This window comes from Cupressus sempervirens, chromosome 1 (assembly GCF_028749045.1).
Source record: "Cupressus sempervirens isolate cs-2001-9-10 chromosome 1, ASM2874904v1, whole genome shotgun sequence".
NCBI classification, from domain to species: Eukaryota; Viridiplantae; Streptophyta; class Pinopsida; order Cupressales; family Cupressaceae; genus Cupressus; species Cupressus sempervirens.
The window spans coordinates 614999500-615143678 of NC_143118.1; the positions used below are offsets into that span (position 1 = coordinate 614999500).

At 37.0% G+C, this 144179-nt stretch overlaps 1 protein-coding gene across 2 annotated transcripts; it reads left to right on the forward strand.

Moving 5' to 3' along the window:
• Positions 1-13865: 13865 nt before the first annotated feature.
• Positions 13866-113497, forward strand: LOC149579412 (tyrosine aminotransferase-like). 2 transcript variants are annotated; one of them, XM_089832575.1, is made up of 9 exons: positions 13897-14171; positions 14297-14565; positions 42870-43209; positions 43329-43547; positions 94447-94506; positions 112239-112394; positions 112570-112663; positions 112776-112931; positions 113006-113497. In XM_089832575.1, exons 1-8 carry the CDS (start codon positions 14115-14117, stop codon positions 112892-112894), a joined length of 1314 nt encoding a protein of 437 aa, XP_089688701.1. In that variant the 5' UTR covers positions 13897-14114; the 3' UTR covers positions 112895-112931; positions 113006-113497. The 2 variants fall into 2 exon arrangements, with proteins under 2 accessions (XP_089688697.1, XP_089688701.1); XM_089832571.1 differs by having other exon boundaries at positions 13866-14171; positions 112776-113497.
• Positions 113498-144179: the final 30682 nt, after the last annotated feature.

The window sequence follows — 144179 nt, forward strand, 5'->3', positions numbered from 1 at the left end:
GATATTCATGTTTTAGCAGTAAAACAGGACAATGTAATTAAAGGAAAGGAATTATTTTGTTTACAAAATAATTACTTGTCCAATTAGGGCCAACATCCTAGATGTTTACTCTAAGTTGGAAAAGTCTATTGTGGTCTTAACCAACTTAGCAGCAAATTTATGTAAAGACATGGTATTTATGCAAAGGACATCTTGCAAATTCAAGTGTGCTATCTTGGAGAAATTGTGTTGAGCAATTGTATGCGAACTTTTGTGAAAGTAGTATATGCAAATTTTGTAAAGCTATTTTGTGATCCAAGATCAAACTAAGAAAGAATCTATATTCTAGAAGTTTGATTACTTGTTTGGGCAATGAGCTCTTCTTGTAATTGGAAGTGCATGTTTGGGCAGTGGGCTCATCTTGCATCTATTGTACTACAACTCCTAACAGAGTTGGCACAACTCCTAACAGAGTTGGCACAACTCCTAACAGGGTTGAAATCTCCTAACAAGGATTCAAAGTCTCCTAATAGGGACTCTCTATACTAAATTTTCTCATTGACTCCTAACAAGGTCCATCCTCTAACAAGGAACTTATATATTAGTATATTATCTAGTGGGTATCATTCTCACTGGGGTTTTCCCTTGGCCAGGGTTTACCTAGTTAACAAAATATGGTGTTATGAGTTATCTTTGTGCATGGTTACTATTGCTGTTCATCATTACTTTATTACTTTGTTATGTATGGTTTAAAGTAACAAATAATATCTAGTTGGGGACTAAAGTTTATAGATTACTAATTCACCCCCCTCTCTTAGTAATTCCTGTTTCTAACATTTCTCATATATCTTTAGATGGTATTAGATATTTTTTTAGTGATCCTCCTAATCCCAATCCTAATCCTATGCCTAATCTTTAGAATGATCAAACCCCTTCTACATTTCAACAACTTCAAGGTATGGTTTATGACCCCGATATTTCTACATTCTTAAATGAATCGTCTCCTCTATCACCAACATCTAAACCTCCTATCCATACAACCTCTCCTATGATTCTTGCTTACACTACTTTTTCTCATAGTTCTCATGACAAATTTTTTTTCTCCATCTACCCTTCTACATACTTATATTATGGGTTACAACATTATCACTCGATAAGATTATAAGGTTTTAGGTCTTGATATCAATGAATATGGTATTAATAATACTATTAACCCCTTTCCACAACAAAATTAACAATGTCTTGGTCATGTATCCCATTCTAATGATCTTTTTTCTTCTTTTCCTCCTCCATGACCTCCTTTACACATTCTTCTTGCAATTCCATATTTCTCTCCTAATGACACTAGGGAAGCCTTAGCATTAAGGGTTTATCATCACCTTTTACAAGCTCCTACATTACAATATCAAGCATCAATTCCAACCAAATTCTATTTCTATATTTAAACATCCTTCTTGCTACACCAATGAACATTATCTTTGTAACTGTATAGAATTTAAGATAAAATTGAAAATGATCAACTTTCTTACGCACAATATATTTTTACTCTTCTTCATAAGAATACTTAGCATTTCCAAATATCCCTACCATGGCCTCTCCTTGTTGTTTCAAATAATATGTTTAGGAGTGGCACAATAGGCCTTTATCCTTGTTCACCTTCATTGGGGTGGGGGGAAGGTTCATCCTTTCTTGGGATCTATTTTGGCTACTTGATACTTCTATATCCTTTATTAAGAAGACCATATTTGGTATTATAGTATCCTATTATGTTGTCCATTTCCTTTTTATCCCTTTTGGTGTGTATTCTTTAAATATGTCTACATTGTTTGGTTGTGCTAAATTTTTTGCAACTTTATCTTTGTATTAAGCATTTTATAAAGATATCTCCTAGAAGGATGTTCTAGTCTCCTTTCCTTGTGTTATCCTTTTATTGTGGACATAACATGCTTTCTTCTCATGATTTTCTCTATAAATTGCATTATTTTATGGTATATTCTTATCTTTGGCTATGAAAGCCTTTGCTACATGAAAGATTGTGTGTCTATTTCTAGCAAATATCTCTGTATAGTTTGGATTCTAGGGTTTCTCATTTAATAATCATCTATGATTTACTACATACATGATATCTAACATATTGTATGTAGATTTGGGTATCCTATGATGTTCTTTATTTTATTTCTCCATGGTGCGACATTGCTCAATAATATTTATTGTTGGATATGGGATGTTTGTATTTTGGACATGGCTATGGATTGTTGCTTACAATTCAACTTTATATCTCATGAAATATTGTTGCATAATCCTACCATATACTTTCTTTCTTGTCTCTCACATGGGGGGGAAGGTTATTTTGTACATTCTTTATCGTTCTTTGTCTAAGGATCTACCTTTCTTAGTATATTGGCATTTGTTTATTTTGTGGCATTCTTTTCATATAGGGAATGATGTCTTCATCATGACTCTCTTTTATACAAGAGGTACGTGTCCCTGATTATCCCCTCTTCTTTATTTGTAAAACTATGTTAATTATAAGCATTTTACCTTACTAGGTGACTTAAAGTTTGTCATCCTTTATCCAAGGATCTCTATTCCACCTATATACATGGTTTGAATAGGTTCATCCTTGTTCTTCCTCCCTTATTTTTTCTTTAAGTTGTGTCTTTGTTCATGACCCTCCTCTTGAAGGTAGATGTCTTGCACACAATATCTCTTCCTTTCAAGGGTCTCATCTTGTAAGTGACATTTTCTTTCATTATTAGCTATTTTCTTAGCTTATAAGGGTTAAGGCTATTTTCTAAGTTTATGGTATACATAGTTGATAGAGGATATCTCCTTATTAATAGAAGTAGTTATCCTTGATCCTCTTCTTTATTATGTATTTGGCTACCTAGTTATCATAAGGACATGACCATGCACACACCCTCTTTGTATTATAGTTTACCTTTATATGCACTTTCATTTTTTTGCTAAATCCTTAATAGGTATCAGTGACATCTCTACATCCCAAGGAAACACACCCTTCTAATTTTATTTTTCTAAATCCTCAATAGGTATCAGTGATACTTCTCCATCCTAAGGAAACACATTGCTAAATCCCAAGTATCAGTAATACTTATCCATCCTAGGGAAGCATGTAGAAACACTTTGTGGTGATATTAGGAAATTAATCCATGGGTGGACATACATAGACATACACATGCACATGCATGCATAAGTTGCAAACATGTGCACATGATTGACTATTAGGAATACAAACTTGCTAGACCATTTGATCCTAGTTTTTTAATTTTATTTTTGGGATTGAATATCAAACATACAACCCTACTAGATCATTCAATTCTATGTGACTAACGATAAGGCACACAAACCTTGCTAGGCAAGATAATCTCTCTCTCTCTCTCTATATATATATATATATATATATATGCTTTCATGTAGGTGGGATAGAATCATTAGGGATGTAGTCCTTTATGGTGCTCTTTCCTTTTCTATATGATTTCTTATATGTTGTAATAAAATCCAAATATGATATTAGGGGGTGAGATATTTCCTTACCTAAGGTCTCTTTCACTAGTTAATTTTGGTTTTAGTACTAACCCCCTCTTTGGTGTCTTTTGACTTTCTTTTCCTTTGTTTTTGTACTCTTATTCATGGGAATGGAGTTAGGATCCTAATTTTGGGGGTACATGTCCTTAGGGTTAGTGATTTTCTACGTCATTGTGACATGGCCTTTTCTCTTTCTCCATTACCGAGAGTATGACTTTCGTCATACTCCAGCTAAAGTGGGGGCTACATGTACTTTCGTAAATGGATACACTTCATTTTGAGACCTTTTAGTAGTCCTTAGTGTATTTTTGGTCTCTCTCTTTTCCTCCTCAATCCATCTTGCACTTCCATGTCATCTCTTGCCTTTTGATTTGGTCCTTTAAGTGTTCCTTTGCCACCTTTTTGGCCATATCTTTCAGTAGGCCTTGTATCTCCACATTCCATCTACACTTTCTCTTGAGCTTTTTTGAGGCTTGTTTCTTCCCTTCTCTAATATTAGGTCAACCCTAGGTCAACCTCTTCCCCATTGATTGTAGGAATTGGAGCCTAAAATGCCCAAAGGTTTCAATTATTAACTCTCTACTTCCTAGTTGACCTGTATTATTTTCATGCTCGAAAACTAGTATATAAGGAGGAGATATATCATTATTATTACTTCAATATTCTTCTATCATTCATCCATGAAATTTCACATACATTCATATTCATAAATTTTTGGATTCTTTGATTTCCCTTTGGTTTCTTTGAGTCAAGGCTATTACATCGAGATACTTGATCACACATCAAATGCAATTGCATCTTTAAAGGTAATTGTATTTTTCATATGATATTATTCAGTCTACTATATGTTAGCATTTCCTCTTTCAATTACATTTCAATTTAAGCTTTATTCCTCAATCTAGGGCTTCATGAAGGAAATTCCTCTTCCATCCAACAAAAAAATCTTTGTTTAATGTATGTAGGAACATGATAACAAAATTGTGATTGCAGATATGAAAATAACTTTATAAAAGTTTTCTAAAGAACCTAAGTCAATTTTTTTAGAGTTCTTCAAAAACATGGGGACCTCGCAAGAATTATTCGAAAATAGTTACAACCAAGTCAACCTATTCTTTGCTCCTTGACCAAAAAATTAGACTCTGGGTTTTTTTTGGGTTTTTCATTCTATTTAGGGATCTACAGTCACATTTTTAGTTACATATCTGATTCAACACTTTTTAGAGCTAAAACACAACTTCCTCTATGCCCTTCAAAGTGAGTCTTCTATCTTTCATTTCCATTCATAATTTTATCTTAGATCTATATCTTAATTGGGTTGATTGCATACACTTGACATCTAGATCTACATTACTCAATCAATTAGTTCAATTTTGTATACACATTATCACACACGGGAAAAGAGTATATTTCCTTATATTTTACTCATTTTCTCAATTCAAATTCAATATTGGCATCCCATCCTTTTGGGCCTTGCTAAACTAATTTGGATTCAAAAGGGAATCATATTTGGAAATTCTTCCTTTCCCTACACATGTATTTGAATGGCTTAGTGCTAGAAAAGTGGAGGCCTACATCTTATTAAAGCACTTCCATTTTTCTACTAAACACTACCAAACATTTATTCTCAAAAATATTGAGGTAGAAGAGGTTACCTCTTTTTTATTCTCTCTTAACTAGTAGTTTACCTATCTTGTCAAAGATTTTGGAAGACCCTTTGTTAAACTCAAACTTATGACCTTTATCCATTAACTAAGCTACACTCAATAGGTTATACTTGAGACCTTCCACTAGATATACATCTTCACAGTTAGTGGATTGATATAGGGATATAATACCCTTACCTATTATCATACATGGTGAGTTGCTACTAAACTTCAATATTCCTCCATCATAGACATCCACCTCATGTAATTTGCTCCTATCACTAGACATGTGTGAGAGAAACCACCATCAATTATCTAGTTCTTGTAGATTTTGGTGCTTGTTATCAAGGCTCTTTCCACCCTCTCTTTTGTTATAGAAACAAAGGATATCTCATCTTCATCTTCATTGTCTACACTAGTTGACTCTTCATAGTCACACCCTCCTCAAAATATATCATCACTTATTCTCCTTTCTTTTGGAACTCTAACATCTTTTTCTATTCTCATTATTAATAGGCCCTATACATCTAGCATTATAGTGGCATGTCTTCTTGCAGTCAAAACTTTTGAATGGAAGCTTACCTTTGTACTTCCCTTTTCCTTTTATCATTCTCTTTGTGAACAAAACCCCCAACTATACTTATTCAACTTCTTTAGTGTAGAGACTCTCTAGTTCTCTTCTCTATCTAGAGGTGCTTTCCTCCTCCTTTCCTCTTTGGGTTGTAGCAGGTGCAACTGAGGCTTTGAATGTCATTTCAACCTTAGGTTGATGGTTGTCATAGTTTCTCAACTCAATTAACACAGTGAGCTTTCCTATCAAGACCTTGAGAGATACCTACATTTTCTCTATAGATCTTAGTCCTTGAATGGTTGAGATCCTTATGACATACTTTGGTATCAAGTTTCTCAATATCTTTCTCACCAAATCTTCTTCATGTAGCGTGTCTCTATTTCTAACAACTCTAATGGTGAGCATCACATCTTTCACCCATTTTTCATAGGTTTTGATGTCTTCTACTTCCTATGTTCTCATCTCATCATATTTTCCTCTTAGGCTGTCATCTTTAGCCTTTTGAACATGCTTGTCATTGCCATAGATGATTTTAATATTTTTCCACATCTCATAAGTTATTTCCAGCTCCTCTACATCTTAGTATTTATCATAAGACCAAATGTTGGCTAGAGCATCCATTGTGGTTGTGTGTGTTTGTTTCTCCTTTATCTAGCCAACATTGAGTGGAACAATGAGTTCCACATATTTGATTTGCACATGACTCTAATATGCATCACCAAGAGTTCTCAGATGAAGCCTCATCTTTCTACACCATGAATTGTAGTTTCCTTTGAAAACTTAGGTTCTTCCCTTTTCAACATCTTGATCTTTTCCTCAAGTTGTTAGAATCCTTACTTAAGAGGACTTAAGCTTTGATACCAATTTTTTGTCCATACACATATGTATACTGAGAGGGGGTGGGGGTGAATCAATATACTTTAGATAATTTCAAATTTTCTTAGTTTTCTATCTTCACACTAGTCTATAGGTCAATGCTAGCTATAACTTCACCTGCGAGGATTAAGAAAGAATAATAGAGACAATCACAACATCACATATCACAGTATTTATCGTGGAAACCAAACTAGGGTAAAAATTGCGATGTGTGAGTCGATCCTCGCAAAGCTTGCTCTCTCTTGAAGTGCATCTGATCAAGAGCTTATCTCTACTAAAATATTACAAGGATATTGTTAGGTGTCACCTAGTTAAGGGATTTGAATAAGACCTATGAAAGTCTTTCCCAATTAAGAGAAGCTCAGTTAAAGGACTTTTGAACACAATCTAATATGCCACCCTGTTAAGGGATTTAATACAAAGAACCTATTAGGGTCCACCCTCGATGAGATTTTTTGTTGTAGTGATTATAAAACAAAAGAGGGAATGATCTAAACATAATAGCTACTTTAGTTAGCTTGAATATAGATCACTTTGATGCTACTTTGGGTCTATTTGCAACTTTTCTTTGCTCTCCCTCATCTCTGCAACTCAATCATGATTGCTTATGTGCTTGGCTCTACTAGCTCTTGCACACTTTCTTACTTGTGTTGAATGGGAACATTGGCTTCTCCTCATCATACTAACTTCTCATTATATGTGACTTCTCAATATCACACTTATTACTATGAGATTACACTTAGCTCATCTCTTTGACTCTTTAGCTATTAACTCTGCAATCTAACCTCTTCCCTTGAAGAAATGTTCTCTTTTATGGTGTCAGTTTCCTCTACTTCAAAACCTTAATCTTGGAATTTAAAATTTGAATTCTCAAGTCTATACTTAGCTTGTTCTCATGTTAATATCACGTGTTGTTCTTATCAGATGTAGCATGTACGCACAAAAGTCACGAATATTTTGTGACTGCAATAGCTTGCACTATTGGAAAGTATTCAAATTTGAATTCCCTCATCTGACCTTGATGTAACAACACCATCACCATTAAGTGCAATGATGAGTTCACTTCTAACTACTTTGTGACATGGAAGTCACATGTATATTGTTATTTGCTTCCTCTTACTGACTTGGCTTAACTACTTTGCATGACTATTGGTCACACCATCTTGCTTGCATAACTATCATCTTCATTCACATTCTTACTCAAGATAACTCCATCTTAGTCAATGTCCTTTATCATCACCTTTTCCAGACTTTCCTTTCTCCTTTCTCTAGTCATCCTTGTGAGCTAGAGTCGCACATATGTGCTAAATATGTGTCATCGGTCATGGCTCCATTTCAATTGACTTTCCTATTTCATCATGACATCAATGAAAACTTAGTCATAACTGAGTACATCATTCACTCCACTAGTTAGTCCTTAGGCTTTAGGTTAGTCATGCCAACAACTGATGATGTCATTGATGCCAATATATCATGCTTGATTGGATAAGGCTCTATTTCATGCTTTAGTGTGTTGGATTTGCATGCTTTAAATGTTGTGCTACAATGATATCTTTGGTTGTGTTTTTTTAGGTCCCATTCATAATATGGTACACTCTTTTAGGTCTAGACCAATGTAGAAATCAATTAATATGCTCCTGAACATTGTTTGCATTATAACATATAAATTCTATTTGTTGGCTTTAGACATGATGATGATAAATAGGTAATGTGTTGTGTTGAGTGAGGAGGTTCTATGTGGTCCATGATTTATTCCAATCCATTATAGGGATGTTTTGTGGTGATCTAAATAAAATTGTGTTTGGATGACTAATAAGATTATGTAGTTATGAAATGGCATGTGTAGAAGATGTTTTTTTCTCGATGTTGGTATGGTTTGTGTATGTGTGTGTGCACGCGAGCGCGCGCGCGCACATGTGTGTGTGTGTGTGTGTGTGTGTGCGTGCGTGCGTGTGTGTGTGTGTGTGTGTGAGAGAGAGAGAGAGAGAGAGAGAGAGAGAGAGAGAGAGAGAGAGAGAGAGAGAGAGAGAGAGAGAGAGAGAGAGAGAGAGAGAGAGAGAGATTGATAAAAATAAATAAAATCTATATATTGTGAAGTATGCAAGAGCCTATGACTATAGGTAGTAGATAGTAAAGTTCTTCTAGTATTGTAGTTGGTGATAATTATTTATGAGGCAAATTCACTTTCATCATTCTTCTTTTGGAACTAAGCCTTTTTACTATTGGGTGTAATAGTTAGGTAGTCAACCTTCCTGCAATGAACAACTTACCAAGGAGCCTTTGTAAAAATAAATTTAATTGTTGTCACCTTAACCAATGTTTCATACTTAAAAACTAACATTCTCTGTGGTATTTCCCACCTCGTGTTTTCCACATAAAAATCTAGTGTTCATTGCGTATGAAGTTCTTGTGTGCTTTCATGTTCATATCTATTTTAATTATTTGATTTAGCTAAGATTGTTTTGAACCAATTATACAATGTTTTTTTTGATAGGCAAGTTATAGTCAAAGGATTGTGAATGGTTTTGTTTTAGCTTCATTGAACCTATTGAGGCTACAAATGGGGGACCTAATCTCCAACATGAAGGCAAAAAGTACGAACACACAAGGACATAAAGTGTACAAACACACTAGTTGAGCAATTGTTTGAATCATAAAACACTTCATGAATGCAACAACATCAGCATAAAAGCTAAAACTCAAGATTCAAGAGGGCATGGAACCCATAATTACACCACATCAAAGTTTGAACTTTAGAGACAACAATAATATTGTGATTTAATTGTCAACTATAATACAAACCTTATAATATAAGTTAATTCTTAAAATAAATAAAATACTTATAATTTTTAAAAGTAAATATATTTACATATTTATTCATATTTATTTATTTATTTATTAAATATTACTTAAATCAAACTTATTACCTTTAAAAAACTATTATCAAAAGAATGTTCACGAAAAAGTTACGTTCCTAAATGCAGCATGCAAGTTGAAACACCAAAAAAGAAAAAAAAAAAGAAAAGAAAAGAAGAGAGCATGTGGGTAGTTGAAAGGAGAGTTCAATTTCTTTAAGGACACGACCTACATAAGGTTTGACTCTTTCGCCATCCACGTTTTCATATGGACGGAGTACTATCCTATTTTTATTTTTTTAAAATCATTATTGTTATTCTTACAAAATATTATATTATAAATTTGACGATGATTTATGTGAGAAATATTTTTTATTAATTAAATATGTAATATAAATATTTTTAAATGTATTAAAAAATTAAATTTTAAATAAAAGTTTATAAATAAGTTTAAATACAAATGCTCAATAATAGAGAGTTTTAGAATGAAAACTGATAACAAACTTTATAATTTTTTTATCAATTGTATAAAATTAATAAATATTATAAAATTTATTTATGAAAACCTTGGATACATCATTTTAAAAAACAATGGTCTAAAAGACCTTTTATTTCAAAACACATGTATACATGATGTCAAACTTTGCAATAGAAAATGGCAACACCAAAAATAATAGGAAATCCACTTTATGAGATAGTGAATTCCCATTTTCAAATACAATAGAGTAATACCCAAAAAAGATGTCGACCTCTACTAAAAAAACCCAATAACATATTCAATACCATTGTCTTAGTATCCACCTTCCATTAACCCATTCATGAGATCAACGTAACTGCACTCGAGAATAGGGTTGAAGAGTTTGAGTATGTGGAAAATAAACTTCGTAAAATTGTCATCGACTAAGTGGAGACTTAAATTTATCAACAACAATGCTTGACCACCAAGAATCATTCTCGAAGACGTCTACTACAAAATCCAATGGGATGTACTATGGAAGAGAAACAATTGGAGGTGTAGGTTTAATATCCTCTAGAAAAAGCTCCTCTAGAAGAGGTTCTTGTGTGACCTCATCAGTTTTAAAATTATCATATTGAGTGAAAAACTTAGGCCTGGGAGCATTGGCCACACGTCCAATAATAGTGCCAGGGAACCATGCTCCCTGGAAACCATCCTCATGAGAACGAACTTCAACTTTTGTCCCATAATTGAAGTTCATGTTTTATGTATACCTTTAGCATTAATACAATAAATAAAAAATATTTGATTATTTCATTATAAACATATAAATCAATCCTCAACACAAAGTTAAATATTTCTAAAATATTCATAATAAAATGCATATGATCACATAGATGTAAACAAAGTAATATTTATTATTCTACGAAATATTTACAATCTAATGTTTCAAATATGGTGACATTGTCATCCACTTTTGTAAAATTACATATATTTTTAATTACAACTAACAGTATAATAAATTGCTTACTATTATAATATTTAAAAAATGGCGGCATTGCCTTCCACTTTTCAAAGATTGATGCCTAAAAATGAATTTTGATTCTTTTAAAATTGCACATAAAAATAAACATAAATTAAATGAATATATGGTTACTCTAATTTTCAAACAACAAAATTGAAATTATAAATTTTATTTTTCTTATTTAGAAACAAATAAATTGATATTCTAATAAAAATATATGGCGGCATTATCATCCACTTTTGAAACATTATAAATATTTTTAGATATAGCTAACATTATAATAGATTGCTTACTATTATAATATTTAAAAAATAGCGAAACTCCCTTCCACTTTTGAAAGATTGATGCTTAAAAATGAAATTTGATTATTTTAAAATTGCACATAAAAAAAAACATAAATTAAATGAATATATGGTTACTCTAATTTTCAAATTACAAAATTGAAAGTATAAATTTATTTTTTCTTATTTACAAACAAATAAATTAATATTTTAATGAAAATATATGGCGGCATTATCATCCACTTTTGAAACATTACAAATATTTTTAGATATAGGTAACATTATAATAGATTGCTTAGTATTATAATATTTTAAAAATGGCGGCATTGCTTCCACTTTTCAAAGATTGATGCGTAAAAGTTACTATTTATTCTTTTAAAATTGCATATAAAAAATAAGCATAATTTAAAATAAATATATGGCTACTCTAATTTTCAATCAACTAAATTAAAATTGTAAATTTAGTTTTTTAATTTAAAAATGAATAAATTGACACTTTAACAAAATATTTGAAAAATGGCTGCCAACCAGTTTTCAAATATTAATATATGAAGATTAAATTTAGTCTAAATGTAAATTACAAAACTATTATAATTGAAATAGTAATCTAATTCAAATACTCTAAATCAATATACTAATCTTAATGAAAACATTACAAATATTTTTTCAAATATAATTAACATTATAATAAATTGCTTAATATTATAATATTTAATATTATCTATACTTAGAACTTTTTACATATCTTTTATTTTCTCATTTTTTAATCATATAAAAATGAAGACCATGTGTAACATCATTTTATTACTCAGAAGAAAACATTATTTATTTATTTATTTCTTTAAATTATGTAAACAAAATTTGTATGGAAAAACTTATTTCATGTTTTTAGGTGGTTGTTTTAAATTTAACTATTAAAAAATGTTGTTTCCTTCTTTCTTTTTTCTTTTTACTAAAATTTTAGTCAACTTTGTTTTCAACAATTGTCATTGAAAAACTCATTTATTTTTACTTTTATTTACAAAAAAAGTTTCCAAAATTATGTAGAGAGGAAAAAAATAAAATAGAATTTTAAAATGAGCAAAAGGAAAGGAAAGTTTTTAGAATTTTAGAATGAGAAAGGAACGGAAAGTTTAAAAAAATTAGAATGAGAAAAAGGAAAGTAAAGTTTTTAGAATTTTGAAATGAGAAAAAAGGAAGGAAATGTTTTTTAATGTGGAAGTTTCTATTATGTAAACAAAGCACTGTATATAATAAATTGTGAAAGATTCATAGCAATGGCTAATAAGGTTATTTGTGTGTTCATGATTTTTATTATTGCAACAACATTTTTGTAATTACTAATTTCTGTACACCCCTGTATCTTGTATACTTTGTTATTGTTGTGATTCTTAATGTTACGAGTAATGAGAATGTTATCAAATTACTTAATTAGTATTTTTAACTGGTGAATAAGAACAATTGCCTAATAAGCTAACTAACTTTTTTTGTTCTGATTTCAAAAAGTTAAATATCTAAATGGAAATAACATTGTTCTCAAAACTCATTGATAACTATTATACCATTTATCACAAATATGAGAAAAGTTGCTAAGTCTCAAATTATCCCATCAGCAATACGGTGTAAAGGAAAAAACATTCAAGATAAATATTTTTTTTAAATATGCATACATGGTCCAAGAAGAGATTATGTATTTGGGGATCTCTAAGCCTTGAGAAAAGCACTTAACGTTAAGAGATCAAATCAAGGGACCATGACCAACTCATGCAGCAACATAGAGGAAAAATAGAAGAATTAATTAAGATACAACAATGAGTGGAAGATTTTCGTTTTAGAGTATATTGCAACAATCCGCAACAACTTCAAACACATATCGATTCAAACATATATGGATATATTGCAAGAATCAGCAACAACTTGAAACACATATCGATTCAAACATATATGGATATATTGCAAGAATCGGCAACAACTTGAAACACATATCGATTCAAACATATATGAATATGCCATAGAAAGAAAGACCAATATTTACGAATGAAATATGGTTGAAGAAATTTAAATCACAACTTTACTTGACTCACGGCTTGTACAGTTGATAATTACTTTATCCTGGCTTAAATGCCTCCTTCGGATCTCCTCACACACTGTAAATGAGCAAGGTAAGAGACTTTTGCAGAATAGAAGAGAGATGGATATAATATATAAGGAAATAGAATTGTCCTTACGGCTTCTTGCAGTTACATGAGTTATATTCGAATTCTTTAATTCGATCATCTTGAAAGAACGAAAAGGAAACGTTTGAAATGACATATTTGCATGGCTAATACTTCAAAACACAAAAACAAATTTAAATGTATGAAACGCCACCCGCATAGCCCACCTCGACGGCAGTTATTGTCACTGCTTACTCTTGCTGTCAGTAACATAATTAAAAATGCATTTATTAAATTATTTTAAATTAAATTAATTTGTAAAAGCTTTCATTTTTTTTTTATTGACAAAGAATCTTGACATATTCCCGTGCTGCCATTGTATAGAACGCCTCTCAGCATAATAAACACACATTTAAAGTAATATATATTTATTTTTAGATTGGCAACGGACAAATAGGATGTCACCGACTGAATGACATAGGTAATGATGTAAGTTCTGAGTTGGGTCAGAATTTTTCTGTCCTTTATGAGTTCATCTATAATTTTTCGAGATCTATTCTTCCCACATGCGCGCAAACTGACAAGGTAATGCATGAATGACAAGCAACATTAATAGCTTAAAAAAACTTCCATTAAAAAAAAATAGAATACCTATAAGCGACCAGAAATTTTTCTGAGCTCTTTTCTCACTTTCTCGTGACTAAAGAGACCCAAGAAAACATCTCGATGGCGGCTCTGAACGATGGCGAAAACTCAGTTTCCAACGACAAAGAAGGAGCAAACGTAATTTTTTCTTTTTTTGGTGCAATATTTGAATTGAATGGGCATACATAGTGTTATGCTGCATTGCAACTGGGAATTAAATTTGAATTTGATTTGTATCTCAAACATTTATATATTTTGTTCAGGGGGGTGATATGGAGCAATGCCTGTGGAATTTCGGACCGAGCTCGGAAGTAATGGGGAAGGACATGGGCGGAATTAGTGAAGTGCTGATTCAGTTGACGTCGCAGTTGAATCCTCAAGGAAAGAGCATTATTCCTCTTGGGCATGATGATCCTTCTCAGTTTGAATGCTATAGAACAGCCAAAGCGGTTGAAGATGCTCTTGTTGAGGCCATTCGTACCCATAAATACAATGGCTATGGTCCTGGTAATGGCCTCCCAGATTCTAGAAGGTAATTACAATCTTCTTTTTTCTTAGGCAAATCTTGAATGATTTTAAAGCGGGTTTATTGTTGCTTTCTGTTATACACGGGTTAACTTACTCTCTAATTTGACCGGCCTTAGCGTGCTTTCTTTATAAGGGTTATTAGAGAGTATCTCTAAGGGTAGCTTAATCATGGGCATGTACCTTATTCTAATTGTATATATCTTAAAATGGTTAGTTGAGATTGGCCTGCAAAGGATTCAGCGTAGTGCCTCTTATGATAATGTTAGCTATGTTTCCATTGAACTTCTGGTTCGATCAGGATTCCTATGGTGTTTTCTTCTTCTTCAATTACTCCCTTTTCGAGCTACGTTTGTTTGTAGGGACATTTAGGTCCTGAACTGTAATGTCCCCTTTTGCATAGCACGCCAGTAAATAAATGGATTATAATGCTAGACTATTCTTCTAATTTTTCTCCATAGATTAGAGCATTAAATAAAGGGGATTTGGGAATGATTATATAAAAGGCCAAAAAGGGAAAGTTTGATTTAAATTAATCTAATTATTGGTTTAGTTCATTATGGGCCATTTTGAGTTATCCACGTTTTTACTTCTAGGAGAAGTATTCATATCGGGGAATGCGAGTTGGCAAATGCCTAATCATGGCCTTATGAGGAGGATCTCAGCTTTCTTGAGAATAAGATAGCTTAAAAATAATTAAATGGAAAAAAGTGAGTATGCCGAGTTTATGATATTTTTTATTATCTTTTCTCTCTGCAATTTGTGCAACTGATATGGGATGAAATCCCTGTAGCACCAGCTGTTTTGGTGATTTTTGTCAACACAGCAAGTCGACAACTCTAGCAGCAAGTCATGAAATATAGCTATTCTGAAGCAGAGAAGGGTTTGAGAGTGATTTGCAAATACACAACATTCATCTGGCCTGAACCATATACCATCCTCTGATATTGTAATTGCAGAATTAACTAAGAAAGCACAGCCTGCATAGATGGATGAACATGTAGCTGCCTGGTACCTACAGGCGACTCTTGAAGCTCAACAGTTCATGGTTTTATGAGTACAGTAGTCTGATATGTTTTTGTACTCCAACTTCAGTGATCAGAACTAGATGGTGATTTCTCTAGTAGTCTAATGTAAGCAAGCTCCATACGATTAAAGGGAAAATCAATAATAATTGCACAAGGTTCAAATTTCCATATAATCTGCATTTGATTCAGCTTGTGATAATTCCTTTAAAACTTTAATACTTTTCCTAAGAGCAGCTTGTTAGGATATTACCTCGGGCCATACTTAACATCATATTAGAGTGCTCTACCACTGACCTACAGTTCCCATTGTTGATTATTCATCCAATAACACCTGTCATATGTCCTTTTAGAGGTATAAGAAACCTTATTAGAATAATGAGAATTGTCAGTACCCTGTTAGCATCCCATAATTGCCCCTTGGACATGAGGTAATAATAATCTTTCTCATCTTGATAATAAAAAAATGTTTGTTTGATCTTTAACTTGTCTTTATAGGTTCATGGTTGACTCTAGGAATCTATGTAAAACATCTTTATTCTTCAGCTAGTAAGCTTTAGGAACGCTAGTCTTGCTATTCTTCTTCCTTAGGGGCTGCAATTCATAGCATTGATATCCAACTGCATAAGTGGTGGGTCCAAGGGTAGGGAGAGGCTGCTAGTTGCTGCAAAATTCTCATTTCCACGGGAAACGTATAGAAAATGAAAGCTAATGTTGAGAATTATTTTCTGTTATATTGGTCATTTACCATCTGAATCCAAAGGATTGCCCTGACCATGAGGAATGGTGCTTTTCCCTTGTGGAGTGTGCAACATTTGTTGGGTTTTCCCTATCTCGTCTCCAAGTTACCATTTTCTGGGATTACCTTTGTAAATAGTTAGTTACACAAGTAATTCTTTTCTGTGACCTATCGCTTACAACTTACAAGAGAGGTTTGTGAAAACAAGGTTGAGCTAGGTATATGGGAAATCTGTCATGCCAAAGTCACAGACGTGCATCAATCTAATATCTTTGTTTATATGATTGGTAGTCATATATGCAATTTTGCCTTGTTAACAGTTTGTCTATACTAAATATTTAACTCTTGTTGAGCATGTCCAAAGGAGATTGTAGAACCAAAGGCAATGAGACTTGTTTGAAGAGAGTCATGTACAGAATGTCCTGCAGTAATACCTCAAGTTAGTGATTTCATCAAAATTAAATTTTAAAATCTGGATTTTAACCCTTTTCGTTAATAGGCGTTTTGTTGATAATTGTGTGTCTACCTACTACCATCTACAGTTCTGTCTGGTCTCCCGTTACAATTGTAGCTACTTGATTTGTATTATTGTTATTGTAGATGGATAATGATAATAATTGAGTATTTCTGTACTTAAAACCATATAAGTGCCTATGTGATGTTAATGCCTGGTGGTTGAATGATAGAAAGATTCAGATAGACAACATGGAATCATAGGAGTAGCTGTTTTCTCATGGAAGTTGTTGTTTTCTGGCTTTTAGCATAAAATGAGTTACAATTTGAATTCCAATTTCTTTCTGATTTTTGTCTAAACAAAGTCTCCAAACTATTCTGTTATGTGTTAAAAAATTTCATTTGAGTAATGGATAGCTTGAAACATAAAGATTAATACTTTTCTGCATGGTAATTAGAATTTATAAAGAAAATAATGCATTTCACCATTCCTTTACATCTGAAACTCTAGATAATGGTGAACTTTGACCAGGTAAAACACATCAAATATTTTGATTAAGGTAAACAGAGATTTTGAAAGAGCCCAGACCACTGAAAAAATTGAAATTAACAATGAAGGAACCACAAAAAGTAATAACCCCCAACCGGTTATAACTTCAACAAATACCATATTCTTTAATAATTCAGTCGTTTGACAATTCGTCAAGCACTTTGCAAGCAAGCTTTGATACTAAAGTAATATCCCTTGCAATTCTGATTTCTAACCTGAGAATTTCGTCAAACACTTTGCACACAAGGGATATATTGCAGATCTAAATTCTGATTTCTTTCTAAATGCTAAACTTTAATAAATATACTTGCAAAGAACTCCAAAATATCTAACAATGAACATGCAAATGTTTTTGGTTTTTTTTGAAACATAGAGCATTGACTATAAATGAGAAAATATGCATCTATACCAATAAAACATTAGGGCAACAAATTCTGATGTAAAACTATGATATAAATCAGGTAACAAATGATTTTTAAATTCTTACACACGCCTTGAGATATTCAAATCTATCCTCCATGCAATACAAAATGAAATGGATAGGAACTTAAAAACTGCTCAAGAAAATCTGAATTTTACTGCAACAAGTTCTTGTAGCAGTGGCAACACTTTAGCAAATTATTGTAGCAGATCATTGTAGCGACGACACTATAGCAGCGTTACTATAGCAACGATACTGTGGCGGCGTTACTGTAGCAATATCTGACTTATTCCTTCAATCTTACTCCACATATCTGACCCTAGGCCACAAATTTGGCACAATGAAAAGACTGATTTGTCTTCTCCAACAGCTGCAACACTTCGGAAGATATTTCACCACCTCAGTTATGCAAATCAATGGGAGTGTTCATTCCCAACAATCAATGTAGCAACTGTAGAAACCCTTGGCTCCACAAGTTATCAGGTAGAGTAAATGACAACACATTCGATGATCAACAATGAGCCGCCCTCCCTATTTATTCTTTTCCTCCAATAGATGGACCTCCTTTTCAAAGATTCTTTTAATTAATTTATTTAACTTTAGTCACTCTTAATTAAATATAAAGTTACCTTTTTATTGTAATTTATTTAATGATTTAAAAAAAATTAATTTAATTACTTTCTCCTTACTCCTCCACTTAGCCTTTGGAGAAGGCTAAGAACTCCACTAAGAGGCTAAAAAGATGGGGACATTACAATCCGCCCCCTTTGAAATTGCTTGTCCCCAGGAAATCTCAACTTTGGATGCTGCAAAATTTCTTCACTCTCCCAAGTGGCATACTCTATTGGCAGGTCCTTCCACTTCACCAAGTGTTCCCTAATATTACGTCTCCTCAAATTCCTCTCCCTGAACTCAATGATAGCCCTTTGGTACTAAAACCAATTTCCCCTCATCGTCCAAGGGTGGCAACATTGTAGAAGGAACAATCTAGTGTCTTAACGCTTTTTTGAGATGTGACACATGAAAAACATTATGGACTTTGCTCTCTGCCGACAAATCCAACTCGTAAGCCACCTCTCCAACTTTCTTGATCACCCTAAAGGGCCCATAATAACGTGACTTAAGTTTCTCAACAACACTCTTTTTGAGAGTGGATTGGTGGCAAGGTTGCAACATCAGATATAACATATCACCTACCTCAAAAGTCCGCTTAGTCCTCTTTTGATTAGCATACTGCTTTTGCTGATTCCATGCCTTAGTGATATTCTCCTTAAGAGCCTTTACAATGTCTTTGCTCTCCTGTAATAAGTCTCCAACATTGGGCATTCTACTATCTGATAGCAACAAATCCACGAAGCTGGGTGCCTCATATCCATATAATTCCATGAATGGTGACATTTGGATAGACATGTGATAAGTGGAATAATAATGATACTCACATAGATATATCCACTTAACCCTGCCTTATGCTGCCCTAATATATAATTCCTGAGGTATCCCTCCACCCATTTGTTCACTATCTTTGTTTGACCATCTGTCAGGGGGTGGTAGCTAGTACTCAGAGTGAGCTCTGTCCCGCACAATATGAACAACTCTTGCCAGAAGTGACTCATAAACCTGTTGTCCTTGTCACTGGCGATGCTCTAAGGTAAGCCATGCAACCTGCATACCTCTCTGAAGAATAAATCTGCCACTTGCGTAGCAGTGTATGTAGCAACGATCAAGTTGAAGTGGGCAAACTTTGTAAGCCGATGAACAACAACATATATATAATCTTTGCCTTGGGCTCTCGGTAGTCCTGTAATGAAGTCCATGGACAAACACTCCCACTTCCTATCACGAGTTGGAAGTGGTTGAAGTAAGCCGGCTAGGTAAGAGTGCTCTTGTTTATTCTGCTGGCAAGTAGGACACTCTCTAACATACTGCAACACCTCAGCTTTGAGTCCTTTCCAAGAAAAAAATGCTTACGAATTTGCCTGTAGGTTTTGTAAAAACTTGGATGTCTTGCCATAGGTGAGTCATGATAAATTCTCAACACCATCCTCCTCACCTTTGACCCTGGCACCAAATAAATGTGCCCTTTGTAAATGATGAGCCATTCACAAGGGTAAAATCACTATTCTGGATCGATCCATCTATGAATCCCAATGCCCATGTATCCTTTGCATACACTGCAAGGATCAAATGTCTCAAATCCTCTAATATCTGTCATCAAGCTCAAGTGGGGTCTTCGGGACAAGGTATCTGCTACTACATTCTTTGTCCCCTTGAAGTTGGTAATATCAAAGTCATATGCCTGTAATTTACTTACCCATTTCTGCTACCTATCATTAAGATCTCGCTACCCTTGGAAATATTTCAGGGTATTGTGGTCGGTTTTTATGGTGAATTTGCTACTCACTAAATACTGTCTGAATTTGGTCAAAGCATGCATTATGGCCAACATTTCTTTATCATAAATGTTGAAGCTCCTCTTAGACCCCCTGAGCTTTCTACTCTCATAAGCAATCAAGTGCTTGTCCTGCATAAGCACCACTCCAACACCTTCGCCAGATGCATCACAATGCAACTCAAAATGTTTGCTAAAATTTGGTAATGCTAGCACTGGACAAAAAGTCATCAACTCCTTGAATTTATCAAAAACACTCTTGTGCCTCAAGAGTCCATAAGAAATTCTCCTTTCTCATCAAGTCTGTCAAGGGTGTTGCATGCCTGGAATATCCACTAACAAACCTCCTGTAAAACCCACACAACCCCAAAAATCCTCTCAACTATGTCAGGTTCATTGGAGTAGGCCAATCAATAATAGCACAAATCTTTTTAGGATCCATGTGTACTCCCCGAGTACTGATAATGAGACCCAAATATAATAACTGTGATAATCCCAAATCACATTTGGACTCCTTTGCATACAAGGACTCCCTGCTCAAAATGCTGAGCACATTGTCTAAGTGCCGCACATGCTCATCCCATGTCCTACTATACACTAGGATGTCATCAAAGAAGACTAACACAAATTTCCTCAATTGAGGTTGAAAGACCCTGTTCATTGTGGACTAAAAAGTAGCTGGAGCATTAGTTAGCCCAAATGACATAACAAACTCAAAATGGCCACAATGACACCTGAATGCCGTCTTCCTCCTATATCTTGCTCTCTGACTTGGATCTGATGGTAGCTTGATCTCAAATCAATTTTGGAGAAAAAACATGCTCCATGTAGCTCATCTAATAACTCATCAATCTGTGGGATGGGGTACTTGTTTTTGATAGTCTTGTTGTTCAGGACCTTGTAATCTACGCACATCCTTCTTCTTCACCAAAACCACTTTAGAAGCGAAAGGCAACTTGCTTGGTCTAATGTGCCCCATAGCAAGTAGTTCCTTGATAGTTTTCTCAATCTCTTCCTTCAATCTCTTTGGATGTCTGTAGGGTGTGATCATGATGGGTTTAGCACCCTCCTCTAACTCAATCATATGCTCAATACCTCTATCTGGAGGTCTACTTGGTGGTATGTCACTGAAAACCTTGTAGTGTTTGATTCTTAGTTCCTGTATGTCTGGGTGATGTTCGGATTTTTGCTGCCCCTATGATGGCATTAAAGTGAAATTGGTTGCTCACTTAGCCTGGTCATGTCTCAACAAGCTCTCCATGCGTCTGCAAGACATCATCCTAAACCCACTGTCACGAATAGCCTTAATTATATGAGTCTTCCCTTCTGACTGAAACTTCATCTCCGTATCTCTCAAATTGAGAGTGAACTCTTCAATATCATGTAGCCAAGTCATGTCAAGAACTAAATTTGTATCACCCATGTTAACAACATAAAAATCTGCTTTGAAATCAAAGTTGTTGATCTTTAGGGGCAGACTTGTAATCTTCCTGTCACATTTGAGAATGTAGCCATTAGCTACCCTCACTCTTAGACTCTCAAATTGCTTTGTCTGTATCCCACGCCTCTCAATCAACCTGGAATCAATAAAATTGTGAGTAGCACCTATATCAAGCAAAGTGATAACTCGCTAACCAACCAATACCCCTCTCATCCTGAATGATCCCTTTTGTTGTACACTAGTGAGACATGCCTTCTTAAGTCTACCTTGAGTCTTCTCATCACCTGTAGCCACATTGTTTAATTTTTCATCATTTGTGCCTTCTTTTTCTTCAATTGATTCCTCATTTTCAGATTGTTGGTCTGAATTTTCAGAATCAAAATCCTCATACTAAGCCCATATAACTTTGTTTGCTTTCCCCTTGGGCCTCAAAGGACAGTCATGGTTCATGTCATAGGGTCCTTCGCAAAAAAGCAAAGTTTTTTTCCCCTTAAATCATTCACTGTCTCTCTATCCAAAGGAGCAAATGATTTATCTTTATTTTCAGCCTTTGTTTCATTCCTCTCAGGATTCTTGAAGAATGGTTTGTTGTCTTTGTTAGATGATGCACCCTTTGACGGAGATTTATTTACCTGGGCTGCTTGTTCCATACTTCTAGCCTTTTTAATCGCTTCTTGCAAATTGAATGGATCAAAGGCTTTTACCCAACCCTTCAGTGGTTTGGATAATCCCTTAGTGAACAAAACAACGAATCTCCTATCTGAGATATGTGGCACCATAATGGATAGCCTTTGAAAGTCACTAATGAAATACTCTAATCCGCCAATCTGTCTCAACTGTGCCAACTCCTTGAAGCAGACTTCTGGATCCTTCTTATCAAACCTCTCTACCAACCTATCCACGAAGTCCTGATATGAAGTCACTTGGTTATGTTGAAGGTTTACCATCCCATGGTACCATTAATCATGTGTAGCTCCCTCTAAATGTAGCATGGCATATTTTATTGCCTCCACTTGTGTCATAGGTCTTAGTGCTAACAAGGTATCAAGCTTGTAAATCCAAGCTTGTGCTGTCATTTTGCTACTACCATCAAATGTAGTCAAGGAAAGCTTCCCTATAGCACGCTTTAATTCATTATCCTTGCCACGAGGTCTCTTATCTTGTCTCGTTGTCCTATAATGCTGTCTCCTCAGGTTAGCAAACCAACTCAAATGTCATCCTCCTTCACACCTGTGGAGCTAATAAATACCATTCGTCATTCACAACCATGAGGATATCTGCGAATGTCTCCTCTCCTGCTTCTTCTGTAGGTGCTATCTCAGGCTTATCTCTTATGAAGGTAGGATGAGTAGGTCTGTTTGCTGTCTTGGAGTGCATCCTATGAGCTCTAGGCTACCCCACTACACTCCTATTATCCCCTTGCTCCTGATGTTGTCTATTCTGTGGGTTCATGAGCTCAACCATGGTGGTGAGTGCCTGCAAAGCCTGAGCCATCCGCTCCTGTCCTGTAACCATTGCTCTGAAAAATTCCCTTGTTTCCTGATCATCATTCCTATTGTCTCTTGGTGGGCTACCCTCTTGCTTGTCACCCATGGTATTTGGCTGCCTATCAAATTCTTGTTCCCTGTCAAACGAAGCTCACTTGTGAGTGCAAAATCTATGAGAGACAACCCTAGGCGGTTGCTTGTGATTGCTAAACCCTCAAGATGGCAGGATTTAGCTCTGATACCAATGTAATAAGCCCCAATTGGTTATAACTTCAACAAATACTAAATTCATTAATAATTCAGTCGTTTGACAATTTGTCATACACTTTGCAAGAAAGCTCTAATACCAATGTAATATCCCTTGCAATTCTGATTTTAATTTTTCTGACTTTTAACTTGAGAATTTCGTCAAACACTTTGCACACAAGGGATATATTGCAGATCTAAATTCTGATTTCTTTCCAAATGCCAAACTTAAAAAAATATGCTCGCAAAGAACTCCAGAATGTCGAACAATGAAGATGCAAATGTTTTTGTATTTTTTTGAAACATAGAGCATTGACTATAAATGAGAAAATATGCATCTATATCAATAAGACATTAGGGCAACAAATTCTGATGTAAATAAAACTATGATATAAATCAAATTACAAATGATTTCTAAATTCTTACACATGCCCTAAGATATTCAAATCTAGCCTCCATGCAATACAAAATGAAATGGATAGGAACCTAGAAACTGCTCAAGAAAATCTGAATTTTACTATAACGAGTTCTTATAGCAGCAGCGACACTGTAGCAAATCACTATAGTGATGACATTGTAGCAGGATTACTATAGTAGCGACACTGTAGCAAGTTACTGTAGCAATATCCAACTTATTCCTTCAATCTTGCTCCACAAATTTGACCCTAGGCCACAAATTTGGCACAATGAAAAGACTGATTTGTCTTCTCCAACAGTTGCAACTCTTAGAAAGATATTTCACCACCTCAGTTATGCAAATCAATGGGAGTGTTCGTTCCTAACGATCAATCTAGCAAATGCTGAAACCCTTGGCTCCACAAGTTATCGGGTAGAGTAAATCGAAACACATTCATGATCAACAATGAGGCTGCCCTCCCTATTTATTCTTTTCCTCCAATAGATGGACCTCTTTCTAGAAGAAATAAAATAATATTTATTTCCTCCTTCTAGAAGATTCTTTTAATTAATTTATTTAACTTTAGTCACTCTTAATTAAATATAAAGTCACCTTTTAACTGTAATTTATTTAATGACTTTATTAAAAATTAATTTAATCAATTTCTCAATACTTCTCCACTTAGCCTTTGGAGAATGTAAAGGCTAAGAACTCCAGTAAGAGGCTAAAAAGATGGGGACATTACAGAAAAATATCCAAAGAGGCAAAAAACAAGTCCCACAAGGAGTGAGACAGAGCAATCAACAAAGTAGAATCAGCAGGACATGACTGGTACAGTAGTAGGCCAAAAGCTAGCAAAGAACAAAAATGTCACCTAAGGTAGTTCAAAATAAAAAAACTTCAAAGAGATTTCTTTTGATTTTTCTTTACAATGATTTTCAGAAAGGTCATCTGAACACAAGAAGGATCTTCTTAGTAGGAGGAAGGAGCCAAAAGGAGGAACACGAAGCATAGCCTAAATAGAGCCATCACATTTCACTTCCAAGGATAGGTCTTTTTTGTCCAAGTAGGACAATCTCTATTACTCTTATCAAAACTAGGGGTGAAAGGAACGAGCAAACTACACACAGTAGTAGCATGTCATGCCATGTGAGAATTGGGACACATAACAATGGACCCCTGACTAAACTTTGAGGTAAGATCGATCAAGGAAGGGAGTTGCTTGTCAACCACAATATGGACACAAAATGTATCATACAAAAAATGCTTTCTAGATTTGCTCATTTCATTTATTGTTATGAGATCATCCAAAGAGAAAACCATGGCTACGTATATGCATTTGTCCGAATACTCCAATGGTAGACCTGGAAGTTTGACCCACACCGAGACTTTTTCAATGCCAACTTTGCCGAGATCCCATTGAGGTTCCCAATTCATAAGAGGCTCGATTTGCCAAGAAACCAAGGGTGAACATTCAAGTTTTGAAGGTGGTCAACTAGAAGAGAGAAACGGATGATGAAGAAGCCATGGGACAAACAATAATCTCAAGAGCACCTTTAGTTATCCATTTCCTTCTAGCCCAAGATCTGAGATTCGCCACTTTAAACCTAGCACCCAAAAAGTGTTCACAACAACATTCTTCCATTTGGAGGCTGAACCATCAATAATCCCATTTGAAATTTTAAGACGTCCTTTGCGTACAATGACAAAAGGAGGAACAGTAATGGGACGAAACCTAGTCCTTGGAGGAAAGGGAGACAAAGTATCAACCAAAGCAGAAGCAAGAAGGGGTACATAGGGACGCCCGACCTTAGACACCTCAGAGGCAATTGAAACCCGCTCATTAGAAGCAACCACTGTAGGAGCCTCAACAGCAGCAGAAAGAGGCACTAAAATTTTGGTAGAACCCGAAACCTCCTCACCTAGTACACTACCAATTTGAGGATATTTTGGGAAGAGAAAACCTCTCTTAGGATCCTTGCCAAAGGAGACAGAGGCAACAAGAGAAACACCCTTTAGAGCCCTTGCACACTCCCGTTGGCAAATAGTTATGGGTAATGTGGAGGAGGTAGTAGAATCCATGCTTCTGCAAGCGTCCCACCACAAGTAGAGGAGCCTAATATCCTCATCATCAGTGAGAGGATCACCTTGTTTGGATTAAAACTGTCAATACCACCGTCCTTCCCATCCCCTTTGTTCGAGTTCCCATTGCTCCCATGCACCCAATAGTAGTTCTTGCTCGCTGCCCTGCTGAAATCACTTGCTGCTCTGCTATTACCAGCTCTACCATGTACTGCTCTTCCGTCCCACTTATCTTCTCTATATTTTTATAGTTTCATAGATATTTGTTTAAAACAAATCAAATGTTAATTTTGTTTGAGCAAATTTAAATGAACTATATACACATTTTTGCATCTAAATTTAAGTATAGATTGACAATAGCTATAACCTTTCTCATGGTCTTCACTTCTTTAAATTGAAATAAATTGGCAATGTAGTGAGTAAAACATTCCCCAAAGTTTAGGTTGACTTGAAAGGGAGATCTTCAAATTTACGATCTAACCTAACTTCTTTTACCAGCCAAAATTTTAAAGGAGCATGCTTAATATATTAGATTGTTAGGAATTCTTCAGCATAACTAGTATAGGGTGTTGAGTTTTCTTGTACAGTAAAGTACTTAAATGGCAAGAAAATTAATTTCCTAAAGTTTTTTCTACAATGACACAAATTTGAAAACATAATTATAGAAGTAGCATAACTTTTTGAGTCGATAGGCTTCTTCTCCGGCAAAGACTTTGGCTGGATTGTTCGGACAATCTGGCAGTCTTATGCTGGAGAAAGTTTTCTCATGTTACCCCGAGTTTCTGGGAGGGGGGGGGGGGGGGGACGAGGAAGCGAGTTTTTGAGAGAGTTTTTTTTTTTCGCTGAAATAGGGGATGGCAGGGGATGGCTATATATATATATATATTCATGAATTTCAGAATTACATAACATTGTCACATTCATCATAGCAACATAGTTTAAAATTATCAATTTCATTCATCAAATCAGCATAGAACATAGCATCAAATTGAATCATCGTTTAAGAATTGGAACATAGAATGACATCAAATGAGAGAATCAATCTGCCATAGATTAGACTTTAGAGCCCTTTCTTGTGGGTTTTGGAGGAAAACCGAATTTGTTGTGTCAAATCTTCCTAGACGGGTAGCAACCACCTTGTTTGGGCAGTAATCAGCTACAATAATTTATTTTTGGGCAATTATTGCTGCTATTAGAGCATTATCAAAGGTGAAAACAATCTGAGTATTACTCAACCCAGCTGTAATAACCCCAATAGGTTATAACTTCTTCAATCACAAAAAATTTTTTATACTTCAGTTGTTTGACATTTCATCAAACACTTTGCAAGCAAGGGTCATTTGACTGATATAACTTTTCAGATTGCTGCAGTGATTCTTGTTTGGATTTGCCTCAAAGAGAATGCTTACAAAAGACTCCAAATTGTCTAATAAATGACCTAACATAAATATGCAACTAATTTTAGCAATAGTGAATGCATATATGAGTTCTAATCATGAAAATGATCACCTACAGCCAACTAGTATTTTAACAAATAGTTGGTATGCAACTAATTGGCTGATAAGAAATAATATATTAACGCTCAAAGACAACTATTAATGACCAACAATTGTATCTCCTTGATTGAGAATGAGTATCCAATATAATATTCATACTAAGTTAGCCAAGACTTTTGGCATTTACAAAGATATCAAAATATGTTGATTGCTGGTAAGTAATATGCACCTACAACTGCCAATGAAAACTAATGCAAAACTAAATATCTAACTTAAATACTCCCCTACAACAGTACGCTAATCACATGCATGATTAAATATAACTAAAGCCATGGATTGCTGATACCATTGTGAGAAATGCAATAAAGAATGATGTATCTATTAATGAATGATAGGTCTGATATAAAATGACAATTACAACAACACCCTATAGTGAAAGGCAACTATGAAAAATACACATCACACCTGGTATATGAAGTTGCCTTAGAAAATAGATGAATTGCAATACCACTGAACAGAAAATAACCTCCTCAAGTGCCCAAGTCGTGCCTCTCTAGCTGCTGCCCCTGTTACTTGCTTTTTTTTCCGAATTTGCTTTTTTCGTTTTTCTTTTTCGAACTACTTTTTCGGACTGCTTTTTCCGGAGCTGTTTTTTCGGATTGCTTTTTCCGCCTGCTTTTTCGGCCTGCTTTTTTTTTCAGACTGCTTTTTTTTTCGGCCTGCTTTAAAATGGCTTCATATAATTTCTGACCTGCTAGAAATGACCTCCAATAATTTCAGCCCTGCTAAAATTGCCTCCTGAAATGCTGAAATGCTGAAAATGGCCTTAGGCCCAATGATGCCCTAGCTGAAGTGACTGAAGTATCACCTCCAAATGTGCAACCCTTCAGAAGATATTTCACTTCCTTAGTTATGCTAATCCAAGGGAGTTTTCGTTCCCAAAGATCAATTGACTATCTGAAACCGCTTGGCTCCACAATAGACTATGTGACTGAATCACAATTTGATGTCAAGAGAGAAATAAACAACTGGATGATTAGAATGAAGCCCGGGGTGCCTATTTATTCTTTTTTCTCCACTTTCTCCAGAAGCTTCTAGAACATTATTTTATTTTATCTATTAAGTGACTTTATAAAATATTTTATAATTCAAGTCACTTTATTAAATTAATTAAATATAAGGTTACCTTTTTAATATCTATTTATTTGATAACTTTATAAATAATTAACTTAATACCACTTATTTATTTAATTAAAATAATTAATTAGTCATCCTCATAAAATATTCATTATTTTGGACAACCTAATTAATTAAATTAATTAAATCAAATTGCTTCCAAAATGGGGACATGACAGTCCGCCCTTCCTGAAATTGCTTGTCCCCAAGCAATGGTTGAACAATAAACCAATCAATCCGCCTGGATCCCAAATGTCGTCATGAACTATACTATTGTCAATTAGCACAGGCTCCTGTAATATCCTTTGCAATATAACCAAGAGGAATCCATAATCAAACTGACAATTACAACTCAACCAAACTCCAAAATCACAACTGCCACAGTCAGAAACCCACGAGACACAAACTCTTAGAACATCAGAACCCAAGTACAGTGAACAAATCAAGCTGCCAACACAGTAAATACCATCAACGCATCCCACTGGCCTATACGGAATGTATAATCCAACTCTGCAACAATGGTGAACTCTCCCGAATGAAACTGTACCAAGTATGGAGAATCCACACACTGTACAACTCCTGCAGTCAACACAACTCTGCAGATCACTGACCACTGTCTCATAACCATAACTCCCATGCACCACTGATGGTGAAAAGACATCACAAGATAAACAGCATGAAATGGAACCCAAACGAAATTTGGCTGCCATCAACTCCTTAACACAAGGATCAAATGCTAACTGATGTACATACCTTGCAGTATAATGCTGATAAAAAGAACCAACCCCAGTTAACAGCTCACCATGAACAAGTGATACAACCCACTTTGGCTGATCACCAGCTAAGTCAGGAGATGTCATAGCCAAAGGAGTAGAATCAATAACAACAGCCGCTGAAACATCACTCCCAAACTCTTGCTCTAAGTCATGTATTATCAAGCTATCTACCGAAGAACCTATCGCCATGTCATGCCCATCACAACTCTCATCCTGTGGCGTCAAACCATCCCATAACTGATGACAAGCACTAGGAACCAAAGTACATCTCTGTATCATCATCTCATCAACATGGTCATCAAAGGTAAATTGATGAGCATACCTCACAGTGTAATGCCGATAGAATGCGCTAATCTTAGTCAGTGGCTCAGACTGCAATCCAGATGAAACTAACTGCAATCGATCACTAACCAAGCTGGAATTCACTACTACCTCTGAAGACATCGCCAAGGGAGTAGTATCACTAGCAGGAACCATGCCAACTGCCGGCTCACCAACATCACACATGATCTTTGATACAACATCTCTAGTCTCCGTGCCATCAGTACTAGAGGCCACCACCATGTCAGGCATATCACAAACAATCTGCTGCAGCACCCAACTCAACTGAACCTGTCTCTAGTGGGAACAAACCCGATATGCCAATGTTAGTATCAAGGATGGATGCATCCCCATCTCCACTGTCTTTGACAATCTCGACCATGGACATCCTCGGATCACCAGACACCACAGCTTGTGACTGTATAGAATCTGGTAAAGACTGTAGTCGCTCTAACTCCATGGTCACTTTAGCCAAATGAAACTGTGACTCCTCGAAAGCCAACTGTGTACTCTCAAGAATCTCAGAAGTCACCTCAAGCTGCTGAGTAAGCTCACTCACCTCATCTTCCTTAGCCAATAATGCATCGTATGCTGTACTCCCCCACTCCATAAGATAATCTCTGTCGGCTACCAACTGCATATAATTTTGTCTCAAAATCCGGATAGCTTCCCATAAAGAGTGGATCTCTGTCAAGGAAAGACAACTGCCTCCCTGCTCATCACTAGTAGGAGAACCCCATCCATACACTGCTAACAACTGACGAGCAGCATCAAAATGCTGGCAAGCAATAGCAATGTCTCGTTCACTAACTCTCAACTGACTAGACACATGATAGCCCTGGCTAGACTGTCTCCTACAAACCTCCTCTGACGCACTGTCTAAAGGAGTATCCTCAAAATTAATGGTCTCTAGAGTATTACCATCCATATCCTGCGAATCAACTCCAAAGCTCATATCAACATATGGAGTATCAAATGCTGTAGCACTACTGTCCAACTCCTCTGTACCAAAAGAAACTACCAAGGAAACTAAGTCTTCAAAACTGCCCACTGCATCCTCCTGGATGTCATCAATGCCAATAGGATCCTGGGACTCATCTGTACACACTGCCAAATATGAAAGATCATCAACAGATTCCAGCAAGAATGGTCGACTGGATATATGAACAAAGCCCAACATCGGTGTATAAAAACTAATACCAATATCGGACAAGCTGCTGGCACAAGAAAAGACAACACCGTGCAATTTGCTAATCAAATCCATGATAGCACCCAAACAATCACTGCTACCAAAAAGTGTTAAAGATCTCCAGTCAACTGAATCCCAAACACCAATGAAACAATCTCAAGTCCATATCCGTAAACTAGAAACAGCTGGTAACTCAAGCAAACTCCTCACCTGAGTAATATGACTAATACCCACTAACTCCACATACCTGTTTGACATTGTCCCTGTATCCTGAATGTGAATACAAGATGAACTCGCAACATTATCAGCGACCACATATGATCTGCTTGCCGTAGAAAGTTGAGTATCAGGAGTGCAAGATGAAACTAAACTCAACTCCATGCCATGCTTATCCCCATGTCTCTCCCAGTCCTGTAATGCCAATGGAGTATTTACCAAAGAAGCTCGAGTGTCCTCAAGCTCGCAAGAAAGCTTGTCAACTTCCTCCTCCTTCCTCCTCAAGGCATCTGAATAGTCTCCGACAAGGCTAAGAAGATGGTCACGATCTGATAGAAGATATAAATAACTCAACTTCATCGTGTTCATTCCTTCCCTAATCACCTGTAAGTCAAACACAAGAAGACTTTGCCTGAACTCCCTTATGTCTACCCTGTAACTGAATCATTTGGATGTGATCCTCTATCATATCCCGCACCCTGTCATGAAAAGATAATGAAGTCACAATACTGTCTTTGCTCACCTTCAGCTGGTTGGACAAATCATGTGAAGTACTACCAACCTCAACCTCATGTGACGAAGCATCTATCTGTGCCTGGTACTCTCTCTCAGCAAAGTCATGAATGCTCAATGTCTGCTCATCTCTACCAAGTATCCCACCATCATGCACAACAACATCCTCATAATCATCATCTGAACCCACTTCGTTGTAGTCACTGCCTGTTGGAACTAAACCATCCCGAGTACCTGTGACATCACCCTCTGACGACCTGTATACAATTGTCTCAACCTGAGTATCAAGTTGACCGTTACTATCAATCTTCGTAATATCCATTCCCACTACCTTCTGAAGTATTGTGTGCCCAACATCTTCCTCCAAGCTAGTCTGATTTTTGTCCTCCCTAGATTCAGCTATCTGCTGGTCACCAACTGCTGCAAACTTCTTGTAGAGGTTTCTAGATACCTCACTTGTAGAGACCTCTTGTTCCTCTCTCTCTTTGTTCTGTGATGTAATCCTCTTAAACATGGAAACCATCAATTCATTCATCCTTTTCTGACTTTCATCCAACTTTTTCAAATTTTGTTTAAGCTTCTTCATATCCTTGCCCCACTGCTTTTGAGTACTTGAAGTAAACATGATTAGCTAACTGATTCAATGTCCAATCTACCCAACAGGATGGCAGGTCAATAGCTCTGATACCATTGTAATAACCCCAACAGGTTATAACTTCTTCAATCACAAAAAAATCTTTATACTTCAGTTGTTTGACATTTCATCAAACACTTTGCAAGCAAGGGTCATCTGACTGATATAACTTTTCAGATTGCTGCAGTGATTCTTGTTTGGATTTGCCTCAAAGAGAATGCTTACAAAAGACTCCAAATTGTCTAATCAATGACCTAACATAAATATGCAACTAATTTTGGCAATAGTGAATGCATATATGAGTTCTAATCATGAAAATGATCACCTACAGCCAACTGGTATTTTAACAAACAGTTGGTATGCAACTAACTGGCTGATAAGAAATGATATATTAATGCTCAAAGACAACTATTAATGACCAACAATTGTATCTCCTTGATTGAGAATGAGTATCCAATATAATATTCATACTAAGTTAGCCAAGACTTTTGGCATTTACAAAGATATCAAAATATGTTGATTGCTGGTAAGTAATATGCACCTACAGTTGCCAATGAAAACTAATGCAAAACTAAATATCTAACTTAAATACTCCCCTACAGCAGTACGCTAATCACATGCATGATTAAATATAACTAAAGCCATGGATTGCTGATACCATTGTGAGAAATGCAACAATGAATGATGTATCTATTAATGAATGATAGGTCTGATATAAAATGACAATTACAACAACACCCTATAGTGAAAGGCAACTATGAAAAATACACATCACACCTAGTATATGAAGTTGCCTTTGAAAATAGATGAATTGCAATACCACTGAACAAAAAATAACCTCCTTAAGTGCCCAAGTCGTGCCTCTCTAGCTGCTGCCCCTGTTGCTTGCTTTTTTTTCCGAATTTGCTTTTCTCGTTTTTCTTTTTCGAACTACTTTTTCGGATTGCTTTTTTTGGAGCTGTTTTTTCGGACTGCTTTTTCCGCCTGCTTTTTTCGGGTCTGCTTTTTCGGCCTGCTTTTTTTTCGAACTGCTTTTTTTTTCGGCCTGCTTTATAATGGCTTCATATAATTTCTGACCTGCTAGAAATGACCTCCAGTAATTTCGACTCTGCTAAAATTGCCTCTTGAAATGCTGAAATGCTGAAAATGGCCTTAGGCCCAATGATGCCCTAGCTGAAGTGACTGAAATATCACCTCCAAATTCACTTCCTTAGTTATGCTAATCCAAGAGAGTTTTCGTTCCCAAAGATCAATTGACTTTCTGAAACCGCTTGGCTCCACAATAGACTATGTGACTAAATCACAATTTGATTTCAAAAGAGAAATAAACAACTGGATGATTAGAATGAAGCCCGGGGTGCCTATTTATTCTTTTTTCTCCACTTTCTCCAGAAGCTTCTAGAACATTATTTTATTTTATCTATTAAGTGACTTTATAAAATATTTTAATTCAAGTCACTTTATTAAATTAATTAAATATAAAGTTACCTTTTTAATATCTATTTATTTGATAACTTTATAAATAATTAACTTAATACCACTTATTTATTTAATTAAAATAATTAATTAGTCATCCTTATAAAATATTCATTATTTTGAACAACCTAATTAATTAAATTAATTAAATCAAATTGCCTCCAAAATGGGGACATGACAATCATTTCTAGATTTGCAATATGAATATCAATTAGAAGTTTGATTTACAATCATTTTCAGGTCTTGTTTGTTGAACAAAAGTTGAAGTTTTAATTTTCAGGCATAGTTGGATGCTAAGTTTGTAACAGCTTCCAAAAAAAAAATCTTTCAACATGGGTTATATTAACATATTTTATTATTTTAATGTGGGGCCAGCGAATGGGCAGAAAATCACCATATATTAATTTTTAAAAAAAAAGTTGAATTCTATTTTAAAATTGGAAACTTCAAGCAGTCCCCAGGATAGATGGGAAACGACTATAGAGTCCCCGGGACGGTCAACACCCTCTGGAAATGCGTTGACCGTTTTCGAAGTTTCAGGGATGGGTTTCCAATTTTCTTGCTTGGGTGGGGATGGCTTGGAATGTTTCCAGCCGTCCCTAAGTCCTCGAAACGGGGACGGTTTCCGAAACTCAAGGCTTAGGGCTGGAAACATGTCCCTAGGTAACATAGAAGTTTTCGGACTTTTTAAATAGAGCCAGGAAATAGTTAACCAATCAGCATTTAGAAACACAGTCGTCTACCGCCTCCTGGCTTCTTAGGGTTAGTCACAAATACACTGCCTCCCGGATCAGCAATCACTACACACACCACATTGTTTTATTTTTGTCAGATCTTAATGTTTGCTCACACACCAACGGAAATGCTCTGCAAGCTCCCCTCAACGGGTAAAATCTACTCAAAATAGAGCAGTTATCGAGTCTATAATCTATAAAGAACCTGGATCATTACAAAGCTTAAATTTGAATGAAAAGGAATTATCAAGTAAAATTGGTTTGAACTAGTACTCCTGACGCATTTTTTTTAAAGGGAAAAAATTATAATGGGATAATTTTCTTGAACGGTACACTATGGAGAAGTAGTAGAATTGGCTAGATTCTTTATGGAGCTATTTACAAAATAACAAATATTGCAATTTTTTATGTTGATACATTTAAATATTAGTAAAACAATATAATTGTGATTTGAAATATGAAAAAAAGGATATATGGACATAATAGCTATATAGCATAGCAACAAAATATTCATGTCTGTGTATTGGGAAACATAGAAAAAATAGATATATCATAAAACTATTGTGTGAGTAAGAATAAGTTTATCTTTCCTTTCTTATTGTCTCACTGTGGTGATGAATCTTATAATAGATCTAAAATATTGAATAAAGGAAAAAATATATAAATAGAGAGTCAAGTGAAGAATGTGGTATTTCATAGAAATCTTGAAGGGGAAAGAAAAAATTCATGGGACAAAATTTCAGCGATTTACAGCTAAAACATAAAAGCGATATTTTGTTAGTGCTTTTCAGTAGAAAATAGTGAAACGAGAAAAGCGGAATTTCACTTAATAATTCTGATACCGCACTCTACCGAATTTTTCAGGTTTTTCAAGTGCTCTTCATCTATATAAATGTACAGCTAAGTCTACAATTTATAAAATAAAGGTTCCCATTGATAATTTATAACAGTTCAAATCAAAGTCAACCAAGTTGATCACTAACAAATAATATAATATTGTGTGACAATTTTTTTCGTCATTACACTAACATACCCTAATCAAGATATAAATATTATTACAAGTGGAGAAGATTTATTATGAAAGAGATGGAGCTATTAGGAAAACATTATTAACAAACTTAATTTGAAAAATTCCCATGAAAAAATCAGTTTTCACATTGCTCAAATCCACTTGAATGGTGGGATATATTTAGAGACAAAAAACATTGGTTACACACAAAAGAAAACTCATGTTCACAAGCATAATAATATTTTGAAGATTAAGAGGACTTAGGTTGAAAACAAAAAAATAAATTGTATTACAATAAATGAAGGAAGAAATTTATAGAGATTTTCTAATAATCAAGATTTCTTGATTTTGAATGTAAGGATCCACACCAACATTTTAATAATCAAGAGTGATAGAATTTATAAGGTAGAAAATGAAGTGATTCTTTTTTGTGCTACTAAGGATAATCCCTTTTTCAAAACTTCCATGTCCACTCATTTCAAATTCCTAATCGAACCTAGATTTTATTACAATAATAGATAAGTCGTTTATTATTAGTTAATGGTTATCTATTGTAAATATCTAACTAGCTTTAGTTTGCTTTCGTTTTTTGCTTTCTCTAGAATAGAATGTTTCCATTCTTTATGATCGTTTCCTAAGGAAACATTGTCTCATTATTTTGTATAAATTGATCATCTGGTCTCTGTTAATAACGTGCAAGTATTCTACCAATTACTTTGTAATATGGTATAGAGCTAATACTTCAAAATTTTTCAAAAATTCTATAATTTCTTTTTGAAATTATTTGCTTCAAAATTTTTGGAATTATTTCTGCGATTTCTCCAAAACCCTTCTAGGGTTTTCCGTTTTTGTGAAGGATTTGTGTGTTTCCTATCCTTTTCTAGGTTTTTTTTAGAAGAAAACTTCTGCTGAAAATTGCAGATCTGGTGGTTTTTTGTGCAAATCACACCCTCAAATGCATCTGCAAATCACGAGCTCTAAAATCGCATCGGATTTCACCACTTTGACTTTTAGTTCAACGTTCTCTGCACACCATGGGCGTCTGTTCCACATTGCTGAAGGGGCGTAGTGCTTTCTTTGCAAATCACGAGTGTTTGAAAAAAATGCGATTTCAGCCTGCAATGTCTAATGAAACTCGCGTTTTCTTGCTATGAATGGTGTTTTTTTTTTGCTTCATACAACCTAACTGCCCCTCTTTGCAATCAAATCTTCCATTTTTGGGTGTTTCTTCATCAGCAATCCACCATTTTTCTGCAACTATCGACCTCCATAGCTGCCGACTAGAGTTTTCTTTGAAACCTTAGTTTTTGACCTCAAAATTATTTTTGATCACAAATTCTTGGTGGGTTTTTTGAGAGCTCCACTGGGTGGTCGTCCGTTTTTCTGGGTACCTCGAATTTTGTGCCTCGATTTTCGAGCTAATGGATCCAGAAAATGACAACATATTCCTTCTGGGTTTTTTGAGCTCTCTTCTGGGTCACTCTTTGATTTTTCTGGGTCTTCCATATTTTTGCCTTGAAGAATGTGTCTTCATAGATTTTCATTGGAAAACATGCCATGGCATCTTTGACAAACATTCTGCTAGAGCATAACTCTAAATTCAATGGTCAAAATTATGGTACCTAGAAGTAGCAGATCATCGCAATTTTTGAATATCGGAACATCGATCAACTTGTTCTGGGTGTTACAAAGTGTTTGACTTCTCCGGGTCTTGATCAAGATACATGGGATTTGAATAGTCGAGAGGCAGTGATGCTTCTCAAATTATCTGTGGCTGATGACCAACTTTCTCAGATTCCATACGACAAGATAGCTGCTGAGATCTAGACACATCTCAAAGGTCTTCATGAGACTTCTAACAAAAGCAGAGCCTTCTTTCTGAAACACTCTGTTATCTATTGTCATGGATGAGCGCACCTTGCTCCAGGCACACCTAAATCGGATTCAAGAAATCCGTGATCAATTACTTGCCATCGGTCGCAAGATGGAGGAAGAGGATATTGTGGTTATCAGTCTTCAGAGTTTACCAAAATCCTATGAGCATTTTATTGAGACTCTTAACATCACATCTTCTGGTGTCGATTTGAAGTTCACTAATCTCTGCACGCTGCTACTTCAGCAAGATTGGTGGAAACAACAGTTTGGTAGCAGCTCCAGTTCCACCTCCATAGAGCAAGCTTTTGCTGTGAAATCCTTTTAGAAGGATAAAAGCAAGTTTCAGCAGCCATCTCAGTAGAAGTCTTCTGCTCCAGCATTAGATGGTTCTCGAAAGAACATTCAATGCAATTACTGCCACAAGTTTGGACACATGAAGGTTGAATGTCGAAAATGGTTAGCTGCACAGTCTAAGCAATCAGGTTCGCAACCTTTAAGCGAACAGTGTAGAGCACACTGAGTAGGCGGAATTTGCCTTTTACGTCTTCATGGCTAAAAGACCTATAGATCATGTGAAGTCGTCTACCTAGTACATTGATTCAGGTGCCTCTCGTCATTTCACTCACCGCAGAGACTGGTTTACTGACTACTAGCCTTATTCAGACTCTGTTATTTTTGGTGGTGAAGAAGAGTACACGGTTGTCGGTAAAGGCAACATTTAGATTCAGTCTGTTGGGAGGAATCTCATATTCCTTGATGTGTACTATGTTCCAAGGATGAAACTAAATCTACTCTCAGTTAGTCAGTTGCTGTGACATTCTCCACACTTGGCAGTCACCTTTAGTTTACATCAGTGTAGCATCACTGATCGGGCGACTAAGTCTATTGTTGCAGTGGGTCTTGAGGATTATAGGCTTTTCAGACTTACTGATTCTGGTGATTCTCAGGACTTAGCTATGGTTTCTTGATGGTCTTCTGTTAGCGCACTTTGGCATCAACGATATGTGCACTTAAATGTGCATTCTCTCATAGCTTGTTCTTGGATTGCCAAAGATTCAGACTCAACAACTTGGAGTTTGCGACGCATGCTAGGCTGGGAAGCAACATCGCACACCTTTTACAAGTGGCGACTCATGGCGAGCTTCTCAGGTACTTCAGCTTGCACATGCTGATATTTGTGGTCCTAGGGCCACTCCTCCTGTTCTTGGGTCCAGGTATTTTCTGTTGTTTGTTGATGATTTCAGTAGAAAAATGTGGGTGTATTTCCTCAAAAAGAAATCAAATGCATTTCCTATATTTTAGAAGTTTAAACCTTTAGTTGAAAAAGAGTCCGGGAAATCTATTATTACTCTTAGATCAGACAATGGGGAAAATTTTGTTCTAATATTTTCTCCAACTTCTTGGATACACATGGCATCAAATGCCAATCAACCACACCCCACACGCCACAACAGAACAGTGTAGTTGAATGTTGGAACAAAACAATCATCGAGATGGCTCGATCCATGCTCGAACACAAACATGTTTTGAAGCAGTTAACACTGCAGTTTATCTGTTGAATTGGCCACCCACAGTGGCGGTCAAAGGTAAAACTCAAAAAGAGGCATGGTTAGGTCGCAAGCCCAAAATTAGTCACCTGAAGGTTTTTGGTTCCCTTGCTTTTGTTTGGATCCCTGATGCTTCACGCACCAGGTTGGATGCTAAGAGTTAGAAACTTATGCTTGCTGGATATAGCAGTCTTCACAAAGCCTACCGCCTGATCAATGTTGGGACATCTCGTCTTATCTACAGTCGTGATGTAGTCTTTGATGAGTAGCAAGAACCTTTCATGCTTGTTTCTCCTGTTCTTGATCCAACAGACTAGCCTATGCAGGCTCATGATTTGAGAATTTGGCTTCCATTAGGTCCACCTGATGGGAGGGCTCCAGTAGCTCTTGCAGCTCTAGTTATGCCAGTGATACTTGTACAGACACCTCCAACTTCTCCTGTAGGGTCACCTCGCTTTGTAGATGCTTCACTTGAGTTTGATCCAAATTCTTCTGATAAGGATCCTGCTGATCAAGCATCTCTTGGTATTAATGTTGGTCATTCTCCAATCCGGCCTAAGTGGTGGGCTAAGACACTTGCTGATCTTCGTGATGATGAGCTCATTGATGGGAGAATTGCTTGGAAAAAGAGCGAAACTGCAGATTCTGTTAACTTTGCTCTCATGGCCAACATTCATAGTGTGTTTGAACCTCAAACATATTCCGAGGCTAAAGGAATTCTAGAGTGGGAACAAGCCATGACATCTGAACACCAGAGCCTGCTGAAGAACAACACTTAAGTTCTTTATGATCTTCCACCAGGGAAGAAACCCATTGGCTGCAAATGGGTCTACAAAATCAAATACAAATCGGATGGTGCTTTGGATAAGTGTAAAGCTCGTTTAGTGGCGAAGGGCTTTTCTCAGTGTCAGGGCATTGATTATGAGGAGACCTTGCTCCTACTACAAAGATGAGCACCATCAGATTAGTCCTAGCCATGACAGCACAATTTGGCTGGAAGGTCCATCTGATGGATGTCAAGAGTGCTTTCTTGAATGGTGATCTCCATGAAGAGGTCTACATGACGCAACCTCTTGTTTTCAAGGTTGCTGGTAAAGATCATCAGGTTCTCGGATTGGTAAAAGCTCTCTATGGCTTGAAGCATGCCCCTTGAGCATGGCACATAAAAATTGATAAGTACCTCAGTGATCAAGGCTTCAAGATGAGTTCTACAGACTCAAATCTGTACATCAAGACTATTGATAGTGGCATCATCCTTCTAGTTATTTATGTGGATGATCTGATCATCACTGGCAGTTTGACATTTTTGATTCAGAGAATCAAACATAATTTAAGCCAGTCTTTTGATATGGCTGACCTTGGGCTCATGCATTATTGCCTAGGTGTTGAAGTTTGGCAACAGTCTTCTAGTATATTCATCTCTCAGTCCAAATATGCTAGGGCCTTGTTAGACAAATTCTGTATGTAGGATTGCAAGCCTGCATCTACACCTATGGAGAAAGGTCTCAAGTTATCCGCAAAGTTTGATTCTCCTTCCGTTGATGATACTACATACAGGCAACTAGTAGGCAGCCTCATCTACCTTTCTGCTACTAGGCCTGATATCAGCTTCGCAGTTAGCTATATTTCATGCTTTATGACAACTCTGAAGGCTGATCATTGGATGGCAGTAAAGCATGTGCTTCGTTATGTGAAGGGCACTTCAAATTATGGACTTTTGTACTCTCGAAGTTCTAATCCTAAACGTAGTGGGTTCACAAATTCAGATTGGTCAGGCTTTGTTGATGATAAAAAGTCAACCTTTGGATGTGTTCAGTTTGGGATCCGGTGCAATCACATGGACCTGTAAGAAGCAGTAGGTAGTTTCTCTCTCCTCTATAGAGGGACTGTTAAGGCAGGATGTGAAGTTGTTTGGCTTCGTTGGATGCTTGGGGATATGCAGATGTCACCAGCAGGACCGACTACTCTGTTTGTTGATAATGAAGGCATATCAAGTTAGCACAAAATCCATTCTTCCATAAACGAACCAAGCATGTGGATGTTCACTGTCATTACATACCACAGCTGGTTGAAGACGAAACTATAGATTTGCAGTATGTTCCTACCACGGATCAAACTGCAGACATTCTCACCAAGCCTCTTGGTCCTGATAAGTTTGTCAAATTCAGAGGACAGCTTGGTGTGTTAGATAGATTAACCATTAAGGGAGGGTATTACAATAATAGATAAGTCGTCTATCATTAGTTAATGGTTATCTATTGTAAATATCTAATTAGCTTTAGTTTGCTTTCGTTTTTTGCTTTCTCTAGAATATAATGTTTCTATTCTTTACTATCGTTTCCTAAGGAAACATCATCTCATTCTTTTGTATAAATTGACCGTCTAGTCTTTGTTAATAACACGCGAGTATTCTACCAATTACTTCTATAATAGATTTACTCACTGAAGTCAAATGGGTGTCATCTTTCTCATTATACGCTTATTTTCAATTCTTTACACATGAGGAAGGATTCAATATGAATTTGGATCGAAGAGAAATAGGAAGAGAAGCGAGGAGAGAGAGAGAGAGAGAGAGAGAGAGAGAGAGAGAGAGAGCGTAAAATAGATAGGGGGAGATGAAAGAGAGAGAGGGGTAATATAAGCGACAGGTTGGTAGGGAGAAAGAAGAAGTGTCTATATGCGTGAGTAAGAAAGATATATAGCTAGGGAGAGGGGGATAGACAGGGGGAGCAACAATCGACATTGGCAAAATAAAGAGGCAAGGACTTACATTTACATGTGTGTTTAGAATAAAATTTCTAGATGGTTTCTATATTTAATCTACTTTTACTTTCCACAAGTATACTAAAATACAAAATAATTGATATACAATTACATAGAAAAAACCATAAACTAGCCTAAATCAAATGATACTTGAAATAAAATGTAATTATCTTGTATATATAGCTCAAAAGATGAAATTGTCGCATCAAATGTTTTATTGTATAAAAAAAAATATTACTAGCAAACCTTCTACATCATCAATATAAATATAGTGAGATCATTTGATAAATATAACACTATTGGCGTAACCCTTGCACCCTTCAAAGGTGCAAGTGCTAGTGTGTATCTTTCATATGATTTGAAAAATATCCATTTCCATCTATAAATGTGACTAAAGTAAGGAAATACCACTTGGACAATTCATAACTTATAGTTTTGGGCTCTACTTTATGTAACTGAAATCATGCTTTATTTTTCTTTCAAAATATTGTGACTATGTTTTTTCCACTTATGGAAGTCTTGTGAGTGATCAGATAATATATCTTTTCCAATTATGCTTAACATAATAAAGCATAGGAAAATTTGTTCATGGTGGCTACCAATTGTTATCGAGAAATTGAGTAGTTAGGCAGTTTGGCGTAACCAAGGGAAGTTATATGGGTGTGACGGTTCGCCTCGCACCCCCTCGAGTACTATATGTATGAATCCTCTTCTTGTGAAAGGACATGTTATGCATTGCAAATGTAATCTTGCTTTGATGATGAATGAATACATAAGTTGCTTCTGAGTTCTCTACAATTTTTGTATTCAATACCTTGTTCTGTATATATGCATTAAGTTGTGTTACCCCCACGATGGTAAACACCAATCTTCATCATAATGAAATTATAATGACGATGAGAACAATATATGTTTTCATACTGTCATTAAAAGATCATAAATCCTGTTTCAATTATGTAGTCATGTTTTCAAATACAAATTAGAAAACATAAATTCTGTGTCTCTGACTTCTTACATTCAATGGAAATTGTGAGTAGTTTTGGCCGAGTGACAGATGGGTTACAGATGGCACTCATTCAATTCTGCTGACAGTATCAGTTGTGATGAAAACTCACAATATGAAAGAGAAAAATAACTGTTCTGTAGAGAAAAAAAGAAGAGTATAAATTTTTCCTTAACATTGCGAGAAAATACAACTGAAAAGTGGATAGAATATAGTTTAGAATATTATCACTATTGTAAATTGGTTGATGGTCTAAGCACTATAAATTCAAAATTTTAATTCATGGCTCTGCATTATAAAATAACTTACAATATTGACAGCAGATTTTAGTGAAAAACGTGCTTTCCTTGCAGGGCTGTTGCAGAGCATCTTTCTCCTGGCCTTCCTTACAAGCTAGCTGCAAATGATGTTTACTTGACTGCTGGCTCTACACAAACAATGGAAACCATTTTTGCAGTTTTGAGTCGTAAAGATGCAAACATTCTCTTGCCAAGACCATCGTACCCGCTTTATGATGTTTTATTAGCATACAATGATATCCAAGCCCGGCATTATAATTTAATTCCTGAAAGGGATTGGGAAGTTGATCTAGACCAAGTTGAAGCAATAGCTGACAGCAACACAGTAGCAATTGTTCTTAGTAATCCGAATAATCCGTGTGGTGTTGTTTTCAGCCATGGCCATCTAGCTAAGGTATTGTGTAATTTACCTGGTTTGAGATTCTGCACCAGTGTAGAACTCTAATGTGGTTTGATGCTACATATTTTATGCAATTACATTTTTGAAAAAATAACAGTTGAATCATGATTCAGCTTGCAGAGACAGCTAAAAGGCTAGGCTTATTAATTATATCAGATGAAGCATACTCTTCCATGGTATTTGGTAATAAGCCATTTGTGCCAATGGGGTTGTTTGCAACTATTGTTCCAGTGGTTACCCTTGGAAGCATATCAAATCGATGGTTTGTTCCTGGATGGCACCTTGGGTGGATTGTCACTTGTGATCCTCACAGTATTCTGAAGGATACCCAGGTCTGTAATCAAATCAACTACATTTATAAATGATACACAGTTAATGATATTGTGGTACCATCGCTCAATGTTTGAAGGATGCTTTTGACTTTTCCATAATTATTGGAATCATTTGGATTGATGTAAATATAGTTCAGTGAAAGTCATCTAAAGTTCAAACTCTTCTTATGACAAATATAATTCATCAAAAGTTATCTAAAGTTTAAACTCTTTTCATGCGAACTCTGAAATCAACCTTAGGAGTTCCATCATGCTGGCCACTTGGTTATATGAGAGGGTTGTGCATATGCACAAGTATAACTAGATACAGACGGCAATTTTTATTAATACAAGTCCACACTCAAAACTAACACAAGAGGATGTAATTGACCATGAGTATTTACTTTATGTTTCTTGTAGCGGCCTGATTGAACCTCTCTTGAAACTAATACAAGAGGATGAAATCTATGATGACTTTTTACTTTCTGTTGCCTGTATCAGCCTGATTCAACCTTAGACTTTTGTATTTTCCCAACAAAAATCCATGATTGGTCGTAAAATCCTATTGAAGGACCTTATAGATCAAGCTGAAAAAAACATTACACAACTCTGATTGCAACTTTTTTCATGTCTGTAAAATATAACTACAATGATTAAACCCTAAGCATGGTAAAAAACCCTAGGCATGGTAATATAAAGAGGTATAGCGTCAGAACTTCATAGTGTACCAAAAACAATGGGCTGAATTCAATGATAGTCATTCAATCCTCTTATTATTATTTTTAGTACAGTTCCAGTAGTGAATTACTTCTTTTACCATGAAAAATAATAGTTTTAATGATAGAAATGCTTCTGGATAATACTGTAAATTTTGCTTGCATCAATGTCTTGGATCTCACTTTATCCATCAGCAAGGTGGGAAAAACATGATGGGTGGATTGCAAGTTTTGCTAAAAATGGAGGCCTGATATGCACAGGAAACTGGAAGATAAACATTGCTAGGGAAATAATTAAAATTTATGGGTTTAGGGTTTAGGGCAGGTGTAAGTCATATGTTGAAACATTCAAATTCAATACAGAGATAAGAAGAATGCATTAAATTCAAATGATGATGGTACAAAAAAATCCTATGACGATAATACAAGAGGATGTAATCTACCATGACTGTTTGCTTTCTGTTGCTTTTAGCAGCCTCATTCAACCATAGACTTTTGTGTTTTCCCAATAAAAACCCATGATTGGTCCAAAAATCCTATTGAAGGACCATCTTGATCAAGCCAGAAAAAAGCATTATGCAACGCTGTTTGCAACTTTTTCCTCGTTATGTTCCCAAATTTTAATTAATTAATTGGTCCTTGTAATTTAAATGATATAATAAAGGACCTTTAATTAATTAATGAATATGGGCCCCACATTATACAGTAATGAAATAATCAATATTGTCCGCCTAAAGTTTTAAATCTCTAGATGCTTCTTGAAGGCCTTTATAAGTCAATAGCTGGGCATTGCAATTCATCATGGATTGGATTTGACTCTTGCATTTGTTTACCGTACAGGTAAAGAAATCAACGCATACAGACAATGGACACAAATAGCAGAATTATATTCGCAATAGTAGATGAATGATGCTTTACAATGATCCCAGACGGGATATAAATACTACTGCCAAACCTTTCCGAAGGAGTCCGTCGGCCACAATTATTCTATCCGTTACAAACTATTTATCGCCGGACTGTCGGCTACAGAATACCGAAACATCGCCGGACTGTCGGCTACAGAATACAGAAACATCGCCGGACCGTCGGCTATAGAATACAGAAACACCGCCGGACCGTCGGCTACAGAATACAAAAACACCGCCGGACCGTTGGTTACAGAATACAGAAACACCGCCGGACCGTCGACTACAGAATACAGAAACATCGCCGGACCGTCGGCCAGAAACACCGCCGAAACCATCCAGTCGGCTAACACCATCCCCCCCAAAAAGAAAAGTCGTCTCCTGATGACTGACAATATCTGAGACAAATTAACAAAAAATACATTTACAGAGTGACTACAACAAGAGAAATCTGCTTCCGACACATCACTGTCACCTTCGTCCCGTGCCTATAGCCTCTGCTAACACAACACTGTCTCCTGAAGCTGACCTTGATAGCCACCTGTGCTGCTTTCTCTGTTTTCAATTCCTCGGTACCTTGAGCCAAGTGTCGCTGCACTGCCTCCAACTGGATGATCAGCTCCTCCCGAGCTCTCTATGCATCCACCAAGACAGCCTCACAGCCAACACCTGCTCCCACTGCCTCTGGTACACAGAAAGTCCATGCCTGCAGCAACTTCAACTCTTCTCAACTGGTCAGACTCCCACGACTGATATCCGCCACGAGTGGGGGTCCAGGGGGCAACGCCCCCGGCGGGGTCGAGGGGCAGCACCCCCGCGGGGTCCTGGGGCAGCTCCCCGGGTGCGCTCCTTGTCGCAATACAGGGTGGGGTTGAGGGGCAGCGCCCCTCGCCGCCAAGACCAAATTAACACTTCGCAACCCACACAGAAATGCACGGATCACACCATTTTTGTCATTTTCTGCCGATTCTGCACTCTTTCTGGTAACCACGGATGCGTCCCTTTTCCTTTGGCATCATTTGTCACTCATTCTGAACAACTTGAATCTGTCGTCGTTTTTTTTTCTTTTTTGTTGGTAAATAAGTATCCTCCGTTCATTACAAGCACACTCCGCCGGAAAATAATGTCTACTACAATGCTCACAATCAGCAAGAGATGAAAACAGCCTCCACGGATGAGCATAGGGCAAATCATGAATTGAAACCTGCACCACTGCTATAGATCAATCCTTCCCACGGCAATGACCCGCAATAGCAACTCCAGGATCTGGTTGGACGACGGCAAAGTTCCGCCAGAAACCACTTCGCGGCAATTTAAAAAGCTCCGCCAGACGCAACCACAACTTCGCCGCCGGAGCTCTGAGACATTGACCTTTGTGTGGGTGAATTTCTTAAAAGGGGCGGAGTGTGTTCTGGAAGCTTCAGCAGCACTATTGCATTTAACACAAAAGAATCTCTATGGACAAGCCGTGGAATCGAAACACCAGCCGTGGAAAAAGAAGGAATTAAAATGTTTTAGTGCAGAACTCCGCGGCCAAGAAAGGAACTCCGCAGCTTCAATTCGCGCGGGCAAGAAAGAAACTCCACAGCTAAAGAGAAGCCCGCGGATGTTTCCGCGAACAAATGGTGGGGAGTTGACCGCAGGGCAGACTCTCGTGGAGAAGTGCCCGCGGGCCATCTCCCGCGGAGAGTTACCCGCGGACATGTGCCACGGGGCTCTCCCGCGGAGAGTTGCCCGCCAGCAGCCTTCGCTTCCCCACGGGCTCTCCCGCGGACTGCTTCTTTTTTTTTCAATTTTTTTTTATTTTTAAAAATTTTTTTATTTTCAAAATTTTTTTTTTTTCCAATTTTTTTTTAAAATTTTTTTTTTTCAAAGAAATCAAATAACAGAGGTACCTCCATTTTGCCTCCAGGCGTCGCCATTCTGCAATGACGACGGAGTCAGCTGGCTATCTTGTGACAGCGACGGAGTCTTCCTGGCACCATATATTTTGAATTTGGATCTGTTGACTGCCAAAGGTACCTTCTACTTGTCCAAAGTTGATAATCTGATCGCTCCATTGTCGTCGACCTTTGCCTTACGTTTGTTCTGTGCCACCCCCGTCGCCCACTGTGCCTGCAGCCGTTATGCAACTGGATTATTTGCTTGTTGTCGGTGCCCTTTCACTAATTTTATGCTGCGGTGTAACCTTTTCTTTTCGTGCGGTCTATTCACCATGTACTGGACAGTGGGATCTTTCATTTTTCTGTGTTCAAACTGTATGTTCTTCCCCTCAGCTTCAGCCATGGCAGCTTTTCCTTCTTCCGCTTCCCTGCATTCCTCTGGACATCCGTTTTCCTCCTTTTTCTCATCTTCGTCGATCGTTAACATATTGCAACTCGGAAAGAGTTCGTAGTTTTCTATCTGCCAGTGGTAAAGGCCATTCACCGAGTCCAGGTCGTCGTCATTCGATCCTCCGTCAAGTCTCAATACTCCTTCATCCGGTTCCATTCTCCTCTTTCCTTCGTCATCACTCTCGCCTTCACTGTCAGAATCTGACAATGCTGCCTCCTCGCCAACCATTTGCGTGTGCAGGTCAATTATGAATCTTTTGCCTCCGCGCTCCATTGATAGAGTATTGAGTTTCCAATTATGTTTTACTTTTGCTTGCACCAACCAATCCCGTCCCAGAATAGCATCATAGCCTTTTCTTTTTAATGGAATGACCACAAAATCCAATAAAAATGGTTGCGTACCAATTGTTACCGGTTGTGTGTTCAGAATTCCCAACGGTTTGATTCCATGTTGGTCTGCCGTGAGCAACTGAAATGCAGGTGGCCACAGCGTCGGCTTTCCCAACTTCTTCCAAGTATCCTCCGGCAACACATTCACGCCGAACCCTCCGTCAACAATTGTCTCTGTCAAAACATTTCCCAAAATCCCCATCTCGACGACTGCTGGATGCCGTCCGGAGGTGAGTGCCAGCAGCATTGGGTCTGTTGCCGTCGCTTCCCTACTGTCCCTTCCTGTGTCCTCTGTTGCTTTCGAAAACGGTGTATGATTCAGAATGGCCATCTGTAACTGGGGCATTGTGAGAAGGAGGTCACTTATCTTGACTGGTATCTCCGTTTGTAAGATCTGCCGTACAATGTTTTGTTCTACGAAGGTCTTTGCCAAGGTGCCGGTGATATCCTTCAACTGAGATGTCCCCGTCGACGATGCCTTTGCAATTTTCGCTTGTGCTTCCCCCACTTTTCTCTTTTCCTCTGTTTGCCTCCGTGTAATTGCCAGAACCTCCTCTACATCCATGCCAACAGTGATCAAGTTTACTCCAGCCTTTGGACACTTGGAATCTTTGTGATCGCCGAGTCCGCACCATCTGCATAATAATTTCGGTGTGTTTGCCGCTGTACAATCTCGCACAAAATGACCCCACAAATTACATGCTTGGCATTGAATGATCGGCCGTCCGTTTGCATCATACTGGGTTCGACTTCGGGTTCCATTATTATTGTTATTGTTGTTATTATTTTGCCCTCTGTTATTATTCCTATATCCTCCGGATGTAGCACCGGCGGTATTTGTGTTTCCGCTACTACTCGACGGGGAAGCCTCCTGTATGAGAAACACCTGCGAAGATCCTCTTGTCTTCATGTTAAAGGGACAATCCTTTGTCGAATGGCCCATGATCTGACAGATGTCACAGAATTGGTTCTTTGGACATGATCCCTTAGTATGACCGTCGGTCTTACATTCCGTGCACCACAGTTCACTACCTTTTGGCTCCTCCTGCATGTTTTTAAACTCCTTCATCATGCGAACCATATCCTTCTGTAGGGCACGAACCTTCTTGCGGCTGCCTTCGTCGTCGCTACTATCATCTTCGGCAGGCTCGTCGTCATCAGAATCAGAAGAGCTAGTTTTCTTCTTCTTTGTCTTCTGCTCACTTTCAAGGTCCAGTGCTCTATTATACGCGTCCACATATGATGACGGTGACACAATTTTCATTTTCCTCCTCAACTTGGAGCGTAGGCCGTCCACAAACCACCTTTTCTGCAATCCGTTCGCTGGCTTGCTTTCCATTTTGTTTATTAAGTCTTTCAATCTCCTGGCGTAGACACGGACAGTTTGGTGCTTCCCTTGCTTGGTATTGAAAATTTTCGCTACGATTTCATTATCATCCCGCAAGAGTTTAAATTCCGCCAAGAACTCCTTTTTAATCTTATCCTAGGTATCCAGCTTCTGCGGATCCATATCCGAAAACCAATCAATCGCGACACCCCGTAGGGTTGCCGGAAATTGCCTGGCCCATTCGTTGGCATCTGTGATTCCATTTGCCCGCCAGATCGTCTCACATGTCTTACAATGTCGGATGGGGTCGGCTGCACCATCACTTTCAAATTTCGGCAGCTTTTCTTTGGGGCCCGCCATAACTCTGGAGGTCTGCACTCCTACAGTGGTCGACACTCCCACACCGGCGGTCTGCACTCCCACACCGGCGGTCGGCACTCCCACACCGGCAGTTTGAACTCCCACACTGGCGGTCGGCACTCCCACACTGGAGGTGTCGACAGTTGCAACCCTTGGTGTAGACGGAGGATCTTCCGAAATTGTTTCCCGTGGAAGTCTATCCTGGACGAAGAGGTCACTCCACGCTCGTGCTCCGTCGACACTGCGAGCCGTGCGAGTTGATGCTCTCCCGTCTGAATTTTCTTCCCTCGGCGAACACAAATTCAAGAACTCCTCCCGTGCTTCTTCCACCAATTCCACCCATTGTCGAGTCTCCTCCAACAATTCCTCCGCACTTCGGTTTCCGTCGGCAATCTTCTGGAATCTCCGTCGGCATTCAGCTTGCTGTGCCAAAATTAAATTCTCTTGCGCAATACGGATTCCATCTTTTCCCTTCACCTTATTCCGATCCTTGTTAAGCTGATTTGGCATTAATCTTCATTCCTCCCACCTTCTAGATTCATAAGGCAACGACGCCAAATGTTTACCGTACAGGTAAAGAAATCAATGCATACAGACAATGGACACAAATAGCAGAATTATATTCGCAATAGTAGATGAATGATGCTTTACAATGATCCCAGACGGGATATAAATACTACTGCCGAACCTTCCCGAAGGAGTCCGTCGGCCAAAATTATTCTATCCGTTACAAACTATTTACCGCTGGACCGTCGGCTACAGAATACAGAAACACCGTCGGACCGTCGGCTACAGAATACAGAAACACCGCCGGACCGTTGGTTACAGAATACAGAAACACCGTCGGACCGTCGGCTACAGAATACAGAAACACCGTCGGACCGTCGGCTAGAAACACCACTGAAACCATCTAGTCGGCTAACAACATTTCTGGAGGTTGAGGAAGATTGTGTGTAGTTTCGGAGGTGGAAGACCCTCCCTACTCTGCCTGTTGCAGTTTCAGTGGTCCATCGCCACCCTATCTTGTCGTTGGAGATATCATTCAGATATCTCACTATGTGTGCTAGATTTGCTAATTCATTGTCATTTGGCAACTTCTTATATTTGTTTGGATCTTGTTTGATCAGCATATGTAAATTGAAGTATTGTCTTTATTGGATCTGAAATTAATATATTTTGTGTCGTTGGATTTGTCCACAACCTTATGGTGTTCCTCCTTTCCATCCAAAGCACTATCATCATCTTTGAGTATTTATGTATTCGTTGGCATTGTTGGCATCCCATCTAAAAGGCATCCATTCTAGTATTCGCTTAGGTACCATATTTGCCTAAAATAGGCCTAATTCAGATTCGCATCCTAATTCGGGCGTGGATCCATGAGGGTTTGGGCAGGATCCGTGATTTTGCCCGTGGAAATGTCAGGATTCGCAACCTGTGAATTTGGGCGGATCCATAGGCAAAATCACGGATCCTGCCCGAATTTCGCTCGAATCCGAGCGACTATTGAGGTACCCTTTGTGAATTCACTGAAATCCACAGGTAGGGCTGGGTAAAAAGTGGGCCCAACTTGCAAATTTTAGATTTTTTAATACTTTTTTGCCTCCAAACCCTAAAAGCAACCCTTTTATTGTTGAAGTAAACACATTTCATCTCACATTTGCTCTCTATTTTGCTCTATTATAGTTGCAAGTTTGAAGTGAAGTGTTGGGATTCGAAGGAGATCGATCGTGGAGCTGCAAATACCTTGCAAGAAGTGATTAAGGTATACATTTCAATCATTTTCTTTAGTTCTTTCATAGATTATTGATTTATTTCAAGTTTTTCAAAAATTATTAAATTTTCTTAAGTTTTTGTATAAGTGTTGAAGCATGGTTTTCTTTCATTTTTTTCCTAGGTTGCAAGAATCATACAATTAGTCAAGGCTCAGTGGGTGGGTAGGGATCACCAAAATTCAAAATTGATAAGTTATCTCCTTTATGGAGACGCACAACAAGAACTTCATAATGTCTTGGGGGTGGGTCATACATATGGAAGTGTAATTATTGCCATGTACAATATATAAGTTCCTATACTCGAGTGAAAGGACATTTTTTGGTCTCGAGGGTCAAGGAATTAAAATATGTGAGAGAAGTGGCGAAGATAAGAAGGGATTACTAGCTGCGCAAATAGAAGCTTTAGCAAAAAAGCAAGAAGATGTAGATAGAGAACTTGTAAAAGGAAAACTTAGTGCTTCCAAACCAGAAAATAAACCAACACCACCATCCGATCAACCAAGCACAAGATCACATCCTTTTTTCCTATTTCATCTACAGATGATGAAGCTGCAGAACCAACTCTTCTCATCCGCAAGGGAGGCCCATTAGATAGGGCATTCCAAAATGAATTGAGAGATATTGCTGATCATAAAGTGGTACATTGCTTATTTGCAAATGGTGTTCCATTTAATTTAGTGAGATCACCTTATTGGAGGGAGATGATGCAAGCAATAAATGAAGCACCTTCAGGTTATAGAGCATCTAGTTATGAATAGTTGCACACTACCATATTACATGATGAGAGGAGAAATGTAGAGGCCAAACTTGAACCAATAAGAGATTCTTGGGTTCAAACGGGTGTGTCTATTATTTTGGATGGATGGAATTATTGTAAAAATTGTCCACATCAATGCTATTGCTGTATACCCCAAGGGGGCGATGTTCTGGAAGGCAGTTGATTGTGAAGGGCAAGTCAAAGATGCAAAATTTATTTCTTGCATTCTCATTGATGCTATAGAGATAGTGGGTGCTGATAATGTTGTCCAAGTGGTCACAGACAATGCAAAAGTATACAGGGCTGTAGGGTTAATGGTAGAGTCTAGATATGACCACATCTTTCAGACACCATGCACCATCCACTCTCTCAATTTGGTGATGAAAGCAATTGGCACTTAAATAGATTGGGTGAAACAAGTATATGAGGAGAATGAAGAGATTCAAATGTTAGTGACAAATCACCACATGTCACAAGCAATTTTAAGGAGTTTCTTGCACTTGGAATTATTGAAGGTGAATATGTAAATCAAAAATTTAATTTATATATTGGATTACATAGTATTGTTTTTTGTGTTGTTTACATTGACATATTTTAATTTTATTACTAGCTTGAGTTTAACATGTTCTTAGATTGCTGAAACTCGCTTTACCTCTCACACAATCATCTTGAGACGACTTGTGAAGGTAAAGGATGCATTGACACAAATGGTCATTAGCCCCCAATGGGGCATTAGGAAGAGTTCTAATACACAAAGGGCCCAATAAGTGAAATCAATGATACTTTCTGTAAATAAGGATTGGTGGGGTTGTGTGGAGTATGTGTTGGAATTCACCGATCCTATTATGGCAATGCTTTGCTTTGCGGACACTGTTGAGCTATGCTTTGGGGATAATTATGATTCCATGGACACTATGTTGGAAAAGATTAAAATGGTAAGTTCTACATTCTTCTACCATTGTTTATTTGAGAGATATCTAGATTATAAAATTTAAATTGACATAATCACTAATGATATTTATTATTCTTATCTCATATTCCTGGCCATACAAATGAGGGAGAATGATCTTGAGGAAACCTTACAAAAAGGTAGAAGCAATTGTTCATCATCGATGGAACAAGATGACCACACCTTTGCACCTCCTTGCATATGCTCTATCCTCGAGGTATTGTAGTGCTTATCAAATGTTTGTGCTTATGTTATCCAATATTTGTGCTATTGATATTTGATAGTGTTAAATTGTATTACGTTATCCCCTTGGTACTATACTACAGAAGTACTTCACCTTGCAAGTAGAATGACACCATTTAGAGATGCAAAGGTTGCAAATGGATATAAGACGACACTAGCCAAAATCTTCCAAGATCCAAAATTGGGGTGAATGTGAGGAATGAAATTGCTTTCTTCATCTGAGGAAATGAATTCCACCCTATTGCTATAGCAGACCAACGTAGGATGGATGCCATTAGATGGTGGTACCTTCATGGGCAAGACTTCATGTACCTCCAACCTCTTGCCATAAAGATCCTATCCCAAGTAAGTTTGTAAAATTGAACACTTAAAAGTAATTTCTTAAAGTTAAGGCTCTTGATTCCTTGAATTTATATTGATTTTTGTATTCTTTTAATTTCTCTCTAGGAAGCGAACTCTTTTGTAGCTAAGTGGAATTAGAGTACTTACTCCTTTATCCACTCAGTCAAACGTAACCAGTTGGTTGCAAAAAAAGCAGAAGACCTTGTGTTCATTCACAACAATTGGTGCTTGTTGTCACAAAAGGGATCCCAAGTACAAGAAGGGGCTCGAGAAGCTTTGGGATGTAGAATCCGAGATTCCTAATTTAGATATGCCCATCTAGGATCTTGCTAGAGCCATTTTGGCTAATATGGATGAGGAGAATTATGAGTTGATAATCCCTGTTACTAGTAGTGGAACCAGTTGGGTTCCTCTAGGGATGTAGATATGGCACTTGCAGCTCATCAGTACCCCTCTGATGCGGATTTTCTTGAAAATTCATTTGATGATTGAAATCAAAAACTTTATTCTTGACTCTTTTATGAGTGAATCATGTTACAAACTTTAAGTCTAATGATCTATATTTTGAATTTTCATAATTTCATTTTGTAATTCTGCAATTCAATGTGAATGTGTTAATTTTATTTATAATTGTGAAAATAGATCAATGATCAAGTATACTAGATTCATAGATCCATACTAGAACCATAGGTTCATACTATGAAATGTTTAAGTTTTAGAATTATTTATATATCTCTCATTTTTTAGAATATATATATATATATATATACACGAATCCAAAACGGGAAAAAAAATTCGCAAAATCCACGGATCCGATTCACGTGCCCGAATCGGATTTGTATCCCGAAGCGGCAACTAAGGATATTCGTCATTGATACAATCTCATTGAATCCTTATGCTTATGACCTGTGCGGCAACACACTCCCTTTCCAAAGATTCAAGACACCAACTCCGTACGACCCTCTCGACTTCCCACAACATACAATGACACCACTTCACCCTCACCGTACGACATGTCAGGTACCACTTTCGTACGGGCTCTTGGCCACTTTCGTACACTCTTGGTGACTCCAGTGTAAAACATACTCCATCTCCTCACCATACAGAGGAAGACTCTTATGGTATTGGATTACATTGTATGCCTAATGTGAAGAGATTTTTGTGCCCCCACTTAGGTTTCCATCCCCAATATCTTACATCTTACAAAAAAAATCATATCGTATGATAGGAAGGGTCTATTCACCGCCAAGGATACTTTGATTCCATCTAGCAGTTTGATAGGAGAAACTCTCAACCGAACACCTATCTTGCATATGTGACATTGCTGTATGAAGGGGAACATTACAGTGGTATCAGAGCTAGTGATCTTGCCATCCTATTAGGTATTGAGATCAAATCATGACGTCCAGTGATTGGGTGTTTGATGTATTGAGAGAGCTAAGAAGAAGTCAACAAAGGCTTCACAAACAAGCGAAAGAAACATTCTACCTCTTGGTAGGCACAAGGTCATTAATGACAACTTTCACTCCTAGGAGTGAGCATCAAGAATTGCAAACACACACCTTGACTGAGCTGCTAAAGAAAATCAAGAAAGATTGGGTTATTGGTAAATGGTCTAAAGCACAATATACTCGTCAATGGTACTCGTCATCTTAGCACAATATACAACTCAACAATGGTCTAAAGCGAGAGATCGACAAATGGCTATAGGCACAAGAGGATATGGACAAGCAAAAGAATTTAATCGCCCCTTTCGATGGAGAACAACAAAAACCACAAGATAATGAGAAGGTTGAAGCTAGAGAAATCATTGATGATTCAAAGGAGAGGAAAAAAGAACATGTCAATATAGAAGATCTGAAATAGGATGATAACCAAGCTAATGTTGAAGTAAACTCAGTGTGTAACAAGAGCATGGTTGAGAATCTATAGGAGAGTATGGATAACAATCTAGAGTCATATCAAGGGAATCATGAACCTAAATGTAATGTCCCCTTCTAAGAATTATTTATTATTTCCACTCAATATCCCAATATCTAGCAAGGGAGCATTTGAAATGAATAATAGCTTATAGAATAACAGTAGATGATTGCAACTTGCTTTAGTTTTCATATAAACTTTGATTTGTATGCATATGAATATGATATTGATCTCTCCCAAGATTAAATTAATGCTCCCAAATGAGGTCCTCGAGATTATAGGTTTGTTCTTTCATATATATTAAACTTTTTATTTCTTTTTATAATTTATCTCTTTATAATGATCTGTCTATAGGTGGAGCTTTGCCTTCTCCTTTGGTGAATCTTTGCTTTGTTGGGTATTTCTCTTAGAATATTATGAAACGATAACTATTTGATCTACTCATTCATCACTGGTGCCCTCACTGTAGCTTCTATCATTCTTTGAGAATTTCCTTTTTGTTTTTATCCTATTCTATGGATGAAGTAATTGTCATAGATATTTTGAAATGATAATCGCTACATATTCTACTATTTTAGCGCTGGCTATAGTCATTTGGACTATGATGAACAATGTCGATGGATTGTTCTCCTTGTATAGTTAATGCATTGATTTAAAATTTTTAAGTCTAATTAATTGATTATGTATATATATATATATATATATATCAAAATAGATTGATTTGTATGTCATTTTCGAGCCATGACACTAAAAGTTTAGGTGTTACCAACACTCAAAGTGGTGCAACAAAAGTTTGATGACAATGCGGTGCAACAGAGGTTTGATGCCAATTCATGTAATGTTCCAATGCCCTCCTGACCCTTGGTAACAGGTTCATGCGTGTGTCTGAAGACTACCCGAATACAATCTACCACATGCGACAGGAAGGTCTAGATAGGCTGTACGGTACCTGATTAGTTTGATGTGGAGGCCGTATGGAGTGCAGGACCAGGAAGTAGTAAACAGACTGGCCATATGTGGTGGTAAGTGGACCGTCAGGTAGACAGGGAAGGGATGTACGACTGGCAGAGTTGGATGGCCATACGAGAGGGGCCTAATGGCCGTACGATACACTAGAGGTGAAGGCCGTATGGTAGACAGTATGTTGATGTAGTATAGTAAGACGGCTGTACAGAGGTGTGGGTGGATGATGTATGGAAGACAGAATGAAGGCTGTATGGAAATGAGGAAGCAGTATGAAATGTTTTAGAAGTCGCACGGTTAGGTGTTTGAGCCAGAAATGAGAAACCACAACTGTGAATGCAATCTTGTTCATACATAAACACAATAGATTTAGATAAAATCCAAACACAATAATAGAGACTTGAACACAAATAATCTTTCAATTAATATATGCTGAAAGATGATGCTCCAATTTGCCAGATCTGAGCGAAGTGTTACAGGTGACGGAATAGGGTGACGGTTAAATCCCACCGAGACCGGATAAACCAAATAGGGAAGGCCTTTCACTTCCGAAATGGCGAACAACAGAGAACTTCAACAGGAATTCGCAGTACAGAGAAAATAATCCAAATTGCATACCTACGACTACCTACAAGCTGTGCTTAAATACTCGTTGGGAAAAACTTCCGAGGGTGTACAAAGATAATCGACGGCTACACTTACCTACGTATTGGTACCCAATATAGACCCGATAATTTGAAGTTTTAGTTTTAGATCTCAAACCTCTTTGAACTAGGTTCAAAGCAGTTCGAACTAGTTCAAAGCGGTTCAATTTGTGGTTCAATTTTCTTGTGCTGGTTCAAAGACTTAGTTCTAATTCATGTTGGTTCAGCAATTCAGAGTTAAGTCTCAGTTCGTTATTTCAGAGGGATACTTCAAATTGGATGCAGAATGACTTGATGAACTTCTCCTAGACCCTTTTCAAAGAGTTAAGTTTGGATGTTTAGGAAAGTTTAAAATGCTTTGCTCCAACACATAATAATTCAAAGATGATATACGGGTTGGAAGGCTCAAAGATGAAAGATTATAATGATTAGGTTCAAATGATTCTACAAGCTTGTTGGTTAGATGTAGCACAACAGATGTGTTCGAGTAATTGTTTCTAGGATGTACAATATTCTAGAAGTTTGTAAGTGTAGAAGTGCAACTTAAGCTCAAAATCAGGTTCAAGAGTACGGAGATCAATTCAATGAGCAGTACAAGTTCTTGGTTGCACCAAATCCCAAAGGTTCACAAGTTTAGGCTGTTTCCATAAGACCCATGGTTCAGAGATAAATTCCCAAATGCATGATAGGTTTGATTGATGATACAAATAAGGAATTTGAAGGGCATATGATCTGTGTAGATTAAAGAAAGGGACCTTAATGGACTTACGGGTTTTGAATCCAATCAGTGGTCCCATATATCACCTGTCACAACTTTTGTGGGTGAAGCTTGGCGGATGCTATATATGGAGTTTGTGAGATTTCAAAAAACTTGGTCTTCAAGATTATCGGGTTCCTCAAGCTATTCTACAGTTGAATACTGCCATGAATAAGTTGGAGACTCCTCTCAAGATCTGTACATCCCAGGATGGGAAGAATGCCAAGCCGACATAATGTGCACTCGAAATGTATGAGCTACGGGCCACAATACCCATAGCCCGAGCATAATGAAATGTTACCTCACAAAAATAATAATGTGAAAGCTTATAAAAATCAAGCCCGAGCCTCATCTCATGACACCAAAATGGCTAAAAAGAATAAAAAGCCACGACATCTAGACATGCAAAGGTATCCTAAGCACGATGCACGATGTTCATGCGGAAAGAAGAATGTAGGAAAAGAGCAGTTAATGGGTGTAGGCATGGAAGGAGCAATTCGATTGCGGGTCAACCAAAGGTGACAATCTGTCATGAAACTCCATCAAGTCCATGAGAACCCGATTTGCTTTTTGTCCTCATGAATCGGGTGGAGAATAGGAAGACCAAGTTATTCAATAATGGGTGCGTAATACACCTTATTGAAATCCTCATGAAATCAGACATCACAAACTGGAGGGATTTTGAACCTTTATGTAGAGGATAGTGTCACAATGGTAGTTCATCAAGCAGTATTAGGAAAGTATGCTCTAGTCTGATATAAAAGAAAACATCCCCACATCTATAAAATTCGGGAGCTTAACCCTCTAATAGCATGTATATACTGTCATAAAGGTAAAATTTGTAGAAAGAAAGCATCGAGATATTGATAATAGAATTAGTTTGAAATCAAATATGAGTCAGATAGATATGTGAGTAGATGCCTCGTCAAACTCTCTCCAAGTTGATCTAATTATTGAGGGTGATAGATATATGAAATATAGAAAGTGGCCACGATACATTTGGCAACACCATTGTTATAATCTAACACGTGGGGGTCATAGCAGAAATGACTCAATATGATAGTGACAGGTGTTTATGAATGGAAATCTAGAGAGAAGTAAACATTATTATAATGTTTTGTTAAACATTATAATTGCCCTTCATACTTCTATTTTTTCCTTGATATTAAGATATGTAATTGTAAAAAATCATATGAAGACAGGTAGATAAGAGCTTCTCCAAGAATCAGTTATATAATTGAACGGTTACAGGGCTGACTAACTATTAAATAGACCACAGAAATGTGGTCTAGGGGTTCTAGTTTTCCAATTTTCCAGTTCTTTTGAGGGGAAAGAGAGCAGACTGTGGGCTGTGGAAGAGTAGAGATCTTGTCATTTTTTTGAACTGTGTTGGGAAAAGGGGGAAATTTTGATTTTTAGCGTAATGTAAGGGTGGAATTTCTGTTTTTTCTAGGGAGTGATTTTGATGCATATGTGTAATAAGGTCTGTGTAATCTTTTACACTTTAGAGAAGGGAGATTGGAAGATAATTCCATATCAAAACTTCGAGTTTGGGCAGTTTTCTTTCCACTGATCGTGATCTTTGTATAGCTTTTAGTTTTCTCTAAAATGCATTTTAATGTCACTGTTTTCTAATTCAAGATACCTTTAAAGCTCTGATTCTTTACTTTCTCAGGGAGATGGAACATTTATTCCTTGTTTTTGTTCTTTCTGTTATGTAAAATCTGGATAAATGGACTTTGTGTCATTTATTTTCTTTTAGCCGCTTAGTCTTTCCGCATCTATCTCGTGTTTACAGATAGATGTTTGTAAACCTTTTGTGCTTTCTAGTTAAAAGCATCCATATTCATATTCCTATGAATTTATTGTAAATCATACACGGGGAGTTGTACCCGGATAAATTCAGAGGGCGCTTACACTTTTCAATAGCAAAGTGACCCACTTGTTAGTGCATATTCAGTCTTCCTACTTGGGCTTTTGGGGGTTAATTTGTATTTATTTCCTTGGAGGACAATCTGTTCACTAACAGATTTTTGGCAACTCGAATGGGGATTCGGAAATGAAGATTTACTACCTAATATTTGTTTCCTCAGTTTTATGATTATCTCCGTGTGCAAGAGATTGGCGACTCTATGTAAAGACCATGCCAGATATAAAAGCGATGAGAAGATCAAGGCCAAACCCTTCTTTCCTGGAACTTTATCAAATGGATGATAAAGTGTTGCGCGAATTTGTGGACAGCTACAAAGAAAGCATTTCCCAAGCTATCCGGAATAGCATAAGTTTGGAAGATGATGCCACATCTTGGCTGTTGTGGAGAAGCCTCTATGTGAGATTCCACAAGTTGAAAGAATTAGAAGAAAAGAGTAAAATGCTGCATATATATCAGAAAAGAATATCACAGTTAAGTGAAGAGTTGAAGGTTGATGAAGAAGAGGCTCCGGTTATCTCAGTTTCACCCATTTACTTCAATCATCATGTCATGAATGACCAAGAAGTGCAGCTAGATTTACTTCAGTCTCATGCTGACCCAGTTTTAAAAAATGAGAATATCTGTGATAGGAAAGGAGAAATGGTAAGCAATAATAATGAAATCTTGCCTCAAGTTCCTTTTTCACCTCTTGTAGAAAGTTTCATAGTTGAGGATTGTGATGATCATTTTTTTCTTAAAGATTCTATCGAAATGCTTTTTAGCGGTGCGTTACCAGAAAATGAATCTTTAAATGTCATGAAAGATCGTGAGGATAGTGACTCTTTGTATGTGAATGCTGAAAAAGGCCCCATTCTGGAGTCCTTTCACTTTGGAAATAATGCAGCAGTAGATTTTATTGTTAATGCTGATTTTAAAAATGGGGCTGAGATTTGTCTTGAAAGGGATTCTGTTGTGGCTGATTAGTTGGCTGAAGGGCTGAATCTGGAAACGAAATCGGAGCAAGAGGCCTTCTTACTTCAAGAAATGTTACAGCCTCAAGAAGATCAGACAGGGGTAGATAAAGACTTTCAAACTGAAAATGAAAACCATAGCAGTAGTGAAAACAAAGATAAAGAACAGCTGACAGTGAAAGAAGAAGATTCCCCAGTAACATCATCTTACTTCACCTCTCACAATTATGTGGTCCTTGCTAAGCATGATGGGACTCAAGGAAGAATTAATGAAGGTGATCTTGAATTCATTTTCTCTTCGGTTTTAGAAAGCTTCATATTTGAGATTAATGATGATCATCTTGTTGTGAAAGTTCCTATCTGTGCAAAAACTGCCAATGAGGTGTTACGGGAATTTGAATCTTTTCTTTTTACTGAGAAAGCTGAAAGTGGTATGTCCTATTGTGAAAACGGTGGTCAGCCCATTGAAGAGCCTTGTCAATCTGAAAATAAAAGTGATATGTGTGATGAGGTAAAGATGCCTTTGGCTGGAGCTTCTCAGGATAAAATTCTTGTTGAAAAACTGGGTGACTCAGCCGGAATGCTGAAAGACACTCTTCCTAATGAAGAAGAAGAAATCATACATGAATTTCTATCATCACTCAAATCGGATCGTCTCTTTGATGATGATTCAGGTATTCATTCAAATCAAGTTGAAAATGAAACACTGACAAGTGAGTCTTCTTTTCTTTCCTCTGTTTATGGTTTTGCTGATTTGGATTGTGGAAGTAGTGCTAGAAAATGTGATGGCACCTTGGGAAAGGAAAAAGATGGAATGTATTACATGTCTGATGAAAACTTGTTACTTGGAAGAGAGGAAGAAATCACATACTTGAGATTTGATCCTATGTTGGATGAGGCGTCTCTGTGCCTACAAACTGATCATGATACTAAAAGCCATATGCAAAGGGTGACTCTTGAGGACAGCATTTTCAGACATTGTACACTATTTCTTGATGAGGCTTCTACTTTTCATTTTTTTTGGTTTGAAGTGAAATCTGATCTGATGAATGTTGAAGATCAATTCTTGAGTGAAAAAGAATGCTATGATGAGTTATGGCTGTTCGGGAAGAAGTGCTGTGTCAACATATTCATATATGCTTTCAGTTTGAGGTTTGACATTGAAGAAGTTGTTAGTAGGCAGTGGTTTGGAGCTGCACTATTAAGACATGGTTTGCTGTTGCGGAAAGGCTCCTATTCCTCCCAACTGATAAATGGATTCACTTGATTCTTTTTCTTTCTTTCGGTTCTCATGGTAGGTTCTCTTCCTGCCTCTGTATATATTGTAAATATGCTTTTGGTGTGTGTAGTGTTAGTTTGAATAATGTTCAAGCTTCGTGCTTGTTGGTAGTTTAGGTTGGTTGGTTTTGCCTTGCTCCCCTCTGCCCTCTTTGCAAGCAGCTCCCGGTTTTCTCTTATTAGTGACTCTTTTCGCCCATTGGATAAGGCACTTGTCTTTTCCCTGAGATTGTTGAGGTTCTCTGATTTTGTATCAGAATCAGTTCCATAGTTAGAGCCCCTATTGGTACCCAATATAGATCCAATAATTCTAAATTTTAGTTTTGTATCTCGAACCTCTTTGAACTAGGTTCAAAGCAGTTCGAAGTGGTTCGAAGCAGTTCAATTGTGGTTCTAGTTTCTCATGCAGGTTCAAAGACTTATTTCTGATTCATGTTGGTTCAACAATTCAAAGTTCAAGTCTCAGTTCGTTATTTGAGAGGGATACTTCAAATTGGATTCAGAATGACTTGATGAACTTCTCCCAGACCCTTTTCAAAGAGTTAAGTTTGGATGTTTAGGAAAGTTTAAAATGCTCTGCTCCAACTCATAATAATTCAAAGATGATATATGGGTTGGAAGGCTTAAGATGAAAGATTATAATGATCAGGTTCAAATGATTCTACAAGCTTGTTGGTTAGATGTAGCACAACAAATGTGTTCGAGTAATTGTTTCCACGATGTGCAATATTCCAGAAGTTTGTAAGTGCAAAAGTGCAACTTAAGCTCAAAATCAAGTTCGAGAGTACGGAGATCAATTCAATGAGCGGTACAAGTTCCTAGTTGCATCAAATCCCAAAGGTTCACAAGTTCAGGGTGTTTCCATAAGACTCATGGTTCAGAGATAAATTCCCAAATGCATGATAGGTTTGATTAATGATACAAATAAGGAATTTGAAGGGCATATGATCTGTGCAGATTAAAGAAAGGGACCTTAATGGACTTATAGGTTTTGAATCTAATCGGCGGTCCCGAATATCACCCATCACAACTTTTGTGGGTGAAGCTTGGCGGATGCTATATATGGAGTTTGTGAGATTTCAAAAAACTTGGTCTTCAAGATTATCAGGTTCCTCAAGCTATTCTACAATTGAATACCACCATGAATAAGTTGGAGACTCCTCTCAAGGTTTGTACGTCCCGGGATGGGAAGAATGCCAAGCCGACATAATGTGCACTCGAAATGTATGAGCTACCGGCCACAATACCCATAGCCCGAGCATAATGAAGTGTTCCCTCACAAAAACGACAATGTGAAAGCTTATAAACATCAGGCCCGAGCCTCATCTCACAACACCAAAATAGCTAAAAAGAATAAAAAGTTGCGGCATCCAGACATGCAAAGGTATCCTAAGCGTAATGCACGATGTTCATGCAGAAAGAAGAATGTAGGAAAAGAGCAGTTAATGGGTGTAGGCATGGAAGGAGCAATTCGATTGTAGGTCAACCAAAGGTGACTTTTTGTCATGAAACTCCATCAAGTCCGTGAGAACCCGATCTGCTTTTTGTCTTCATGGATCGGTTGGAGAATAAGAAGACCAAGTTATTCAATAATGAGTGCGTAATACACCTTATTGAAATCCTCATGAAATTAGACATCACAAACTGGAGGGATTTTGTACCTTTATGCAGAGGATAGTGTAGCAATGGTAGTTCATCATCAAGTAGTATTAGGAAAGCATGCTCTAGTCCGATATAAAAGAAAACATCCCCACATCTATAAAATTCGGGAGCTCAACCCTCCAATAGCATGTATATACTGTCATAAAGGTAAAATTTGTAGAAAGAAAGCATCGGGCTATTGACAATAGAATTAGTTTGAAATAGACCACAGAAATATGGTCTAGGGGTTCCAGTTTTCTAGTTTTCCATTTCTTCTAAGGGGAAAGAGAGCAGACTGTGGGCTGTGGAAGAGCAGAGCTCTTGTCATTTTTCTGAACTATGTGTTGGGAAAAGGGGCAAATTTTGATTTTTAGTGTAATTTAAGGGTGGAATTTCTGTTTTTTCTAGGTAGTGATTTTGATGCATATGTGTAATAAGGTATGTGTAATCTTTTACGCTTTAGATAAGGGAGATTGGAAGAGTATTGTACATGCAAACTTTGAGTTTGGGCAGTTTTCTTTGCACTGATTGTGATCTTTGTATAGCTTTCAGTTTTCTCTAAAATGCATTTTAATGTCATTGTTTTCTGATTATGCTATCATTTCAAGATATCTTTAAAGCTCTAATTGTTCACTTTCTCAAGGAGATGGAAGATTTATTCCTTGTTTTCGTTCTTTCTGTTATGTAAATCTTGATAAATGGACTTTGTGTCATTTATTTTCTTTTAGCCACTTAGTCTTTCCACATCTATCTCATGTTTACAGATAGATGTTTGTAAACCTTTTGTGCTTTCTGGTTAAAAGCATCCATATTCGTATTCCTATGAATTTATTGTAAATCATACACGGGGTGCTGCATTCGGATAAATTCAGAGGGCGCTTATGCTTTTCAATAGCGTAGTGACCCAACTATTAGTGCATATTCAGTCTTCCTACTTGGGCTTTTGGGGTTAATTTGTATTTGTTTCCTTGGAGGACAATCTGTTAACTAACACTACAGAAACAAAACTAAATTGGGTCTGAGATATTTTAAATCAATTGGCTCATACACAAAGATTTGATTAATAAACTATTTTATAACGGGGATATTACAATTCACTAGTCTCATTTGCGCATTTTGTTTGGGATCCTGGAATTGATGGCACGTGGTCAGATGATGGATTGCTTGAGGGCAAGCAATCTTTGGGTGACAAGGATTTGTGATTGTCCCAAATTTTAATTAATTATTTGGTCCTCGTAATTAAATAATATAATAAAGGACCTTTTTATAATTAATCAACATGGGGCCCAAATTAAAAAAGTAATGAAATAATCAAATAACGTTGGCCTATTTTTGTAAATCTCTAGATGCTTCTTGGAGGCCTTTATAAGGTGATGACTGGGCATTGCAATTCATCATGCATTGAATTTGACTCTTCTTGTATTTCCAGAGGTTTAAGGCCAAGGAAGATCGTGTGCAATTTGGATGGTCTGCCACCTTGTTTTTTCATTGGAGATATCATTCAGCTATCTCACTTTGTGTGCCAGATTTTCTAATTTGTCATCATTTGGCAACTGCTTATATGTATTCAGATCTTGTTCGATGCATATGTAAATTGAAGCATTGTCTTTATTGGATCTGAAATTAATATATTTTGTGTCATTGGATTTGGCGACAACATTTTGGTGTTCCTTCTTTCCATCCGACGTACTATCATCATCTTTGAGTATGTATGTATTCGTTGGCATCCATTTAAAAAGGGTTCCATTATGGTATTTGTCATTGATACAATTTCATTGAATCCTTATGCTTATGATCTGTGCGGTAACTCACTCCCATATTGAAGATTCGAGACATCATGACCTCCGCATGGCCCTCTCTGCTCACTATAGCGTACGGTGACACCACTTCACTCTCACCATACGATGTGTCAGGCACCACTTTCATACAGACTCTTGGCCACTTCTGTACAGACTCTTGATGGCTGTAGCGTACGACATACTCCGTCTCCTCACCAAACAAAGGAAGACTCTTATATGGTCTTGTACTACACCATACGCCTAATGTGAAGAGATGTCTGTGCGCCCGCTCAGGCCTGCACCACACTAATATCTTATACCGTATGACAAAATCATCTGTTTACTGCCAGCAATATTTTGATTCCATCTAGCAGTTTGATTTGAGAAATTCTCAACCAGACACCCATCTTACATATTTGATGTTGCTGCGTGAAGGGGAACATTACATTCCTATCTATAAAATCTAACTACAATGGCTGAACCCTAGGCATGGTAATTGTTACATAATTTTTACCTACAGGCTCAATCAGGTAGAGCCATTGTGTTTCAGATCAATAGAGGTACATTCTGATTTTCATTCTATATCATGTGTTTTTCATACGAAATGCAATAACTTTGAAACTACTTCATGAAATATATTCTAACATTTAATGAGGAAAGAGCATATCATGAAACTCGTTTTACAAGCTTTTCTGAAAATGTAATACTTTAATTCATCAAATACTGTATATTGCTTCACACAAACCATGAACACTTTTGAATTTTGAATTCAAAACATACATATACATGTGTTCAAAAAGAAAGAAAACATATAGAGGAGGGCTAGTCATTGCCTGAATGAGTGGCTAGTGATGGATGACTTGCAACATTTGCCTTTCTGCTGCTCTGCTTTCCTACTTCCTTGTTGCCCTGTACCCTGAAAAAGTAAAACAATAAGTTAGATCCAATTAGATCTAAGCAATGGTTAATCTTAGTCAACGCGTTTACCCCACACATACATCTATGCTTTAAAATCAAAGCACACAAGTTAATTCCTAACATGTTTGTTGACTATGCAGCTACAGGTGTCTGTCAATGGCGTGTGGATGGCATGTGGCTCCCACAAGGGTTCGAGCACAGCATGCCATTGAGAGACAAATGCAGATCCAAGGTTTAAAAGAGTAAGAATGGACATTAAAGGGACTTGTAAATGCATGAAACCTTTTGTTGAATTTAGATTAAGCAGACAATGTCGATATACGAGGAATACAAAAATTGTATAAGGGATACATTTGCCATAAAATCCATTTAATTTGAAACCTTACAGTATGACAAGTTCAAAGTCTTATGCAATCAGTGTCAATCAGCATTCAATTGATCAATGGCAGAAAATAGCAACAACAAACACAATGAGTGTTTTGTATAACAGAGATATTATGGCAAATGTAAGACTTCAAGGAAATGTCAAAGGAACAAACAATGATAGCATAGAATTTCACAATGACACCCACTATAGAATCATTTACAGCAAACAGGGTATGAAAAAAAAAGGGAATGTGTGTATTAAATCTGCTTAGTTATAAGGCAGTGTCAACCAAGACAACATGGTGATTTTGTAATCAGCATAATACATGATCATTGTTGTTCATAAGTAGTGAAATGCAACTTTGCAATGGCATCCCATACGGTCATGAACTAACACCAGTAAAAAATGTTTCAATATGACAGTTTCAGTTCCAGGATTACAGAGAATAAAGATGCTGATCAGAATATCCAAAGTAAACAAATATGCAAATGACAGTCATAAGATGTATTCAGAGCAGTATTTGAAGAACCCATGATCATGGCAATATCATTAATGGAGCAGCATGTCATGATATTCAGGACACAGCCAAAGAAGCAAACATGAAAGCAGAAATAAGCTGTATCACATAAGCAGACATCAAATCAGAAAAATGCGTGAGAGCTATTTGGATAGTATTGTTACAGATATGTATGTGACATCACAGTTGCTTCAGAGCATAATGTTTTAATACTTCATAGAAAGAAAAGCACATGTTTGTGAATTCGAAAGGAGAGGTCAGTAGTCACCAATATGCATAACGGTTGAATTATTTTACATGTGGTCAGCAAATGAAAGTACAACCATGAAAAAAGGAGCATGAGATCATAACGACAAATCTTAAGACGTAAACACAAATTGGCTGAATTTATCCCTATTTCAATCAAGCATAATGTGCTCATGAATATCATGCAATTTCAAATGATGCATATATGCATGAATCAGGGTTAAATAAAGTGAGTAAACACTGTTTTCTAAGACACTGATAATGTAATTAGCAAAAGACAATGAAATGAGAAAAATAGTGTATAACCTATTCATGCAATCAGCTTTATGATGCAATAGAATTTGCAGTTTTATGATGCAATATAAGCATGCTTGAATGTAAATTATATATATTAAATTGAATCATTCAATATTATATATATGAACATGTAAGAATAATTATATATACATGTATATAATTATGCTTACATGTTCATATATATATAATATTGAATGATTCAATTTAATTAATATACTATCCCTCATCTGCCTAAAGCAGATCGATGTTAATACTTAAACATATATCTTTAACCGTTGATGTTAATACATAGAACTTTACCCAGTGATTGGGTTATATGTTTATCAAGACATTAATACTAACCGAATCATGCTATCAATGGTTGATACCCTTGTTAAGACATATTGACTAATGATGGTCGATATCTTAATGTTGCCTATTAGTTTGAACTAAGCAATTTGTTATGACCATGTAGGGTCATGACCCTACATGGCATAAGCCACATAGGAGTCATGTCTTATGTTGGCATGTCCATTGGAATGAATACTTAAAAGACCATTGTTTGCTGCAGGAAAAATAACAATCATCAGCAATATTACTACCTAAGGCAATATATATATATATATATATATATTATGCTTGCAAAATTATTATATATACACAACACGTTTACTTCTGGAAATATATAATCTCAATCGTCTGCAAATAACATATAAATCAGAACAGTCACAGTATTGATATATATATTGTAAGTTCTGATTTTCATCAGAATTACCGAAACTCTATCTCTGATCTAAATTCCTTTACATGGTATCAGAGCCTAACTGATAGAGATCAGATAAAGGTAGTGAAAATCAAATTAAAATTTCAGACTTACATTCATTTGGAAAAGTGCAATCATGGTGAATCATGTCAGACTCGAGGATAGACTTGAAGGATCATCAAATTTTGTATCATGGAGAATTTGAATTATGATAATACTTTGAGAACTTGAACTTGTGTCATATGTAGAAGAAAACAACTTGACACCAAAGAGTGATCCAAATAAAACAATATGGAAAAGACATAATAATAAGGCCATGAAAATTATTATCAATGCTGTTAAGGATCATATTCTTCCAACTATATCAAAATTAACAACTGCGTATGATATGTTCACGACCATTCAAAATACATATGAGATCAATAATATGAGCAGATGGCTCACCTTAAAACTTCTGCATATCAAAATGAACAAAGGAGAATCAATTTCATTCTATTTCCTGAGAATTTCAGAATTGAAAGATCAACTTTCAACCATTGGAAATGAGGTAGATGATCTACAATTGTCATTAATAGCCCTTAAAGGATTACCAACTTCTTGGGAATCCTTTATTCAAGGCATCAGTGCATGACCCACTCTTTCAAAATTTGATCAACTAAAGAATGACTGCAGTCAAGAAGAATTAGGACTAATTACTAGAGGCATTAGTTCTCATAAAGAGGGAGAAATTCAAGCCCTTGATACAAACACAAACAATAAGGGAAAGAAAAGAAATTTCAAGCAGAAAAGAGGGAAGAATATTCAAAACTACAAAAAGAGAGATCTGTCTAAGATTCAATGCTTCAAGTGTGACAAGTTTGGTCACACTCACAGGTACTGCCTGGAGAGGAAGAAAACTCAAGTCTCTATAGCTGAAGTCAAAGAAGCAGAAAATTCACTATTCTTCTTAGCCTTGTCAAGTGAACTAAACTCAAACAAGCATACTTGGATAATTGATAGGAGAACATCTAGACACATAACTAGATTCAAAGATCAATTTGAAACTTTTGAAGGACACTTGATACAAGAGGTCACAACAGGTGATAATTCCACCTATCCAATGAAAGAAATAGGGACCTGCTAAATTAAATTAAGAATCATAGTTGCCTGCAATTAAAAGATGTCCTATTTGTACCAGGCATCACAAGAAATTTGGCCTCCATTTCGGGTCTAGCAGGAAGACAAAGTACTTTCTTGGCCTGAAAATTCCAACATAAAAAGTGCAATCTCTATAGGATTTAGAGATGGAAGTTTATGAAGTTTATATAAACTCTGTAATGTTCAAAACCAAGCCCTAAATCATGAAGTTCCACAAACTAATAAAATTTGGCATGAAAGGTTAGGACATCTCCATTTTCACGCTCTACCCTCTATAGAGAAAATTGTGTTTGGATTACCTCATCTAAAATTTGAACATATTGGAACTTGCAAAGGTTACGCCTTAGGAAGGAATTCCAAAGGATCTTTTCCACATAGTGAACATAAATCAAAAGTTGTATTAGTACTTATCCACACTAATTTGTGTTGTCCAATGTCAATATGTTCGTTAGGGGGATTTTTGTATTCTACTCTAGGAAAACTTGGATTTATTTCCTAAAACTTAAAGAATCAAATGAAGTATTGTTGAAATCAAAGAATTTAAGGCTTTAGTGGAAAATCAAATTGGGAAGAAAATCAAGACTCTTAAGATCTGACAATGGGGGTGTATACATTTATGAAAACTTTAAAGAATTATACACTTCTGTTGGGATTAAGAGGGAGTATACAGTACGGTATAATCCACAACATAATGGAGTGGCAGAAAGGAAAAACAAAACTATCATTGAATCCGCTAAATCCATGATGCACGATCAAAATCTTCACATCTCATTCTAGGCTGAATTCTCAAATACAATAGTATATATCCAAAATAGATGTTCTCATTCAATCTTAGAAAATATAACTCCTGAAGAAGCCTTTATGGAAACAAAGATTTAAGTCATTTGAGAATTTTTGGTTGTCCTATATATATACATGTCCCTAAAGAAAAGAGATCCAAACTAGAAGCCTTTGGGAAGAAAGGCATATTTGTTGGGTATAGTGAATCCTCTAAATGTTACAGAGTTTACATTCCAGGACAAAGAATTATTGAAATGAACAGAGATGTTAAATTTGAAGTGCATATAACCTTTCTAAAAATATTGAAGAATCAAACAAGGAACCAACTGCAGAATTAGATGAAAATCCTACAGTTGAGATTTAGAGGGAGAATTGTTCAGAAGATCATGAACCTTTATCATCTAATATTGTAAATGTTGAAATATCTAACAACAAGAAAAGGCCACTATGGTCAAGAAAGATGATTGAAGAAAACAATGTAGCACCTGATGAAATCTTTAGAGAAAGTAAGAAAACTAGAAGTATTCATGCTATGTTGCTCTTATATCTGAACTCATCAAATTTGAACCTTCAAGTGTGGAAGAGGCCTTAACATGTCAAGCTTGGAAAGATGCAATGATTGAAGAATATCAATCTATATTAAAAAATGATGTTTAGGATGTTGTACCTAGACCTAAGGACAAATCAATTGTCTCTTCTAAATGGTTATTCAAAATCAAACATGACCTAGATGGTAGTATTGAGAAATACAAAGCCAAGTTTGTTGCCAGGGGATTTTTTCAAAAGGTTGGAATTGACTATGAAGAGACATTTGCTCCTGTTGCTTGATACACCTCTGTAAGAACCATTATTACTATTGCAGCATCCAAAAGATGAAAGATTCATCAAATGGACGTAAAGACTACTTTTTTGAATGGTGTTATTGATGAAGAAGTATATCTAGAACAACCAGAAGGCATTGTCACTGATTATAAAAAATCCTATGTGTATAAATTAAATAAGGCTCTCTATGGCCTTAAATAAGCCCCGAGGGTATGTTAAGAAAGGATAGTCAATTATCTTACCAAACTAGGATACTCCAAAAATGAAGCTGATCCTAATATATATTTCAAAACATCAAATGGTGACATGCCAATTTTTGTTCTATATGTTGATGACTTACTAATAATAGAGGAAGATCATTTAATTGTAAAATGCAAATAGGATCTGGCATCTGAATTTGATATGAAAGATTTGGGTCTTCTGCACTATTTTCTGGGTCTAGAAGTATGGTAAAAGGAGAACTACATTTTTTTAAATCAAGAAAAATACACTATTGACATCTTGACCAAATTTGGAATGATGGCCTATATACCATTATCCACATTGATGGAACAAATCTTCATAAGCTTAAAAGTGATGCATTTGAATTTGAACTTATAGATCCTACATACTACAGATAGATAATTGGATCTCTAGTGTACTTGGTGAGTACTTGCCCTGATATTTGTTATGCAACAATTGCATTAAGTTAATTCATGCGCGAACCTAAGAAAATTCATCTCATGGCAGCCAAACACATTTTGAGATACTTGCGTGGTACCATTGGACTTGGTCTAAGATATAAAAATGTTGAGATTCAACTACAAGGGTATTCAAGTTTTTACTAGGCCAACAGTTCCATCGACCGTAAAAGTACTACATGATGTTTCAGCCTTGGATATGCTATGATAACTTGGTTTAGCAAGAAGCAGTCAATAGTTGCTTAGAGTTTCCCTAAAGCCGAATACAAAGCTGACTCTATGGGAGCTCGAGAAGCAGTATGGTTAAGGAAGTTATTGGTTGGACTATTTGGGAACTCCTTGAATCCCATAGTTATACACTAGGGTAATCAAAGCTGCATTAAATTGTCAGTAAATTCAGTCTTCCATCACAGATCCAAGCACATAGAGATTCCCTACCACTACATCAGAGATATGGTAGAGAGGAATGTCATCAAGTTGGTATATATCATTTACCAAACCTCTTGCAAAGTTGAAAGTAGAGTACTCTAGAGGTAAACTTGGTATGATTAAAATGTAGTTGTAATTCCTAAGATCAAGTCTGAGTCATGTTTAAATTTGTTATATATTCATATATATTTTAAATGTTAAAAGAGTTACAATGTTGTATATGTGAATTATGTCATGAAAGGTGAGGATTTTTCATTTGATTTATTTATGAGGTCACTATTGTAAGGTGACGATTTCAGTAATAGCTTGATCCGTTATCATGATAGACTACATTAAGTTGTTGTCTCAAAATGTGCCGAAGATCATGATAACAAATGTATCATGATTGACTACATTAAGTTGTACCAGAATGTGCCGGATATCATGATACTAAAATAATTGTTCTTGAGTTCTTGATCTATTATCATGATAGACTACATTAAATTGTTGTCCTAGAATGTGTCGAAGGTCATGATAATTAACGTAACACGATGGACTACATTAAGTTGATGTACCAAAATATGTCAGAGATCATGATACCTGTGATGTAGGAGACTACTTTATTGTCCCTGAGATTAAGGTTGTTATCTAATAGACTTTATTTAGTTATTGTATTGGAGTACCGGAGATCAGATAACTCATATCCTTCTAAGATATAACATATTCTTTTGGTAGGCATTACAAATTTGATGCTAGTGCACATACCAAGATAATACCTCTATGATGATGTTCTCAAACATCATATTGAAATATTTGTGGTGGTTCAATCCTCTTTTGCTAAGAGGGAGTGTTAAAGATATAGCTTCATTTAGATTGAAGCATATAGCATATTATGATTGAATTGATATATACATGCTTGAATGTAAACTATATATATATATTCTTACATGTTCTTGTATATAATATTGAATAATACAATTTAATTAATATACTATCTTTCATTTGCCTAAAGAAGATCTATGTTCATACTCAAACATATATCTTTAACTATTGATGTTAATACATACACCTTTAACTGGTGGTCGGGTTATATGTTTATCAAGACATTAACCGAATCATGCTATCAATGGTCAATACCCTTGTTAAGGCATATTGACTAATGATGGTCGATATCTTAATGTTGCATACTAGTTTGAACTAAGCAGTTTGTTATGACCATGTAGGGTTATGACCCTACGTGGCTTATGCCACGTAGGAGTGATGTCCATATGTTGGTATGTCCATTGGAATGAATACTTAAAGACCATTGTTTGCTGCACGAACAATATCAATCATCGGCAATATTACTACCTGCAACAACAGTGGATATATATATATATATATATATATATATATATATATATATATATATATATATATATATATATATATATATATATATAATACGTTTACTTCTAGAAATATATATAATCTCAATTGTCTGCAAATAACATATAAATCAGAACAGTCACAACACACTTGTGAGTTTGAGATGCTTTTTCTCTTAGATATTGAGTCTGGAAAACTTCAGTTAGAGCCTGGCAATTGCGGTGGTCTACAAGGGGAATTATGGATGAATTTGGATGGTGACATTTCACTAATTTGCCTGAATGTCTTACCTCTATTTACATCATATCAACAAAGGTCCTCACAGAAGTTGGAATTCCTGCCTGCTAACTTCTCTCTGTTAGTAGCAATAAAACCTGCAGCTTGTACATTCTTACAGAATATAAAAGCTGTTCCATTACATTAAAATGGGAGTACAACAAATTCCAAAGTATACAGGGAAATTGTGACTTGAGTTTGAGCCTGCCAAGCATGCGGAATTTTTTCATGCAGGGAGTTCATATAAACAGAATATGACGGATTTTTCAAGAAGCATACTTGCATATAAATCTTCATGAAAGAACCATAGAAATGTGTAAGAGCCTACATGACTGACTGCAAAGAGTGTCCAGAAAAATGAAGCATGAATCCTTTTAGCTGTGGTTATACAACCCTCTATTTCGAAACTTCCCATTTTTGCAAATCCCTAAGTCGCTTAGTTGATTCCCTCTCCATAATTGAAACCCACACTGTTGCTCTGTTGGTAGTGTGATAACCTTGCAAGCCATGACTATACTTTTAAGGTTCCCATGTCCCGACGACCTGACGACCTTGTTGCCCAATCATCCATTCTTATAAGTTGGCAACCCCTGACTAAGGCTTTGAAACTTCTGCAACTAAGCGTCTGCCAGCTGATGAGCTTTTCAAGATATGACTATTATGACATTGCCCTGATAAAATTAGGTGATCCAAATGCAATCTTTCACATGAAGCATATTTCTTGAAAATGGCAAAATTAAGTCTTTTCATGAGGTGGCAAAGGTACAAAAGCTTAAGTTCTCATGCGCCAACCACATTAATGAGCAAATTGGGTCTATTATAAATTTAGTCCTTGATCACCTTACTCTCTGAAGATCATCTTGCAAACCTCACCAACTCTAATTCTCTCTCCTGCCAAGATGGAAATTCCTCTGCCAAAAGGGTATAATAATGAAAAACCTAAACCTGTACTTTAGCTAGATCTTACAAACACAAAAATGGACGAGCAATTTGATATTCTCTCTAGCATGTTCACTGCTGCTTGGGACTTGATGATTAGCATCGTCCATTATGAGAGTGATATATATGAGCTAGAGTGGGAATGAGAACATGCAAAATTTGGCTTCATCTTGGCTGAGGTGGAAGAGGACAGAGCTTTGGGCTTCATGATGGACCTCCTCGATTTGCTCCATGTGAACACAAAAGAAGGCGAAGATGTAGGAGACAACGAGGACATGGAAATGGATCTAGAAGGAATCTAGCTGTTACATTTCTTGATAATGGAAGCCTAACAGTTTCTTTTGTAACTATCACTTAGTGTTATATATAAGGGAAATATTTGCAAATGTAAGTTGGGGAAGAAAGAAAAAAGATATTAGAAAGAAGGCATAATTGTGGAATTTTATTTGTTATGTAAAAGACTGTTCTTTTCTACTTTTCGTATGAATACACACCCTGTGTTCTTTTCTACTTTTCATATGAATGCATACCGAAATTTTGAATTGCCATTCTTTGGGCTTCTATTTTTGTGTTTTCTGTGAATCTCTTTTAGATAATGTACAATGTTGTATGTTACTTATCTTTGAATAGCGACTATGGGTGCTACAAGGTTATTTTCCCCTGTTCGTACTAAGAGATGCCTTATACAAATAAACTTTGTTTCGTTTGTATTAATCACTTACTTTGCTGGTGGATAGTTTATTTACTTTACATACATGATCATATGCCTTCACTTTTGGGTTAAAAGCACATAAATTCTCTATTCATTGTATATCTCGCATGAGAGAGTTGAACCTTTAAAATTTAGAGATGGGATTGGTGTAATTGGACCTCCCATCTGTCTATTGTGAGTGTTTTGTTACATTTTCTTTGGGTTTATGAAGTCATTTGTGTATTAGAAATTAGATTAACAAAACATTCACCAACAAATTTTCTAGCAACTCTACTTGGGACAACAAATTTCTTTGGTCTCATATAGTGACAATACCCATATCTCCGCTCTTTAGCCGACAACTATGTTTCCAAGGTCACCCTTCTCATAGCCTTAAATGAATCTTTACAAAGCTGCCTCCTAATTCTTGGAAGAGATTAGTAATATATATGATAAGGTTATTCAATACTGCTGGAATGCCTTAAGGGAGAGCTTAATAGAAGCTGAGACTCAAACTATAGCCTTCGGAAGATTTTCATTCAGTATCACTTTGAAGTGCTTGAAGCAAAGATATTGCTATGTAAAGACTCTTGGATCACAAGGCCTCGAAAGATGTTTTCTATAGATATGAAGAAAATTCTGTTGCATGTCACTCTTCCCCTCTTACAAATAATACTTTGAAGGAAGAGCCACAAGGAAAAACTTGGGATGCTCACGGGAGGAACCTTTCCTATGATTGTTATCTGTAAATATTGTGTAGCTGACAGGGTGTTGTTGTTGGTAAAGATTTTGTAGCTGATGGGTAGATTAGGATTATTATGTAGCCGATGGACCCCTTCGGGAAAGTTCGGTGGGAAGTATTTATACCCCGTCTGGGATCATTGTAAATCATCTTATCATCTGTATGTAATCTCTTGGCATATGCGAATAATAAACGGAGTACTGTTGTTGCTGTTTTTATTCATTGTCTGTGTGCATTAATCAATTAATCTATGCAATAAACATTTGGCACCATTGCTTGATGGACCTGGAACAAAGGCTGGAATGACAACTAATGCTGAATCAGTTAAACAAAAATAAGAACAAGTGAAATGATTTGGAGGGCAAATGGCATAACTGATACAAACGAATGGGTTCGGCAGTTTCCGACAGTCCTACGGGGTGTCGCAATTGATTGGTTCACCAATGCAGATCTCCAGAAGTTAACCACTTGGGACAACCTTAAAAAGGAGTTCACCACAGAATTTCAACTGCTCCGTGACGACAATGAGATCATAGCCGAGATATACAACACAAAACAAGGAAAAAATGAAATAGTTCAAGTCTATGCCAGGAAATTAAAAGACTTGATAAATAAAATAGAAAATAAGCCAGCTGATGGGTTGCAAAAAAGATGGTTCATCAAAGACCTACACTTGAAGTTGCAGAAGAAGATGAAGATTGTACCACCGTCGTCATACACGGAAGCATACAACTGAGCAATGAACTTAAAAAGTGAACAGAAGACAAAAAAGAAGAAGAGTAGTTCTGATTCAGATGATGACACATCCTCAGGAGAAGATAGTAGCAATGATGAAAACAACAGCAAGAAGGCCCGAGCCCTCCAGAAGGACATGATCCGTATGATGAAGGAATTTAAGAACATGCAAAAAGAAATGAAGGGAAGCGACCTATGGTGCATGAAGTGTAAGACAGAAGGTCACACCAAAGGGTCCTGTCCAAAGAACTAGTTCTGCGACATCTGCCAGATCATGGGACATTCCACAAAAGAATGCCCCTTCAACATGAAAACTAGAGGACCACAACAAGTGCTCTTGACACAGGCACGTTCCACATCAGGAGGGAATGGAAACACAAACATTGATGGTGCCACGTTTGGAGAGTATAGAAATAATAGCAGAGGGCAAAACAACAACAATGCAAACAATAACAATAACAATGGCAGCTGAAGTCGAATTCAGTACGATGCAAACGACTGACCGATGGTTCAATGCCGAGCATGTAATTTGTGGGGCCACTTTGCTTGAGACTGTACAACGAAAAACACACCAAAATTATTATGCAGATGGTGCGGACCTGGCAATCATGAAGATGCCAAGTGCTCGAAGTCCGGAGTAAACTTGATCATCATTGGGATAGGCAAAAAGGAGGTTCTAGCAATCACATGGAAGCAAGCAAAACTGTACCCTGACCCAACGGAAGAAAAGAAGAGGAAGTTGGAGGAAGCACGGGCAGAAATTGGAAAAGCAGCACAGGCGGAGACATCTTAGTCGAAGGACACCAAGGAATTGCGCGGAACAAAACATCGTACGCCAGATATTACAAATTGAGGTACCTGTCAAAATAGGTGATTTGTTGCTTACAATGCCTCAACTCCGATCGACACTCACAAATATCATGCCAATTGCTAAGTTACTAGGAGAACCAGGAGGAGGGAAGGAAATTGCCGTAGGTGGAGAAGACCCAATGTTGCTAGCCCTCACATCTGGATGGCATCCGACAGTCGTCGAGATGGGGATTCTGGGAAATGTGCTGATGGACACAATTGTTGACGGAAGGTCCGGCGTGAATGTCTTACCCGATGATACCTGGAAGAGGTTGGGACAACCGACTTTGTGGCCACCTACCTTTTAGTTGCTCATGGCAGACCAGCACGGGATCAAACCATTGGGAGTCCTGATGGCACAACTAGTCACTATCGGAACATAGTTGTTCCTACTCGACTTCGTCGTCATCCCGCTGAAGAGGAGAGGATATGACGCCATTATGGGCCGAAGATGGCTCATACAAGAAAAGGTTAAACATGACTGGAAGAAGAATACCCTATTAATGGAGCGTGAAGGCAGAAGATTCATAATTGACCTACACACACAAATGGTAGGTGAGGAGGTAGTGTCGTCAGATTCTAAAGAAGAAGATGAAGGGATGCAGCGTATAGAACCATATCAGGAGGGAGTCCTGCGATTGGAAGGAGGATCAATGGACGACAATTTGGATTCTGTCAACGGTCTTTACCACTGGTAGATAGAGGACTACGAACTCTTTCCGAGCTATAATATGTTAAAGGTGGACGAAGGTGAGAAAGAAGAGGAAAATGAATGTCTGAAGGAATACAGAGAAGCCGAAGAAGGAAAGGCGGTTATGGCTGAAGCTGAGGGGAAGAACATACAGTACAAACCCAGACAAAGGAAAGATCCCACCGTACGACTGCGCATAAAGAAAATGTTACGATGAACCGCTGATATATTATAAGGGTGTTGGCAGCAAGGAAAACACATCGCACGGTCAGCATAGGAAACAAAGAGAACATGCTTAATAAAAACTTCAGCAATATAGAGTGAAGGTTCTAAAATCAAGAATATAGTTATTGACGGCAAGGGATGGCAACCGACGAAATTATAGGCACAATGGGCTACAGAGGTGACACAAAACAAATGCAAGGCATGGCACGATAAACATCTGAAGCTAAATAGGTTTCAGCTGGGCCAGCTGGTGTTGAAGTATGACAGATGAAATGAGATCAAACTAGGAAAGTTTAAGGTCAGATGGGGTGGGCCATACCAGATGCGGGAGGTAGGTGATAATGGAGCAAAAAAATTGTGGACTTTGGACGGACAAGAAGTGCCTCAGGTAGTGCACAGGTCGAAGTTGAAGATGTACCATGCCAGGAAGACTTCCTCATCGTCACAGAAGGACAAAGTCCACATGACTCCCTCGTCATCGCAGAATGGCAAGGTCAGGAGGGAAAATTGAGTTGTATTTTTTTTCAAAATAAAAATAAAAAAGCAAAACAAAAAAAATAAAAAAAATAAAAAAATAAAAATTCAGAGATGTTAGAGATGTCCTGCGGACACCCACCCCCACAGATAGGGCTTTCCGCGGGTGGGTCCGTGGGCATCTTTTTGCGGATGAGGCCTGTGGTGGAGCCTTTTCCTGTGGAGTAAACTTCCCTCTTGGTTTTATGTTCTCCACGAGTAACTTCCTGTGGGCTATCTCATGCTTCCACAGGCTCTCTTTCCCTTACGTCTTGCTTTCTTGTTTTCCACAAACCCTGCTTTTCTCTCCCACAGATATTTTAGCATCTAATTTGTTCTCCCGTGGACTCCACTTCTCCTGCGGGTGGTTTTGCCATCTGTAGCTTATTGGTTTCCTTTTGCGACTTCACTTTTGCAACCACAATAGAGTCTTGTCCTTCCGCGACTTAGTCTTTTAAGCCCCTCCTCCATGGGTTGAGACAATTAGTTTGTTGAAAGGGTCGCCTATGGTGCTAATAGCGAATGTAACAAGTCTTGCGAGTGAATTACAGAGAGAGATCCTTAGAGAGTTTCATTTCCACTGCAGTTAAGACTTCATTTCGCGGATAAGAGATCACGTTGATTGTGCCGTCGTGGAGAACAGGGAGTCCAGGTAGAAATTGTATTTGTATCGCGTGAAGAAGATTTTGATAAGCTATGCGGGTTTTGATTGGAAAAATGGAGTCATTGTTGTAGCACGGATCTAACTAGAGGAGATAATATCAGTGGCAGATTAGAGACAGCGGACGAGTGAGGGAAGTAGCCTGAAAAAAAAAACGACGACATATTGAAACAGTTCGGAATGAGTAGCACTTGATGCCAAAGGGAAGGGAAAACATCAATGGTTGCCAGAATGAGTGTGAGATCAGAAGAAAATCACAAAAATCATGTGTTCCATGCAGTTTTGTGTGAGTTTTAGAGTATTGATTTGGTCTTGGTGGTGGGGGTGCTGCCCCTTGACCCCGCTAGGGGAGTTGCCCCCTAGACCCCCAGTCAGTGCGGTTATCACTCGTGGGAAGTGTGACTAGTTGATGAGACCTGGAGCTGCTGCAGACATGGAGTGGTTGCGTACCAGAGGTGGAGAGAGCACTAGAGCAAGCCTTTTGAGAGGGATGTTACGCTTTGTGGCACTTGGAGTAGGTGTTGGATGTGAAGTTGTCTTGGGGGATGCATAGAGAGCTCGTGAGAAGTTGATCATCCAGTTGAAGGCAATTCAACGACATTTGGCTCAGGGTACCCAGGAGTTGGAAGTAGAGAAAGCAGCACCGGTGGCTATCAAGGTTTGCTTGACTCAGGAGACAGTATTGTGTTAGCAGAGGCTACAGATGCAACGTGGGTTGGAGACCAGTTTGGCGCAGGCATGGGATGAATGTGAAAGTGGTGTGGCAGAAGCAGATCTATCTTGTTGTAGTTAGTTAGTTAATGTATTTCGTTGTTAATTTGTTTCAGATTTTTTGTAATTGTCGTCTGGAGACGACTTTTTCTTTTGGGGGGGATGATGTCGTCTGTAAATATTGTGTAGCTGATAGGGTGTTGTCGTCGGTAAAGATTTTGTAGTTGACGGGTAGATTAAGATTAGTGTAGCTGATGGACCCCTTCGGGAAGGTTCGGCGAGAAGTATTTATACCCCGTCTGGGATCATTGTAAATCATCTTATCATTTGTATGTAATCTCTTGGCATATGCGAATAATAAACGGAGTACTGCTGTTGCTATTCTTGTTCATTATCTGTGTGCATTAATCAATTAATCTATTTGGTAAACAAGGATTACCCCTACTTGGTAATGAAAAGTTGATGAACCTTTTTTTGAGCAATTTGACCTTATGCTCAAAGAAAGCGACATGTGTCGTCTTGGTTTGAAAAGATCGACCAAGCCACAGGGGAGTAGAACCCTTGCAAATTTTCCGAACATCCTCATCAACCTAGCTTTGCCCACTAGGTTCTAGGTTTTCAAGATTTGTTTATGACTTAGGAAAGGAGTGCTCTTCTTTCGGAAATGGTTAGCCCCCACACATTTGTAGGCTATCTCTTTGTATGGGAAAATGGAGGTCAACAATTGAAGGTGCCTCTTCGAAATTATTTTAACCAGGGTAATACAAAAGACTTTGAATTGGTCTTTGGTAGGACTAGGCTGCATAGTTACAAACTTGTATGGAGGAAGAGATCATTTTTCTCGCAGCCAATAAATGGGTTCACTTAAAAGTGCCTTCCTTTTCTTGTAAATTTTGTACATATGCCCCTTTTTGTTGTGTTTCCTTTGGTTTGTGTTGAATGCTTTGCTGCCTTTCAATCCTCCTTCCCCACTTTGACTCTATGGCCCAATGGATAAGGTTTTAAGGCATTTTTTCTTTCAAAGCCTAGGTTCTCTTTGTCCTTGTAGTCCTCGTCTCCATTTAGATCTAATGTTAGCTATGTTTTACACCCCTCCATTTCGAAACTTCCCATTTTTGTGAATCCCCAAGTCACTTGGTCGGTTCACTTTCCATAATGGCAACTTGCGATGTTGCCCTATAGGTAATTGTGATAAACCCACAAATTGCGACTATACTTTTAAGGTTCCCATGTCCGTGTGACCCGATGACCTTGTCTCCTAGGTCCATGTTCTCATAAGTTGGCAACCCCCAACCAAAGCTTTGAAACATTGACAAGTAAGCACTTTCCATCGATGAGTTTTTCAAGATACGACCATTATGACATTACCCTGCGTTAAATGAGGTGATCCAAATGCAATCTTTCAAATGAAGCATATTTCTTGAAAATGACGAAATTAATTCTATTGATGAGGTGGCAAAGGTACAAAAACTTAAGTTCCCATGTGCCAACCTTATTAATGAGCTAATTGGGTCTATTATAAATTTAGTTTTTGACCACCTTACACTCTAAAGGTCATCTTGCAAACCTCGCCAACTCTAATTTTCTCTCGTGTCGAGATGGGAATTCCTCTGCCAGAAGGGTTTAATAATGAAAAACCTGAACTTGTACTTTAGCCAGATCTTACAAAGACAAAAATGGATGAGCAATTTGACATTCTCTCTAGCATGTTCACTACTGCTTGGGACTTGAGGACTAGTGTCGTCCGTTACGAGAGTGATATTTATGAGATGGAGTGGGAAAGGGAGTATGCAGAATTCAGCTTCATCCTGGCCGAGGTGGAAGAGGAAAGAGCTCTGGACTTCATGATGGACCTCCTCAATTTGCTCCATGTGAATACAGAAGGCGGCGAAGAGGTTGGAGATGAAGAGGACGTTAAATGGACCCAGAAGAAATCTAGTCATTACGTTTCTTGATAATGGAAGTCTAATAGTTTCTTTGTAACTGTCAGTAGTGTTATATAAGGGAAATTTTTGCAAATGTAAGGGGTGGAAGAAAGAAAAAAGATATTAGAAAGAAGGCATAATTTTGGACTTTTATTTGTTATGTAAAAAACTATTTTCTTTTCTACTTTTCATATGAATACATACCAAAATTTTGTGCTGCCATTCTTTGGGCCTTTGTTTCTATGTTTTCTGTGAACTACTTTAAGATAATGTTCAATGTTGGTTACGTTATCTTTGAATAATGATTATGGGTGCTACAAGGTTATTTACCCTTGTTCGTACTAAGAGATGCCTTTTATAAATAAACTTTGTTTTGTTTGTATTAATCACTTACTTTGCTGGTAGTGTAGTTTATTTAGTTTACATACATGATCATATGCCTTCTTTTTCTGGTTAAAAGCACATAAATTCTCTATTTGTTGTATATCTTACACAAGAGAGCTATATCGCTAAAATTCAGAGATGGGTTTGGTGTAATTGGGCCTCCCATCTGTCTGTTGTGAGTGTTCTATTATATATTCTTTGGGTTTATGGAGTCATTTGTGTATTTGAAATTAGAGTAACAAAACATTCATCAACAAATCCTTACAAAAGAGATGAGCGACAAAGAATGAAACACTTTATTTTTTTCCTTGTAAGAATTACAGAAATGGAAAAATGATAGGAAAATAGACCATAATGCTTACCACTGATCAAGCTACAGGAGAAATTTATTGGAAAGATGCATGAAATACAATGTTTGAGCTCAAAATTCCTCCAGAAAGCTCCAAAAAATCCTTACACGAGTTTTCATGGTAGTTAGGGTTTTCCAAGATATGGTAGACCAATTTTTTTCAAAAACATCAAATGCAAATTGTACAATGAGAACTTGCGTTGGTCGAATTAGGCCAAGTGTTATACCCTAGAAATTTCATGATGAAGCTTTGTTTTTGGTGGGATTGTTTTTATTTTTCTAAGCCCCAGCTAATATCCACATGGGTATGCAACCTTGGTTTAATGGCTTATCTTATTTAGTGCCTTAGTCAAATACTTTTTAATATAAGGTTAAGGTAGGGTAATGGTAAATTTGGTAATTCATATTAATGAACCTTGTTTGTTAATATTTATTGAATTAGCATTACGTTATTTTTAATTTGTAATTTAAATAATAATTATGTGTTCCTTCAAACATGTAATTATTATGTGACAAGACATAAAAAAAGCTAATCTTTGCATGGGATGTGATTGTGGAACAAATGAATTCAGAGTAATGTTATGAACTCTAAGTTCATTATGCTCATTTAATATGCAACAAATTGGGAATATTGGCATCATTAGTCAACGTTGGAGGGATAAGATGTAATAACCCTAGCTGGTTATAACTTCAAAATACATCAATTATTCAGATGTTTGACAATTCGTCAAACACTTGGCAAATGAACTCGAAACTCAAGCAAATGAACTGGAGATGGATAGATGCACATAATTATAAATAATACCAATATGAGAATTGATTCTCCACTCTTTCAATAATTTGATACATTCACAAATTGACTGGAAATTCATATTAGAATATTGGCAAACAATTAATGAGCAACTCCCCACTTTATAAAATGCCTTAGTACAATTTCATTTATTGGACATGACACAATAGTGTTGTAGGTAGACATAATAAATCTGGAAATGAAACATACAATAACTAACCAGCTTCCTCATCAAATCGCAACTTGGAATGTAATGCCAGGATGGATACCAATCTCTTCAAATTCTAATCTTAGCACAGCCAAATGAATAACAACCTCCAAATTCTGCAAATCTGAAACTCATCTAACCAAATGCTGTCTATAGACTTCAATAATCAGCCAATCCCTTCGAATAGAAAATGCAGGTACAACACAAAACTCTCCTTAGCTACAGTTAAACAGTAGGAGAAATGGCCAATTGTATACCTCAGCACAATGGCCAACTTAGAACAAAATCTCAGATTTGAATCTACAATATTTCAGCTGTAGATCCAATGGAACAACTCAGAATTTAGACCCTTATACTTCAGCAGTAGATCCAATGGAACAACTCAGAATTCAGACCCTTATACTTCAGCAAGGGCACAAAAATCAAAACTTAGAAAAGCCACAAAGGCAACAAAAGCAAATAAATATTCAAGCATGCTTTTTTCATGAAATGGGCTTGTATTTATAACCTCCATATGCCGTTTTGTTGCCAAAATGTAACTTCACTCAAGAAGCTTAGCCACACAACATTAATTAGAAGCTTCCATTAGATTCTTTCACTTGACTTGGCATAATTAATTAATAAATGATTCTTTCCAATGATAACTCAACCTTCAACATAAGTGAAATTATAAAGTTAAATTATAACTTTATTATAAGCCATTTAATAATATAAGTGATGACAGTAATATAAGAGGTATAGAATCAGAACCAAAAACAATGGACTGAATTCTATAATAATCATTCAATGCTCTTATTTTTTTAATACAGTTCCAGAAATGAATTGTAAACGTATGCAGGATCCCTGATAGAGTAATATCTCAGAAATTCTAATAACAATTTACTGATAGTCTGAAGAATATTGTCAAATTTGAAATCACCATATAGGTGACAGTAGTGAGCAATTAAATATAATATAGCCCTGATATAATATAACATACAAAATCTAAACATGAACTGATGACTGTAAGTAGAGGAATGTTACTGCTGCTGAAGGTATTGAAGATGCCTTAGGATTGATGTCTTTCTCTCCAAGCAGCAGTGATTATAAATATAATTGCAAAGAGCCATGTCTACGTAGAGACATGACTACATGGCTATGGCCACATAGGGTCATCTCCCTACGTGGACATAATCATATTTCCTTTTGGTAACTGCTGTTTAAGCATTTTGAAGACTATAATATGAAGCCCGAACACATTTAGTATTTAGTATGATTAACGGGTAATATAAAGAGATGCCCAATAATATGGAAAATCATTTATTATTACTTTAATCACTAGTTATATATATATAAATAGATTTCAAATATACATTTGATTTATTATGTGCTTCAATTCGACTGAAGCTACAAATTTAACACTCCTAAGAGGGAGAATTGAATTATCAATATTCACTAGATGTGTGCACTAGCATCGACCTCATTGATGCCTATCAAGAGAATAGGTAATCTGATTTCCGGCACTCTAGGGCAGCAACTTAATGTAGTCTATTAGATAACAAGAAACCACAATGTCATGATCTCTATCATGACAAGTATCATGATCTTTGGCACTTCGGGACAACAACTTAATGAAGTTTGATCATGATACGTTCGTTATCATGATTTCTGATGCTTCAGGACAACAACTTAATGAAGTTTGTCATGACAACAGGTCAAGCTATTGTAAGATCGTCATCTTACAATAGCTACCTTTCAAATACATATATCAATGAAAGATCATCACCTTTCATGACATATTACACATATATCAGATAATAACTCTTTTAAAAAATTTCAAATGAGTGTACACATATATTACAACAAATATAACTGAGATTCATTCTTAGAAGTTACAATCACATTTGAATCATCCCAAGTTTACCTTTGAAATGCTCCAATTTAGGCTTAGAGAGAGGTTTAGTGAATATATCGGTAGTTCGCTCATCAGTGCTTATGTATTCTAGCTTGAGAACATCTATGTCCACCTATCTCTGACATAATGATAAGGAATTTCAATATGCTTTGACTGGTTGTGGAAAACTGGATTTGCTAACAACTTAATGCAGCTCTGATTGTTGCAATGCATAACTGTAGGTTTTAAAGGTTTTCCAAATAATCCAACTAGCAACTTTCTTAACCATACTACTTCTCTGGCTCCCATGGAGGCAGCTATATATTCTGCTTCAATGGAACTTAGGGCAAGTGATGATTGCTTTCTACGAAGCCAAGATATCATAGCTGAACCAAGACTGAAACAACATCTTGTAGTGCTTTTACAGTCAATGGAGCTGCTGGCCCAGTCAGAATCTAAGTATCCATAAAGTTGAATCTCAATTTGATCATATTTAAGATCAAGTCCAATTGTACCACACAAGCATTGTAAGATGTGCTTGACTGCCACGAGGTGAATCTTCTTAGGTTCGCACATGAATTGACTTACAATATTGCTTGTGTAACGTATATCAGGACAAGTATTCACCAAGTACATTAGTGATCCGATTATCTGTTAGTAGTAGGTAGGATCAATAGGTTCATATTCAATTCCGTCATTTTTAAGCTCGTGAAGATTTGTTTCCATTGGTGTGGTGAAAGGCTTGCAGTTCATCATTCCAAATTTGGTCAAAATGTCAACAGTGTATTTTCCTTGGTTTAATTACATTCATACACATTCCATTTAATTTTATGTATACACACACATACAAATATGTAAATGCATAGCCCAAATGAAAAGGTTGAAGAGATCATCATGGCTGTTCCCTAAGATCGACGAGAAGGGTCCAATGCATTAATTTAAGTCAAGATCGCAATTCTAATTAGACCAAAGAGAAAGGTAACCATATAGACATTTAAAGCAACTTCCCTCCCAGACTTGATGTCTGGTAAAGCAGTGCTGGTTTCCAGTAGGATGGAATTTTCAACCTTCATGTATGTTTACATACCCTTACGTTGATGATACTCTTCCCTTGCTCGTGGGATGGATCTCCTCTGCATTTGTTGACAAAGAAGTATTAGTTTCCATCATCATTAAAAAAATAATTCATTAACAAAATCAAAATATAAATTAATCATTCATGATGAAATCCATCATAACTTTTTCCTCATATTCTACATATGAAATTCAAATCATCATAATCATATTTTGTGAACCCAAAATAAAAAATCCCATGATTGTCTAACTAATTAGAGTTTACAGTTATCTACCTTTCTGATGTTTGGCATCAAATTAATTCCATTAGACATTGTTTGGCAAGTGCTATTTTTTAATCTTAATACCTTGATGAATTAAGGAATGCCACTGTTATTTCAATTTATCATTTGAATTTTCCAGTTATTTGGTTGTGATGTCATTATAAGGTAGCATAAAATTTTCTCAGATAAACCTCAATAGGAGTGCTGTATTATTCTCCGGAGTTCTCATTACCTTAATTGGAAGTGGTGTAAATGTACTGGTAAACTTGGTAGCAGACTGTAATTTATTTAACTTCCAGAGTACTGTTCTTGATTGTCTTAATTTGTAGGTATCAGCAATCACAATTTGTGTAAGCACTAAATTTAATGTACACATTTTAGATCTGAATTCTGAAGATTATACTTTTCTTTTCTCTGAAGTTCGATGGCAGAGATAGTACTATTTATGATTTTTGATAGTGCTATCTCTTGTGATTCCATCCATAGATAGCCCTATCAAAGGACAGTCATGTCTAATCGGAATAAGGAGACATGACCGTTCAACATGAATGTTTCCAAAAGTCCCAATCCTAATCGGGTGTTAACAATTTAACTAGTATTAACACTGATTTGATTTCATTAGTGTTTGTTTGGATAACATATCATGATCAATCTGTATAAAGCAATACTTAATTGATTTGCAAGGTGATGCATGATTCCAAGAGATAATTGCAGATTTCATGCTTGAAAAATATGCACAGTCAGATCACCGATGGAAAGGCTAGTTAATGGATTATATATATGATTGTGTATGTATGCATGTATATCAGTTCACATGGTGAACTGGTATACATGTGTGCAGACGCAATTATTAGATTCATCCTTTCATATTGATCGACACTATCATATTTTAATACTCCCTCTTAGCTAGGAAGACAAGAAGTTGTGAATAGGCTTAGATATCACCTAACACGTGATATCAAGGAGTATACAAAATATCAAGTCAGCATGATACTTGTATATCCTAGTTATGGTATGTGCATTGACACCGTATCACATGATGTCTACCTTATAATATCATGGTGTGTCCACGAACATTATGTCACATAATGTTCACCATGATTATCTCATTAAGACCAAATTGATCTACAACAGATATCAAGTTAGCATGATATTCGTCATGTTAGTAAACATTGTAAAGTTGTCACCTTACAATGTTGAATACAAGTGTACATTATCAGAAAGATTGTCACCTTTTAGTAATATACACAAGGGAGGCCCATAAAGTCACAGAGTCACACATATAACAAAAGAGTTTACACATTAAAAATCTTTAATTTATATATTAGTAGAAATAGAACAAATTTTTAGATTTAGTTAGAATGAATCACATTTCAACCATACCGAGTTTCTTTCTAAAGTGCTCCACTTTAACTCTGGAGAGAAGCTTAAGAAGAATGTCTACTGTTTGATCATTTGTACAAATATATCCCAGCTGAATTGCTTTCCTTTCAACCATATCCCTCACGTAGTGATAAGGGATCTCTACATGCTTGGATCGATCATGGAAAACAAGATTCACTGAGAGCTTGATGCAACTTTGATTGTTACAGTGGATAGTAGTGGGTCTCAAGAATTTTCCAAATAATCCCACAATCAACTTTCGAAACCATATAGCTTCTCTAGCTCCCATAGTGGATGCATTGTATTTTTCTTTAGTAGAACTTTGTGCTACGGAAGACTACATCCTACTTATCCATGAGATCATGGCTGATCCCAAACTAAAACAACATCTAGACGTTGTCTCTGATCAGCCACACTTCCGGCCCAATCTGAATTTGAGTATCCATGTAAGTCTAGATTAACATTCTTATATTTGAGCCCATATCCAATAGTACCCTATAGGTACCTCAATATGTGTTTAGCAGCAACAAGGTGTATTTTCACGTGGTTTACATGTAAATTGACTCAAAGCATCTACAACATAGCAAATGTCAAGTCTTGTGTTAACTTAAGTACATCAGGAATCCGACAATTTGTCTATGACTCTATAGAGAATAGGATCTACAAATTTCGATTCACCTGCTGCCTCTTTCAACTTATGTAAGTTTGCTTCCACGGGTGTGGACATAGGCTTATAGTTTAGCATTCCAAATCTTTTCAAAACATCAATGACATATTTTCCTTGATTTAGAAGGATACCATAAGGTTTCTGCCAAACTTCCAATCTTAGAAAGTAGTGTAGGATACCCGAATCCTTTATATCAAATTCTGAAGCCAAATCCTTTTTGCATTGAGAAATGAGGCGATCTTCTCCTGTAATCAGCAGGTCATCAACATATAGAATTAATATTAACATGTTACCTTTAATAACTTTAAAGTGGAGATTTGGATTTGCATCATTCTTAGAAAAACCTAGTCCGGTAAGGTAGCTGACAATTCTCTCGTACTAGGCTCTAGGAGTTTGTTTGAGTCCATACAAGGCTTTCTTTAATTTGCATACATGGGATTTTGCATCATGAGTTACAAAACCGTCAGGTTGTTCTAGATAGACTTCCTCTTTGATAGTCTTGTTCAGGAATGCCATCTTTACATTCATCTAGTGTATCTTCCAGCCCTTAGATGCTGTAATGGCTATAATTGCTCTAACAGATGCATATTTGGCAACAAGTGCAAATATCTTTGACCTTTTGAAGGAAACATCTTCCTCAAAGGTAACATCTCTTCTCAACTCTACTTGGCCTTGATTAGGTTAGTATATCCTGTAGCCTTTGGAAGTTTCACTATAACCTACAAAATCCCCTTTACTCCCAGAAGGTTCTAATCTTGTCCTTTTCTCCTTTGGTACATATATGTATATAGGACACTCAAATATCCTAAGATGGCTTATATTAGGTTTTATCCCGGTAGAGGCCTTGTTTGGTGTATTATTATTAAGATGTGAGTGAGGACATCTATTTTGTATATAGACAACTGTTCTTGAAGCTTCTACCCAAGATGTTGGGGATTATATGGTACAATGAACTCCCTCTTAATCCCCGCATTAATACAAAATTCTTTAAAGATTTCTGGAGTGAATTCTTTCCCATTGTCATTTCTCAAGGTTTTAACTTTCTTTCCAGATGAGTTCTCTGTTAGGCCTTGAATTCTTTGAATTTTTTAAGAATCTCTTTTGACTCTTTACATTTCAAGAAGTAGATCTAGGTATTTTTGGAGAAATCATCCACAAACGTTACATAATATAGAGACCCTCCCATAGATGGGGTTGACATAGTTCCACGTTAGTCTGAGTGGACTAATTCCAATACATTTTGAGTTTTTCTTAAACTATTTTGGAAGGATCCTTTAGTGTTCTTCCCCAAAACACACTCCTTACATGTCCCATTATGGATTGTGTTTAGTTTGGGAAGTCCTATCACTAATTTGTCCATAGATGTTATATGCCCTAATCTTTTGTGCCAGATTTCATTGGAGTCATAGGTTTCATGAATGAGTGCTTGTTTTGACTCAGTGCAGAGTTTGTATAGCTATCCATATCTTATACCTATTGTGTTAACCTTTTTAAAAGTAGCATTCTTTGGCTATGCCAAGACTTTTCCATTCATGAGAGTGACCCTATATCCATTATCTTCTAGGGTAGATATAGATACTAGATTTCTTTTAATTCTTGGTACAAATAGTACATCTTGTAGTTGAATAGTGATGCTTGAATCTAATTTGATGTTACAGGTTCCCACTCCTTTTATAGGATGTGCAATGTCATCTCTGGTGGTTACCTCTTCCTCAATTTCTTCAACCATAGTATCTTTTGCTAGAGGATAGGGCCAAGCTCTAGCCAGAGAGCAGAGCAGAGGGAGACATTGAAAGATTTTACCCCTATAACAATAGAGTAGAGCAGATACTAACTGGGCTAGTGCATCAAGAGCGATGCAGACATCCAAATATCGCACCCCACCGCGCTTCTCGACACTACCTTACCCCGCCACCATTATCGTAGGGTAGGCCAACCTGGCCGCCTGAGCTTTTTCTCTTTCTCCTTCTCTCTGGTGCATCGGGTTCATCTCTACCCTGCCTCTTGAGTTGGATACATACTAATGCCATGCTCTTCCTCAATTTTTTCAACCATAGTATCTAGGTGTTCTTGTAATCCGGTGATATGTCTGGATGACCCACTATCAATCACCCAAGTACTAACTTATTTGATAGTGCTGAATAGAATAGGAACTTCTTAGGATCCTCTTTTGTATTTGTTTTTCTAACTTTAGCATAGGATGCTTGTTTCTTAAGTCTGTCAAGGCATTTGGCAGCATAATGTCCATATTCATCACATCTAAAACATTGGATTTGTGAAGCATCTCTCCTTTGCTTGCCCTTCCCATGAACATTTTTCTTCCTTTTTAAGTTCTTCTTCCCTTTCTTTTGATGGTTGGTATTCAGAACATCAAGGTCTTCATTTATAGATTTTTGTTTGATTCCTTTTGGTAACTGCCTAGCTTCTTCTTGTAGACGTTTGGACCTTAGGCGGTCTAACTTTGGGAGTTTTGACCTTGCACTTATGCCTTGTTTGAATGATTCCCATTAGTTGGGTAGTCCACTTAGAGCTATTTGGGATAATTCTTTTCTTTCTATCTCGTACCCAATGTTTGATAGTTGATCCCTTAATTCTAATATTTTCATGAAGAAGGCATTCACAAATTTTCCTTTATTCATACTTATGTGATTCAACTGTGTTTTGAGTGCAAGGGTTCGGCTTGTATTATTTATCTCAAACATGTTCTCTAGAGATTTTAACATGAGGTATGCTATTGGTTACTTTGCCAGTATAGGTACTATGTGGTCTCTCATAGAATCCACTATCAATTTTGTAGCTTTCTTGTTATTTTCAATCCATTGGAATTTTTCTGGCTCATCCCCAGGTTTTGTCTTCTTATCTTTTACATATGAATCTACTTTGTTCTCATCTAATAGCATCATGATTCTTAATTTCTATGCTATGAAGTTGTTGACACCCTCAAGGTGATCCTTAAATCTGATTGGACTTGTCATTCTGAGTGATGGACGTGTGACAATACTTTATCAAAGTAGGTAGTCTGATTTCTCAGGTTTACCTTTAATCTTCCTAACTTGGCTCTGATACGATGTAAATGTACTGGTAAATTTAGTACCAGACTGTAATGTATTCAACTACCATACTCATCTTGATTGTCTGATTTTGCAGGTATCAGTAATTACAATTTGTGTAAGCACTAAATCTAATGTACAGATTTTAAATCTGAATTCTGAAGATTATACTTTTCTTTCCTCCGAAGTTCGATGGCAGAGATAGTACTATTTATGATTTTCGATAGTGCTATCTCTTGTGATTCCATCCACATATATAGCCCTATCAAAGGGCGGACATGTCTAATTGGAATAAGGAGACATGATTGTTCAACACAAATGTTTCCAAAAGCCTCGATCCTAATCATGTGTTAGCAGTTTAAATAATATTAACACTGATATGATTTCATTAGTGTTTGTTTGGATAACATATCATGAATGATCTGTATAAAGCAATTCTTAATCGATTTGCAAGGTGATGCATGATTCCAAGAGATAATCGCAGATTTCATACTTGAAAAATAAACACAGTCAGATCACTGATGGAAAGGATAGTTACATAGATTATATATATGATTGTGTATGCATGCATGTATATCAGTTCACATGGTCAACTGATATACATGCATGCATACACAGTTATCAGATTCATCCTTTCATACTGACTGACACTATCATATTTTAACAAGTGGGTTTTATGCAAGACGCAACAAATTGCCATATCACATTGTCAAGAGTCCTATGAACCAACTGAACCAAGTGCTGGCATTATGGAAAACTTGTTCATCTATCCAAGCATGTTACAGGGCAGCACTGTGTTACTTCCATTTTAAAGGATATTTGGGCATTGCTATTTTCTCTTTAATAATTCCTCCTCTACCATGGTTTGTGGAGTAAACCTTGTTTCCATAGCTTAAGCTATCCTAATTTGACATTTCTAAATGGATTGTAGCAAACTGGTTAAGTTAGACTGGGATAAACCAAGGTTTTAAATAACAGAATGTGGTTCAGTTCAATCTGGAAATGTTTCTAGCTAAAGTGGAGACCACCTTGGTTTGCAAACACTGTTGAAAACATTTGAAAATAGTTGGTAGTGACTATCTTATACATAACCTTAGTCTTCTTACAATAGTAAACTTGAACCTTCATGCTGGAAGAACTTTTCGTTTCCTGTTGTATATTGATGTCTCTATGGAATTCATAATCTAGAAGTTCTCCTGTGAAAGGTATTGATCCAATATGGTGGATTATTCAAGGCAAAAGGGAACTTTTGTTTGGTATCCATTTAATATCACTGATCAGCACCTTAACATTCGCATTCATTATAGCACAAGGAAACATCTATTTTCTTGCACCCACAAGAGGATTGAATTTCCTTTAAGATGAGGTCCAAGGACTACTTCCCAGGTGACCACCAAATCAAAGTTGAGAATGATGAGTTTGAATCCACAGGTCTAGCCCTGCATAAGCATAGAGAAGTTTTTAGTAAAATGTTTTAAGTACTTGCTATGCATTGAGTTTTACATATATTGTCTAGAAAAGTTTTTAATAAAATGTTCTATATACCTTCTATCCATAGAGTTTTACAAATATTGTATGTGCTTGTATGGAGATGTGAACAGATGGATTTTTAGCAGTGCTATAAATATTTTGTCATTGATTTTGTATTGTTAAAAATATTGAGAGCTTGTTTGCCTTGCAGATAAAAGAAGCCATTGAGAAGCTTTTGAATCTTGTGTGTGACCCAGCTACAATTGCACAGGTGATAGTGTATCTAATTGTTTGTTTTCTGGTTGTATCACTTTAAAGTAACATTTTTGTATCATAAATATTCTGTGTTTTAGTCACTGTTGCAATTTATGATCTGTGATTAGTCACCATGCAAGTCTTGTCAATGGTATCATCCATCTACTATCCTCCATCCATCTATCCTTTATATAAATGAGATGACTCACGACTGATATCATGTACATACATCGAAGAATGGATGAATCAACCTCCAACCCCTCTCCCATTGATCGAGAGAGGCCCTTGATCTATGCACCCAATTTGGAAATATAAATCTAACAATAAAACAACTCCTTGGAATTTGAATACAATTTGACAGAACAAAACAAGGTCTATATATTTTGTGGTGTGATCCTTGAATGCAAGTGGATTGTTATAAGACACAATGAGGATAATGTTCTCAAAATGCAAAAAGGGAGGGTACTCAAACTTTAATAAATAACACGATTTAATTGGTCTGATTAATCTTTCTTTCTCACGATAATGGATAACGATTGCTATGTTGTATTATTTCTGCATACTGGGTAATCAAAGGATCAGGAAGATCATAAATTAATTCTGATGCAATATGATTGGGACTGATTGAATAGGAGGATAGAAAGAGATCGGAAAACATTAATTATTCTTCATGGAAGTATCAATATACCATGGAAGAATAAGATGTGGTTACATACATGTATTTGGTATTCAGAAAGAATATATATAATCTTTGAAGAGAATAAATATTTCATTATAAGGATTGTATAATATTCTGCAACTTATTTATTAGTACTGAACCGCAGAATATAATAACTGAATTCTATAAAGGAAAATAATTGCTATATAATTATTATATGTATATAAATATATTATATTTAGTAGTGATGAAGTCAAAATCATATGTCAGTTAAGCTTTATATATTAATAATATGGAAGACAATATTATATACTTAACCGAATCCTTAGTTACATCCTAATACCATTAAGAAGAGAGGCTTGCTTTGTCAACTAGAGTGTTACACCTTGATGTGAGAAACCTTCCAAAACATGGGTAAGGACATATGTCAGAAGACCTTGAGGACATAGCCCAAAATTGGTAATGCATATATGTTCCACAAACCCCTTGAGGACATAGCCCAAAATAGGTAATGCATATGTTCCACAAACTCCTCGAGGAAGTCTACTCGCAAAGGATTTCTTAGCTTCCATTGGCAAGCAAACTCCCATCTCTCTTAAGATTCGTGAGTAGGGAGGGAATTGGGAAATTTGGGAGGAAATTAGTTAATCACAATGGTACTACAAATGAACAAATGGAGTAATGCCATGTTGGAGAAAATTCCCAAGCTAGGGATAAGGACGTATTTAATGAAGCCTTGAGGACATGGCCCCAAAATAGGACATGGTCCCTCCTAAAACTCTGGAGTCTCAAGACGATACTTAATACTTGTGTCTTTGTAGTAGAATACTAGAAATTATAGGTAGTAGAATCAACCTATTCCCCTGCAATCCACAATTGATCCACTCTGAGACACAACTACTATTTATCGCTATCACCTGCATGAGATGAAGTAACTGATTTTATTCCAGGAGAGGGAAACAAATCAACATGAGAGCCGACCTCCAAACTAGATGATACTCGACATGTGTCTAGTAAAGAAGAGGGAGTAGTGTCGTGAATTGTTACACAACTCACAACCAAATCCACCTCTACATTACAATGGCAATCAAAATCTGTCATGCATCATGTCTCAATGGACTAACCTCAGGAGAACATGGTGCAACAAGTGGCTCTCCAATGCACTCATCCACTTTACCAATTCCAACTGTCTCTACTGCATTGGTATCCAAGATAGATGTAGCCACGTTCCCAACATATCCATCACCACAATCCCTAGATGTATGGTCATCATCAACTATTAGTGTAGAAGTTTGTACTGAATTTGCACCTAGTGAGCACTGTACTCTGCTCAACTCCATGATAACCTCATCGAGTTGATACTGTGGCTCCTGAAGAGCCAATTGGTGCTCTCCAATATCTTTGAAGTTGCCTCAAGCTCATGAGTGAGCTCAACTACCTCCTCTTCCTTGGCCAACAAGGCATCATCGCAAGTGCAACCCCACTCGAGAAGGTAGTCTATGGCGACCAATAGCTGCAAATAGGTGTGTTTCATTACTGTGATGGCCTCTTGAAGGGTATGAAACTTTGCAAGGGAAAAATTTCTATCACAGTGCTCATCTGTCAGAGGAATACCTTATCCATAGGTAGCTAAAATCTGATGGGAAACGTCATAATGCTCTACAGCTGTAGCAATCTGACTATCACTCACCCTTAATTGCCCGAGCACAGGGTGTCTCTGAACTCTCTGTCTCTCATTTCAGTTCTCTGGCCCACAAACTGTACCGTGATAGCAAGTTGTATCTGCATCGCTCACCTCATGACACATAACGTCATGTGTGCTATCATCCTCACACACATCAACAACTGAGGTACTGTTGTTGGGTACCTCGACAAATGACTCATCTGAATAAGTAGAAGTTGCTTCTATTTCAATCTCTTCACATGCTTGCACTCCCTAGGCGACTGCAAGTGACTGTGAGTCACTATCCTAGGACCTATCATCAACCAATGACATCTCTGAATCATTTACTAAAGTCTGATAGGACAAATTAGATTCACTACAACATTAGTCATCCTTATAGATAGTACCCAAGTCAGGAGTACCAACATCCTCTTCCTATACACTTTTTGATATCTCGTGCTAGTGTAAACATGACTTACTGCTGTCATAGAAATCAGAAGTAGAAGAAATCACATTTTCCATGCAATCTTTAAAACTAATGCTCTCATCAAGCAAATCACAACTCATAGTGATACCCATAACATTGTCCACGCTTGCCTTGTCATCAATGCCCTCAATAGGCTCAAACATAGGACTACTGTCATAAAAATCAGACCCTATATCTTTAAGAACTCCAATGTTGTCTGTTGATGTAGGGCTGCCATCAATGGCATCTATCATGATACATTGTTACCATGATCATGAGCTCTTGTCTCATGAAAATGTTGAGACTCAATACAACTATCCTCTAACCAATCATGCATAACCTCATGACTCTAGGAAGGACCTCCCTCACCCTGTGTGTAAGATGAACTAGTGGCTACCCATCTAAGTGAAGGCTCAACTGCCATAGCTGCCCTCTCTTTTACTACTTTTTCATGACTGAAATCATTACTACCGCTTTTTATTTTTTCATAAACTAGGAATCCAAAATCTCTGGGTGTTGTAGCAGCCCTAATATCTTTTTATTATAATTTTGACGAGAATCGGTATAGGCCTGTATAACATGCTAAAGCTTGGGCGTAAGACATTGTATGGATTTCAATGACCTTGTCTTAACCATGCTTGTCTTACTCATGATGAGTACACCACCTCTATGCAAAGGCCTCCCTTGTTGGATGGCAGGAAACTGCTCTAATACCACTGTAAGAACAACAACCGGTACTAACTTTGAAAAATACCAAATTGCTTTACTTTTCAGATGTTTGATATTTTATCAAACACTTTGCATGAAACCTCTATCTTCTTGTCCTATATTTTCAGATTGTATTTGCTTGCTTCAAATGGTTCTAAATGGTGTTCAAATTCTTGCAAATTAGCACTACAATGACCTAGTCAAAAACTAACTGCAAATGCAACTTCTTTTGGTCTTTTCAAATGCATATATAAGAAACTGTACATGTAAAATGTGCACCTGCAGCCAACTTTCATTTTCACAAACCCTTAGCATTCAAGCTATATACTTATCATTTTGAGCATTACAACATGAGGCATGAAACTTATAACTTTGTTAAATGAATGCAATGATCACAATGCCAGTATCAAGATGCATCATATAATTATTTTCAGAAGTATATATAAATATATAAAGACTTGGTTGGGCATAAGACATTGTATGGATTTCACTGACCTTTTCTTACCCATGCTTGTCTTACCCATGATGAATACAACACCTCTAATGCAAAGGCCTCCATGCTTGTCTTACCCACGATGAATACAACACCTCTAATGCGAAGGCCTCCCTTGCAGGATGGTTAATACCATTGTAAGAACTGCAATCGGTTCTAACTTTGAAAAACACCAAATTGCTTTACTTTTCAGATGTTTGACATTTTATCAAACACTTTGCATGAAACCTCTATCTTGTTGTCCTATATTTTCAGATTATATTTGCTTGCTTGAAATGGTTCTAATTGGTGTTCAAATTCTTGCAAATTAACACTACAATGACTTAGTCAAAAGCTAGGTGCAAATGCAGCTTCTTTTGGTATTTTCAAATGCATATATAAGAAACTCTACATGTAAAATGTGCACCTACAGCCCAACTGTCATTTTCACAAACACTTAGCATTCAAGCTCTATCCTTATCATTTTGAGCATTGCAACATGAGGCATGAAACTTAAAACTTTGTTAAATGAATGCAATGATCACAATGCCAGTATCAAGATGCAACATGTAATTATTTTCATATATATATATATATATATATATATAAAGTCCTAGATGATGCAAATGGCATTGGCTGCCTTAGATATGATGAATGAGCCGCTCTATGTGAAACGCCATCCTCACAAATAATGATCTTAGCTTCTAGAGGAAGAACACTGCTACAGCAAATCCCTTACAGCTTCTATGTGATCGCTGCCCTTCCTAGACTCCAACATGGCCTTCATAGATATCCAAATCTGTTGTAGAATAATGCTAACGCTACCTTAGCAAATGGGAGCGATTCAGAATGCAAACCCAAACATCCAGCACTAACAAATTTCAGATTTCTTCTTTGATCGACTCTTTCAGAAATATCCTTCAATCTCAACAGCGGAATATGTGCAATTCATTGGCATGACTAAACCAATTCAAAGTGCAAAAATCTGAAAGAATTTACATTTACAATTCTCTCATTCAATTTTGACCATTCCTCTTACAGTGGAAACATGCACTCAAATTATCCAAGATTTAAATGTCCCAACAAAACATTTCTCCATCAAATTCTAGGGAAATCTTCCCCAGATTGTCAATTTCAATGTTAAGAGTGATAAGAACTCTTGCATTTAGATGGGGGAGGGTAACACTCGATTCTTCAATTTGAAGAATATTTTCAAGTGGTTTCAAAAGCTGAGATAGAAAGGACCAAAATTCTACCCACACATTCTTAATTTCCAGCCAATTTGGTGTGCACCTTGCCACAACATTGTCCGTGTTCCCTTTGGACCACCATGGGAAGGAATGAAACAAAGGCTGCCACACATTCCAAAAACCTTTCTTAAGGACTCACTCTTGCATGCCATGGGTTTTGAAAACAACAATGAACAAACCTTTATGCATCATTCTGCAAAAATCAACATATATCCCCAATTTTTCCCTCAAACCTTACTAAGCCTGTTTTGTTCACTTTTTATGGCTTTTATCATATCATCATTAGGTAAGAGAAAGCACCTTCATAGATGAAGAAAGGTTTTTAACCGTTTTCTCCCCCTCTGATGTTTCCAACTTCAAGGTGGCTTCCATCGTGTACTCCATTTTTTGTGGTCCCTAATAATCTTCTTGATTCCAATCCATCGAAGGTCATGATTCCTCCACTAAAATTAGCAGACGGAAGGCACTCAATTCTATCTTCCTCTATCAAAGCATAGATTTATATGATGGTTTATTTGATTCTCCGCAACTAGTCTTCCACCATTCCTCACAATTTTCTGTATTCAATATTCCATCACCTTTGGTGTTATTAATTTCTTCCCCTAGGTTGAAAGGACATTGTCCCCTCAAGTTGGGAAGGATTACACACATCCTGCAATAAATGACAAGAATAATAGAAATCAAACCAAAAAAGAGGAACACAAAAAGCCAAGGGAAACAAAGGATCTCAAAGCACGCCAAAGAGGAAATTGGAGCCACAGAAGTAGTTGTAGGGGTATGGAGAGAGGGTGACGTAACACCTTCTCAGAGCACCATGCTTAAGGCAAAAGTTTTCAATTCTCATTCTACACAATATTTTTTTTTTTTGGTGCATGAAATTATAGTTAAGGAAGTTGCATACCTCTTATTTCTTTATAAAACTTCATTTTCCCTTACTTTAGCGCATGAAAACATGGTTTGAGAAATTTTGTGTTTTCTCCTAGGTTTATGTGAAATTTTACTTTTCCATACTTTTGTGCATGAAATTACATTTCAAGAAACTTCGGATTTCTTCTGTCTCTGATTTTACACTATGTTGTGAATTTCCTCTTTTTAGACTTTGTTAAGTCTGCAATGTTGAAAATAGGAGAAATGTGAATGCCATCTGGCAGCTCCGCCTCATATGCATTTCCTGAGTCATGTTTCTTCAGAATTTTGCAGCGGCCAAATTTCTTCATTTTCAGCTTGTTGTAAGTACCGACTGGAAATCTTTGTTTTCGTAAGTGCACCATGACTAAATCTCCTACTTGGAATTCCTTATGTCTTCTCCTTTGATCAGCCCTAGCTTTATACTCTTGATTCATCTTGGTAATGTGTGCTTGAACCTCCTCATGTAGACGCTTGATATGTTCAGCAAATTCCTCAGTTTCAGCACTTGTCCTCTCCCCTTGTTCTATCTTCCTCAGCTCTGGTGCAGTCCTTGGGCTACTCCCATATACAATTTAGAATGTTGATTTTCCAGTACTCCTATTTACAGAGTTATTATAAGCAAACTCTGCTTGTGGTAGAATCAAATCCCATCCCTTGGGCTTATCCCCAATTAAACATCTCAGCAAATTGCCCAAACTTCTGTTTACCACTTCTGTTTGGCCGTCAGTCTACGGGTGATGTGTGGAACTGAATTTTAGGTCAGTTCTCAACTTCTTCCACAATGTCCTCCAGAAATACCCCACAAATTTAGTATCTTTGTCAGAAACTATACTCCTTGGGAGACCATGTAGTCTCACCACCTCTCTGAAGAACAAGTCTGCAATATGGACAGCATCATGAGTTTTGTGGCATGGAATGAAATGTGCCATTTTGGAGAACCTATCAACCACCACAAATACTGAGTCATTACCCCTTTGTGTCCTTGACAATCCGAGAATAAAATCCATACTTATGTCCTCCCATGGCTTTGATGGAACAGACAATGGCTGATATAGTCCAATATTGTGGCTAAATCCCTTAGCAACTTGACAAACTTGACAACTCTGTACAAACCTTTTCACATCCTGTGACATTTGAGGCCAAAAATAATGTTCTCTCAGAATGGCAATGGTCTTATCTCGACCAAAATGTCCTGCCATCCCTCCACTGTGTTTCTCCTTAATCAGATTTTCCCTCATGGAACTCCTTGGAATGCACAATTGACTACCCTTGAACAACATGCCATCCTGAATCAAATAGTCTAACCACTTGGTTCTATCTACAGCAACAGGCTCTTTACAAGCTTTCCATGCTTCAGCAAAATCAAGATCCTCAGGGTACAAATTCTTGAGTTCATCAAACCCAACTACTTCAACCTGCATTACTGTAAGCAACAACTGTCTCCTACTTAGTGCATCTGCAACTCTGTTAGATTTTCCACTTCTATGCTTCAACACAAATGTATAGCTCTGCAAGAACTCTACCCACTTCATATGCCTCTGATTCAATTTACCTTGGCTATTTAGGTACTATAATGCTTGATGATCAGTATACAAAACAAATTTCTTTGGCAATAAATAATGCCTCCATTTCTTTAAGGCCTGAACTATTGCATAGAACTCTTGATCATAAACAAAATACTTCTTCTTTGCATCATTCAATTTTTCACTAAAATATGCAATAGGCTTACCTTATTGGCTTAATACAGCCCCAATAGCGCTGCCACTGGCATCACAATCCACCTGAAACACTTTTCTAATAACTGGAAGTGCCAACACAGGCTGTTCTGTCACCTTCTTCTTCAGCAATTCAAAACTTCTCGCAGCTGCTGCAGTCCATTTGAACTCCTTTCTATCCCCTCTTATTGTATTAGTTAGGGGTGCACATATGCCACAGAAATTCTTAATAAACTTCCTGTAAAAACTAACCAGACCATGAAATGATCTTACCTTAGTAGCAGACCTCGGAGTAGGCCATTCCAAGATGGCTTTTACCTTCTCTGGATCCATTTTGAGACCTTCAGGTGATATAACAAACCCCAAATAGACTAACTCCCTTTTTGCAAAGATACACTTCTTCAGATTAATTAACAGTTTCTCTTCCCTCAGCCTTTCAAGGACACTACGAATATGCAATAAATGTTCTTCCAAAGTCTTGCTGAAAATTAAAATATCATCCAAATAAACAATGACAAATTTTTCCAAGAACTTCTTAAGTACCTCATTCATGAGCCTCATGAAGGTGCTTGGGGCGTTCGTCAATTCAAAGGACATGACTAACCACTCATAAAGACCCTCCTTGGTCTTGAAGGCTGTTTTCCACTCATCTCCTTCTCGAATCCGTATCTGGTGATAACCACTCTTCAGATCTATCTTTGTGAAGTACTGAGCTCTACTCAAGCAGTCCATAAGATCATCCATCCTTGGAAAAGGAAATCGGTACTTGATGGTTATCCTATTTATAGCTCGAGAATCTGTACACATCCTCCACTCTCCATCCTTCTTTGGTGCGAGTACTGGAGGTATTGCACTTGGACTTAGGCTCTCTCGAATCAAGCCCTTCCTCAACAGCTCCTGAACCTCTCTGTTTAGCTCCTCTGTTTTAGTAGGAGTCATCCTGTGAGTAGCCTTGTTAGGCAAACTAGCTCCTGGGATTAAATCTATCTGATGACTGATTTGCCTTATTGGTGGCAATCCATCTGGAACATTATCAGAGATAATATCTCCAAACTCACCTAGTAAATCTGAAACTTCAAGTGGTATTTCACTACTACCTTCTTTATCTTTCCTAGGAATCAAAGCATAGCACAAACGTTGATGTTTCATGCCATCTAAAAACTTCCTTCCATCAACAAGACAAATCCTAGCACTGCTACATACCTTTTCGCGTTCCTTTTTCATGGGCTTTAATTTGTGGCGAACTCAATCCTTTGTTAGAGAGTATGTGTTTGCATGACCATCATGTATTGCATGCCTATCAAACTGCCATAGTCTACCCAACAATAGATGGCAAACATCCATCGGAATAAGATTACAGAGAACTTCATCATGGTAACTCCCAATTTTGAATTTTAGTAAACATTGTTCACTTACCAGGACCTTATGATCATCTTCTATCCAAGCAATCCGATAGGGTTGGAGATGTTTCTCCCTCTTGAGCTTCAGGTTAGAGACCATCTCTTCTGATACCAAGTTATCAGTGCTACCACCATCAATGATCACGTCACAACATTTATCCTCACACTTGCATCTGGTACGGAACAAACTCCTCCGTTGTCCTGGTTCAATTGCTATGCCTCTTCAATGCTGGTCATTCTTACCAGACTTAATTCCTCTTGGATGCTAGGTCGCAACCCACTGATATAATGATCAACCTTCTCCTTATTTGCTTCTGCATGCCTTGCTCTAATCAAGAGTCGGTAAAACTCCTCTGTATATTCTTGGACTGATCTTCCTGCTTGCTTTAACGCATGCATCTTCTTAAACAAATGAAGCTCGTAGTCCATAGGAATGAACTGCTTCTTCAATTTGTCCACCATGCGATCCCACCTTGTGATCTTCTCCTTTCCTCTTCTATTTCTTTCCAATTGGACCTCTTGCCACCAGATTTTGGCATGGCCTTTCAGTTTGGCCTTTGGAAACTTAACCCTATCTGGGTCCTTGATATCCTCATACTCAAAGTATTCTTCCAGTTCATTGATCCAATCGATCAACTCATCTGGTTTCAGATTTCCTGAAAATTCACCCACTTCAATTGTAGGTCTTTTCCCAAACTTAGTAATGGCCCTAAAAAGCCTTTCCTCTGCATGATTTAGAACTTCCCCGTCAAATTCCCCTTCTGGTCCAATTTCGTCTTCTTCGTTGTCATCTTCACTTTCATCACCTGCGGCCACAATTGTTCCTCTACGGAGTTCCTCTTGCAATGCTTGTACCTGCCTTTGGAGGGCTCTAACCTCCTCAGGATTAATAGCTCTGGCGCTTCCGCCACGCTCTCTTCGTGGAGGTATCTTCTTAACTCAAACCCACAACCACACAGTCCTGGTGCAAATTGCCTCACAGTCGGCGCTCTGTCTACACACTCAAGAAAACCAACTCTGATACCACTTGATGGGGACACAACCCAAGCACAGAATGGACACAACAGAAAAGGGGAAGTTATTTTAACTGAGAAAATAAGCTAGTACAAACAGTACAGAGAAAATAAACTTCAAAACATGCCCTAAGGGCTTACAATAGCATAAATTTGGAGATAATTTCTCCTTTCAGTACCTCCTCTCAAACTCCACTCCGAACTGCCTTTTACAATGCCAGAAATCTCCTTAAATAGACCCCGGAGGGTTAAGAACTAGGAGTACATTCTAGAAAGTGCTAGTAGGCATCCACCGACCAAATAGAAGGTTCCAGAAGCTGCGTTAGAAGTTGACGCAAATCTAGAAGAATCTAGAAATGGTAATCGAACTTCTGGGAGGCATAACTTTTGAACCGTAGCTCCGATTGACGAACCGTTTACATTTTCGGAAAGATCTCGAAGCGCTCTATAGCCCTATGGACCAGCTTCGCTCGTCCCCCATTTTTCGGCCTTTTTTAAGGTCATTTAATGCCCCTAACCTGACTTTGAAGCATTCTTAGGAGGTCTGCACAACCCGAAAAACTGCAATAACTTTCAAACCGTGGGGCCTTTTGACTTGATTCTTTTTCTGGAATGCTCTAAATTATAATTACATTCATCTAGCCAATTTACACCTCCTAGTTCACCAAAATGATGGCTCAATTACATACTCCTATTTTTTCGGGATTTACACGAACACTGATAGTGGAACTGTGAGAGTTGGAATCTTTATTTGGCCCAAATGGGTATCCAAAAATGAAACACATGAAACAGAAATTAAGTCTAAGTATATTTTTTGGGTGACACAGGATTGCCCTTATACCTCTGGATGCTCCTGCATCAGACACCCAGGGTAGATTGAAAAGTGACCCTGTCACTTTATGAATGGTAGAGGAAATCCCAAATGGGAAACCTCAGCTGCTGAAATGCAAGTTGAGTCCTCGATCGGCCGTCCTTTCCACTTCACCAAATACTCTTCATACTGCCTATTTCTGGTACTCCTACCCACACGATGATCTAGAATGTCTTCTATCTTCTCCTTAGAAGCAGGAATTGGACATGGCTCTAACACTGGCTCGTCATCTGCACCATCATCATGATACTCTATTAAGTCTGCAATGTTGAAAATAGGAGAAATGTGAATGCCATCTGGCAGCTCCGCCTCATATGCATTTCCTGAGTCATGTTTCTTCAGAATTTTGCAGCGGCCAAATTTTTTCATTTTCAGCTTGTTGCAAGTACCGACTGGAAATCTTTCTTTTCATAAGTGCACCATGACTAAATCTCCTACTTGGAATTCCTTATGTCTTCTCCTTTGATCAACCCTAGCTTTATACTCTTGATTCATCTTGGTAATGTGTGCTTGAACCTCCTCATGTAGATGCTTGATATGTTCAGCAAATTCCTCAGCTTCAGCACTTGTCCTCTCCCCTTGTTCTATCTTCCTCAGCTCTAATGTAGTCCTTGGGCTACTCCCATATACAATTTGGAATGGTGATTTTCCAGTACTCCTATTTACAGAGTTATTATAAGCAAACTCTGCTTGTGGTAGAATCAAATCCCATCCCTTGGGCTTATCCCCAATTAAACATCTCAGCAAATTGCCCAGACTTCTGTTTACCACTTCTGTTTGGCCGTTAGTCTACGGGTGATGCGTGGAACTGAATTTTAGGTCTATTCTCAACTTCTTCCACAATGTCCTCTAGAAATACCCGACAAATTTAGTATCTCTGTCAGAAACTATACTCCTTGGGAGACCATGTAGTCTCACCACCTCTCTGAAGAACAAGTCTGCAATATGGACAGCATCATGAGTTTTGTGGCATGGAATAAAATGTGCCATTTTGGAGAACCTATCAACCACCACAAATATTGAGTCATTACCCCTTTGTGTCCTCGGCAATCCAAGAACAAAATCCATACTTATGTCCTCCCATGGCTTTGATGGAACAGGCAATGGCTGATATAGTCCAGTAATGTGGCTAAATCCCTTAGCAACTTGACAAACTTGACAACTCTGTACAAACCTTTTCACATCCTGTGGCATTTGAGGCCAAAAATAATTTTCTCTCAGAATGGCAATGGTCTTATCTTGACCAAAATGTCCTGCCATCCCTCCACTGTGTTTCTCCTTAATCAGATTTTCCCTCATGGAACTCCTTGGAATGCACAATTGACTACCCTTGAACAACATGCCATCCTGAATCAAATAGTCTAACCACTTGGTTCTATCTACAGCAACAGGCTCTTTACAAGCTTTCCATGCTTCAGCAAAATCAAGATCCTCATGGTACAAATTCTTGAGTTTATCAAACCCAACTACTTCAACCTGCATTACTGTAAGCAACAACTGTCTCCTACTTCGTGCATCTGCAACCCTGTTAGATTTTCCACTTCTATGCTTCAACACAAATGTATAGCTCTGCAAGAACTCTACCCACTTTATATGCCTCTGATTCAATTTACCTTGGCTATTTAGGTACTGTAATGCCTGATGATCAGTATACAAAACAAATTCCTTTGGCAATAAGTAATGCCTCCATTTCTTTAAGGCCTAAACTATTGCATAGAACTCTTGATCATAAACAGAATACTTCTTCTTTGCATCATTCAATTTTTCATTAAAATATGCAATAGGCTTACCTTCTTGGCTTAATACAGCCCCAATAGCGCTGCCACTGGCATCACAATCCACCTGGAACACTTTCCTAAAATCTGGAAGTGCCAACACAGGCTGTTTTGTCACCTCCTTCTTCAGCAATTCAAAACTTCTCGCTGCTGCTACAGTCCATTTGAACTTCTTTCTATCCCCCCTTATTGTATCAGTTAGGGGTGCACATATGCCACTGAAATTCTTAATAAACTTCTTGTAAAAACTAACCAGACCATGAAATGATCTTACCTTAGTAGCAGACCTCGGAGTAGGCCATTCCAAGATGGCTTTTACCTTTTCTGGATCCATTTTGAGACCTTCAGGTGATATAACAAACCCCAAATAGACTAACTCCTTTTTTGCAAAGATACACTTCTTTAGATTAATTAACAGTTTCTCTTCCTTAGCCTTTCAAGGACACTACGAATATGCAATAAATGTTCTTCCAAAGTCTTGCTGAAAATTAAAATATCATCCAAATAAACAATAACAAATTTTCCGAAGAACTTCTTAAGTACCTCATTCATGAGCCGCATGAAGGTGCTTGGGGCGTTCGTCAATTGAAAGGGCATGACTAACCACTCATAAAGACCCTCCTTGGTCTTGAAGGCTGTTTTCCACTCATCTCCTTCTCGAATCCGTATCTGGTGATAACCACTCTTCAGATCTATCTTTGTGAAGTACTGAGCTCTACTCAAGCAGTCCATAAGATCATCCATCCTTGGCAAAGGAAACCAGTACTTGATGGTTATCCTATTTATAGCTCGAGAATCTGTACACATCCTCCACTCTCCATCCTTCTTTGGTGCGAGTACTGCAGATACTGCATATGGACTTAGGCTCTCCCGAATCAAGCCCTTCCTCAACAGCTCCTGAACCTCTCTGTTTAGCTCCTTTGTTTCAGTAGGAGTCATCCTGTGAGCAGCCTTGTTAGGAAAACTAGCTCCTGAGATTAAATCTATCTGATGACTGATTTGCCTTACTGGTGGCAATCCATCTGGAACATTATCAGAGATAATATCTCCAAACTCACTTAGTAAATCTGAAACTTAAAGTGGTATTTCACTACTACCTTCTTTATCTTTCCTAGGAATCAAAGCATAGCACAAACGTTGATGTTTCATGCCATCTAAAAACTTCCTTCAACAAGACAAATCCTAGCACTGCTACATACCTTTTCGCGTTCCTTTTTCATGGGCTTTAATTTGTGGCGAACTCCATCCTTTGTTAGAGAGTATGTGTTTGCATGACCATCATGTATTGCATGCCTATCAAACTGCCATGGTCTACCCAACAATAGATGGCAAACATCCATCGGAATAACATCACAGAGAACTTCATCATGGTAACTCCCAATTTTGAATTTTACTAAACATTGTTCATTACCAGGACCTTATGATCATCTTTTATCCAAGCAATCCGATAGGGCTGGGGATGTTTCTCCCTCTTGAGCTTCAGCTTAGACACCATCTCTTTTGATACCAAGTTATCAGTGCTACCACCATCAATGATCATGTCACAACATTTATCCTCACACTTGCATCTGGTACGAAACAAATTCCTCCGTTGTCCTGGTTCAATCTCACCACTTAGTAGGACTCTTTCATGTACCAAGGTCTCTCCTCTTTCTACATCCTCTGAATGTGATGATTGTGCATCCTCATCCACATGACCAACCCTAGCTTGACCCTCAGCTCTCCTATCTGTCCTTCCTTATCGTTGAAGGCATTCAAAGGCACGATGACCTTCTTCATTGCAATGGAAACAGGTACCACGAAAGCCTCCTCTTCCTTGTCCACGTCGTCTACCTCTTCCTCTCTGATTTCCAAAGTCTTGGTCACGGGAGTGGTTGAAACCCTCATTCTTCTGGTTCCTGCTAGTACCCTCATCTTCATTTTTCTTTTGGGTTTCATTGGGGCCTCCAGATGACCTACCGCTTCCCCTTCCTCCTTGACCACGCCCTCTTTGTCTTCCTTCAAACCTTTTATTCAATTTCTCTTCAACTCGTAGGGCAAACTGGTATGCCTCTTCAACGCTGGTCATTCTTACCAGACTTAATTCCTCCTGGATGCTAGGTTGCAACCCACTGATATAACGAGCAACCTTCTCCTTATTTGCTTCTGCATGCCCTGCTCTAATCAAGAGTCGGTAAAAATCCTCTGTATATTCTTGGACTGATCTTCCTGCTTGCTTTAACGCATGCATCTTCTTAAACAAATCAAGCTCGTAGTTCACAGGAATGAACTGCTTCTTTAATTTGTCCACCATGCGATTCCACCTTGTGATCTCCTTTCCTCTTCTATTTCTTTCCAATTGGACCTCTTGCCACCAGATTTTGGCATGGCCTTTCAGTTTGGCCTTTGCAAACTTAACCCTATCTGGGTCCTTGATATCCTCATACTCAAAGTATTCTTCCAGTTCATTGATCCAATCGATCAACTCATCTAGTTTCAGATTTCCTGAAAATACACCCACTTCAATTGTAGGTCTTTTCCCAAACTTAGTAATGGCCCTAAAAAGCCTTTCCTCTGCATGATTTAGAACTTCCCCGTCAAATTCCCCTTCTGGTCCAATTTCGTCTTCTTCGTTGTCATCTTCACTTTCATCACCTGCGGCCACAGTTGTTCCTGTACGGAGTTCCTCTTGCAATGCTTGTACCTGCCTTTGGAGGGCTCTAACCTCCTCAGGATTAATAGCTCTGGCCCTTCCGCCACGCTCTCTTTGTGGAGGCATCTTCTTAACTCAAACCCACAACCACACAGTCCTGGTGCAAACTGCCTCACAGTCGGCGCTTTGTCTACACACTCAGGAAAACCAGCTCTGATACCACTTGATGGGGACACAACCCAAGCACAGAATGGACACAATAGAAAAGGGGAAATTATATTAACTGAGAAAATAAGCTAGTACAAACAGTACAGAGAAAATAAACTTCAAAACATGCCCTAAGGGCTTACAATAGCATAAATCTGGAGATAATTTCTCCTTTCAGTACCTCCTCTCAAACTCCACTCCGAACTGCCTTTTACAATGCCAGAAATCTCCTTAAATGGACCCTGGAGGGTTAAGGACTAGGAGTACATTCTAGAAAGTGCTTGTAGGCATCCACCGACCAAATAGAAGGTTTTAGAAGCTGCGTTAGAAGTCGACGCAAATCTAGAAGAATCCAGAAATGGTAACCGAACTTCCAGGAGGCATAACTTTTGAACCGTAGCTCCGATTGACGAACGGTTTACATTTTCGGAAAGCTCTCAAAGCGCTCTATAGCCCTATGGACCAGCTTCGCTCGTCCCCCATTTTTCGGCCCTTTTCGAGGTCATTTAATGCTCCTAACCTGACTTTGAAGCATTCTTAGGAGGTCTCCACAATCCGAAAAACTGCAATAACTTTCAAACCGTGGGGCCTTTTGACCTGATTCTTTTTTTGGAATGCTCTAAATTACAATTACATTCATCTAGCCAATTTACACCTCCTATTTCACCAAAATGATGGCTCAATTACATACTCCTATTTTTTCGGGATTTACACGAACGCTGATAGTGGAACTGTGAGAGTTGGAACCTTTATTTGGCCCAAACGGGTATCCAAAAATGAAAACAAATGAAACAAAAATTAAGTCTAAGTATATTTTTTGGGTGACACAGGATTGCCCTTATACCTCTAGATGCTCCTGCATCAAATTGAAACAAATTTATGCTGCATCTTGCTCCAGAATGTAATTGTATGGTGATTTTTGAGTTCACATTTTTTGGTGATAAAATACTTACACAAGAATTCTTACATTCAATGGAACTAGTATTATCCTCTTGCTTTTTCTCTTCAAATTTCCAAACTATTACAGAATACGATGCTGTAGTTACAAAAACCTGGATAACTATAAAAGAAACTGCTAAAAGATATAGTCAAGGATGAGATAAAAAATTCAGGTCCCATTAGGGTGGATAACTAGTAAAGACTGTCGTAACAAGGTCCACCACTGTGTACACAAGAAGGAAATCTAGCTAAAAACCTATAGAAAAAGCTACTGATCAATTATAAAAAAATCTTTGTAAGTCCAATTGTACGATGGGAAGGTGTTTGGAACCTTAAGCAGATAATTTGAAATTCTTTAGCCAAAGCTTACTAGTAAGCCAAGAGGAATATCTATGAAAATGTTTATTGGTAACATAGTAGAGGCATGCAAGGGCAAGGTAGAAGTCCTACATATAATTTTCATGACAGGTCCACACGTCTATTGTGAATTGTTGTATGAAGATGAGATCTAGTAGGAACAACTGATAGAGAAAGTTAATGATTATAGTTATACCATGCAACAGAATAAGGTTTCTTAATGTGTAAAGTCCCAAAGCATAGGGTAGGGCACAAAAGAGAATGATGAGATTCGAAACAGTAGGATAGACCTAAAAATTGGAACGACCTTAAGCCATGATCATGAAAGAGATTCATTTACCACAGCCCAGGATTCAGAACAGTCACAAGTGGCATCACCGTTGATATACAAAAAAATGGCAGTGGTGATGCTAATGGCCTTATTATAAAGTAGATCAGTAACAGGGTAAGGGATTCCAAAAGAAAAGGTGGCGGTATTCCTACGCAAAGCATGATTCATTATTGAAATTTTTATAATCTTATGATATTATTCAACACAAATGCTATTTTTGAAAATCATGATTTTGAACTCTAACAATGCACTCTCCTTAATGTTTTGTGTCTAGGTGTCCACTTGTGTTTTGACATCTCCTAGAGGTTTGCAGTTATGACATATATTTATTACTCTTCATTCTTTCATGCATTGCAAAGATTAACAATCCTTGATGTTACAGGGTGCACTTCCAGGCATCTTAAAAAATACACCACAAGAATTTTTTGGGCAGACATTGCAAATGCTTGCACATGCTGCTGAATTATGTTACAATCACTTGCAAAGAATCAGTGCTCTCAGTTGCCGGTTTAAACCTCAGGGTTCTCTGTTTATTATGGTAAAAGTGCTTATGCAAAAGTCATGTTCATTGTTTTGCATTTTATAAGAACAAAAAAGTAGTTGAATATAAATACCTGAATAAAGTACAAACAGAGGTTTCTTTTGAAAATGCAGCTTGATGCATGCGGCAAGTCCATTTTAATTGATTTCATTTGGCTATTTGTTTGGGACAGGTTAAGATAAATTTATCTGGTTTTGAAGACGTAACTGATGATTTTCAGTTTTGCACAAAACTTGCAAAGGAAGAATCAGTGATAGTTTTGCCAGGTACTATTCATTTCTCCGCTTTCTATTTGTAGAGATGCTTTTCAATGCATTTTTAATTTATTATAACGATGACCCATGTTTGTGCCTCCTTTATGGATCTCTTGTTCTGCAGGGTCTTGTCTTGGTATGAAGAATTGGATCCGGATATGTTATGCAGTTTCCCCTAGTTTGTTGGAAGAGGCGCTTGATCGAATTGAATCCTTTTGCCAGCGACATGCAAAGATTATATAATGGATTTTACTAAAACGACCACACATCAAGACACAGTGTAAGGATGGATTGAACTTTGAAGTAGTCATGACTAGATGTCAACTACTGCTAACATTTTTCTCTTTCTTAAAGGTTTAAGAAGACAATTTGGGCATTTGATCCCATGGTCGAACTGAAGCTCTCAGAACTATTTTCTGGTTAAGAAATTATGTAATTTAGGTCATTGCAAGCTAGTCAACGACAGTTGACAAATGACTGCAAGAAAGTCAACAACTGTTGACAAATTAGCATGAGGCAGTGAACCAATGTAAGAGTTCTGATAAAACTGTAACTAGTCAACCATCATTGACAAATTAGCAGAAGGCTGTACACCCATAGAAGAATTCTGATAAAACTGGAGGTAGTCAACCAACTTTGACGAATTAGAAGGCACTGCATCTCTCTAAGAATTCTGATAATAGTAGGAACTATCAATCAACCAAAGTTGATATATTAGCAAAGGCAGTTTCCCATGTAAGAGTCAGTCTTTTAATTTGTTTTTAGCATTTCAATAGAATTCAATCACAGGTATGTCCATAACTTAGTTTTGGCATCTTGATTTAAATAAAAAGATCTTTCAATACAGTTGCTCATCTCTAACTTCCATAGAACAATCTTTGTGAAAACAATCTGTTTTTGATAAATAACTAGTAAAATCAAGGAATATGTTTCTCATAGAGGCTGAATGAATTCGCATGCTTGATTAACTTGGAATTAATGTCATATGGCTAATTATGAAGTTATTGAATCTTGAGAAACCTTGTATTTTCTGGAGATTAACATAGGGGTATATGGCCTTAGACTATAGTTGAAGCTGGATCTGCATACTTCTAAATATAGAAGAATCCTTGATTTGATTAATGAAAATGTTGAACTGCTCTAATAACAGGTTAGTAACAAACTAGCATGGGTTTTGATCCCATGCATAAAACCCTTTTGTAGACGGACACCTGAAATTGGGACCAATTACTTGTAAATCAATGTTTGGCCTTTGAACATCTAAGTCAACTTGAAGATCATTACTAATTTTTTAAGAGTTTGTTGAAAGTCAGATAACAACTGGGAAAAAAAATCAAATAATGTATGAATTATATAGAAAGTTAATGGGGGCTTTTTTTATGTATATTTGGTAAGAGTTTTCAAGGACAAAGATCCCCTTCGGACTAAGATCCCCTTCAGACCAAGATAGCCTTTGGCCACGATTGCCTTTAGACAAATATCCCTTTTGGATTGAGGTTGTCTTCAGACTGAGATAGCCTTCACCTTCGGATCGAGATCCCCTTCGGACCAAGATTGCCTTCAGATTGAGATCCCATTCAAACCAAGATACCCTTTGGACAAAGATCGCCTTTAGATCGAGGTTGCCTTTGGACCGAGATAGCGTTCCCCTTCGGCTTGAGATCGCCTTCAGACCAAGATAGTCTTTGGTTGAGGTTGCCTTCGGGCTAAGATTATCTTTGGGACATTACAGTCCTTCAAACAAAACTCATCCTCGAGTCGAGATCATCTTCGAAACATTTAGTGGTATCAGATTTGGTGATTCTACCACCCTATTGGGAGAATTGAGAGTTTGGACTTGGATCACACTATGGCACCCAACGACGCCATATGTTCTCTATCTCAATTTCCAAATGATTGAAAGGCACATTTGTTGATCGAATACTGCAAGAACACTTATGCATGTAAACTAATGGATGTTGACATTCAGGATGACTGATACAAGGTAGTTGATGACATGATCTACCACAAAGATAGAATCTATCTGGTACCTGAATCCAAGACAAAGGAAATGGTTTTGGAAGAAGACATTTGCACAAATATTGTTGAACCAACACCTGATGATCAACTTGATGGAAATATGACTTCTACCAACAACCCTTCGAATAAGAAGGGTCTACCACTAATTGTTCAACTTCCCAATGATGCGAACTTGATCAAGGATTGTTAGTAGGAGCAATCTTTACAGTTGGTTGAATATGGAGTTTTCCCTTTGGTTGGGCCAAAGGTATGCATGATTGACACCTCTCTTTGTGAGGGGCATCCTCATGGAAACTTTAAGTTGTACCTGAGCTATGAGATCCTTGAAGAAATAAATGAGCATGATGGTATGAAGGCTTTGGATATGATCATCGAGAATAGGCCATGAATAGACATGTCCCTTCATGGGACATGTCTATTCATTAATCAGATAATTAATAATAATAAATTTAATCGTATAGATATATATTTCTCATATAACAATGACCTTATATCTCAATATAAAGAACACACACACACACACACACACACACACACACACACACACACACACACACACGTTATATCTCATATATAATTATATATAAGTTTATATGACTGAAGCTATCAAACACCAAAACATTCTCTTAGCTTAGAAGGATAAACACAAGAATAAATATTACATCAACATAATATTACAAATAACAATTTTAAGGATATCTTAGAAGATTTCCACCATTTGATATCGCATTTGATATCATGAGTATTGGTCTTCCAGAATATCAACATATGATATTCGCCAAGTACCCAAACAAGGTTTGATATCATATCTGATATCAAGAGTATTGGCCTCCCAGAATATCAATGATAGTCACCAAGTACTCAAAAGGTTTTGATAGAGCATCTGATATCAAGAGTATTGACCTATTAGATAATCAATGACATTCACCAAGTATTCAAAAGGTTTTGATGTCACATTTGATATCAAGAGTATTGACCTTCCAGAATATCAATGATATTCACCAAATACCCTTTGAGTAATGGCCTTTCAAAATATTGAGATGCAGAACACTCACCATATACTCAATTTGTTTGATCTCATAATACAAGTTATTGTAAGATCATCACCTTATAGTAACTTTTGCAAATACAAGTGATGTCATTTGAAAGTCATCACTTCCTCATGTACATAGGGGTAGGCCCATTAAAATCACATAGCCACGAGGTATATTCATGAATCACAGTCCTCTTAACTGTTGCAATTTATTGATCATTGGAGAATCCATCTCAACATGGTTTACTCCCTCTTAATCAATAAGATCAAGATCATCAAAAGTTGACTGAATCACATCCTCTATTTGCTCCCTCTCTTTCAAGGTTGCCTCTAATGAAATGTCAAGCTCTCTCTTTTTCCTGTAAGAACATTCTCAGAAAAGAGCATGGCAAATAGCTTTTATAGTATATATAAAAATATAAATAAGAATGTTAGTAATTTAACTCATGGTTATTACTAACAACATAACTGATTCTAACATAACATAATACATAGTGATGTATAGAAGTCAAAAGATAACTATACTTCATATTTACCTTTTTATATTATCATATTGAATCTCTTTATGATTAACAAACATTATATCAAATTATCAAATATCATTTTGAATAAATGTATATATGTAAATACATATTTCACTATTTTAATGCAAAACATATTATATATTCATTGACTTAATAATGTCGAAAATCCTCAAATAAAACATATATGTATTATTCAATAATAATATCAAAGAGAAGACCTTATACTTACTAGGTAGGTACCCAATGATAACAATGTAGTTTTAATTTGATAGGAATGGAATAACTATTAATCGATAGTAATTAACAAACCAAACGAATAAGGGAGTTACTCATTGCAATTTGTTGATGTCTCTCCATCCTTCGAATTTTGACTGCCTTGCTAGAGTCCCATGAGCAAATACAAAATAATAAAAGTACAAAAATTCTAGGATTGGTACCCTCATCTTTCATTTAGCAGAACTGTTTCATTGCCATCTCACATCGTTCCAGGCAAGCATACCCAAGCCTATCTTTCATACTTCGCTGCTTGAGACTACTTGTGTCACATGTCAATGATCTCTCATTTAGTTCTATCACTTGATTTAATGTCATAAAGAACATCTCATGAAATACGTGCATAGAATTTGGGAGTTTTAGTGTTATATGAACTTCATATGAGTATAAGAAGTAGATTGATGCTCTGAATCTCTTCCATCTCTTTGAAGAATAAGTTAGTTTGTTTTCGGGTAGCCAAAACATGACCAAAATGAATCCAAAGCACACAAAGCATAAGCATTGGCGATCCACATACTACCAAAACACACAATGATCTCTTCGGGCATAAGATTGCTTTCACTGTTTTCATTTCATTTCAATAGTAGAAAGAGAAAAGCAATTTAGGATATGATGTCTATTCACATGACTATCCTCATCATTTCTAAATTAGTTCATCTACTTTTTCCCACACTTTCGAACTCCACATTTCCTAAATGTGGATCTATTATGTGGTGCTTTTGTTTATTCATATCGGTCTGCGAAGTGTTGAATTTGTGAAGAAAGCTATAGCCACATCAAAAATGATGGTGAAGGGTGCTTTGGATCTGAATGCCACATGATTTCTGAGAAAATTGGCTGTTTAATACACCTCGGTCCCATCTTCATCCATCGATCGTGGTCTTTGGGCTATTCAAGCATATCTATGCTGCATATTTGACTATAAATCAACTTGCATCATCGATCTCATTTATATCCAACATTGACCGCAAATCTTAAATCTATTACAAAGTTTTATGAATTACTCTTATGGAATAGTCATACTGTATTTATGAAATGATTTAACCAAGAATTAGGGGCTTTATCGATTATTGACAAGACATGGTATGGAAGCATTTTGAAATCTACGTCTAATGACAATGTCAACCTCTACAATATATTTCTTGGGAATTGATCAATGTTAGGACATATTGTCGATCAATGGCCATACAAAGCTTGCTTCTTAGTTATTTCTCCTCTGTTACATTTGCAGATGGCTCTAATACCATGTTAATTTGCATGGATCTGATGCAAATGTATTAAGCATTGCCTTATTAGGTATGTGTTCCAAATGCACCATCCCATATATGTATATTGAGAACAGGCCATGAATAGACATGTCTCTTCATGGGACATGTCTATTCATTAATTAAATAATTAATAATTTAAAAAAAAATCACACACACACACACACACACACACACACACACACACACACAAATTATATCTTATATATAATTATATATAAGTTTATCCCATTGAAGCTATTAGACATCAACAATATAAGAGTGGCATAGTAGAAGCTTGATGGATATTTACTTTTTTCACCTACATCCAAGTGTGTGTACGTGATCATGATGAGACATGAAGACTTCAGTAGATACAACTATCTACAGTTTGTTTGGGATTGTGGAGCTACAATAGGCAAATCGTTTCATGATGGATTGCTCAAGGGAAAGCAATCTTTGGGCAACGAGGATTTGTAATGTCCCCGATTTTTCAAACATATTTCAATTGGGTTAATTAATTAAATGGTTCTAAAATTAAATAATATCACAAGGACTTATATAATCAATCGATTTAATTATAAAGGGGCCTAATTTTTAAAATAATAATAAAAGTTTGTCGATCGGGGTTCTATTTGTAATCCTTTGAGAAGCTTCCCTGAAGCCCTTTATAGGACCAACTTGTAGGTTGTTGTAGGAATGTGATTTTGGAGCATTTTATTGTACTATGAACTCCTTTTGGAGTTCAATATTGTTCGCTATTTCAGAAGTGGAAGATCTTCCCTACTTGGCTAGTTCGGATTTGGTGGGATTCAACCCTCACCCCATTCCGATTCTCTATATTACTTTGCTTCATATCTGACACATCTAGAGTTCCATCTTTGTATGCTAATATAAATCCTTGTTCAGTGACAATTTGCATACATTCCTTTTTCTTGGTGAATATATTGTTTATATTGGGCATCCAATTAATAGTACACATCTATTTTGGGCATCTCAATCTTCATTTATTGGACCTACACTTATAGGCATTTCCTGGACCTATACTTACGATCATTTCTAGATCGCCTTCATACCAAGATTCCCTTTAGAGTGAAATCCCCTTTGAATTGAGATACCCTTTGACCAAGATTGTCTTTGGATGAAGATCCCCTTCAGACTGAAGTTGCCTTCAAATTGAGGTAACCTTCGCCTTAGGACTGAGATCCCCTTTAGATTGAGATTGCCTTCGGACTAAGATCCCCTTCAGACCGAGATACCCTTCGACCAAGATTGCCTTTAGAGGAAGATCACCTTCGTATTGAGGTTTCCTTCGAACCAAGATAGCCTTCGCCTTCAGACCAAGATCCCCTTTGGATTGAGGTAGCCTTCGACCGAGGTTGCCTCTGGATTGAGATTGCCTTCAGATAGAGATCGCCTTCAGGAAATTAGAGTCCTTCAAATCTAGAGCTCACCTTCGGGCTGAGATCATCTTTAGAACATTACAAGATGTAGTAATGATCATCTTGAAGTGAGTGTAGAAATCTTTGACTGCCATAGAATGTGAGATGTGAGATGTGAGATGTGGAGATGCATATTATGGTCACTGTATATATCATAAATTCTAGATAGCTAGTGCCCCAAGGGATGGACATTGTTGCATCTTGATGGCAGGATAGAAACACTAGTTTTTTTAAGCCTCATATGATCCTTAGTCTCTTCGTATGGGCTATATTACAATGAAAGATTAAATACAAAGTTTGCCTAGATATTGTTCTATATGTCTTCAATTGTGTATGTTAGTTCTTAGTTTTTAAAACGTGCTTGATATGAGTCTTACATTTATTGATCTAAAGTGTGTTCTTGAGATACCGTACATGTTAGGCAACCAAGAGTGGCTTGTGCATCTGTTTGAGAAAAATAGAACATTATTCACACAACAAGATAGTAGACATAGGGAAATAAGCTATGGAATGTTAAAAAGATGCATCAATATATAAATGATTTTAGTTTTTATATTTCAATCTTCGACTAACTTGTGAAATAGATCATCATTGTCACTACCCAAATCAATCACTTTATGGAACTACTTAATTACTATTGAGTATTGTTGATTTCAGCTCAGTAAAGTTATCGATCAGCCCCTACGAATGTTCGTTTGAAATGGTTGTCTATATGCTCTAATCATATTTTATGAGGAATAAATCACTTATTTTCTTAATTGTTTTGTCATTTGTTATTTAGAGTCTTTGTTTTCATCTTCATTTGATAGGTTGTGACATTTTGAAGTCAATTTGATTTATCTCCAATCAAAATTGGCATTTCCTCCCCCTTTGCATTTGTTTTTGTACCTATAAAAGTGCTAATCAGACCAAAAACTCATGAATTACACGAGTGCAGTTCATGCTAAAAGGTCTAAATTGCACCTGTTGCTAAATTTCTACACATGCTGAAATTCAGCTCAAGCATAGCACAAATAAAATGATTCATAGAAGAAAGCATGTCTATTTGATCCCTACATTCTATTCACTTCTATTACAAAATATGTTTCATTAAGTGCCAAATTGAAATATGTAGATGCTCCTTGTATTAATCATTCAATGATATGTACAATTGATATTAACATTTGATAAATGAAATGAATGAGTTGAATGTACATGTTCTCCCACACAAGCTGTGAGAGTAGCTTTCACAACAAAAAGTGTTCCTATTCTATGCAAGTGAAAATTCCATAGAGAAATGAAATGAAAAGAGCATAAGGGTCATAAGGAGCCAATCATTGCCTGGTTATGACTAGCCGTTCGCTTGCGTGCTTTTTGTTTTGGATCTGGTTCATCCACTATTTCAACATTCCAAGGTCCAAAGACCTATAATGAAGTGAGAAAAATATGTAAGATCGTACAGTCTAAGCAATGCCAGCTCACCTCCTCTCAAATGCTGAAGTATTTCATTTTCTATGATGTACTTGAATAGAACAGGAAATGAAATTACTAAAGCTCATGAACAAACACTTGCAATAGAAATCAACTAGATATGGATATGCAAAGGGACATGTTTTTATATGAAACCTTTTTATTTGTACTATGTTTTTGTTATCAAAAATGTCAAAATATTGTTAAAGTGTTAAAGGGACAAACTATTTCAGTTTTGAAACCTTTTGCTTTAACATGTGTAAGCAAGTGTAAGAACAACAAAAGTACATCTGGAATTGTATTTGCACTCAAGAATGTAGTAGCATAAGATAAACAAGAGGACCAAAAACTTTAATTCTTGCATGGGAAGCACAAGTTTAGATTCTTGAGAAGAGCAAAGGAAAACAATAGATAAGCAATACATGTATTCAAGGAGAAGAGAAATGCAACCTACAATTATAATGAAATAGTAGTAAGAAGCTGATGTGAATGCATAGTAGCATTGATGGAAGTATTTTCAACACATTGTTTCCCATTTCAATCATCATGGTGGAGGTGTCATTTTAGAATAGTATGACAACTATGAACTGGGCAAAACTGTACAAGAAGAGACTCGAAAGGAGCACATACATCCAATTCAAAGTTCAAGAATGCTCCATAGAGAAGGAGTTTCATTTCATCAAAATTAATGGAATTTTTTAATAAATGTGTACGAAGAATATGCAAAGACCACATGAAGCTACCCATAATGGAAAGATCATTTTTTGGCAAGTATAAAGAACATCCAAGTAATAGGGTGGGTAAGCATTAAAGGTCTCAAATAACAATACTCAAAGCAAATGATGGAACAACAAGGGCAAGTCTTCAGAAGCATTTCAACCTCACTTTGTTATAATTATCTCTATATTCTTATACAATTTTCAATATGGAGAAATGTATCTATTAACCATTAAGTGATAAATGAGGTAAGGTATGAATGCAAACTACAATAATATAAAAAAAGCATAGATATTGTTCATGAATGAATTAAGCAATAATAAAAGTGACAGAGGGTTCCTGTTCAAGTAAAATATCAAATATTTGCACAAGGTAAACGAGTCACTTCTTCTACAAGCATCATAACATTTATCTTTTAATTTGCAAAAAACCCAGATTTGGAAAGTAAAAACTACAACAAAAATATAAACCCAGATTGGATTTTGTTGAGCAGTCATTTTGCACAATGCTTAATGGCAGAAATACTTTCAAATCTCTCTCTTGAAAAGCTAATCAATGACTAACTCCAAGGTTCTTGATGGCTATTTTTCAACCTGTTGGGTAACTCACTTGAAGATAAATGTGAATGTTCGCAAGGAGGCCTTTGCTAGTACTTACCAATTTTGCACAACTTTGTAGAAACATAACCACAAAAAAATTTTCTTTTGTATTTTCTATTTTATGATGAATGCAATTTCTAATCAATGCAACTATATGAATTCATATTTTAACCAAGTGTTTGAAAAGTAAATAATGAAGATAGGAGTAACAATAGATTAAAGAAAATTACTAAAAAAGAAATTCCTAACAAACATAAGCCAAAGTAACAACACGTTTGTGAATTGAATTATCAAAATGATCTAGTAGGAAACCAATGAAATTAGGAGCAGTGCTTCCTCAACTCCACTGATGCAGTTGTCAATGGAAACTTCAATAATAACTGAAAGATGTTTCATGTTTCATCAAATCACGAGGCTACGAAAAGTGTGCTCACACAAGACAAAATAATATGTAAGAATAATAGCGATCCTTTCTCAAATTCATCACAACAGTGAAATTCGTTAACACAAGGCAAACACCAAAACTAAAAGATCACACAATTATAAAAACATAATAGAACTATTAGCTCTATTATTATTCATGAACATGCATTCACAAAAATAACACACTTTGACAATATTTACTACACTTAGAATGAAAGCACCAATAGCATATATTATTGCATAAAAATAGCATCCTTCAATACATAGTGCATTTATGTATTTAAAAATAAATCCTCTCCTCCCTTTGTGTTAGGAGTGAGAGCTCTTCTAATGTAACTGATGCTAATAAATTAATAAAATAAAGCTATTTACATACAAATTAACTCTCTAAATGGTGCTAACTAAGTCTTCATCCTTGTTTATATCAATTAATGGGTGCATGATCCTTTACATGACTTAAAACAATAAAAGAAGAAGAAGATACGAAGATAAAAGCCATGAGATGATCTGAGAGTCACTAAAATCTCTACAAATGGAAGCTCAACCTTCTCTACATGTCTCTAAAAGTTGAACTATCTTTAAAATGCGTTTTTGATGCATGGAATGCCCTAAAATAACAATTGGCAATTAACTGTCGACACGCTGTTTCTTCTTCAAAATTGTTAGTGCACCTCTGGAAAAAAAAAAAGGCACCTTGGAAAAGTGCATCTTCAAAAAGTGCACCTTGGTGAAAAGACCCAAAATTTCAAAAATTATTCTAAATGTCAAAACTAGATTTCCAACATCTGGATTTTTTCCCCCTTTATATGAAAATGATGTCTAGATGTTTGCTTTTGAATTTCTCTGTTATTTTTGTTACTTTTTTAGCCTTTGGTAAATCTAATGACTCATATTTATTTAAAACTACTTGCCACTAGTTGCTCACTTCAATCCTCATATCAACAAAATCCTCTAACTTATAATCTAGTTCCAACAATGCTTCTTCAGTTTTGAAAGCTTGTCTGACATCATCTTCTGATAAAGTTGTTTCAAATGTATCCTTGAATTGTTAGACTACTATTTGCACTGAGGAAAGTTTAGTCTTTGACTCATCTTCAAAAATCTCAAGGCTAGTGGTGTTATAGTATTTTTCCGCTTCCAAAAATTGCTCGAATCTTATTCTTTATTTGTTGAATATCTTCGTGTAGTCCTTCCAGAACTTTATTCCCAGAAGATATCTTCTCTATCCAATCATCTAACTTATCTAACTTCTCTGCTAAGTATATCTCCATTAGCATCTAGATACCTTTGCATTTTTATAGATTTGAGTGCTTGCAAATAATTGGCCCAGGTACGCACTTCATCATCAGCCCAAAATCTTGGTTTATAATGGTGATTGATTTTTCATCATTAGTCTTGATGTTGTGTAGAAGGTTCAAATTACCTTGTATTATTTGCACTCCCCTTTCCTCAAAACTGTGATGTCATTTTTGACAAGCGTCCAAAAATGAATCAATTTGTGGCTCCATTTCCTTTCTTTCCATTACATCTCCTAGAGAAATTTCAAGATTCCCCCGGTCTATTGGACCTACCACTTCATTCAAGTAAGCCTCAACAATTCCTTCTATTTTCGTAGCATTAGAATCTCTAACTCATCCTTGTGAAGGTGTGAAAACACTTTTTGGAGGCCTGTGGTAATCAAGAATCTTGCTTTATCCACCATGGGTTTTCCTAGTATGACCTCCTTCATCTGATAATCTTTAGGAGTCAACTCTTCTATGTTTGCATGGGGAGATGGAATGGTGATATGCGCCAGAAGGTCCCGATCTCGATTCTTTATTATGAAGGAAAGTGTTCTAGCATCACCCTTAGGCGGCTTGGGTTTTTTAATTGCCTTTATTAACTATGTCATGCCTTCCTTTGCTATTAATTCCATTTGCCTCTTCTGCCTGAACAATACTTACTTCTTGAGCCATGATGGTGTTGTCCCCATTGGTAACATGTGTTGTGTTGAAGAGATAGGTTCTGATGAAGGTTCCTTTCCCTTATCGATCCTCTTCAAATTCTTCTAGTGTCGAGGAATAACTTTAGCAAGAGCTTTCATGTCATGTTAGGTTGGGGACCTAGCTTTTGTATCAGGAGGAGGTTTTTTCCTTTCTTTCATAATATTTCCTTCCTTGAATACTTCATCAGCATGTAACTACACATATTCTCCTTCCTCTAGAGTGTGAGTCTCTAGTTCAACTATCAGAGGAGGTAGAGCTACTGATCTTGGATCCCTTGTTCCTGGCATATCTTGTGCTTGTGGGGGAGGAATTCCAAAAGGTCCTTGTGGTAGAGGAGGCATTTGATTCCAATCTTCTCCTAATGGCTCGTTTTGAGGAGTATCTTGTATCCTCTCTTCCACCAACTCAATACCCACAGGCATGAAGTCAAAATTTTAGAGGTCAAAAATATTTTCTCTTTCACCTTCCATCTCTTCAACCCACTTTTGTTGCTCGTCTTCTGAGGTCTCAACCTAAATAGGATCTCGTGGTGTAGAAGGCAATGTTTGAGTCAAACTTCTTCTCCTCTTCATCCGCAGTAGCTGAGCAAGTCCTCTTATTCAAAGGAAAAAATTCTATTTGTTCCCCTTCCTCCTCATCTTCCATCTCAGGGATGGTTTCTGACACTTGTGGTGAGGGAGTGCTCTTTTTGTTCAGGCTACTCTTTTTATCTACCACTATTGTCTCTGTTTAGGATCTTTTGGGTACTGACAAGGAGGCTTCTTCTACAGAGGCTTGAGGTGGTGAAACTCCTTCTTGTGTTGTTTGAGCCTGTTCTTGCTCTGGTTGAGCTTGTTTTGGATCAAGTTGGGATTCTCCTTTTATGATAGTTGGATTTTTCTGGGCTTCTTCCTCTTTCTCTCTTCTTCGAGGGGCTCCCTTTCACTTCTTGTCCTTACCCTTTTGTGTCTCAGAATACACAACCTCCCTCTCATGTTGGTGTACCATCTCTGACCTCACTAGTGATTTATCAAGGTAGGTTGGTATGGTAACCTTTGTTCCTTTACCTCTCTTAGGTCGATCTTTTGCTTGAAGAGGTATGGCTTGAGGAATTGGATCCATCCGTAAAGGATTCCTGGTCCATTCTCTTGTTAGGTCAACTACATGTCAGCCCTGGGGATTGATATCATCGTTCTCCTCATATCCAATTTTTGCATTCATAATTGGCCTTTCATAAATCTTATTCCTATTGTATAAGGGATATAATATCTCGGGGACATCCTTGTCCCATACTTTGAGGGGTATCTCCATGTTCAGAAACTTTTTGGCAAGTTGTAGACTCATCCTACAATAATCTCAAATGCAGAAATCATAGTCATCTACGACACTCATCCAATAGTCTTCAAAGGCCTCTTCGAGTACAAATTTCTTTGCGTCCAGATGTTACAAAAATACGAGCAAGGTGCTTGATAATCCTCAATAGGATATTGATCCCATCCTGAATCAAATGTAGCAATATCTTTCTTTTGCTTCACCTCAAAGGCCCTGATGGTGATTGGCCACACCCAAGTCTTCTTATGTTTCTTCTAACTCTATCATATGCAAAATTGAGTTGCCTGGTTATCTCCAATAATGTAAGCCTATCTGATGGATATTGCGGAAGCTTCTTTGGGCATAAGAGGGTGCCAACTACCTGGAGATAGGTGCATGTCTTAAATTGTATGTAGTATGCACCAACCTGTGTTATCTATGTTTAAGCTTATACTAACATTCTCTTCACATGATCTCCCTCAACAAATCTGATGATGGAAAATATAAAGCCATCATTGACCACCCTATATTCCACACTTTGCAATGGGAGCTTCTTCTTTACCATTTGTAGGTACATGACATACAATCAAGCATTTGCATCTAGCATGCTCCCTTTTTCGTATAATCCTAGATAACCTATGATTCTTTCCACCAAAAAATATACCATATATGAGGCCATGTAGAAGCAAGAGTCATTCTTCACTAAAATCAACTGGTCATCTAGGCTATCACTTAGGATTGTAGCCCAGTCAATAGGCATCTTGCCTATTCTGATAGTTTTTATGAAGCGTACCATCCATGTCTCCAAATGACTTGTTGCAGGAAGACCCATGGCTCTACTTAGGAAAAAAATTGAGTAGCCAATGTCATCTATCATATACCCATGTGTCATATCAACCTTTCCAACTCTTCTTCCCAAGGATGCCCTGTCAATTAGGTACTTTGATTGTACAAACTCTTTCACCCATGTTTAATTCTCCTTGTACCATCTATCCATGCCCTCAAAAGTGATTTGAAGATATTGATCTTCCCGTGGAAGATGGAAGACCTTTTTCAATATTTCGAGGCCTGAGGTCCAAGACTATCTCCCTAGTCACACTCTTGAACACCTTCTCTTTTCGTACATAGTGATGAGCTAAGGTCATGACCAGTTGATGATTGAATTGATGTTGGGTGAGAAGCCATGTTCATCAACCCACTTTGGATCAGAGCTGACACCATGGCTGACCTCTCTTTAGGTTTGTTGCATAGGGTGAGAAAGATGTTCCAATCAACATGCCCCAATTTGGTGTCTCAAATCTCAGTGTGTTTTTCTTGGAACCAGGATTTCTTTGGTGCTTCTTGATACTTGAAAGCAACCAGCTTTGTTGTCATCTTTTCTACTATGTAGGATGAGGATGATGCCATTATATATGCACAAAAAGGAGAAAACATATGTACCATTGATGTCAAAACACTATGATGACCCTTAGACAAGACCCGAACTGACTAGAAATTGACCAAAAATATGAGAAAAGGATCAAAATCCCCCTAGTGCCTGAAATGTGCACCTGTGCAAGTGTGCATATGCACTGTAATGTGGCTCTTTTAAAACAAAGTGTGTAGTTGCACACTTTGCGCACTTGTGTAGGTGCGCACAAGCGAAGTGAGGAGTCTCAAGTTAATAGGGGGAACTTGATTTGTTTTGGTGCACATATGCACACCTATTGAGGGTGCACACATGTGCATGTGCGCACCTCAGTAGGTGGTTTTTTTACCTTTTGAAAGTTAGAAGACTTGGAGATGCAGAGTTGTTGACGTCTGATAAGTGTGAAGGTGCGGCAAAGGTAGAGGAGCGCAAAGAACAAGTGAGGAAGACAAGGGGGTAGGGGTATATATAGGCCCAAGGGTCTAATGCACACCTTTGAGGGTGTGTACATGCACAAGTGCACATGTGTGCATCCTCAGATGGATGTGATTATGCATATGCACACTTTATGCACTTAGAAGAAAAAAAATTGATTTTTCGTTCCTTGTTACTGCTTGATATCTTCCAACTGGAGAAAAGGGATTGACCTAGACCTAGAGGGGGGTTCTAGATGACTGTGGCACCTAACTAGATGCTCTAAGAGGTTTCTGAAATTAGGGGGGCAGTTTGTGACTCAAAATGGGGTGCATTGTGAGACCACAACAAATAACCCCAACAAAAGGAAAGAAATGAAAAAGACATTTCTTCATCGGCAAGTGTTCTTCCAACACGTGTCAAGAAACTAAAAGATTCCAAATTTTACAAGAAGCTTTCAAGTCCTTTGGAAGTTGAAACTTTAGAATCTTGAATCTTTAGGCTAAGTGTGTGCTTAGTATTCCAATTCCTTTTGATATCTCAAGGTGTCATCTGTCATGAGTGTCTACCACCTTGGAAACAATCTTTTACTTAATCAGAATAGACATCTGAAATCCTCATAAACCTATTTATCCATTACTATATGACCAAATAAGAGAATCCATTCTGAGGGCTTTTAACAACTTATCAATTTCTTTTCTTTGAGTCTTTGGTAACCTTCTTTAACTTACTTCGTGGAGCTCGCATGTTCCACTTGATTATTCCTTGAAATCTTTTGTTCATTGTATATAATAGGATAGCAATTATGGCGTGCTTGTAGCTATATTTGATTACCTTTACCATTGTCTAGAATTCTTTATATATGACACCTTTGTGATTCTTTCTTTCTTTTCTACCCTGACCACATTTAGATTGTGTAGCCAAGGCATTTGGTGTTCTTTTCTAGATTGATACTTAGTTTGATAACTCTTGCATTCCTCTTTTAATGAACCTTGTAGGAAACTCTCATGCTAAATAGTGATCTTTACAGGTCTTTGAAGAGACCCTTTATCTGAATCGGTAAGTTTTGAATTATCCCTCTCTACTACCGACCTAGATTTGAAGACAACCTAGATGATCAAAACTTTAAATTTGCAAAGTGTCGAGAGGGATCAATATTAGATTCTGACTTTAAGGCAAAAAGTCCTTTATGACTACAAGTAATACCTATTTTTCAATTAGTACAAGAAACAAAGTTTTCTAAATTCTTTGTAAGAGAAATTCCTCTTCCCTAAAATTGAAACCAAATGGGGTGGCCTTGGATATGTATCAAGAAGGAATCTTGATTACACCCAACCCCCATACCAAAAAGAAAAAAAACACACCAAACATAAAGCAAACAAACAACAATTTTTTTTTTAAAATAAGGTTTTCTATGTTAGGCTTCAAAATAATGTTTCAGAAGTTGGACATTAACTATTAATGGAACCAATTCCCCTTGTAAATTATTTAGCCTCAAAGTATTTTCCCCCAAAATCTCTGCAATTTGATAAGGACCAATCCACAAGCATTGCAACTTGGTATGACTGCCTAGTTTTTCTTTTGCCTTATCCCACAGAAGAAAAAGGTCTGAGATTCTGAAAGATTTGATCATAGTTCTCTTATCGAACCAATGTTTTATGACAACCTGATGTTTTGACATATGTTCTAAAGTTGCTGTCATTTTCTCATCCAATTCCAAAAGATTCATCAACCTAATTTGGACCCTATTAGCATCCTCAACATATCATCCCATGAATTTCAACACTAGAATCTTGAGATTGAGTGAGAATATTGATTTTTGGCCATAGATTAATAGATACGGGGATGTTCCCAAAGCATTCTTTATCCTGACCATGTTTTTCCATAATGCATATTTCAATTGGGTATGCCAATCTTTTGGATTTTGTGTGAGCAAGAGTTTTATGAGTATAATCAAGTTCTTGTTGGTGGACTCAGCCATGCAATTCCCTTAGAGATAATAATTGGCTAAGAATTTGATTATGAATTGATTGTCTAATGACCATTGAGTTAGCAAAATCAACATAAAAGATGACCCATTATCACACATCAAAAAGAATGGCATTCCAAACATAGTTACAATATGTTCTTCTAGGAAGTCAATGACCACTTTTGCTGTACAATTTTTGAAAGTTTCAACTTTAGTCCATTGGGTGCAATAATTTGTAGCTGTTAGGACAAACATATGTCATGTTGATGATGGTGGGTTTATAGGTCCAATAAATCTAACCCTCACTTGTCAAAGGGGCATACCTCAAATACTAATTGTAATGGCATAGCTAGGTTTCTTTCTCTGTTGGCACTCGTTTGACAGGTGTGACAAGAATGTACATGTTCAAATGTGTCCTTGAAAATTGTAGGCCAAAAGTATCTTGATCTCAAATTCTGATGGGTTGTAGCCTCTGTTGATCCATATCCAATGCCATACTTGTCATGATATTGTTCTAGTACTTCTCTCACTTCTTCTCGTCCTAAACATTTCAAATAGATTCCCTCATAGTTTTTCTTGTAGGGTTTCCTAGCTTGAAGCATGTAGGATTCACATTTCATTTTTAGTCCTCTGCATTGGAAACTATTCATCCATTGAGGGTATTGATTTTGCAAGAGGTAATATACAATATCTTGGTACCAGACATCTGTGATTATTCCTTCATTAGTGTCTACTTGAGATACTATGATTTGTTCTTCATTTCCAGCTATCATCTTGGTTAGTCCTTGTCCTCTCACTAGCTTCATTGGTTGGATTTCCAAATCAAACTCTTGTAATATAGCCATCCAATATTTTCCTCTTCTTTCCCCTTACTCATTTTGCATTAGCAATGATTTGACTGCAGGATCCAGGACAATAGCATATACCTTACTTCTGAGTATGTAGTGGAGAAATTTCTTGACTATCTTTATCAGGGCGAATGATTGTTTGTCAAGATTGGAATAGTTCAATTCTGTATTCTTCAGTGGGAAACTCATGAATGTGATAGGTCTCTCATCTTCTTTATCTTTCTTTTATGTGAGGATTCCTGCACATGAGTGTTTTGAAGAAAAAGAGTAGATTGTGAAAGGCAACTCATAATCAAAACTTACAAATACTAGGGCAGTGGAAATAGCCACTTTGATATCTTCTAAAGATTTCTTGACTTCAAGAACCCAATCAATTTTCACTCCTTTCTTTAGTAAGTCATTGAGGGCGTGAACTATCTCAGCAAACCCACTAATGAACTTGCATACAAAATTAATCGTCCCAAAGAAAGATTTAAGCTCTTTGTGACTATGGGGAGGTGATAACTTTATAATTGCTTCTATCCTTTCAAGATCAATTGAAATACCAACTTCAAAAATGATGTGACCCAATAGCTTTCCTTTGGTAACTCTAAATGAACATTTCTTAGGGTTAAGAGATATACCATATTTTTGAGATTGGTTGAAAACTTGTTTCAGATGAGCAATATGAGTACTCCTCTCTTTTGAAAAGAATTTTGGGTCATCCACATAGATAACTATGCATTTGTTTATCAACCCCCTAAATATCTCGTCCATTTCTTTTTGAAATGTATCTCGTGCATTGATTAATCTCAAGGGCATCCTTCTATATGCAAATGTTCCCCATTTTGTTGTGAATGCAGTCTTTAATATGTCTTCCTTGTCTACCATTACTTGGTTATATCATGAATATCCATCTAGGAAAAACATCATCGTAGACCCATTTACAATCTATAATACTTAATTAAGTGAAGGCAAAGGGTAGTTATCTTTCTAGGATTCCTGATTCAAATTCTAAAAGTCTACACAAAGGCAAATCTCTCCAGTATTTTTCCTTACTAATACCAAGTTGGCAACCCATGTAGAATGTTGGATAGGAAAGATAATCTTGGCATCAATCAATTTTTTGACCTCTTTCATTATCAATGGTTCAATGATGGGGTTTACTAGTCTTTGTCTTTGACGAAAAGACTTAGCATCAAGCTTTAATGGAATATAATGAGTTATGATGTTAGGATCATATGTCTTGAGTCCTTCATAACTCCATGCAATGATATCTTTGTATTTTGTGAGTAATTGAAGCATACTTTCTTGTTCTTGGGGATTACATGCCTTCCCAATTCTCAGCAACTTTGGGTCATCTTCTGTGCCTAGATTATAAGAGTCACATTCTTTGGTTCCCTTTTCTTCAATGGTTCTCTTGTTGTGCGCTGACTCATCTTAGTCAAAGAAATGTTCCAACTCCACCATTCCCTTAAGAATAGTATTAGATTCCAAATTTATGATCCCATCTTCATCTTATTCAGGTTTTTCATTGGTTTTGTCATAGGGTGTGTCATCAATTTCTTGTCCTTTGAACAAACCATTGCACATAATGAACTCCAGAATATGTTGATCATCTTGGAAGACTTGCAAGTTAGTAATGTTATCCAAAATAGAAGGGCTAACCACAAGTTCAACTGAAAACCTTTTGAGTTTCGTTCTTTCAATGGGTTGTAATGCATTGGCTGAGATTACGAGGGTATTAGCTAGCACATTTCTTCTTCTTGGAATAGATCTTATGGTTAGGGCTTTAAAATCTTTCATCAAGTCCCAAACTCTCTTTTGGTAAGGAAGTAGTCTTTTATCATTACAAGAATAGATCTATTGGACTTGTCGAATCACCAAATGAGAGTCTCCTTCAACTATGAGAGCTTTGACATCCTTTTCTAATGCGAAGAGAAGTCCACATATCAAGGCTTCATATTCTATAACATTGTTAGTACACTTGAATTGTAAATTATATGCATCATAAAAAGACCTACCTTTGGGATTAATTAATTCAATACCTACTCTGGCTCTTGGTTTACATTTGGAACCATCAAACCTGAGTACCCATATTGATTGTTATTTTGGTTCCTTGACTTGTGTCTATTTGTCTGAAGTTTTTCTTTCTCTTGGACTTTGAATGATTGTTTCTTTGGGACCCATTGCACTCTTTCACATGTTGGGCTTGATGAGTTACTATTGTTTACCTTTGATATAGAGATAATTTGTTTCTTTTTTTTATCTTCAATTTCTCCAATCAATTCCATGATTTTATCAATTTATGGTTTAGGTCGAATAACCACCGAGGTCCACCCTTGACCTTTCACAAAACATCTCCTTCTAAGAACTTTAATCATCCCTAGTAGAGGAGAAGATAAAGCTCCCCATCTGACGAGTTGTCACTGTATGATGCATTTAGATCTTATTTTACCTTTTCTTCATTATCCATGACTTCAAATGTGCATGCAGGACTTGAAATACCTTTGGGTATTTCACTTGTGGGTTGACTAGTTGTAGGGTGTGTTATCTGAGTTAGTACCCAAGCAATTGCTTCTTGACATTCTAAGCACTCAAACTATGAATGACTCACTTTATGCAACCTACAAAATCCTAGAAGGAGAAAGATATTCAGATCTACCTCTTCTCCTAAACATTGTAAATTTGTAACCATGTTATCTATGAACTAAATCACAATTTCTTTCCATGGAGTAGGGTTGAATGATCTTGCATCCTAGATATCAGACTTTTCATCCAAAGTTATGTCAAGAGCCATTACCTCGTAAGAGCTTAAGTTTGATTAAAGAAATGCCACTTCATTCAGAGCATTGTATTATGTGATCATTGTCTTTAGTTTTGGCTTGGTGTCTATTTTAATTTGGTTATTCAATCCTTGCCAAGGCCGCCACAACTCAGTGAAGTCAGCTGAGAACCATACCGTTAAGCATCGGGTTCATTCTCTACTTAGTAATAGGTTGTATCTTCCCAAAATCTCTACCACATGTATGTCTATGATATCTTGGATTTGGGGGTCTGTAGTCAACCATATGCAGACGTCTTTCAACACTCCTTCGACCTTCACTTCTATTTTGTCAAGTTGAATCACTATTCGATTTGTGGGTTGTGAGGTGACTCAACTTCTAAGCTATCGGAAGTGGCATGAAACTACAAGAAGCTCCTAAATCTATGAGACAATTGTGAAGGTTTTTTCCAAAGATTTTGAGACTGAGAAAAAAAGAGGGCACTTTGGCCTTGTCTTTATACATGGTAAGCATAGCCTCAAAGGTGTTAACCTATGGTGGTAATGTCTTCTGAGGGCATGTGTAGGATGTTGTCTTTGTACAATCAAGAGTTTTCAACAATGCTTCTCTTTGACTAGGAAAACTTTGTAGCATATCATACATGGAGATATGGCTTTGGTCCACTTTAGCTCTTCAATGACACTATACTTTTCAATTGACCAGGCAATATTCTTCAGTATTGTACGTATATTTCCTTGGTTCTAAATTTGTTGTCCAGAAAAGGGTGCCAGATTATTATTTGCTATTAGGTTTGGAGGTGTTGGGTACAATCTAGGGGGAACTCCATATGTCATGGGTTCCCTTCAATTTCGTAAGTTGTAAGTATTTTGGTTGTCATTTTGAAAAGCGAATGTCTCTACTAGTTAGGGGTCTAATTCTTGATTGACTAGAAAGACAAATTCTTCATTGACTTGGTCTCCCATTTTAGTGCTTTGTGGAGAATAATAAGATTCTAACAACATGACATTGAACTAAATAGGGGACTCATTATTAGTGCACTATGAATTTTGGTTCACTTCTTGATTTCCATTGAAAAATGAACCACCATAATTAGGCATGTTTTGACTAGTGTGTAATTAATAGATGTCCATGAACTAAGCATTGTTATTATTGTCTACAGGGATACTTCCATTGTTTCGATGGATATTCCATTGTCAATTCTATCTTTAGAAACTGTTGTTACGATTTGGTAGGTTGAAATTGTTCCCTGCATTATTATTTATGCTAAAATTCTTGTTGAAATTTTGACCATAGTTATCGTTGTAAGGGGTTGCATTTGTTCTTTGGAAATTGTTATTCTGCCTTTGTGACAACCTTAGACAAGTTAGCTCATTGGTTATCTGAGACATGGTCTTTTTCATTTGATCTAGTTTGGTTGTGACATTAATTTTTGCCTCAACAGATGGTGCTACATTTTTCTCAAGAAGGCCACTTTTGGAGGTTCATATCCTGGATAGGTTATAGCTGGAGTAGGTGCAACTGGTGCCTATTGTAGTGGGATTAGAGTTAATGGAATGAATTGAGTAGGCATCATTTGCACTCCAACATTGTATAATGGTAGTGTCGTAATGGCATGAGTTGGAACCATCATCTCTCCTCCATTAGGGTTGGCCTATTTAGTAAAGGTGACTGCTTCTTTGAAGACCTTTTCTGTTGTATCAATATTTGTAGTAAACAATCTCCTTAGGAAAATAGCAGTGAGATGGTCCATATCATTTAGATAACTATGAATTGTAGCCTCAACTAGTATGGTGTAAGCGGTCTCCAACTTGTGGTATGCCATGTGAACGCGATGATTGAAGTGTGAAATGATCTCTATTGGATCCCTCTTGATAGATACAAACTTGTGGTGTATCACAGTCAAATTGATGAATGTTTTGAATTGATCTAAGAACAACTTTTTAAAAGTTGTCCAATTTTGAATAAGATCTTGTAGGGTCCATTTGCCATTGCACCAAAAGCCATGACTTTTAGTGAACATGGAAAAACACATAATTAACCACCTGTGGGTAGGGGAGCGCGTCGCATCACCCAACAATCTCCCCCTCGACGTGCATACCAGGTGCTTATGCGGGTCGGGAAGGCACCGGAGGGATTTGAACCCATGACCAAGCCAAAACCAGGCTCTGATACCAATTGTAGGGCCCATTTGCCGTTGCACCAAAAGGCATGACTTTTAGTGAACATGAAAAACCACATAATTAACCACCTGTGGGCAAGGGAGCGTGTCGCATCACCCAACATATCCTAGTGGCATATTCAGGTAATAGTTAAAATACAATCTCTCCTAATGTATATGGGAACAAATGAAGGACCACATTCTCTTGTTGAATTTGTTTTCGATTGCATAGTTCTTTGAAAACCTTGATGTTATCCTTAGTTTTCTATGTTTCTCCATAGATAAACCTTGGGCAGAATTTCTGAGTGTGCTTAAGAAGGTCATTTCATGGACCTTGCAAATTGATTGGTGATTCTACTATGTTCACAGAGAAAGCCATAGATGGAGGATTAGGCGGAATGATAGGTGGAGGTAAGTTTGAGGGTGGAACTAAGGAAGATGATGAAATTTGAAATGGGAGTATTAAAATTCTTGGTATCCCCTTAACACTGTGAGGCTTGCGAAAGTGACTGAGTTCTACGAACTTGTGTCCACCAGGTGAAGACCTTAAAGCTCACTAAAATGGAGACGATGGATTAAGATCTTCCAATTTTTATTTATTCTGGAAAAATGCACCTCTAAAAAGTGCACCTTCAAAAAGAGCACCTTCTGATAGTGACAACTTTAAAAAATTTAGAACTTCCAAAAACTGCAGAACATTCAAATAAAAACTTGGGTTTTTGGGAAGAATAGTTTTGGGCCCTCCTTCTAGCATCACTTCTCTTGAATGGTCATTTTACACAATGCTTAATGAAAGAAATCATTTTGAATCTCTCTATTGAAAATATGATCAATGACTAACTCCAAGGTTCTGGATGGTTATTTTTCAACCTATTGGGTAACTCAATTGAAGATAAATGTGAATATTCATAAGGAGGCCTTTGTTGGTACCTACCAATTCTGCACAACTTTGCTTAAACATAACCACAAAAGAAGATATATTTTTGTATTTTTTGTTTTATGATGAATGCAATTTCTAATCAATGTAAATATATTAATTCCTATTTTAATAAAGTGTTTGAAAAAATAAATAATGAAGATAGAGTAATAAGATATTAAAGAAAATTACTGAAAAGGAAATTCCTAATGAACATAAGCCAAAGTAACAACACATTTGTGAATTGAATTGTCAAAAGGATCTGGTAGGAAACCAATGAAATAAGGAGAAACACTTCCTTAACTCCACTGATGCAATCGTTGATGGGAACTTCAATAATAACCAAAAGATGTTTCACATTTCATCAAATCACGAGGCCACAGAAAGTGCACTCACATGAGACAAAACAATATGTAAGAACAAAAATGATTCTTTCTCCAATTTTTCACAAAATTTTTTTTTGTTAATACAAGGAAAAAACCAGAACTAAAAGATTACACAATTATAACAATGCAATAAAACAATTAGCTCCATTATTATTCATAAACATGCATTCACAAAAATAACACACTTCGGCAAGATTCACTACACTCAGAATGTGAGCACCAATATCATATGATATTGCATCAATATAACGACCTTCAATACATATTACATCCATGTATTTAAAATAAATTATCTCTGATCCCTTTGTGTTAGGAGTAAGAGCTCTTCTAAGATAACTCATGCTAAAAACTAATAAAATAAAGCTACTTACATACAAACTAACTCTCTAAATGGTGCTAAGTAGGTCTACGCCTTTGTTTATATCAATTAATGGGTGCATGAGCCTTTACACAACTTAAAACAATTAAAGAAGAAGAATATATAAGAAGATAGAAGCCATGGGATGATCTAAGAGTCACTAAAAGCTTTAAAAATGGAAGCCCGACCTTCTCTAGGTGTCTCTGGGAGTCGAACTCCAGTCAAAATGTGTTTCTCATGCATGGAATGCTCTAAAATAGCAATTGACAGTTAACTATCGACACACGTCTTCTTCAAAATTGTTGGTGCACCTTGGAAAAGTTGTTGAGCAATCATTTTGCATGATGCTTAACGACAAAAATCCTTTCAAATCTCTCTCTTGAAAAGATAATCAATGACTAACTCCAAGCTTCTAGATCGCTATTTTTCAACCTATTGGGTAACTCAATTGAAGATAAATGTGAATGTTCACAAGGAGGCCTTTGTTAGTACCTACCAATTCTGCACGACTTTGCTCAAACATAACCACAAAAAAAGATATATTTTTGTATTTTCTAGTTTATTATGAATGCAATTTCTAATCAATACAACTATATGAATTCCTATTTTAACCAAGTGTTTGAAAAGAAAATAACAAAGATAGAGTAATAAGAGATTAAAAAAAATTATTGAAAAAGAAATTCCTAAGTGACATAAGTCAAAGTAAAAACACGTCTGCGAATTGAATTAAAATAAGGATTTGGTAGGAAACCAATGAAATTAGGAGCAGTGCTTCCTCAACTCCACTGATGCAATCATCGATGGGAACTTCAATCATAACTGAAATATGTTTCATGTTTCATCAAATCACTAGGCCACAAAAAGTGTGCTCACACAAGACAAAACGCTATGTAAGAACAACAGTGATCCTTTTTGCAATACTAGCAGAATTTGTTAACACAAGGAAAACACCATAACTAAAATATCACACAATTATATCAACACAATAAAAATATTAGTTCCATTATTATTCATGAAATGTATTCACAAAAATTACACACATCGGCAAGATTTACTACACTCAAAATGAGAGCACCAATAACATATATTATTGCATCAAAATAAAAGCCTTCAATACATATTACATCAATGTATTTAAAAGAAGTACTCTCATCCCGTTGTGTTAGGAGTGAGAGCTCTTATAATGCAACTCATGCTAAGAAAATAATAAAATAAAGCTATTTACATACAAATTGACTCTCTAAATTGTGCTAAGTAAGTCTCCACCATTGTTTATATCAATCAGTGGGTGCATGAGCCTTTACATGACTTAAAAAAATAAAAGAAGAAGAAGATAAGAAGATATAAGACATGAGATAATAGAGGAGTCATTGAAATCTCTAAAAATGGAAGCTCGACCTTCACTAGGTGTCTTTGGGAGTTGAATTGCTGTCAAAACGCGTTTCTGATGCATGGAATGCTCTAAAATAGCAACTGGCAGTTAACTATTAGCACGCCTTTGTAAAAAGAACACCTTGGAAAAGCGCACCTTGGTGACAAGATCCAAAAATCTAAAAATTCTTCTAAGTGTCAAAGTTTGATTTCCAACATTTGGTTTTTTCCCCCTTTATACCAAAATGATGTCTGGATGCTTGCTTTTGAGTTTCTCTATTATCTCTATTACTTCCTTAGCCTCTGGTAAATGTAATGACTTATATTTATTTCGAACTACTTGTTGGTAGTTTCTCACTTGAATCCTTGTATTAGAAAAATCCTCTAACATAAAATCTAGTTCCAACAATACCAATACTTCTTTAGTTTTGAGAGCTTGTCTAACATCTTCTTCTAACGAAGTTGTTTCGAATGTATCCTTGAATTGTTGAACTCCTATTTGCATTGAGGTAAGTTTAGTCTTTAACTCATCTTCAAAAATCACAAGGCTAGTGGTGTTGTAGTATTTATCCACTTCCAAAAATTGCTCTTGAGTCTTGTTCTTTATCTGTTGAATATCTTCGTGTAGTCCTTCCATGAATTTATTCCTAGAAGATATCTTCTCTATCCAACCATCTTACTTATCTAACTCCTCTGTCGAGTATATCTCCATTATCATCTAGTACCTTTTCCCTTTTATAGATATGAGTTCTTGCAAATCATTGGCCTAGGTACACACTTCATCCATCAGCCAAAAATCTTAGTTTATAATGGTGACCAATTTGTTGGCATTAGTCTCAATGTTATGCAAAAGGGTCAAATTACCTTCTATTATTTGCACTCCCCTTTCCTCAAAATTGTGATGCCATTTCTAACAAGCGTCCAAAAGTGAATCCATTTGTGGCCCTATCTCCTTTCTTTCCAATGCATCTCCTAGAGCAATTTCAAGATTCGTCAAGTCTATCGAACCTACCACTTCATTCAAGTATCCCCTCAACAATTCATTCTATTTTTTTAGCATTAAAAGTTCTAACTCATCCTTGTCAAGGTGCAACAACACTTTTTTGAGGCTTGTGGTAATAAAGACTTTTGCAGTATACAACGTGGGGTTTCCCAGTATGACCTCTTTCGTTTGATAATCTTTAGGAGTCAACTCTTTTGTGTTTGCATGGGGAGGCGAAATGATGATATACGCTAGAAGGTCCTTATCCTAATTCTTCATTATGAAGACAAGTATTCTAGCATCACTCTTAGGTGGCTTAGGTTTCTTAATTGCCTTTATTAACTTTGTCATGCCTTCCTTTGTTGTTGATTACATCCATCTCTTCTGCCTGAACAATACTTCCTTCTTGAGCCATGATGGTGTTGTCCCCATTGGTGACATGTATTGTGCTGAAGAGGTAGTTTTTGATGGAGATTCCTTTCCCTTATCACTCCTCTCCGAAGTCTTCTCATGTCGAGGAAGAACTTTAGAGAGAGTTTCTATGTCATGTTGTGCTGGGGAGTCCTAGTGTGAACTTTAAGAAACCCACCTCCAAATAAATGTAATAGATATAGGCAAATCTACCATTATTTTGAAAAATCAAATTATTTATTTTGGAAAATCTCTCAAATTTTTTATTTTAAATATTATTTATATTGGTGATTATTTTCAAATCAAACTCTTGTGTAGAAAATATTGGTGAGATTGAATCTCAATAATAATAATCGTTGTTGGATGCATGAGGTTTCTGCAGATTTGATTTGTCGATCTGGGGAGGAAATGACTTCACAATCTCCAATGTGTGGGTTGAGTTCGACAAAAGCTCGAGTGACTTCACATGGGAGGAATGTGCAGTTTTTAAGGAGTAATAATGGTTTCATAATAATTTTTTTGTAGTTTTGAAATATGCTTAAAAGTTGATGAAATTTGATGAAGGTATCTATAATTGTTCATATTTTGATACTATGGGAGGAAAGATATTCTCTGAATTGTAAGATTGAACAGCTAATTGTCAATAAAGTTGTAAATATCGATAATCTTTATTATGAGCGACAATGCTGGGTTTTCTTATTGATTCTTTCCTGGTTGAGCTCTTTTGAATCAAATTTTATATAAAATTAATATATTCAGCGGTTCGTCCACTTTTGCCAAATAAATAAATAAATATGAAGCTCATTAATCACCATGGAAATTACCAATCAAAATTGAACATTTTTTACCTCATGGAATATCATGAGGATCATTACATTGTATTTTAAATAAATAGTGAAAACTAAATATTGGTGATATATCCCTCAAGTAACTAATAATTATGATAATTATTGGTGAATTAATTGTAATTTCTCCAATAATATATAATATTTAGGTGAATCAATTATAACCATGTATCAAATATTGCGACGAATCTTTGAATTTAATTTTTTTAATAAAATAAAATATTGAGCGATTTTAAATATTTTAGAACTAAATTTTATAAAAATATGGTGATTTAGGTTGCATTAAATCTTAAATTATTAGCTAAATTACCAGCCAAAATTTTCTAAAATTAGCCAATTAGTGAATATTAACCACTAAATAATACCTTTCTGGGGACCTAACCTTTGTATCAGGAAGAGGTTGTTGCTTTTCTTCCATAATTTGTTCTTGCTTAGATACTTTTTTTTTGAAAAAGAGGGGTAAAAACTTTATTGAAGAAGAGAGCAAAGCAGTACAAAACAGAACAGGGCCTAAACCCCAGGAAACACTAGAAACCACAGAAAAATCGTAGAAGCAAAATCAACTCTCCCTGATACCACTTACATCCTCTGTCAACGTTCTCTCCAAGTCTTGACGTAACTCACCTGGTAGCTGCTCCCACTCATCAATCTGCCAACCATCTACATTTCCAGATGCCCACTTTGCCAAACTATCAGCTATCCTATTCCACTCCCTTGGAATATGGGTATAAGACACTAAATCCATCATAGAACTAACCTGTAAAATCTGTTGCACTATCAAAGACAACTCCCAGCTAACATCTGAACACTTCCTCTCAAGTAGAAGATTCACAAGAACCTGAGAGTTAGATTCACAAATCACCTTGCGCCACCCCAGAGCATATGCCCTCTGCAAAGCATAAAGAATAGCCAACCCTTCCATTTTATTAACAGTTTGCATCCCTTTATTGACTTAGAATATAAAAACCACCCTTCCAGAAGAGTCCCTACCAATCCCACCTATACCAGCAGGCCTTGGATTTCCCCTAGACGAACCATCAGTATTAACTTTTAAAATGCCAGCCGGAGGGGTCATCCACTTCCCTATCCTTTGGACTTTATGTTTCACCCTTCTGCCTCTCCTAACACAAGCAGAGTTTGGAGAAATTCCTTGAATTCCAAACTTGTCAACCATTACAGCATCGTCCCTCTCAAGAGGCATCACTACCTCACTTTTAGCCTAGACTGTTACCTGAATCATTCCCAAAATTCTAATCCAAACCTGCTGAATCCCCAAAGCTTCTCCCCGAAATATTCTCCGATTTTGTTCCAGCCAGACTTGCCATAGCAAAAAGGTAGGTCCAGTATACCAAACATCCTGCAAGAAGGGAGCCAGGGACGAGGACCTCCCCAGTCTCAACCAAAAATCCGTCAGAGAGGAGGTGTGAATGCATGGGCATTTCCAAACATCCCACCAGAAATGCCATAACTGTAGAGTGAACAAGTAATGGAAGAATAAATGCACAAAGTCTTCTTCCTCACTACTACAAAGGATACATCTCAACGGGCTGGAAAAACCCCTCTTCCGAATATTGTCTCAAGTCAGGCACCTGTTCCAAACCAAGGTCCAAATAAAGCAGTTACATTTTGGCCAAGAAAATTGACTCCAAACTTTCTTCCACCATTGAACCTCCCCTCCCACCACCTGTTGGGAGAGCAACCCCTGATAACTAGAGGAAACAGTATAAACGCCCTTGGGATTAGGGGACTAGGCCAACACATCCTCACCCCTAAGGGCATTATAGTCCTGCCTCGAAAGAATGAACTGGAGCTTAGCCTGCTCCGCTTCCGATCCAAAAATAGGCCACTCCTCCAGATTCTTCCACCTTGCCTCCATCAGCGGACCCTGAGGGGAAAAGGATTTAAAGTCGCACACTTTTGACCATCCAGCATCACAGAAACTCTGAGCCAACCTGCGCAAATGAGGATACTAAAAAACCAGGGGAGGATACCCATCCCAAGCATCATGCCAGAATTGAGCCTCTGAGCCACTTTTGCAGATCCAATGTAAGCCACCCTTAATGAGCGTCGCTCCTTTCTTGAGAGTACTCCAAATCATAGAGCCTTTCCCACACAAACCATACCAAGGAATATCATTATGGGGGATCCTTGGAAGGTACTTCAAAGACAAAATTCTAGCCCAAACCTGTTCCTTTTCCACACACCAATGCCAATACAATTTAGCAGCCAAAGTAGTACCAGTTAGCATTGATTGCTGTAAACCAAGACCACCAAACCGTTTTGGGCTACAAACAACCTCCCATTTGACAAGACTCCACTTGGTTGAAGATAGATTACCAGCCCATAAAAATTGTCTTGCTAAGGAGTCCAGTTCCCTAACAAAGTTCAACGACGCCACCTGAACCATACTCCTATAGAGAGGAAGAGCTTGAACCACAGATTGAATCGGTTGGACCCGACCAGCAAAGGATAGCCAGCGGTGGGTCCAATGAGTAACTTTGGTCCGAAACTTGTCAAGAATAACCTGCCATGATTCCTTAGAATGCCTACCACCAGAGATAGGAATGCCAAGGTAGAACATTGGAAGACTTCCAATTTGGAATCTGAGAATATGAGCGATTCTCCTCTGAATAGAAAGTGGAGTATTAAAGAAATAAATGGAAGATTTGTCCTCATTAATCATCTGACCTGAAGCAGCAAGATAAACATCCAAAACTTTGCGTATATTAGAAGCCTCCCGAATGGTAGCCATACCCATCAAGGCTGTATCATCCACAAACTGTAGGTGAGATTGCACAAGGAGACCTCCTCCCCATTGCCAGCCCTAAATAAAGCCCCCTTCAACATTATTTTTTATCAACCGTCCCAGACCTTCAGCCAAAAGAAGAAACAAATAAGGAGATAGGGGATCGCCCTGTCGTAATCTCTGAGAAGCACCAAAGAGATTAGAGTGTTCCCCATTAATCAAGACTGAGAAAGAAGTCAAGTTCACACAACTCATAACCCACCAAATCCATTCCTCCTCAAAACCAAAGGCACCCAGAACCCTTTGGAGAAATGACCAACGGACTCTGTCATATGCCTTAGCCATGTCCAACTTAATGAACATAGCCTTGTCTTTAGACTTGGCCATAGAATGAATAGTCTTAGTCGCCACAACCACCCCATCCAGGATTTGGTGCCCCATCAGAAAGCCACTCTATTCTTCAGAAATTAACATTGGAAGCCACTTTTTTAACCTGTTAGCTATCAGCTTAGATATAATTTTATAAATAACATTGCAAAGAGAGATAGGGCAAAATTGACTAATCCGATCAGCCCCTTCCCCCTTGGGGATGAGAGCAAGGAAAGTAGAATTCAGAGCCCAGAGCATTTGCTTGTTCCTCTGGGATTCCTGAACAACTACCAGTAAATCTAACTTGATAATATGCCAAAATTCTTGGAAGAACTCAATTGGAAAGCCATCTGGACTTGGAGCTTTTCCTTTTTTCATCTGGAAAACAGTCCCCTCTAATTCCTCCAAAGAGATGGCGCTCATAAGATGCTCTTTCATTTCCAAAGAGACTAAAGAAGGAATACAAGAAAGGACCTGGGCCTCTTCAACCGAGTCCCCTTGTGAAACCTCCCTAACTAAAGACTCAAAATACTGTACAGCTTCGTTGAAAATATCTAGAGAAGAAGAGAGCGTCTCTCCCCTAA

Bases quoted from the DNA above. Each gene is read 5' to 3' on its own strand.
- LOC149579412 (XM_089832571.1), top strand. From the start codon at position 14,115: ATGGCGGCTCTGAACGATGGCGAAAACTCAGTTTCCAACGACAAAGAA. The intron at 43,548-94,446 runs GTCTGTAATCAA...TTTGCCTTGCAG, and splicing joins GTATTCTGAAGGATACCCAG to ATAAAAGAAGCCATTGAGAA. The intron at 112,664-112,775 runs GTACTATTCATT...CTTGTTCTGCAG, and splicing joins ATCAGTGATAGTTTTGCCAG to GGTCTTGTCTTGGTATGAAG.